Source organism: Sminthopsis crassicaudata, chromosome 1 (assembly GCF_048593235.1).
Source record: "Sminthopsis crassicaudata isolate SCR6 chromosome 1, ASM4859323v1, whole genome shotgun sequence".
Lineage (NCBI taxonomy): Eukaryota > Metazoa > Chordata > Mammalia > Dasyuromorphia > Dasyuridae > Sminthopsis > Sminthopsis crassicaudata.
In genome coordinates, this window is record NC_133617.1 from 417,121,427 (window position 1) to 417,265,605 (window position 144,179).

The window sequence follows — 144,179 nt, forward strand, 5'->3', positions numbered from 1 at the left end:
TTATTCTTCCCATTTTAAAGATAAGTAAAGGCTCAGAAATGTTAAATGACTTCCCCAGGAACACATAGCTAATGAGTATCAGAGGCAGAATTGGAATCCAGGTCCCTCTGACTCCCACTCACGTTCCCTCTGTTATGCCAATTTGACTCTTCAAATAAGAGAGATTTGGCTATAAGTGTAAAGTACTATTTCTGATAGCAGTGCAAAAAACCACCCCAAGTGAACTCTTCTTTGCCTCAGGGTTAGTGATGAATGCATTAGGGGGAAAAAGAAGCTGCTATACAGTTTGCCTGGTGGGAGTAGCCAAAGCTTTTCCCATGCTGGGAAGACAGGTGTAATGACAAGAGATCAATACATAACATGAAACTAATATTTTAACCATAAGAGTAAAAGTTTCTTTGACTTCCTGAACATAAATGTTATATAATTTCCTGGTTAGGATATTGCCCCATTCCTACCCCAGAGAGTGAATAGTCACAAGATACCACTAAATTTTGGAGATGTCGTACTAGGTAGTGGGAAGTAGGGTTCAATCTCTCATATGACCTGTGATTTAATTAGCATTGATCTTGGCTTCCTCGAAAGAAATTCAACCTCCTGCATTTGCTCTCTGAGAGTATAGTATCACAGTTCAAACTACTTCTGGTATACCAACACATCTGAATGAAACAAGCAGGCCTAGGGTGGGGGAAAGAATGTAATGGAAAGAAGAAGCTGGAAGGATGAAGGGAAGAAGTAGAAAGAGGAAACTTATTACAGTATTAAAGATCTTAATGAGATAACCTCAGAAATTCAGAAATATTTTCCAAGATAGAAATACTTATAGGAGAGAAAGAAAGAAAGAAAGAAAGAAAGAAAGAAAGAAAGAAAGAAAGAAAGAAAGAAAGAAAGAAAGAAAGAAAGAAAGAAAGAAAGAAAGAAAGAAAGAAAGAAAGAAAGAAAGAAAGAAAGAAAGAAAGAAAGAAAGAAAGAAACAAAGAAAGAAACAAAGAAAGAAACAAAGAAAGAAACAAAGAAAGAAACAAAGAAGGAAGGAGAGAGGAGGAAGGAAGGAAGGAAGGAAGGAAGGAAGGAAGGAAGGAAGGAAGGAAGGAAGGAAGGAAGGAAGGAAGGAAGGAAGGAAGGAAGGGGAAGGGAGGGGGAGGGAGGAGGAAGGGAAAAAAGAGATGGAACGGGAGAGATATAGAGGAAGGGATTGAATGAGACAGAGGAGAGAGAAAGAAAGAGGGAGAAAAAAAGAATGAGGGAGAGAAGTGGAGAGAAAAAAAGTGAGAGGAGATAGAGAGAGAAAGATACTACTAGAATCTAGGCAATTTGGCTTAGTGTATAGTCTGTTTAACTCTGGGAAAGTCTTTTAAGTGCTTTAGGGTAAGTTGTATAGAAGGTGTCCACCTCCATTAAAAAGAGTTTTCTCCCCAAGAAGTTCATTATACCAATGAAATCAGAACTCCTATGCTAATCCATCTTATTGGAATACAATTGTTTTCATATTATCACTCCATTTATTCTGATTATCTTTTGCTTACTTTTTCTTTCCAGTGATTAGCACAGTACCCAGCACATAGTAGGCCTTTAAATATTTATTTACTGGATTTATGTATGTGTGTGTATATATATATATTTTTTTTCAAGTCAAACAAGGCAAACATTTAAGTGTCTGCTCTCCAGAGTAAAATATAAATGTCTCTGTTTGACATTACGTCTCCACACCCTCTATGGCTCAAGGATACTGGCTTGGTGCGACTTCAGTAGAAATAGAACCTTAAAGTCCAAGGTCTCCCACTGCATTCAGGGCCATCTCCAGTCATCTTGACCTATATCTGGTCACTGATCTGAAGGGGAAAGTGAGGCAGGAGACCTTGCCCAGCCTCCCTCACTTAAATCCAACTCACTTGCAAGTCATGGCATCCCCTCCTTGAGATCATGGTCTTCTTCCACAACGAAGAACAACAACAGCAAGGAAGGCAAAGACACTCCATCTCCTACCTTTGATTTTCTGCTTTGTCTTTTCTCTCCCCATCCACTGCTGATTCTCTTCTTCCCAAAACTAACTTGTATCCCTTTTAGATATATTCTGTATGTACTTATCTTCATCCAGATCAAGGCTTGTTTTTCCACTCACCACCCTTTTTCACCTGAGAAATTTTTAAGGAAGCATTTATATATAAATATATAAAATAGATATGCAAATCAAACATTTACTGATAATAAATCATAATTTAGTGACCTCCCACATTTAGTTATGAGATCCACTGTGGAGGGTATAAGAAACTGGGTTCTAGATTATATTCTGCCAGAAGAGTGAGCTCCTTGAGGGACCACTTCCCTTTCATTTTTGTTTCCCTGGTAGTTAATACAGTGCCTGCTATATTTTTTTTTAGCAATTCAATCATGTCCCACTGTTTGTTACCCCATAGACCATAGCACACCAAGACCTTTTATCCTCTACTACCTCCCAAAGTCTGTCCAAGCCCATGTCCATTCTTTCTATGATACTATCTCTCTCATCCTCTGTCCCCCCTTCCTCTTTTGCCTTCAATCTTTCCCAGCATCAGATTCTTCTCTAATGAATCCTGATTTTCATTATTTGGCCAAAATATTTAAGCTTCAGATTCAGTATTTGTCCTTATAATGAAGCTATGGATTTTCCAGTAGCAATGTATGGCTATAAGAATTAGATGATAAAAAAGCTGAATATTGTAGAATCAATGTTTTTGAATTGTGGTATTAGAAAAGATTTTTAGAATCCCTTGAACAGTAAGAAGATCAAATTAATACTTATAGAAGTTAACTATAACTATTCTTTGGAAGGACTTTGTCAGCAAAATGATATCTTCGCTTTTTAGCACATGTCCAGCTTTTTCATAGCTTTCTTTCCAAGGAGCAAGCCTACTACATAGTAGGCTTTAAATAAATAATGATTGATTGATTACCAAGGATACAAAGGAAAAAAATCAAAACAGTCCTTGCTCTCAAAAAACTAACATTCTACTGATAAATAACATGTAGAAAGAAGAATAAATGCAAAGTAATTTGAGGAGGAAAAACAGAGATTAACTATAACTATTCACTGGAAGGACCTTGCCAGCAAAATTATGTCTCTGCTTTTTAATGCGTGTCCAGCTTTTCCACAGCTTTATTTCCAAGAAGCAAGCCTGTTATATTACATAGTAGGCTCAAAATAAATATTGATTGATTGATTACCAAGGTTACAAAGGAAAAAAATCAAAACAGTCCTTGGTCTCAAAAAACTAACATTCTGTTGATAAATAACATGTAGAAAGAATAAATGCAAAGTAATTTGAGAAGGGAGTGCTAATAATTGGGGTATATGTATATGTGGATGGGAATCAGAGAAAGCTCTGAAGGAAATAATGCCTGGCCTGAACTGTGAAGGAGTTTGAGAGCTGAAGATGAGGAAGGAGTATATTCTTAGTATAGTAAATGGCTTTTCAGAGAGCATAGAGGGTCAGGTTTGGTGGACTTGATCGATGGGCACCATTTCACAGTCATCCCAACTTAATTAACCTTTTAGCAAAAGCATTGTCCGACACTAATACATTGCTGGTGGAGTTGTGAAAGAATCCAGCCATTCTGGAGAGCAATCTGGAATTATGCCCAAAAAGTTATCAAACTGTGCATACCCTTTGACCCAGCAGCGCTACTACTGGGATTATATCCCAAAGAAATACTAAAGAGAGGAAAGAGACATATATGTGCCAAAATGTTTGTGGCAGCTCTTTTTGTTGTAGCTAGAAACTGGAAGATGAATGGATGTCCATCAGTTGGAGAATGGTTGGGTAAATTGTGGTATATGAAGGTTATGGAATATTATTGCTCGGTAAGAAATGACCAGCAGGAGGAATATAGAGAGGCCTGGAGAGACTTAAATCAACTGATGCTGAGTGAAATGAGCAGAACCAGAAGATCACTGTATACTTCAACAACGATACTGTATGAGGATGTATTCTGATGGAAGTGGAAATCTTCAACATAAAGAAGATCCAACTCACTTCCAGTTGATCAATGATGGACAGAGGTAGATACACCCAGAGAAGAAACACTGGGAGGGGAATGTAAATTGTTAGCACTAATATCTGTCTGCCCAGGTTGCATATACCTTCGGATTCTAATGTTTATTGTGCAACAAGAAAATGATATTCACACACATGTATTGTACTTAGACTATATTGTAACACATGTAAAATGTATGGTATTGCCTGTCGTCGGGGGGAGGGAATAGAGGGAGGGGGGGAAATTTGGAAAAATGAATACAAGGGATAATATTATAAAATATATATATAATAAAAAAATGTAAAAAAAATAAATAAAATAAAATAAAATAAAAATTAAAAAAAATAAAAAAAAAAAGCATTGTCCGAGATAGTAGAGTAAGAGTAGTAGAGTTGGATTGTAGATGGTGGAGGAGAAGAGCTAAAGTTGTTCTCTTCTCAGATGGCAATGTTAGCACAAAATAACAGAATGAATAGTAAGTACTTCCTATACATTTGATCCTCAAAATGGCCTAGGTGACATGTGGTAGTTCGAATATTCACATGCACATTTTTCAGATGAGGAAACAGCCTCAGAGGTGTTAAGTGATTTGCCCAGCTTATAAATCATAGAATCAGGTCTCAAAACAGGGGCTTCTTAGTCCAAGTTCTATGCTCTTTTCCATGACCAAATGTTTTCCCTCTCTCAGAGCAATGAATAGAAACTACAAATGGGCTTTTTATGCTTGTCCTCTGCTTTGCTGCCAAGTCATGGTGGGTTCCTCATCAAGTCATTTTACATGGAGGCGCCATGTCGATTCCCTGCTCAAAAAGCCCCAGTGGCTCATTATTGTTGCTAAGATAAAGTGCAAACTCCTCTATTTGGTATTTAAAGCCCTTTGCAGTCTGGCTCCAGGCTATTGTTTCAAACATTATATATTACTCCTCTTCACACGTTTTATAGACTGGTGCAACTGACCTCCTTTTTTGTTTCTCACACACAATATTCTATCTTTGCTTTCCAAGTCTTTATATAGCCTATCCTCCATGCCATGAATGCACTGTACTCTTATAACTGCCAATCTATTACCAACTTCAGGGCAAGAAATTCAGCCTGGATGAAGCAGCAAGGCATCCTGAGCTGGAGTCAGCATGTGCCCACAAGTCAAACAACTGCCACCATTTTGACCACCTACCTCCCTTCAGACCCTGATGGAATAGCCCAAGATCCTGAACCCAAGCACCTTGGGAATAAGGGTCCCCCAGACTCCCAGATCTGCTTCTAGCCTGGTCTTAATAGCTATCAATCAGGGAGAGTCATCAGCACTATCAATGGCTGCTTACCAACTACCTCCAGCAGGCATACAGGTGCAGTGCCCCTAAGCCTACCAGTCTTATTTTCAGCCCAGCACTCACAGATATCACTCAAAAAAGCAGTACCTGTAAAGAAAGGTCCGCCATACCTACCAGCTGCCACTCATGTAACAGGAAAGCCACCTGAAGCATCCCTGAGGGAGTGATAGGAGACAGCATGTGCCAGGTAAGTCAAAGTATCACCATCTTGACCACTGATGATGGAGACAGTCCAGGACCCTGAGCCCAAGAGCCTTGGCAATGGCAATGCTTCTGGCCCAATGCCCTCAGACAGATGCAGCATGGCAACTTCTCCTTCATGTGCTACAGCCACAGTTACTGAAAAAAATAATTCTTGTCACAAATTTCATTGGTTCAACATCAGAAACTAGGAATGTCTCACTTTTCTATTTGTATGTCCAGCATTTAGCACAGTACTTTGTACATAATAAGCACTTAATATGCTTCATTCATTCTATTCACTAGGTTCCTTTGAGGCTCAAATGAAAGCTCATCTTTTTGTGGGATATTTTATTAATCATCCCCAACTAGAGCCTCTCCCCACCTCAAATTATCTTGTCTTTATTTTGTTTATATTTTTTATTTTCTTATATATATAAATTTGTGTCTAATGTGCTAAGCCTGGAGTCAAAGAGACATGATTTCAGATTTTGCCTTTGATACTTACTAGCTATATGTCCATGAGTAAGCCTCTCTCAGACAGTTTTGTTATTCATAAAATGAGGGGCCAGAATCAGATGTTTTCTTCTAGCTCTCAATCAAAGATGTTACAGTACTATGTGGTTTCCTTTGATGGAATGTAAGCTCCTTTAGGACCAGAATTGGTCACTGTTGTCTTTTCCTCCAATACCTAGTAAAGAACCTGGCACATAAGAGGAGTTCACTCAGGGATGCTGACTGATTTTTCCATTGCAACTAGGACACTTGGAAATGATAATCTCTAGCTGGCAGAGTTTATAATTACCTGTAATGTCATTGGTTTTCTTAGAAAACAAAGGATGAACCACAACTCTACCATTTATTTCTGAATTTCAAATACTCTGAGATTCCTAGAAAACATTTTAGTTATAAACTATAGTCACTAGGAATTTGTTTCAGGTTTGAATAAGTGATTCATTTCAAAGATAATTAAGATCTGACAAGTAGAGGGGAAAGGTGAGATGGTAAACTGATCTTCCTCTGCAACTGTCTCCATCTTGTTGACAAGGACAGTCAAATAGGTTTTCATTTTTCATTTCTTTTTTTTAATTTTTCAAATTTCCCTTTTTATTCTGAACTGAACAACCACTAATGAACACACATTTCAATATATAAAGAACAAGGGAATGTGTGTATATATATATACATATATTATCTAATGTATTTTTGTTCATGTGTGTAAATCTACATGCATATTAAATTTAGCAAAGAAATAACAAAATTGTTCCAAAACTGGTCCCTTTCTGCACTTTTCATATTCTTTTATGTATTTTAGGAAGCTAGCTGTAACGATTACCAATGTGGACATCCAGGCTCTTAAATAATCCTTAAAAGATTAACAAAGAATTTTCATTACATGCTTGAGGCTTTGGCAGTTAAAAAGCGGTGCCCAATTATCAGAACTTAGCGGTTTTGATTTACTTTTCAATTTACTTACTGAAATTCTAAATGAATCATTTTTTTTTTACTGTAAACTGATCAAGTCTTTACCATAACCAAATTATTTCTGCCTTGCAAATTAGTACTAACAATTTGCTGGTCCAGAAAATAATTCATGGCACACCCATTTTAGCCAGCTTACCTTCTCTGAGAGGACCTGAGAAATTAAATATTAGATTAGAATCTTTGTATTTTCCCCAATAAGTACATTCTGGGTTGTGAAATGCTATTTAAGGCTACTGTAACTTGTTCCCAGAAATGAAATAGACAAATGAAGATATCCAGAACCAGAACTACTGCTTTGGGACAAAATGTGTAGATTCTGGAAGGCCTAGGAGAATTCCTCTCAGAGATTGTCTCATCAGGCCAGTGGCTTCAGGGGCCAACAAAGAACCTCAGAAAAGGAAGTGTGACATGCCCATCCAACTTCAAAGTTGTACCCAGTCTCCCCCCCTCCAAGAATCCTGTTGCCTTCATGACTATCAAATGACTGCCTTCCCTCCACCACTGAATGGGTACAAGAGCCCAATGGTAGCAAATGGGTACCTAGGTTGCCCTCCTCCCAATTAATTATCTCCAAGTGCAAGAATTCAGTTATCACTCTATAGACTTCCTATATATCTAACTCCAGCCTCTATAACTCTTAGATCTCATATTTCTAAAACCTTTATTTAAGCAAAGCCTAAGTTCCAAGTGCCAGAAATATGCTGAGATAAATTTTTTAAAAATTCATAAATAGGAATTCACTATTTGACAAAAATTTCTGGAAAAATTGGAAATCAGTCTTGCAGAAACTAGGCATTGACCCACACCTAACACACTATACCAAGATAAGGTCAAAATGGGTTCATGATTTAGACATAAAGAATGATAATATAAACAAATTAGAAGAACAAAGGATAGTCTATCTCTTAGAACTGTGAAGAAGAAAGGAATTTGTGACTAAAAAATAACTAGATTATGGAATGCAAAATAGATAATTTTTATTATATTAAGGTAAAAAGGTTTTGTACAAACAAAACCAATAAAGACAAGATTAGAAGGGAAGAAGTAAACTGGAAAGGGGGAGAAATTTACATCTAAGGGATCTGATAAAGGCCTTATTTTAAAAATATATAGAGAATTGATTCAAATTTATAAAAATGTGAGCCATTTGTCAATTGATAAATGGCTAAAGGATATGAACAGATACTTTTCAGATGAAGAAATTAAAACCATTTCTAGTCATATGAAAAAAATACTCTAAATCACTATTGATCAGAGAAATGCAAATTTAGACAACTCTGGGGTACCACTACACATCTCTCAGATTGGCTAAGATAACAGGAAAAGATAATGACAAATGTTGGAGGGGATGTAAAAAAAAACTGGAACATTAATACATTGTTGGTGAAGTTGTGAACTGATCCAACCATTCTGGAAAGCAATTTGAAATTATGCCCAAAGGACTATCAAACTGTGCATACCCTTTGATCCAGTAGTGTCTCTACTGGGTTGTCTCTACTGGCTTTATATCCCAAAGAGATCATATAAAAGGGAAAAGGACCCACTTGTGCAAAAATGTGACAGCCCTTTTTGTAGTGATAAGGAACTAGAAATTGAGGGAATGCCCATCATTTGGAGAATGGCTAAATAAGAAATACTTCATGACAAGCCTCAGAATTAATGCTTGACGGGAAAAGAAAACCACAAATAATCACCAACAGAAGACATCCTTGAAATTCGGCAGAAAAGGTCTGTGTTTGCTCGGGGGAGGGGACCAACAGACTGGGAACAGACTGAGGGTAGGCAGTGAGAGCAAGGCAGGCAGCTCACACAGCTCAGACAGAAGTGCGATCTCTTCCGTTTCTGTGAAAAGATTTTTACCCCAGTGTGGATGTTCAGTCTTGGCAACAAGCCAGGAGCAGCAGAGAAGATTTAAACACCGGAGGTAAAGAATAAAACCCTGGAAAGCTAGTGTCTCTCAGAACCTGGCCCCACCCCCACCTGGAGTGACTCAGCACATTCTTAGAGCCTCAGAGTGCAGACACAATGCAGCCATAGCTGTCCTGTTAGTGCCTTGCTACTGTCTCCAGCAGTCTGTAGAAGAAGCCCGGTAACACCGTCTGGCCCCATCCCCCCCCCCCGAAACAGAACAATTGTTTCCCTTGTCAATTTGTTTTCTTGGATTCTCGCTCTGACAAAATGAACAAAACATTTAAAAGGGCTCTAACCATTGACAGCTTCTATATGGAGAGAGAGCAGACTTCAAACCCTGAGGAAACTAAAAGCAGATTGTCTCCAGAGGAATCCCCTAATGGGGATATGATCTGCTCCTCAATACATAAGACTCTCATAGAGGAAATCAAAAAGGCTCTCACAAGAGAGCTAGAAGAGAAATGGGAAAAGGAAAGGGAAGCTTGGCAAGAGAGTCTGGAGAAGTCATCCCAGGCATTTAAAGACAGAGTGGATAAAGAAAACAAATCATTGAGAAATAAAATTAGTGAGTTAGAAAAAGAAAACAGCTCTCTAAAAAATAAAATGGATGAAATGGGAAAAAATTCCATAGAAGAAAAAAACTCACTTAAAAATTCAATTGGACAATGACAAAAAGATATAAAAAAGTGAGTGAAGAAAATACATCATTGAAGATTAGAATGGAACAAGTAGAAATGAATGACTCAAGGAGAAACCAAGAAGTAGTCAAGCAAAACCAGAAAAATGAAACAATTGAAAAGAATATAAAGTACCTTATTGGAAAGACAACAGACCTGGAAAACAGATCCAGGAGAGATAATTTGAGAATAATCCAACTCCCTGAAAAATGTGAGGAAAAAAAGAGCCTGGACACTATTTTCCAGGAAATTATCAAAGAGAACTGCCCAGACGTTTTGGAAACAGAGGGTAAAATAGACATTGAAAGAATTCATCTATCACCTACTGAAAGGGACCCTAAAATCAAAACACCAAGAAATATAGTGGCCAAGTTCAAGAACCATCAGACAAAGGAAAAAATATTGAAAGCTGCTAGAAAAAAAGCAATTCAGATATGGAGGAGCCACAATAAGGATAACCCAGGATCTAACAGAGTCCACATTGAAAGAACGAAGGGTCTGGAATATGATATTCTGAAAGGCTAAGGAACTTGGTATGCAACCAAGAATAACTTACCCAGCAGGGAAGAAGATGGACATTTAATAAAATAAATTAATTCCATCTATTCTTGATGAAAAAACCAGATCTACACAAAATGTTTTATCTTCAAATACAAAACTCGAGAGATTTCTAAAAAGGTAAAAGAAAATGAAGGAACTGGAAAAGCAAAATATATCAACATGATACTTTTAAGAAGGTAAATCTAGTTTATTTCTATGTAGGAAAATATAAATTATCTATGAAACCATCAGTATATTCTAAAGCTTCTAAGAAAAATGAAGATCAATAAAAACACTGTTATTTTATTTATTTGTTTGTTTGTTTTGCTGAGACAATTGGAGTTAAGTGATTTGTCCAGGATCACACAGTGTTAAATGTCTGAGATCACATTTGAACTCAGGTCCTCCTGATATCAGGGCTGGTTCTCTACCCACTGCACCACCTAGCTGCCCCAAAACACTGTAAGCTATTGAACAATTTTTCATTCTGGGCTTCTCCTACCTTAAACATATACTGACTATGTGACCCTAATCTGGTCATTTAAATTCTTCAAGCTTTAAACCAAAGCTTCTTAAACTGTGAGTTGCAACTGTAATATAGGGTCATGTAACTGAATGTGGGGATCAAGAAATTCTGATTAATTACCAATAAGTATTTGATTTCAATACCTATTTTATATACCTATATAACCAGGGTCAAATAAAAATTTCTCAGGTGAAAAGGGGTTGTGAGTGGAAACAATTTAAAAAGCCCAGTTTGAGGCAACTCTCTGAGATTATAAATTGTAGAGAAGGTTCAACATATATTGGTAGAGTTACTTTCCTTTCCTGGGAGTTCCCTATCCTGATAAAATCAGGAGTCCTGTTTTTAACTTTATCCTTATTCCTAAAAATGCCTTCCTTCTAAATAAAGTGAAACACATTTGGTGTGAAAGTCATCAACTCAATATTTTAGTAAATAGCAGCACTTTTTAAATTTTAAAAAGTATGTAAAATTGCACAAAAATATTTATAATGAATTATTGCATTTTAGAACAAGAAGGAACCTTAAAGATTGTCTAATCCAAAGGTCTCATTTTGTTGAGGAAGAAACTAGACACATTAATTTGCCTCAATGTCACATAACTCCTTGTGATCAGAAGATGATAAAGTTAGAGCCAAATCAAACTTTAAGACATCAACTCCAACACTCTCAGTTGAGAAATGTGAAAACTGAAACCCAAGGTCTTGCCCCTAGATCAAACAAGGAGTCCACATTGGAGCTGGGTTGTGAAACTAAGTCATCTGACTCCAAATCTAAGATTCTTTTCCTTATATCAAACATATACCAACCTTATATCAACATCCAATTCATGGAAAAAATTAGATGAAGACTTAAAATTCATGGGTCCTAGTAATTTTTCCTGTTGCCATGTTAGTGAAAAAGAGATAGGTTTAGGATAGAATTCTTTTTTTAATATGTTTTTTCCTCAATTACATGACAAAACAATTTTTATTATTTGAGATTTTTTTTTAAGTTTTGAGTTCCAGATCCTATCCCTCTCTTTCCCTTACTCCAAAATGGTAAGCAATGTGATATAGGTTATATATGTAAAGTCATGTAAAACATTGGAATCAGAATTCTTAATGGAGGCTCTCAGAGATTGATGATGTTAGTCAATGGAGATCAACAACAAAAATAACATTCATTAAATCCATCAATAAACATTTATTAAGCACCTATTGCTATCTAAATTTAATCACTGATATTAATAGGTGCAGCCTCAGTCAAACTTAGACATATTAAAGACCTTAGCTTAAAAAGGCCAATGTGTTCCACTTCATTGAAGACCATCAATAGTCTTCCTGATTTATATCCAGCCACTGGACTCAAACTAGACCCAAATGGTTCTGGAGGGGAAAGTGAGGCAGGTGTCCTTGCACAGACTTCCCTCATTTAAATCCAATTCACTTACATGTCATGGTATTGCCTCCCTAATGTCATGGTCCTCTTCTAGAATGGAGGGCAAACAATAACAACATTTGTGGGGCACTATGCTAAGTGCTTTTGTGATACAAAAGAGCAAAAGACAACCAATCCCTGCCAACTAGCAATTTAATGGGGTACCAATATGCAAAGAAAAAAAAAATATATATATATATATATATATATATATATAAAGCAAGCTATAAACTGGATAAATAGGAAACAATGAATAAACAAAACTAGAATTGAGAGGTTGAGAAAGTTCCTTATAAAAGGTAGGCTTTTAAATTTAGCTAATTTGAATATTTTAAATCAACATGGGTAAACCACGTTTTCTCTCTGGACCTATTTTTTTCCCCTTCTATAAAATAAAAGGACTGGACTAATTTACTTGAAGCTTTTGAGATCTAAAAAAAACCAGCTAGGTGACTTAGAACAGAGATGCCAAACATGCAGCCTACAACATTCCTGACTAAAACCAAAGTAGTATGTCATTTTAACATTTAGCCAAATAAGTAATATAATACAGATAATGTTTATTTGTGTTTTTCTAAATTAATATATGGCCCATAGGGATCTGTTTCTATTTGAGCTTGATACCATTGGCTTAGACTATTAACTTGAAGTTAGGAAGAACTGAATTCAAATTTTGCCTTAAACATTTACTAGTTTTGTGACGCTAAACAAGACACTTAACCTCTCTTTTTTTCTTTTGAAGATAATCGAAGTTAAATGATTTTTTGTACAGGGTCACAGAGACTGGATTTAAACTCAATTCCTCCTGATTCTAGGATGTGCTACCTAGCTGTCCCTGCTTATCCTCTTTCAAATGAAGTGTCCTTGTAAAATGGAGAAAATAATGTCTACTTCATTGAATTATTGTGAGGATCAAAAAGTATATGCAAAAATTCTTTGCAACCCTTAAAGCACTGTATAAATGTTAGTTCTCAATATTATTATTATTAAATTCTATGGCCATTATTACTGTAAGTTTTCATTAGATGTTGATCTGTCACAACTAAAGCAGAAAAAAATCAACAGTTTATGTTTCTATTGTCAATTATCAAGTAAAATAACAACGGTATTTAAAATCAAATCACTTAGACAAAGAAATGATTATACTTCACAATAGAAGTACTGTATGTCCTGTTCCAGCCCTTTGGAGGCAGGAAGTGAAGAGTTAGTCAATCATGACATCCAGGACTGGAAGGAGACTGGGACTTGCTTGTGTTCCAAAAGGTGTAGACAGATGTTGTCAGCCCAGGCAAGAAAGCTAGAAGGCTGGAACTAGAACCAGAATTAAAAGTAGAGTCAGCAACAATGAGCTATCCCTAAAAAAATAAAAAAAAGCACAGGTGTGAAGAATGCCTAGTAACAATGGGAATGTCAAGAATGCAAGAGCCAGAGTGGAAGGACAAGGGGGCATTGAAGGAGACCCAGAAAATATGGGGAGCCAAGAAAGAATGAATCAGAGCCAAATACCAGAGAAACAGCGTGGGCGCGTAAGGTTCACAAGAGACTAGGAAAGGAGGGTGGTTAATATGCAATGGCATGATTTGGGAAAGATTCCTTTTAAGAAAGAGCTGGCCACAATTCCTATTCTTCCTAAAAGTTATAAACTAGTTGGGAGTTAGGGTTGAATACTGTATAAAAAAGACTCATTCAGGAATTTTTTAAATTGTTCTTCTTTGCTGTTGAAATTAACCACTATTCTTTTTAATGATGAAAAATTAAATATTAGTCATGTGTGAGGTACTTGAGGTTTCAAGGGTTAAATATCAATATATGCCCTCAACTATGAATTCTTAATATATAAAGTTTGAAGACAGTCCTAAAGGAACAGGGGAGGAAAGGCAAGAAGGTAGTGCCATAGTGGATAGTGCTGGTACTGACATCAGGAAGACTCATTTTGCCTCAGACACTTACTAGCTGTGTGATCCTGGACAAGTCATTTAAACCAATTTGTCTCAGTTTCTCATCTGTAAAACTGAGTTGGAGAAGAAAATGACAAACTACTACTTTATCTTTTGCTAAGAAAACCCCAAATGAGATCACAGAGAATTGGAAATGACTGAATAAAGAGACAGATTTTTTTTTCCATTAAAAAAAAGATATCTACAGGATATGTGTATGTCCATATATGTGCATGTGTAGTGAAGGGGCGGCATTTTAAGAGGCAGCATGGTTGATAGAGGCAGCATGATTGATAGAGGACTTAACCTGGAATCAAGAAGTCTTTGATGCAGATCCCACATTGGACACTTGAATTGTGTAATCATGGACAAGTCCCTTTGCTTCCCTGACCCTCAGTTTCTTTATCTGTAAAGTGGGGATAATAATACCTGTAGTAACTAACTTATAGGTTTTATGCAAAGATCTATTTAAAGATGAATAATTATTATGATGAGAAATTTGTAAATTTTTGATTGAACATGTGATTTTTATTAATACTGGAAGCGCTCAACAAAGAAGTTCTATCAATGTAGATCAGTGGCTACTCTACAACTTACAGTCTTATTGAATTGCACGGGGGGTACTGAGGGATTAAATGACTTGGTCACACAGAGAGTATGTGTGAGATGTAGAACTTGAACCCAAGGCTTTATATATAACAAACTGACTCTACAAAGACACATCAAGATTTAAACAACATAGAAAATTCAAATAGAGAAAATTAGAGCATGAATTAGGAATGGAAAATGAAATAGACTATAAGATCATCAGAATGTTTTATTTAAATTTTTCTTATGTATTTATCATATTGCAATTCAAATAATTGTTAGCTAGACATGCACATTTTACTAGACTTTTAAGCTCACTGCAAACAAGAACCTTGCATGCCTTATTTATCTTTGGATCCTGCTATACATGTAAAATGGTACAATGTATATAGCAAATATTTAGTAAATGTTTCTTGAATGCTGACTTTCTCTGTAACAAAAAATAAAATTAAAAGATAAGACAAAGATGGCCTAATAAGAAATATTTGCCTTTGCCAGCTCCTCAGAGCATAGAATCACAGATTTAGAGGCCACAGAGGTTTATTACTCATTTTTTATAGATATAGATTTTTATGGATAAGGAAACTGAGGCATAGAAGATTAAGTGATTTATATAGAATCACATATACACAAGGCAGAATTTAGGTCTAGATTGTCTTAACTCAAGGCCTGTGCCCCATCCATTGCTCTATTCTATTTCCTTTTCTTCTTCCTCCTCTTCAACTCGTTTATTTTCTGCTTTTCTTCTTCCTCTTCCCCATTTTCCCATTCAGAAATACTGTCCTGATTAATACAGACTTCCCCATCTCTCCCTTTCAGTGCATCCCTATTAGCTAATATTCTCTTGGTTTATCTTTTCTTTTCAATGTAACTTGTTTCTAGTTTGCCTCCACACTGGATCAAAGATACCACAAAGCCTCAAGACATAATCAATCCATCTATCATCTTTTCCATGGTGCCTGGAATGGTTCCATAGACCCCAAATTATTCATCCATGAATATAGCTTTGTTTGTTTCTTAGGATCTGAAGCAAGAAACATGAAGACCTCTCTCTGAGTATGATATTGGGATATATAATCTATAATCTCCTAATAACAATCCATGAAGCAAGAACCACTGACTGAGTAATCAACAGAGCACTATTTATACATGGGATGTCTTTTATAAATGTTTTCTCATATTTTGGTCAATGAAAAGATGGGATAAAATTAATGAATTATGAGGTCCTCTTTTGAGAAATAATGGTAGACAAATGTTTGGCATCTGCTTTCATGGATAAAAGTCTCATTCAGTGTAGACAGACAGACAAACACATGCATGAATGCATGTATAAAAGCAAATGCATCTGTGGTATGGTGGAAGAATGACCTCCATCTTACCAAGATGGAGCATGTTGTCCCCACAGTAAAGGGAATGTTTCTCAGCCTTTGAAATTTTAGCATCAACTCATTCTCTTGGGTGGAGTTTAAAACAAGTGGCAACAGACTGAAAACTGAAATGGCATTTATGCATCCTCTTTCAGGAAAAAAGCCCTTTGAATTATGAATTTCAGAGTTCTATTAAAAGCAATTGAAACAAGGGGATTTATAAGAAGCTGTGGTTTTTTCCCATAGTATTTAGTAGATATTATTATCTTGCATATTAAAATTCACAAAATTAGAGGTCTAAAATAAGTGCCTTAAATGATAAGGAAGCAAGTATATCCTGTCTCAGGGTTGGCTTTCAATGACTTGATCAGTCCACGTATTTACAGAACAGCATGTCTGGTTTCCAATCTTTAATATTTCAAAAACTTTATGATTCTATCAGTGTGGGTATTTCCTCCACCAATGCAAATTACAATCTTTTTAAACCTTAGTATATGTTGTTCATGAGTGATTGTAACCGAAGCTGCTTAACATCTGATATCCCAGCTTTCTGGCAGTCACATTTTTAACTGGGCTAATTCTCAGACCATATATACAAATTTTCTGGTAGGCTTATATATCTGAAGCTTTCCCAAGGAAATATCAGTATGTCAGAGTAATACAGGGGGATGCAGAAATGGAAACATATATAACACATTGTAAGTATTATTAGAATATTGTGTTAAAAGTCTTTCACTATCCTAGATTTGCTAAGTGCAGATGCCATGAGACTCCACATTTCCAGTGGAGATGCTGTAGTCAGAATACTTGAGAAAAGCAGATCATGGGAGGGAGCAGAGCTGCTGTATTCTTTTTTTAAAAATTATGGAATAAAACAAGCATTTCCATAACATAGTATTTTTTAAAAATATAATTCAAATGAAATCTCAAATCTACTATGTATAACTTGTTATTCTTTCAAATATGCAGCAAAGTTATAATGTAAATTTCTTTTTTTCTTCTCTGTCCCCCCACCCTAATGGTAGACATCAATAAATATAAATAGGTGTATATATATATATATATATATATATATATATATATATATATATATATACATGTGTATGTATATGTAAAATTATTCCATGAATTATTATATATGATCAATTATTTCTCTGGATGCAGATTGCATCTTTCTTTATATGTTATTTACTCAGGCATTCTTAAAAATTTTTCTGTTTTTATATACCAATGTTCTTTTGGTCTTTTTTTTTCACTCATTATTTCACACAAGTCTCTCCAGGTTTTTCTAAGATAATTGAGCTCATTATTTCTTACAGCACAATAGTGTTTGATCACAATCATGTATCACAACTTGTTCAACAATTGATGGGTATCACTGAGGTTTCCAGTTCTTTACCACCATAAAGAGAACTGCTATAAATGTTTTTGAATATATAGCTTCTTTTCCTTTTTCCCTAATCATCTTTAGAAATAGATCTAGCAGTGCTATTCTTGGAAAACCAACCTTAACAGGCTTCAATTCAATTCAGAGAATCATGGATAAAAAATACAATAAGAAAGAAGTTGCCCAAGAGGTCTGGGCCTTGTTTAAGGCATCATAGTTCCAATACTTATGGATTTTGAGCATATTCTTTATTTCTGCCATTGTGTTTTCTTTTGTATATCCTCTTTGAGGGAAAATTGAGTCATTGGATACAGAGATGCTTTTTGTAATATCTTGGACCTTAAAGTGTCACATGCCCATGTTGTTTTTAATCTGGGAACTCATGTATTGACACTTAGAAAGAGGAATTGTGATAAAGTTCCAATATTGCAGAACTGTATCTCTGCTAATACTCTACTGGAGGCAGTCATTCTTACATATTAATGGGATGTCTATGCTAAAGTTTGTAGGATTTGGGTCATTGTAATGGGGACTGTGATATGCAGGAGTGACCTGATAGAACTTGTATCTCAGTGGCTTTGAGAACCAAGAATTATCCCTGAGGTATCACAGTAAAACTTTAGGAATCCTCATCTTCAGAAAAAGAAAAGCAATGGTTGTTTTAAATTTAAATCTTGGGACCAGTCCCTAGCACAAAAATATCAGAAAGGGCTACTTTGTTACTTGTTTAAAAAAAAAATCTTTGGGAAAGGTTGTACAAAATAGACATTAATGGACTTTGGTTAAATGTAAGAAAGGAAAGTCTTTCCCTGAAATTGATGGACACCAAAACTCATACATAAAACAGGCAAGCTCAGAAAGAAACAGACAATCTGACCACAGCCTAGCAATAGATGAGGCTGTCCTTATTCTATTAGGACTAATATTCTTGAGGTAATAAAAATTTGCAATGCTTGTCATAATTGTTGATTTGATTGAAGCATCAGGAAGCTCAATTTTGTTGCTTGCACATTTTGAAATGAATGCTAGAGACCTCCAACTCTACAACTTCATGAAGGGATTCACTGCTCCAGAGGAGTGTGACAAGACTAGGTCTTGTACCAACCAGGCTGTTGAGGAGAGCAGCTTGTCTGCAACCCCAATTGCACACAGATGTTCTTGTGGCGTGACTGATTAGGTACGACTAGATGTCAATTTCTGCAAGTGGGAGATGCCCATGGACAAACTTCTTGCAAAGGCTGAGAGAATGCTAAAGTGAACTGTCCGGAACACTAGTGCCCTCTCATGGAGTAGTCCAGAGATGCATTCAAGGGGATGAACAAAGAGATCCTGGTCTGTAGCCACAGCACAATTGGAAGCCACAGCACCTTAGCTTCAGGACTCCCTGCAAGGGATGCTGGGCAGGTGTATAACTAGTAATGTAAGGAAAGAGTCTGCTCCAAAGCCATACTTCTAAGACACTGCTGGTAAATTTCTACCCTCAAAGCTTTATTCCTCAAAGACTCTGATATCTCTGAAAATATAAACTCCTCATGGGAGCAATAATAGATTAAGGTTTTATACCGAGTGTATAGTCCCTTATGCCTTAGTATGAATGAATTTATAAAACCTTTTCTGAGAACATGGTTTATTAAAGGGATCAGTAAAGACACCAAGCTTAAGGAGATTGATGAGAAGACAATAGGAATTGGAAAGGGAAAGAAGATCATAACTTAGGGCATTTTTGGATATTGGCTTTCTTCTTGAGCTCTAGGATGTTATTGCTTTCTCCTCCCCCCAGGACAAAGGCTCAAGTCTCTCTCTGACATTCCTTAGAGTTACATGAAATGGGCTGCGTTTCTGTGAAGGGGAAGTTGCCCAGAAAAGGAAAAACCCACTTTAAACACGCAAGAAAATGAGATAGGAGATAAAACCAAAGAATTATAGAAAACAGTGAAGTCAAATTCTCACAAAAAAAAGTAATAAGCATTTATTAAGCACCTACAAGCAAGTTACTGGGCCATGAAAGTCTACAAGTAAAATATAAAATAATACTTGTCCTCAAAGCAGGGCTTATGAAGTGGGGAAAAGCAAAGGATAGAGTGGTTAGACTCATTCACGGTAAATAAAAACCAGATTGAAGCAGAGAAAAGAAAGAAGGATAAGAAATTATAAGAGAATTTCAAAATCCAGGATAACGTTAGTACAATTATAGTTGATTGTGATATCAAAAGTATGGCAATGGTAGATAACTGGTATCAAGATAAAGGCCTAGGCACTGAGTAAGTTGATATATTAGGAGGGCAGAATCAAGATGCAAGTGGGCATCTCCCATTTGCAGAAATTGACATCTAGTAGTACTACACTACAATGTGTAGTGAAGTCACAAAAGTATAAGGACAAAGATTAGATGAGAAAATTGACACAAATATTTCCTTAGAGAATAGAGAAAACTCTCTCCAGCTTTTACCTGAAGTTGCCATCCATTTGATTCTCATTCCCACTTTCCCTTTAACTGAAGAGCAATAAGAACAATCCTCGGCTTTTAATTAAACATCATAATCCATAATATTTAACCACAAAGCATAATGCAACCTACAAGGAATCTATACAAAAAAGGCCTTTTTAAAAAGTTGACACTCATTTATCTGAGAACAGATAATCTGAAAGTTTTTATTGATTTTTGGAAGACCTCATATAAGTTAGGCAACAGATATGATTTGTAATTATGTCTGTTTTAGGCTAACATATAGCCTAGAGGTGGTTGATATAAACTGGCAAAGGGAAACCTTCCACAATTGGAGGCAGGATAGAATAGTCTTTAGAAAAGTTTTCTCCCTACCCAACATTAGAAATTTCTTGGACATGAGAATTGGCTTAATACACATTAGCTGGGTAAAAGGAAATATCTGGGGAGTATAACTATAAAAGAGGAAAAGACAACTTGGGATAAGAAGTCAATTTCTTTGAAATCTCATCCAACAAGCATTTATAAACCATGTACAATATGGTGGGTACTGTGCTACACATTCCCCCCCCCCAAAAAAAAAGGCATCCCTTACAAAGGTTATGGAAAGAGGAGGGGGGAATAAGTGAAAATTTTATTGTTGTTATTGTTTCCTCAATTCCTAAAAATGAATGAGCTAGAGAAGGAAATGGCAAACCATTCCAGTATCATTTTGCCAAGGAAACCTCAAATGAGGTCACAAAGACAGGAAAACAACTGAAAGTGCTCAACATCAACAACAATAACAGTGTAAAAACTAGATGCAGTTCTGGAGTCAGGATAGATTTAAGTTCAAATCTGGCTTCAAATACTTATTCATCCTGTGACCACAGGTAAGTCATTTAAGCTCTGTCTGCCTCGATTTCCTCAATTGTAAAGTGGGAATAATAATAACATCTACTCAAATGGCTGTTGTGAGGATTAAAAGAGATGATATTTGTAAAGCATTTTGCAAATCTTCAAACACTCTAAAAATGCAAACTGTTATTATTCAAAAAGACTATACTAAATACTACACTAATTACTACTACAGGGATGAGGAAAGACTTGAAAAAGAGACCCTTGAAGAAAGCTAGGGATTCAAATAGTCAGAAGAGACAAAAGAGCTCATGCCTAGGCATAGACAACAATTTATACCAAAAAAAATGAAAGAGAGAGATCTAAAGTTTGCAAGTTCAGAGAACAGTAAATAGACTAATCTGGCTGGAACACAGAGTATGTGAAGGGAAGTAATGTTGTGGATAGTCTACTATGACAATATAGTCAAGCAGATAATTGAAAGTTGATTGGTATTAATTTGACCTGTAATATTGACCTATTAAAGTTACCCTTTTGCCATAATCAGGCAGCACAAGCAGATGCTATACATGTGTGTACAGACACAAAAGGCAATGATTATTATGGATTGCTATCAGTCATCTTGATAAATTCAGAGCATAATATAAACTATTCCCTTCATTATCCCACTTTCTCCCCCAGCTTACACTGCCAGAGTAAAAAGCACAGTGGCCTGGGCTGACTACATTTCCTCATCCTCATCTGCCTTGCTGCCAGCCCAGAGATATAAGCATTATCTCCTGACCATTATCTAGGGAGCAAAGTTGCAAGGAAATCCTGATTGGCACCACAATTTTGCAATCTAATAGCATATTGGTTGGTTTTTAAAAAACAATATTCCATCAGTCCCTTGTCTTTCACAGACCATTTTATCAAGCACACATCCCATGTATCAGGACTATTTTCACAAAGGACACCCCAAGGACATGACACTCTGGTTCAATTTATCCATCCTGTCACAGTGAGCTTGCCAGCCAGAGCTGATCGCACATTCCAGTGAAATACTTTGTTTCTGTTTTTTGAGAAAAGGCCCAGAGAGGGTTTGCTTGATCTAAGATTGAAATTGAGATAATATATTTCCTTTTCTATGGTCAATGCAGAAGCAATAACTATATATAGTTTTTCTGTGGTCAACTCTGTACAGAGGACTTCATAATAACTTTGACATTCATTGCAAGAAGCTAATAAAGGAAGAGCCTTTTTAAATGTGGAGCATTCTTATTTTTTTATTGGGAGGGAGGATGCTTATTTCTTTGGCTTAGAGTAATATGGCAAGTGATGCCTTCCAGCCGATTCAAATGTTAACATCTAAATCCTATGAGGAAATCTGCCCACTATTTTCTTTTTTCTGGTCTGTATCCATCATCAGACACTAAATAATATGCATTGTGTGGCCACAAATATAGCACATACATTTCAAGATAGTTCTCTACATTATGCATATGGAATCTAAATATGAGAACAGAGTCATATCAATTAGATGCCTAATTCATAGCTTGAAATAATTTACAAGACTTAAATGTTCTTCTTTCCATTCTTCTTATAAATTAGAAAAATAGATCAGAGATCTAGAGCTAAAAAAAAAAAAAAAAAAAAGGAATCTCAGAAGTTACCTATTAAGTTATTTGACAAATGAGGAAATTCAGATCAAAGGAAAACTACCTAAAGTTAAGCAAGTACAATATAAGTTATCATCAGATCTGGGATTCAAAACCAGTACCTATTACTTTCTCTGTATCATTCTCTCAGCTATTCAAAAGACATAACAAACAGAACAAAGATAGAACAAATACTCTCATCAACATTGATCTTTGAATCCATAAGAACAGAATGGTTGTAACCTTTAAACTATATGCCATTAAACAACTATGATTAAAGTGTCCTATCTGTTCTTGATTATAATAAATATACATGCATGAAAATACACACACACACATGTCATCATCATCATCATCATCATCATTCTCCCAAAGCTATCATCCCTCAACTACAACACAAGTCCTCAATTAGCTTTCATTAAACTGACAATATTAAAACTTTTTTCCAAGAAATTAACTAATGAATGACAACATGTAACAACACACACTGACAAAAAGTTTAAAATACCCCTTTTCATATGATCTAATATATGTAAAGTGATTTGCAAACTGCAAAGTATATTCATGACATTTGTCAGAGACTTAACTAGAATGGAGCAGCAGTGGGGTTGTCCAAGGGCAACAAATTTAGAGGTCACTTACTATCCCACTAAGCATAGCATTTACTTAAAAAGAATAGTTAGGTAAAATCAGAAGTTAAGCTTCCTCCCATAGATACCATGTCATGGGCAAACTCTCCCATGACCTAGGCCTAACCTCCTTCCACAAACAGCAGTTGTATGGCTTTGATAGCCTACAATCAGGTCTTTATCCAGCCCTGCTCCCTCAATTGTTCCATGTCATTTGTCCTGAGATTGGTTGGGTTTTTTAGAACTGTTAGTTATTATAATATAAATTTTTATGATTTTTAGAGTCAACATATTTTATAGTTCTAGGAGACAAGAAGACTTAGATTCAATTCTGGCCCTCACACACACTGAATACTTGATTGTGAATATATATATGTATATGTATAATATGTATGTGTATGTATGCACATATGTATCTATGTACATACATATTCACATAAAGACATCTCTCTCTATGTATATACATACCTTCCCACACATACATATATATGCCATTTAACTTCTCAGTAGTAGTACCAGACAATTCTCTAACACTGCAAGTTACAGAATTATAACTAATTTGCATTAGTAGAGGGAGTTTCCCAAATGCAAGTCCCAACGCAATCCAAATCAATCTTCCTATCATCATGTTTACAACTTGTCTCATATAACATCAACCCCTAAACTTGAAATTGAAATCTTTTACCATGCAGGCATAGTGAATTTTTCTATGGGTCATCAATGATCTTTTTTTTCTTTTTTCCCCTCTAGCTTCCCAACTTTTAGTTAATTTTTTTCTTCTAGCCTAGGAAATAAAGGTAGAAAAAGTATAATTTGAGTTAATACTATAGTGAAAGCTTTAGAGGGATTTGGGGGTTTCAGGGTTCTTTTGATTCCAAGTCCTTATGACTATGAAAAATTGAGAATTGGCTGGACCTCATTTGGAATAATAACCTTATTCTCTTGGAGAAACACATTCTAACATATGTTTGCTATCTCTCTTTCTCTCTCTCACGGCTGACTTCCAACCTCTAAGTCTTACAAGGTCAATGACATTCCTACCTTTGTTCCTATTCCCAGGCATCTGTAACTGTGCTCACCTTGCAGTTTAGACCTTTTTAACAGATGCTAATTTGCTTGCTCAGCTCTAACCTGTCAGTGAGGTCTGGCTTCTATCTTTTTCACTGTATTAAGACTGTGAAAGCCTATCTTAAGTCATAAAGCCATTTTGATAAGCCTTATCGATCCTAGATTATAAATTTAATATATATTCAAACTGTGTTTTGGTAAACTTTTAACCTGATTCCCTAAGAAAAATGTGAAGCAAAAATAAAGACAAAGGCCAGGAGAGGACCATTTTTTGATCTTGTAAAAGAAACTCTAAGCTGATTCATTTCTACAATCAGAATCACCAGTGTAATAAGAATCCACTATCCTCACTCACTATCTCTGCAGGGTATTTATCTTGCCAAATTTTGATGAGAGGAAGAGCTGGTAAAAGGACAGAATCAGGAAATTAACAAAAGAGGAAATCAGTTCCTTTCCCTGGTGGATATTGGCCTGTCAGAGGGCTGACAGGGCAACCAGAAATAAGATAGAATGTGTCTGGGACTTATTAATTGAATGTTTTCCACCCTCAAGACCTCCAATTATGTTACTCAATTTCCATTTGACATTTGCTGAGGATGACAGTAATTATCACCCCTATTGTACAGATATTGCCCCTTAGAACTAATTTAATGCCTTCTCATACCATGGAGGTGGACCTTGATTTCTCTGTGGATCAACAAATTTATTAAGCAATTCATATGCCAAGCATTGGGTTAGGGATAAAAGAAATGCAACAAATAGCCTTTGTCCTCAAGGAGCTTACATTCTATTGAGGAAGACAACATGTATATTTATAAGCATATGAAAATTATATAATTACAAGGAAATGAAGGAGCAGGGGGATTTCACTAACATCTGGAAGATAAAGAAAAGTTTTGTATAGAGATAAGTAGCTAAGCTTTGAAAGAAAATCGGGATTCCAAAAGGCAGAAATGAGATAGGAACACTTCTTAGAGACTATGGCAGTGGTGCACAAGCTCTATAAGATAGTACCAAAATAGTAAGTCTTCTAGTATAAATATAAATATATATATATATATATATATATATATATATATATATATATATATATATATATATATATATATATATATATATATATATATATATATATATATATATATATATATATACCATAAGGGATTGTATATCTTTAAGTTTCCCCAACCTTAGTGGCTTCCTGTCCAAACTACTTTGGGATAACATATATTTTTCATGTTTCAGGCCAAGCCTCAGCCAGTCTTTGAGCTCCAATTGACTCAGAGTGAATGTAAATAAAAATTATTTCTGTTTTGGCCAGATTGATTTTTTTAAACTAGAAAAAAGGCCATTCTTTGCTTCAATTCTTACCTTATCTTAGTCAGTCAAACTAAGACTTCTTAAAAACCTTGGCTTTAAAAGGCAAAGATCTCCCATTGCATTTGGGGCCATCTCCAATTGTCCTCATATATATGTCTTGCCACTGTACACAGATGGCTCTGGAGATGAAAAAAAGGCTCATGAATGTATTTAGTTCTCCCTTACTTAAATCCAACTCACTTGCATGTCATAGCATCACCTCCCTGATGCCCTGTTCTTTGAGAATGAAAGATAAACAACAAAGAATGTATATATATTATGTATGTATACATGTGTGTATAAACCTGTGTGTATGTATCCACATATACATATATGTATGTATACCTTTTAACTTGTCTCCCCATTAAAATATAAACTCATTATGGCTAGGGATTGTTTCATTCTTTGTACCATGCTGCTCCCTTCACTCTTAGTTCAACTTACTCTCCAGACTGCTGAATTTCCTCTCAGCTGACTTGTCCTCATCACAATGATTCCTCCCTAAAGCCTTCCTCCTGTTAGGTGAGTACCTACTTGGGATTGCCATTTCATGAGAGGTTCTAGCCAGCCTGCTCACTTCACTTCCCACTCAATTTACTCTCTGATTTTTCCACCACTCTACCAGCTATCTTGCCCTCAAATGGAGTCTCCCCTTTTCCATTTCTCCTTCATTTTCTCTTCTCTATTAGAATGTAGGCTCCTTGAGAGTAGAAATCATCAGGTTGTTTGTTTTGTTTTGTTTTGTTTTACTTATGTATCTATAGCACTTAAGACAGTGTCTGACACACAGTAAACATTTAGTAAAAAGCTCAAGCTAGTTCTCAGCAGTACAATCATCCAAGACAATCCCAAAGGACTAATGATGAAGCTTACTATCCACCTCTTTGATATTGATTGAATACAGACTGAAGCTTGCTCTATTGCACTTTCTTTCTTTCTTTTTTATTCAATTCTTCTTGTACAAAATGAATAATATGAAAATGTTTTACATGAATACACATGTGTAATCTTTAGCTAATTGCTTACCAGATCAGGGAGGGGAGCAGGCAGGAAAGAAGGGCGGGAAAGAATTTTGAACTCAAAACTAAAAAAAAAAAAAAAAAACACATAAAAATATTTTTAAATAGTTTTAACATGTAACCGGTGAGGGTGGAAATAAAATGTCTATCTAAAAATAAATATAAAGCTGCAAAAAATTCAAGATATCTGTCTACATACATGTATATACACATATATATATATACTTTTATCATAAATACTTAACAGTGTCTTGTACATGGTAGGCATTTAAGAAGTATTATTGGTTGATTGATTGATAGTCTCTGGAGCAGCCTAGTTTCATTCAGAAGTTTGTCACCAAAAGTAGGTCTTATTTTGACCTCGGCAATAATCTAAGGAACTGGGAGCCATGATGTGAACAAGAGGTAAGATCTATGCCAGGAACCAGGGCTCCTGGATGAAATCATGGATCCTTGAAACACTGAAGCAAGTACAGATTTTTTTTTAAATAATAAAAAGGAGGTATTAAAAGAGTTTCTATTGTATAAAATAAGATACTATTAGAAGAAAAGATGTTCTATTATTAGAAGTCTATAGGGAAGCTAAAATTAGATGCTAGAACTCCTAATTCCAAAGTTTCATTGTATACTAGGGAAATCTGATATTACCTCTTTTAATGGAAATAATGTATTCCAATAAACATACTTTTTATCAGAAACTTCTTGATCAGAGTTAGAAATAGCATAGGTATACACTAAAAAAGAATTTCAAAAAGTCCAATAAGGAACCCTCATATATTATAAAAAATCATTAAAATATCAAATGTGTCAGAAAACATTAAGTATGTCTTTGTTGGGGCTTGGATTGGGTTATCTTTTAGATTCCTTTCTACCATGGCATTCTGTGATTCTTTGGGGGGTCTTGCTACAGAAGAAGGGAAGGGATTAAATTAGAATTAGTGGAGATAAGAAAAAAAAAAACAATTCATGTACTCAGAAACAGAAGAGTCAGGGATCATCTGGAAAGAGAGAAGATCTGTAATTAGTCAAGGTGGATTCCATATCCTGAAAGAAGCAGGTGACCAATTTCTATAATCTCCAGTTGAACTAGTGACAGACTAACCTTCGGCAGTTTGAGCCCAACCTGCCCTAATCCCTCCTTCTAGGATTTACAGAGGATTATTTGAGAAGAGGAATACTCTTCCATCTCAAATAAGAGAAAGAGCATTGACTGTGGAATCAATACCTGACCTTTGGTGCTTATTTAATATACCATAATCTTAGACAAGTCATTTATTCTTCCTTTTTTAAAATCTATTAAATGTGCAGGGAGACTAAGTCAGTCAGTTAGTTAACAAGCATTTATCAAGGGCCCAGTAAAAGAGTTGTTCAAGGTCACACAGATGGTAAGAGACAGAAGTGGGACTCCAGCTCAAGTCCAGAGTTAACAAACACTCTTTCTACTGTTCTAGATCCCCTCCTACAAAGTCCAACTTGTTCATGAGATAAAGCAATTTGGTTCTAGTCATATAGAACTGGGCTACATGTTAAGAGACTCTCACAAAATTAAGGCCACAATAATACTAAATAGTGGTTTACAATTTGTAAAATGTTTCACATGCATTATCTCATTTGATTTTCATAACTGTGAAGTGATACAATTTCCCCTACTTCACATTTGAGGAATATAAGGCTCAGAGAGGGTAAAGTGCATCTTTCAGTCACAAAGCTCATAAATATCCATAAAACATATATGCTGATTCTTTCTTTATCTGTTAGCTCCATGACCATAACCAGTCATAGGGTAGAGATTGGAATTGGATCTGTTATCTCATTGGTATAGGGAGAGGGTACTGGTAAATGTTTAACAACTGACTTTCAGGGAGGGTAGACACACTTTGAAGTTTAATTTACATTACAAACATTTTGTCTATCACTTTCTTAAATCTAAACAATCAACAAAACAGTAAACTAAACTCTGATTTGTCACATTTATTGATTTTCAACATGTAAATACTTACTCTAAGAATTTGATATTTGACTCTTCGAAGCCTATTCTAGTCTGGATATGGAAAACTCCCAGCTGAGAAATTTCATCACCAATGAGGATCCATACTTTCTCTACATCCTTCATAGTTAGTGTTACTTAAAGCACTGTGAGCTTGAGGAAATTGTCTGGGGTCACATTAGCATTAAGTGAAAGAGTTAGGATTTGAATTTCAGTTTTCTTGGATCCAGAGGGTAGGTTTCTATCTTTTTTTTTTTTTTTTTTAACAAAAAAAGAGAAAAGTTCAAAATGAAGATTTCAAAGGAGGTATTCTGTTTTTCTACTAAGCAGAGCTCTGAAGTTGGTGAAGTTGATCACCCCACTCACTGGCAGATGCTAAATTTTTAGAGGCTAAAAAGTATAAAGATAGAAAGTGGACTTAGTGTATCTTCATCATAATTTAAAGTCTTCAAGAATTTTCTGGTGTACTGACATGATGAGGATCATACAGTTAGTATGCTGTTAGAAGCAATATTTGAATTCATATCTTCCTGCTTGAGACCAGGACTCTCTGCTTTATGCCTTGTTACCTCTCAGCTAGCTTATTGGTTAAATTTGAGATTCATAGTGTCCTTATACCATGATCTCTAAACCTTTTTGTATATTGTGGATCTAAGTATATGGACCTCTTCTCAAAATAATATTATTAAATGTCTAAAATAAAGCATAACTTTTAAAAAAAAGCAATTATTTAGATGTAAAGATGGATTTCCCCCCCATCTAAGTTCACAGATACCTTAGAGGTCCATATTCCCCCTAGTTTCGAACCTGGGTCTTAGAGCATTTCAGTTGGCTTTGCTATCACACTTTATTCTCCTATTTGGCAGCTACTTGAAGTCTCTCTGTAGCTGGAAGAAGCATACATAAGCAATTCATTGGATTTTAAGGAACCTAAAATATCTTGTAATTGAATTTTTTTCATTTTAAAGATGTGGAAACACAGAGGCAACATAGCACAGAATACTGAAGTCAGAACACTCCTTTGACATTAACTGGGTGCATATAGATAAGTTTTTGGACTCCCTTAGCTTTAATTTCCTCATCTGTAAAATGAGAATAATATTGTCAGTTGTCACTGAGTTGTCTAAGGTCCCACAAATCATAAGTAAACACATTTGGAAGAGGATCATAGATGTAGAGTGTACGTAGTTAGATATAAAGTTACTTATTCCAAGCTCCTAATTTTACATATAAGGAAAACTGAGACCTACAAAATTTATAAATTTCAACTATATAGTTGAAGTTGAACTCAAGATCTCTGATTCAAAACCTTTTCTTTCTGTTGTAGCCCCTTACAATACTTCTAGGATATGGATCCAGGTCTTTGGGTTCTAAATCCAAGACTTTTCCTGCCCTACTTTTCTGCCTTATGTGTTGTTAGATGGGCTGGGGTGATGTTGGTGTCCGGGTATATGTCAACATGTTGCACAACTAAAGATAAGTCCGTAAGAATAAAACAACAGCAAACCTTCTTAGCAAGAGCAAATGACAATAAGAATGACTGTCTTTCCCCTTAAATTATTTATTTGTTTTCTGCTTAATTTTTTGGCACCATTTTGTTCCATCTACCCTACCCACAATTATTTTAATTGAGAAATCCTTAAACCTTTATCTTAGAGTAAGTTCTTTCCCTTGCTTTCTCCCATTTCTTCTCCTCTAATTCCACCAATAAAACACCAACAGCTTCTACTCAATCATTCTTTTATCCAATGTGAACTTTTAAAAGCCCATTCACTAATGGAAAGAGCAATATTTTCTTCCAGAGGAGATTTTTAAGCATTTCACTAAATGTTAGTTTTCATAGGCTAATACCATGAAAAAAAATCAGTTCCAGTCTGCCAGGCATGATGCCAGTCAAGTTTCTGCCAGTACTAATAGTCCAGTTATGAATGAAGACCATTAGTCAGTTTAAGTAACTAAAAATCAAGCAAAGCCACTTTGCTTTTCTCAATAAGTTTCACATTTCTCAACTATCTAATGTTCCATCCCCTTGGAATAATTGACTTGTAATGGAAAGTCCTTGGCCTCCTTTCTCTGGATTAGTCATTAAATGGTATCTCAATAAGATGTCATTTTCTTTTGTCTTGAAAAAGGAAATTCTGCTAACCTATTTTGTTTCTTCCATGGGCATTGCTCCTAGGATCATAGATCAAGTATTGAAAGGGACTTAAATACTGAAAGGGACTTAAGAGTATATTACCTTCATTTTATAGATGAAGAAACAAAGATCCGGGAAAGCTATGGCTTATCTAAAGTCTTACAAGTAGATAGCTGAGAAGAGACTTAAACTCATATCCTCTTAATTCAGAGCTAGTTTCTCATTTCTAGTCAGGAACTCCTACTAGAGGTAACCTTCATAACCTTCAAGAGCAAGAATTTGGAATAATAGAAATAATAAAAACAATCACCATAGTTGTATAGGGCTTGAAGGTTTACATACATGATGATGAAATCGTGAGAAACTCAAAAACTATTGTACATCTCAATCGCACAAATTTTATATCAACATAAAAGAATCTGTTTCTATGTTCTTCTCTTCCTCCTCAAAATGCTGGAAATATATATTTCTGTAACAACTATTTTCTTTTTAAAAAGTGTATTTATTTATTTAAAACTTAAATGAAAATAAGAAAAAAACAGAAAAGAAAGACAGAAAAAGAATAACAAAAGAAAAAACATTGCCATGTGCCCAGCAGAACATCAAGGAGAATTCAAAATATGTAACAATAAATTTCCATTTCAAAAAAGTGTATGTAATAATAGAAAACATTTTATTTATAACTATACATCTTTTCTTTGCTTTTTTTTGGTAGGTTTTCTTTTGTTCTCCTGCTGTGCACTTTTTTACTTATTCTGCTCCCTCCACCCCAAGCAGGCTGCAGTTAAGCATGGGTACAATTATATATACACACACACCACACAAATATGCATGTGCCTACATACAGATACACACATATACATATATATATATATACACATGCATATACATATATATATATACATGCACATATACATATAGACATACATCTAGGACAATATTAATATGACTAACATAATGTAGATTTCTCTCTTGATTGAATCTTTTTTAAGTTTGACTAAGATCAATGATTATTAACCCTACTTTTTTCCCTAATAAATTCTATCCTGATCATTGTTATTATGTTTGCTATCCCTGCTAACTCTTTTATTTGACTTATTTGACTTTTACTTGTTTAACTTGCCTTCTTATTACTTAACCTTCCTTCTGTTCCTCATGGATCTCTTCCTTTTCTTTCCCCCCCCCCCACCCATCCTTTCCCTCCCTCTTTATCCTATTCCTATTATAATCTACATATCTTATCCCACTCTCATTAAGCTAAATACCTTTTTATGCCCTACCTTATCTTATTCCCTCTCCCCTTATTTTTTTAAAATAGATTTTGGCGGGTGCTATACCCTTCTTCATATATATATATAAAATTCTCTCTTTAGTCCATTCACCATACAAATAGGTTTTCAGAACTACCAGCTCTTTTCTCCCATGTAATTTCTCTTAGTCTTACATCTCATTCATATAGCATGTTACTATTTTTGCCTTTTCCTAGACAGCTGAATTTTTAAGATTCACATCATATTTAGCTCTGCCCTATTAGGTTCTTACTAAGTGCTAAGTTGGTACTTAACAATTCTCTAGCTCAGAATTCACATCTTTAAAAGCAGCAAATTCATTGGTTGTAAGTAATTCCCACAAGCCGCTGGGAGTACCCACAAGCCCATTCTCTGGGAGGATAAAAAGAGGCAACATTGAGTCTGGAGGAGGAGTCTGGATTGGGGAAGGACAAGACTTCCCGAGAGAACTTCAAGGAAGCTCAAGGAGATTCAGAGCAAGGATTCAGGAAGAAGAGGATTTGAGATTCTACCTTTGCTCTAGCTGGAGGCTCCAGAAGCCTCCCAAGAAACCTGCTCACAGATAAAAAGTATTATACAGAAAAGAAACCTCCTCCCAGAGAAGGATTACAATTGAGAGACGATCAGAACATTACCCCAATCATTCTTTAGGACTATCAATTTACTAATGTCAGTTTTAGACATGTGGTTTACATTCCATATGGAAAAGATAAACAATTTATCCTTATTGAGTTCCTTGGAATTAGATTTTGATATTGGCTCTTATAAATTAATTTTCTAGTAAGTTCAGATTTGTTTGAAACAAAATTCTGAAAATCTGAGAATTTGTTGGATGTCTATTTTATTAATTCAGTATTATACTTAATTTGGATATAATATTTTTGGCTGAAATCCTAATTCTTTTGATTGTTGATATATAGTAGGACCTGTGGTCTTTTATTGTAGCTGCTGATAAATCCTGTGCAATTCTTACTGTAGCTCCAGCATTCTAAAATTTATTGTTGTTAATGCTTGTAAAATATTCTCTTTAATCTGAGTTTTTTTTTAATTTATCAATAATATTTTATATGTTTTCCTTATAGGATTTCTTTGAGATAATGATAGGTGGATTTTTTCTATTTCTACTTTCTCCTCTTGTTCTATCACATTAGGACAATTTTCTTTGATTAATATTATTGTGTCAAGATTCTTTTTTTGGTCATGGCTTTCAGACAGTTCAATTATTCTTATGTTTTCTCCTCTTGATTTGTTCTCTAAATCTCTTGTTTGTCTTATAAGATGTTTCAGAGGGGTGGAGCCAAGATGGCAGAGAGGACACATACTTCTTTCTGAACTTCTCCCTGGACCCTCAACTAATTACCAAAATCAGCAGGCAGTTCTAGACCTGCAGAATTCATGAATATTGGGAGTGCAGCAAATGACCAGCCACAGATAGTTTAAAAGTTCACCAGAAAAGGTCTGTTTTGGAAGGGGAACAGAGGAAGGGCAGGTGCAGGATGCCAGCGTAGGCTGTACAGACCCACGGCTTTGAGGTCTCTGTGGGACAGTGAGGACTCCATGCAGTGGAGAATCTAAAGGGAAGGCTCTACCACAGTGTTGGCTGCTCAGCCCTGACTGCAAGCCAGTAGATCAGCAGAGAAGAAGAAACATCCAACACAAACACAAAAGATAAAGAGTGAACCCCAAAGTGCCAGAGTCTCACAGGACCTGGCCACACTCACCCAGCACTAGGAGTGAATCAGCACAATCCCAGCACAGCCATTGCTGCTTTGCTTGTGGTTGTAGAGGAAGCTTGGAAAATCTCCCTTGCCCTAAAAACAGATCCCAATTAAAAAAAAAAAAAAAAGTAAAAAGGCAAAGTGAACTCTAACTATAGGTAGCTTCCATGGTGAAAGAGAAGATTTCAAACCCTGAGGAGACTAAAAACAGATTGTCTCGAGATGAAGCCCCAAAGGATGCTATAGCCTGCTCCCCATCACACAAGGCTCTCCTAGAAGAAATTTAAAAGACTCCTAAAAGAGAGCTAGAAGAAAAATGGGAAAGGGAAAGGAAAACTCTGCAAGAAGGTTTAGGAAAGGCATATAACTCATTAAAAATAGATTTGATAAAGTAGAAAAAGAAAACAACTCCCTGAAAAACAGAATTTGTGAAATGGAAAAGGTAAAAAAAAAAAAACAACCTCCCAGGAAAACAGAATTTGTGAAGTGGAAAAAAATTCTATAGAACAAAACAACTCATTTAGAAACTCAATTGGACAAATATGAAAAGAAACAAAAAAAAGTAAATGAAGAAAATAATTCACTAAAAATCAGAATTGAACAAATGGAAATGAATGACTCAATAAGACATCAAGAATCAGTCAAGCAAAACCCCAAAAAAAGAAAAAATATGAAAAAATGTAAAATACCTACTTGGGAAAACAACTGACCTGGAAAATAAATCTAGGAGAGACAATCTAAAGATTATTGGACTCCCTTATAAAAACAAAAAAGAGTCCAGACACAATTTTTTTCAGGAAATCATCAAAGAGAACTGCCCAGATGTCACAGAATCAGAAGGTAAAAGAGCCATTGAAAGAATTCACCAAATACCTCTTGAAAGAGACTCCAAAATTAAAACTCCAAGGAATATCATGACTATTTCAGAACTATCACATCAAGGGGAAAAAATATTACAAGCAGCCAGAAAAAAAAAAAAAGAAAAAAGAAAAAAGAAAAAAAAAACAATTTAAATGCCAAGGAGCCACAATAAGGATCACCCAGGATCTAGCAGCTTCCACCTTAAAGGATCAAAGGGCCTGGGATCTGATATTTTCAAAGGCAAAGGAACTTGGAATGCAGCCAAGTGTTGGAATACATGGAGCTGTATTGACTTGTTCCTTAACAGCCAAGAATAATCTACCCTGCTAAAATGAGCATTTTCTTCCAGGGAAGATGATGGGCATTCAGTGAAACAGGTGAATTCCATGTATTTCTGATGAAAAGGCCAGAGCTTAACAAAAATTTGACCTCCAAATATAGGACTCAAGAGAAGCATAAAAAGGTAAAAAGAACTCTTGAAAACTGTATTTCTGTTATGGGGATACAAAGAGAGTGCATGCATAATTAGATTTTATTGTTGTAATATAAAAAAGAAACTAGAGGTGGAAAGGGAAAATAGTTCCAGAAAAAGGTAAAAGTGGAGGTAAAATGATAGAAATTACATCTCACAAAGAGGCAAAGGAAACCTATTACATTTGAAGATAAGAAGGGAAGGGGATGAACATTGTGTGAATCTTACTCTCATAAGATTTGGCTCAAAGAGAAAATATTAGACATATTTTGTTTACAGAAAAACTCACCTTATTGAAAAGAGGGAGGGGAAAGGCAAAAAGGGGAGGGGTAGGCTAAATAGAAGGGATAACAGAAATAGGGAAAGGTATAAGAAAGGGGGAGGGACTCTAAAGAGGAGGCCAAATGGTGCTCTTAAGTTAAATACTGGGAAGGAGGGAAAGAGGAAAAGGAAAGGGAAAATATAATCTGGGGATAATAAGATGGCAGGAAATACAGAATTGGTAAATTTAATCATAAATATGAATGAGGTGAACTCTCTCATAAAATGGAAGCAGATAGCAGACTGGATTAAAAGCCAGAATCCCACAATATGTTGTTTACAAGAAACACATTTAAAGCAGAGTGATACATACAGAGTAAAGGTAAAAGGCTGGAGCAGAAGCTATCATGATTTCAGATCAAGCAAAAGCAAAAATTGATCTAATTAAAAGAGATAAGGAAGGAAACTATATCTTGCTAAAGAGTACCACAGATAATGAAGCAATATTAATAATATATATGTATATGTATATGTATATGTATATGTATATGTATATGTATATGTATATGTATATGTATATGTATATGTATATGTATATGTATATGTATATGTATATGTATATACATACACCAAGTGGGATAGCATGGAAATTCCTAAAGGAGAAGTTAAGAGAGCTGCAAGAAGAAATAGACAGCAAAACTATAATAGTGGGAGATCTCAACTTTGCACTCTCAGAACTAGATAAATCAAACCACAAAATATATAAGAAAGAAGTTAAAGTAAATAGAATACTAGAAAAGTTAGGCATGAGAGATCTTTGGAGAAAATTAAATGGAAACAGAAAGGAGTGTACTTTCTTCTCGGCAGTTCATGGAACCTATACAAAAATTGACCATATATTAGGACATAAAGATCTCAAAATCAAATGCAGAAAGGCAGAAATCAGTAAATGCATTTTTTTCAGATCACAATGAAATAAAAATTACATTCAATAAAAAGCCAGGGGAAAATAGACCAAAAAGTAATTGGAAATTAAACAATCTCATTCTAAAGAATGAATAGGTGAATTCTCCAATTGATAAATGGTCAAAGGATATGAACAGACAATTCTCAGATGATGAAATTGAAACTATTTCCCCTCATATGAAATCACTATTGATTTAAGACAACTCTGAGATACCACTACACACCTGTCAGATTGGCTAAGATGACAGGAACAAATAATGATGAATGTTGGAGGGGGTGTGGGAAAACTGAGACACTGATGCATTGTTGGTGGAGTTGTGAAAGAATCCAACTATTCTGGAGAGCAATCTGGTATGCCCAAAAAGTTATCAAAATGTGCATACCCTTTGACCCAGCAGTGCTACTACTGGGCTTATATCCCAAGGAAATACTAAAGAAGGGAAAGGGACCTGTATGTGCCAAAATGTTTGTGGCAGCCCTTTTTGTAGTGGCTAGAAACTAGAAAATGAATGGATGCCCATCAATTGGAGAATGGTTGGGTAAATTATGATATATGAATGTTATGGAATAGTATTGCTCTGTAAGAAATGACCAGCAGGAGGAATACAGAGAGGCTAGGAGAGACTTACATGGACTGATGCTGAGGGAAATGAGCAAAACCAGGAAATCATTATATACTTCAACACTGATACTGTATGAAGATGTATTCTGATTGAAGTGGATATCTTCAACATAGAGAAGATTTAATTCAATTCCAGCTGATCAATGATGGACAGAATCAGCTACACCCAGAAAGGGAATACTGGGAATTGAGTGTAAACTGTTTGCACTATTGTATTTCTACACAGGTTACTTTTACCTTCTGAATCCAATTCTTACCGTGCAACAAGAAACTCGGTTTTACACACATATATTGTATCTAAGAAATACTATAACACATGTAACATGTATGGGATTGCCTGTCATCTAGGGGAGGAAGTAAAGGAAGGGAGGGGAAAATTTGGAAAAGAAGTGAGTACAAGGGATAATGCTGTAAAAAAATTACCCATGCATATGTAATGTCAAAAAAATTATAATTATAAAATTAATTTAAAAAGAATGAATAGGTGAAACAGCAAATCATAGACACAATTGATAATTTCATCCAAGAGAATGACAATAATGAGACAACATACCAAAATTTATGGGATGCATCCAAAATGGTAATAAGGGGAAATTTTATACTTCTAGATGCTTACTTGCATAAAATAGAGAAAGAGAAGATTGATGAATTGGGCTTGCAAGTAAAAAAAAAAAGCTAGAAAAAGTGCAAATTTAAAACTCCCAAATATTAAAATTGAAACTTTAAAAATAAAAGGAAAAATTAATAAAATTGAAAATAAAAAACTATTGAATTAATAAATAAAACTAAGAGTTGGTTCTATGAAAAAAAATAGATAAACCTTTAGTAAATTTGATTACAAACATGAAAGAGGAAAATCAAACTGTTAGCTTTAAAAATGAAAAGGGAGAACTTTCCACCAGTAAACAGGAAATTAGAGCAATAATTAGGAGTTACTTTGCCCAACTTTATGCTAATAAATTTGCTAACTTAAATGAAATGGATGAATACCTTCAAGAATATAGGTTGCCCAGATTAACAGAGGAATAAGTAACTTGATTAAATAGTCCCATATTAGAAAAAGAAATAGAACAAGTTATTAATCAACTCTCTAAGAAAAAACCCCCAAGATCAGATGGATTTACTTGTGATTTCTACAAACATTTAAAGAACAATTAACTCCAATACTATATAAACTATTTGAAAAAATAGGGATTGAAGGAGTCCTATGAAATTCCTTTTATGACACAGATATGGTACTGATACCTAAACCAGGTAGGACAAAAACAGAGAAAGAAAATTATAGACCAATCTCCCAATGAACATTGATGTAAAATTTTTAAATAAAATATTAGCAAAAAGATTAAAGAAAATCATTCCCAGGATAATATACCATGACCAAGTAGGATTTATACCAGGAATGCAGGGCTGATTCAATATTAGGAAAACTATTAGCATAATTGACTATATCAATAACCGAATTAACAAAAACCATTTTATTTTCTCAATAGATGCAGAAAAAGCATTTGATAAAATCCAACACCAATTCCTATTAAAAATACTAGAGATTACAGGAATAAATGGACTTTTACTTAAAATAGTCAGTAGCATCTATTTAAAACCATCAGGAAGCATCATATTTAATGGAGATAAACTGGAACCTTTCCCAGTAAGATAAGAGGTGGTGAAACAAGGTTGCCCAGTATCACCCTTACTATTCAATATTGTATTAGAAATGCTAGCTTCAGCAATAAGAGATGAAAAAGAAATTAAAGGAATTAGAGTAGGTAATGAGGAAACCAAATTATTACTCTTTGCAGATGATATGATGGTATATTTAGAGAATCCCAGAGAATCAACTAAAAAGCTATTAGAAATAATCCACAACTTTAGCAAAGTTTCAGGATACAAAATAAATCCACATAAATCATCAGCATTTTTATACATCACTAACAAAATCCAAAAGCAAGAGATACAAAGAAAAATCCCATTTATAATAACTGCCAATAGTATGAAATATTTGGGAATCTATCTCCTAATATATGTAAACCCTCACAAATAAAATCATATTTAAACAATTGGAAAAATATCAAATGTTCTTAGATAGGTGGAACAAATATAATAAAGATGACAATACTACCTAAATTAATCTATTTATTTAGTGCTATACCAATCAAACTCCCAAGAAACTATTTTACTGGCCTAGAAAAAAATAACAACAAAATTCATCTGGAAGAACAAAAGGTCAAGAATTTCAAGGGAACTAATGAAAAAAAAAATCAAATGAAGGTGGCCTAGCTGTACCAGATCTAGCAGTCATTAAAACCATTTGGTATTAGTCTTTATTTATACTAGTTGATGAGGGGAATAAGTTAGATTCACAGGACAAAATAGTCAATAACTATAGCAATCTAGCGTTTGAAAAACCCAAAGACCCCAGCTTTTGCAATAAGAATTCACTATTTGCCAAAAACTGCTGGGAAAATTGGAAACTAGTACTGCAGAAACTAGGCATTGACCCACATCTAACACCATATACGAAGATAAGGTCAAAATGGATTCATGACCTAAGCATAAAGAATGATATTATAAATAAGTTAGAAGAACATAGCATAGTTTACCTCTCAGACCTATGGAGGAGGAAGGAATTTGTGACCAAAGAAGAACTAGAGGTCATTACTGATCACAAAATAGATAATTTTGATTATATTAAGTGAAAAAAGTTTTTTTAAATAAACAAAACTAATGCAGACAAGATTAGAAGGGAAGCAATAAACTGGGAAAACATTTTTATATTCAAAGGTTCTGATAAAGATCTCATTTCCAAAATATATAGAGAATTGACTCAAATTTATAAGAAATCAAGCCGTTCTCCAATTGATAAATGGTCAAAGGACATGAACAGACAATTTTCAAATGAAGAAATTGAAACTATTTCTAGTCATATGAAAAGATGCTCCAAATCTCTATTGGTCAGAGAAATGCAAATTAAGACAACTCTGAGATACCACTATACATCTCTCAGATTGCCTAAGATGACAGGAAAAGATAATGATAAATGCTGGAGGGGATGTGGGAAAACTGGGGGCACTGATACATTGTTGATGGAACTGTGAACAAATCTAACCATTCTGGAGAGCAATTTAGAACTATGCTCAAAAAGTTATCAAATGGTGCATACCCTTTGACCCAGCAGTGTTTCGATTGGGCTTATATCTCAAAGAGATCTTAAAGGAGGGAAAGGGACCCACATGTGCAAAAATGTTTGTGGCAGCCCTTTTCATAGTGGCTAGGAACTGGAAACTGAATGGATGCCAATCAATTGAAGAATGGCTGAATAAATTATGGTATATGAATGTTATGGAATATTATTGTTCTGTAAAAAATGACCAACAGGATCATTTCAAAATGGCTTGGAGAGACTTACATGAACTGATACTAAGTGAAAAGAGCATACATGGCAATAAAAATAGTATATAATAATCAAGTCTGATGGATGTGGCTCTCTTCAACAATGAGATGATTCAAACTAGTTCCAATTGTTCAGTAATGAAGGGATCCATCTATACTCAGAGAGAGGACTAAGAGAACTGAGTGTGGACTGTGTACAACATAGCATTTTCACTCTTTCTGTTGTTGTTTGCTTGCATTTTTGTTTTCCTTCTCAGGTTTTTTTTTTCTTTCTAGATCTAATTTTTCTTATGCAGCAAGATAACTGTATAGATATGTATACATATATTAGATTTACCACATATTTTAACATGTATTGGAATACCTGCCATCTAAGGTAAGGGGTAAGGGGAAGGAGGGGAAAATTTGGAACAGCAGATTTTGCAAGGGTCAGTGTTGAAAAATTACCTATGCATATATTTTGTAAATAAAAAGCTATAACAAAAAATAAAATAAAATAAAAATAATAAGATGTTTCAGATTCTCTTCTATTTTTCACTCTTTATATTTTGTTTTATTATTTCTTGGTTTCTTAGAACTTCACTGCATTCACCTTGCCCAACTCTAATTTTCAAAGAGTCATTTTTTATTTTAAGATTTTAGATCTCCTTTTCTAATTGGTTGACTTTCTTTCCATAATCTTGTTTTTCTTAAATTGATCTTTTTAAAAAAGTTTTTCCTCAGTCTCACTCATTTGATTTTCAATGTCTTATTTTTAGTTCTTCTATATTTTTTGCAGGGCCAATAGCTTCTTTGGGGTAAGGTAGGCTTTTTTTAAAACTTCAATATCCTCTTTTGAAGATGAACCCTAGTGCTCCCTGTTAGCATAGTAACTTTGATTAGATTCTTTCTGTTTCACCTGTTCATTAAAAAAAAAAAAAAAAAAAGAACTTAATATAATCACCTCTAGACCTGCGATGGTGATGAGGGAGTGCCTCTAGCTTCACTTCAATTCTCTCCTCTGACCTAGAACTCAAAACCAAGAACTCCACTCTTATAAGTGTTCACAGCCAGAAATGTCCCTGTCCCACTGTTTCTGCACTCTTTGCTGGTTCCTTTTTACCCAAGGCTATGTCTTTCCAGCACAGCTGGGTGTAGCACTCCTTATCAGCAGCAATTTCCTTATTCTTCCCAATGGTGGAAATGGAGGTTACTACCTCTGAACTCAGCCCCAGAAATTGCCTACTGTTTCAGCTGACTAGCCTGGAGTTGTTTATTTATTTAGTGTTAATCCTCCTTTCTGGGGGTCTTTCTTTGGGTCTTCTCTGATTGTTAGAAGGACTCCCATTCTGCCTTAAGTCTTTTTTTTTTTCACCAGTCTACATTACTTCCTAAGGCACAATTTTGTTTTGTTGGTAGGGGAAATTTGGAGAACTTGGAATTTTTGATGTACTCTGTCATTTTCCCACAATCCTCCTCACAATTATTTGCTTTTTAAAATACTTTTAACTTTTACATTGTGGAAACTTCTAAGGGGAAAAAAATTTCACTTTTAATAAAAGCCTGACATTTTATTATTAAAAGTTATCAGTACTACAAAAGAAAAACAACCTGACTCAGAGATCTGACACTAAATATGACATTCTGCCTTAATAGCACCACTCTCAGAAGTTGAGGAGAGAAATGTGTTTTTTTAACTGTTCAACTACCATTGCTTAATTTTTCAATTACTCAGAGCTATGTCTTTCTAATTTACATTGCTGTAAGTATGGTTCTTTCAGTTCTGATTTCAGTCTGAATCAGCTCATCTAAATCTCCCTATTTTTCTAAATAGTTCATAGCTGTTATATCTTATTTCATAATAATATTCATATTATATTCAATATGACAATATTGCTCTGCCTTCCCATAAAAAAGAGGGAAATTATCCATCCAGAGATTATCCATCTCTGAAATCACAAAATGATATAGGAAATCAGTGAAATGTATGGGCAAAACTAGTGCTGGTTGTGTTGTTTAAGGATCTAGAACTGAAAGAAAAAGTAGAAGCTATCAAACCCAACCCTCTCATTTTATAGATGAAGGAGTAAAGGCCCAGAGATACTATACTTTTCCCAAGCTCTTACAGATAGCATGTTTCAGAGAAGGAATTTGAGCTCAGGTTCTTTGATTTTAAAATCAATAATCTTTCTACTGAACCACAGATTAAAGGATACCTTCTTTGTTCCCAATTTAAATTGTTTATCTGATTTTTTAAAAATTTTCATTACTTTCACTTTGGAATCCTGTATCATATCCTAAAATATACAAGGAATCAGTTCACATATAGTGATATTGTATTTAGAGAGAAAAGATTTTTAAAAGTACAAGAGAAAATTCCAAGTCAAAAGCAGAATAGTAACTGGCAGAGCAGCTGGAGAACAAGTCCAGAAACCCAGGGTAACATATAAACATTTAGGCCACATTGTAGCTTGTTATCTTGTTTAAAGATTTTTCAGGTCTTTTTCTTTCCATTCTCTCCTAATGAGAATGATATTTTGATTAGGATAAAGCAGAAAATGAGAAGGGGAAAGTAGATGGAGATATCTGACATTTATATGATGTTTTTAAGTTTGCAAAAGCTTATCATTATCAATTTCTCCACTTATTACCAGAGTTTCCTATATTTCCTACATTGTTTCCAAAAGATTTCCACTAACATATTTGAATAGAGAAGTCTCTCTGGTCTCCTCAATCCAGGAAAAACCTTAAAGTATCTCCAACAAAGCAGATATTTACATATAGTTTAGTCCTCAAGAATTACCTGAGTTACACAAAGGCAAGGAGACTTGTCCAGGATCACACAGTAAGTGCCCTATGCTGGATTTAAATTCTAACTGTTCTTCTATTCCATATACATTGTGTATATCTATATCTTTATATCCTGTCTCTTTTGGGTAGATTATAAGCTCCTAAAGGACAAGGAATGTTTCCCATTTGGTTTTGTGTGATCAGTACCTAGGACAGCACCTGAATGCATGTGTGTTGTTCAATTCAGTTGAGTTTACCACTTTGTGACCCCATTTGGAATTTTCATGGCAAAGATACTGGAATAGTTTAAATTATTTGTTTGAATCCTATTTGTCTCAGTTTCTCCTCCATAAAATGATTTGGAGAGGGAAATGGAAAACTAAATGAGCATTTTATTTTGGAAATTTTTATTTGATACTTGTATTTAGGGTCTCAGAATAGAAGAAGCAGAAAGGATCTTAAGGGAATTTAGTAGTTTTTAAATTTTCTTTTTTAATAGCATTTTATGTTTCCAAATGCATACAAATATAGTTTTCAACATTCATCTTTGCAAAACATTGTGCTCCAAATTTTCCTCCTTCTCTCCACCCTCCCCAATTCAGCAAGCAATCCAATATGTTAAACATGTATTGCTATTACTTTGTACACAATATATTTCATTTTGCTTGAGTTTATGGAAAACTTTCCAGATTTTTCTGAGAGCATTTTGCTCATTATTTCCCATAGAACAATAATATTCCATCAAATGATGGCCATCCCTTCAGTTTCCAAATAAGGGAATTTATCATTAACAGATCACATTAGCACAGTAACGTAAGGGTTATGACATGTTTTTCTCATGGCGATTCTATAAGGAGCAGAAATGTATTTTCAGTGGGAAAAAAACTATAAGGTTTGCTGGGTTTGTCCAAAATCCAAAATCTTACTGTAATCTTGGAAATTCTGTATTACTTGATTCTATACACTTTTGCTGACCTTTGAAATGTATAATTACTCCACATTTTTATCATTTTATCTTCTGTTTTAGCTCCTTCTGGCATATCTGGGAGTTCAACACTTCTTTCTATAGAATTAAGATCAAACCTAATTAATGAGAAGTAAGGGAGGTATGAGGACTATGAAATAATCTGCATCAATGTAAAGTTGAATTTCAAATATTTACAAATATAGTTTGATCACCTTAGTTCAAACTAATAATTAATAAAGAATAGCCAAATAATAATATAACTTTACTTACATGGGATTTTGAAGGAAGGAAGGAAGGAAGGAAGGAAGGAAGGAAGGAAGGAAGGAAGGAAGGAAGGAAGGAAGGAAGGAAGGAAGGAAGGAAGGAAGGAAGGAAGGAAGGAAAGGAAGGAAGGAAGGAAGGAAGGAAGGAAGGAAGGAAGGAAGGAAGGAAGGAAGGAAGGAAGGAAGGAAGGAAGGAAGGAAGGAAGGAAGGAAGGAAGGAAGGAAGGAAGGAAGGAAGGAAGGGAAGGAAGGGAAGGAAGGAAGGAAGGAAGGAAGGGAAGGAAGGAAAGAAGGAAGGAAGGGAAGGAAGGAGGGAGGGAGGGAGGGGGAGGGAGGGAGGGAGGAAGGAAGGAAGGAAGGAGAGGAAGGAAGAAAAGAGAGGGGGAGGAAGAAAAGAAGGAAGGAAGGGAGATAGGAAAGCCAGCTAAAGAAAAATTAAATCATTTGTAAATCAATTTACATTGCATTTTTCCTTGTCAAATAAAGACTTTTCGTCAAAAATAGAAGTATAATCTGGCTCAGACCAAGTCCTCCTTATTGACATTTGTGAGGTTGAGACCATGCAAGAGGCTTTATAACACATATGACAAAAATACTTCATTGGATTCCAAGTTGTCCAAGAAACAGAGAAAATTATCTCCTTCTTTTTTGTCACTGTGGCCTCTAGAATGAGTTTTTCCTTTGCTAGCTATCAGACATCAGCAATCATAGGCAATTCCTCATCTTTGTGTTTTATTTTTCTTCCTATTTATCTCCCTTCTAACTGTCTTCTTCAGTTCCTTATGTTCAGAACTGGCTGTGATATGACAGAATATTGGAACTATATGTATATAATGTGGATGCTGAGCAATGTCTTTAAAAATGCATCTCTTGTCAAGGTTTTCTGGAAGACAATCCAGGCCAAGGACAGAATGGCTGAAACCGGAGGTGCATGGCTACCCAGATATAGGAAGGGCAAGGAGGGGCAGTGTATGTACAGAGAATAGCTAGACATTAATCAATAGGAAGAGAAGTTTTGTTCTGGGAGCTCCAAAGATGGGATAGAAATATCTGTAATTCATTTTCTTTTTTAAATGTCTTTTTAAACTTCACACCCCATCTCTTTGTACAATCATTCTGCCTCCTACTTAATAAGTGGTATTTATATAGTTCCTGCAGATCATGTTATGTATTTTATCTCAGCAATCCTAGGTACCACAGTTATTATTATTATTGATTTAAAAAAAGGAAACTGAGACTCAGAGCTCAAAGGGGTTAAATGATTTTAACAAAATCATAAAGAGTAAACTAAGGTTTGAACAAAGTTCTTTCTGTCTTAATGATACATATCAAACTGCCCTTCTCTCTTGGTCAAAATGTGATGCTGTTCTCTCAAATATTTAACTTGAAGAGGTAATATAAATGAGGAAGTCAACCCTACGTACAATTTTGAAGGCATCTTATCTTTGACACCTTAGTTTCCCTTTTCAAAGTTCTTGTCATCCTCAGAGTATCACTGAGCTAACCCACCTGGCAGTCCCCTGATTCTTTGATCTGCCCAAATGAGACAATGATCCATGCCCAGGATCTCTCTGTGACTAGCTTTTCTCTTCTTCCACCCATCAAAGTCTCATTGTGAATAGTAGATGTGGTCACAGAGAAAAATCCAGATGACTCCAATTATCATTGTACTTGAGACGCAGAGAGAATAGCACCTTGAGAGCAACTCATTGTACTACATTTCCAAGGAAACTGTATATCTAAAAACAGAATATCCTAATCATCATGATGCTACTAAGGAATATTCAAAGGGATGGGAGGTTAAAAATCAGACCTAATAGAGCACAAGTGTGATCCTACAATGACATTCCTAAACTAAGGGGACTTGATCAAATCCTGCAACCCTGAAGCTAATGAGAGAAATTATTGCATCCAAAAGGGTAGTGCATTCCTATCATAGATAAAGAGAGCATCCCATTAGTGATGAAAATATGGGAGGGGAAATAAGAAACAACTAGGTACCTCCCCACTCTGGTCTTCATGTAGGAGAGTTTTCTTGAATAATTTCTTTGCACATGGTAAAATCAAGTTTTGTCTCTGACTCATATTGTTTGTGTGTCCATGGATAAGTCACTTACTTCTCAGGATTTCAGACAAATCATTAAAACTATAAGTTACAAAGTAAAACCAATGCAGCCAAAATTAGAAGGGAAGCAGACAAATGGGAAACAATTTTTACAGCCAGTGTTTCTGATAAAGGCCTCATTTCTAAAATATATAAAGAACTGAAGTAAATTTATAAGAAAACAAGTCATTACCCATTGATAAATGGTCAAAGGATATGAACAGGCACCTTTCAGATAAAGAAATTAAAAATATATGGTCATTTGAAGAAATGCTCTAAATCATTATAGATTAGAAAAATGCAAATTAAAACAACTCTGAGGTACTACTTCACACTTGTCAGATTGGCTAAAATGATAGAAAAAGAAAATGAAAATGTTAGGGGGCTGTGGGAAAACTTAGAAATTAATGCATTGTTATGGAGTTGTGAACTGATCCAACCATTCTGGAGAGCAATTTGGAACTATGCCCAAAGGGCAATAAAAATGTACATACCCTTTGATCCAGAAATAATACTAATAGGTCAGTATTGCAAAGAAGTCAAAAAATAGGAAAAGGCAATATCTTCATATGCAGGAGGTTATTTATAGAAGTTCTTTTTGTGATAGCAAAGAATTAGAAATTGAGGGATGCCCATTAATTGGGAAATGGCTGAACAAATTATGGTTTTATGATGGAATACTATTGTTCTATAAGAAATAATAATCAGTGCATTTTGTTTTCTTACTCATTTACTTTCCTTTTTGATATGATTTTTCTTGTGCAGCAAGAGAATTGTGTAAATATGTTTACACATATCGGATTTAACATGTATTTTAACATGTATAACATATATTGGATTGTTTGCCATCTAAGGAGGGTAGGGGGAACAAGAGGAAAATCTGAAACACAAGAATATGCAAGGATCAATGCTGAAAAATTATCCATGCATATGTTTTGAAAATAAAAAGCTTTAAAAAGAAAAAAAAAATAATAAGCAGGAGGATGTTTTTAAAATCTGGAAAGCCATGAACTGTTGCTGCTTGAAGTAAGCAGGACCCGGAGAACCTCATGCACAGTAACAGCAACATTGTGTGATGATCAACTATGATAAACTTAGCTCTTCTTAGCAATACAGTGATCTAGGACAATTACAAGAGACTTGGGATGGAAAATGCTATCCACATCGAAAGAAAGAACTATGGAATCTGAATGTAGATTGAAGCATACTGTTTTCACTTTTGTTTGTTTGTTTGTTTTACTTTCATGTTTTTCCCTTTTCTTCTGATTCCTCTTTCACAACATGACTAACATGGAAATACATTTAACATGATTGTATTTTTATAACCTATATCATATTGCTTGCTGTCTTGAGGAGGAAGAAGGGAAGGAAGAGAGACAGAAAAGATTGTACTCAAAATCTTACAAAAATGAATGTTAAGAACATGCAATTGGAAAAAATAGATACTTTAGATACTGTGTTGTTGTTTTTTTAATCCTTGCCCCCCAATTTTTTTTAAACTTTTAGTTACAGAGAAAGTATCAACCTTCATTAGTAGGGGAAACTTTTTCTTCTAGGAATTCTCTATATAAATGTATCAAAGGCTGAGTTCATATTGCCTTCCCTTTCTCTGTCCTTTGTAAACAAGGTGTTAAACTCAGTTTTAGCTGCTGAATGTCCATACTGTCAGTACCCTCTAGAATTTTTGTGCCCTAGGTTAAAGCCTATCTGCCCCTTCTTGTTATAATTTGTTGATTGATCCTCTAACCAACATTTTACTTGTGGGACATAACAGTAAGCATTCTATCCTACATCCAGGCTTGCCTTCTTATGTGAATTTTTCAATTTTATCTTGTCCCATAGCTACTCATGACCCTGACCTGAGCCTTTTGTTCTATTAGAGTCCTTGGGGAAAAAGACCTACAATTTGTCTGGTTCTCTGTCATCATTTGAATAAATAAGACATTTCTTTGGGAAGGAAATTTAGCCATCCCTGAGAAGCCTGAAGCTACTATTTTCACTTAAAACTATATTTTAGTGGAATAGTTAAAGAAGTCATTCAAAATTTGGAATGGATACCAACTCCGAGGAAGTTGACAGCAATGAAACATTCAAATGGTTTTAAAAATTGAAGCAAACTTGTTAAAATAATTATTCAAGGAAAGCAATTAGATGAAGCCTTTTAACTGGAATCAGGGTTTGGTCTTTACAAACTGGAAACCAACCTGGCAGCATCCTTCTCCCCACTGTTAGGCCATATCTTGTTATTTCCATAGAGCACTGGACTGGCCTCTCTTCAGGCCTGAAGCCAAAGTCCTAAGCAGCTCAGCAAAGCCTAAGAGCAGACATGTAGATTGTGGGAATCCAAAGCCTACTGAGGCCTACTTGGGGAACATATGGGATGCAAAAACTCAGGGGCCTCAATATTTGCCAGGTTCATTTTATTCTCTTGATATTATCTTTCTTAGGCCAAATTATTACAAAAAGACAATAGAAAACTATTGAACAAAGCACCCCATACTGAATGAATCTATAGATTCCCAAGGAGCTTGGATTAGCAGTAAGGATTTTATCATGGTCTGTTTCCTATTGTAATTGGCCAGAGAGGGGTATAAGAATCTTCCACTTCTTAAAATTCCATGTTTCAAATGGAAAAAAAATAATCAAGTAGGCATGATATAATTAGAAGTAGATATGGGCTATTCTGAGTCAGACTTACCTTGTTAGAGCAATTCTGTTTTAGAATTAGAATATAATAAAATCTGCATGGACCATCAAAAAGAATAAAACACAGTAAAATCAATAATAAGAATAAAAAGGATATAATTCTCACTTAAATTACAGTACTCCTCTCTTCTTCCTGAAGAGCAAAGGCATTTATATTACATTCTATCTGTGTACATGCAACTCCCAAGTAGAACATAAATTCCTTGAGGGCAAGAATGATTTTGTTTTTGTATCCCCAATATCTGCCTAGCACAGTGCCTAGCATACAGTAGGTACTTAATAAATATTTATTGAATTGAATTGGTTTAGCCCCCATCCCTAACTCCAGTCTTTATTCCATAATGCATCCTGGTTCCTTTTAGGTAATTAGCAAACACATACTTGTACGCCATCTTTAATCAAAATAATGGGAATGAGTCAAAACAGGTTAACACCACTGCACTGAGCAAGCACATTCCCAGACAGTAATCCCCCTCCAGGCCCCACATCATACCTCCCCCCATCCCAGCAGCAGACAGTCCAAAAACCAGGACATTCAGTTCTTCCCATAACTTCAGGTGGTAAGGAAGGAAGAACACAAGTGTTTATTAAGCATCCACTGTGTGTACCACACTGAGCGCTTTATAAATATCAACAACCCTGGGAAATAGATATTCAAATTTATTCAAATTCAAATGTATCTACCTTTTAGTTGAAATTGAAGCAGAAAAAGGTTAGGTGACTTCTTGTCTGGGGTCACATAAAAGTAAGAAACTAAGGCCAAATTTAAACTCAGATTTTCTTGACTCTGAGTCCAAAGCTCTCCACTTGGTGCTTGGTAAGGAATGGAGGAAGACATTCTCTTATGACAAATCCTCCATGAGAGATCAGTGTGTGCTGAAGTGATACAGGATTTAGAATATTCTGCTGGTATCTTCCAAAGATGGCCCAGGTTGCAAAATCAGGGTAATACTACATGGACTATCAAAAATAAATACAACAATCATACCAGTGATAAGAATAAAAATGGTACAATTCCTACCTAAACTCAGATAAAGCCCTCCTTGTCACTACTCTCATCTTTCCCACAGCAATCAACTATCATGAGTGACAACTGTCCCAGAGTCATGTTTTTAATTTTGTCTCTATCCCTGTGATGCTGAGAAGACCCAAGAGAGACTTCTGAATAATTCTGCTTTGTTCTTGTTTTTTTGTCAAGTTGTTTTAGCCCTATTTGACTCTGACCCCATTTGGGTTTTCTTGGCAGAAATACTGGAGTGGTTTGCCATTTCCTTCTCCAGCTCATTTTACAGATAAGGAAACTGGGGCAAACAGGGTAAAGTTACTTGCCCACAGTCACACATCTAATACATGTCTCAGGTCAGATTGGAACTCGAAAAGATGAATATTCCCGACTCCAGGCCTTATACCCTATCCACTCTCCCCTCAGCTGCCCTGCACTTCTGCTTGCTGATCTCCGGCTCTACCAGAATGATATTTTTGTCTCTGTCCTTGTAATACTGATGAGGATTTCCTTTGCCCACATGGACAAATTACCTTCACAGTTCAGTCAAGACAGAGAGAGAGAGAGAGAGAGAGAGAGAGAGAGAGAGAGAGAGAGAGAGAGAGAGAGAGAGAGACAGAGAGAGAGACAGAGAGACAGAGAGAGAGACAGAGAGAGACAGAGAGAGAGAGACAGAGAGAGACAGAGAGACAATGAGACAGAGAGACAGAGAGACAGAGACAGAGAGACAATGAGACAGAGAGACAGAGAGACAGAGAGAGAGAGAGAGAGAGAGAGAGAGAGAGAGAGAGAGAGAGAGAGAGAGAGAGAGAGAGAGAGAGAGAGAGAAGGCACACAGGTTGCCATTTTCCTAATCTCTTTGCTCCCATTCAGATTTATCCCTTTTAAATCTCCCTCTCCTGAGCCTTGCTAGATCAATTCCATAATCTTGCATTATCCTTGAATGTATTTACCCTTGAAGTATTCTACATTCACAGCCTTGGTCAGTTAGTACTATGGGGACTATTACTTCCATTTCATAGATGAAAAAACTGAGAGTCAGAGAGATTGTCACTTGCCCAAAGCCTCTCTTTTTGACCTATTGAGGCTAAACTCAAGTACAAATCTGAGATGAAATTTTAACCCAAGTTTCCTTGACCCTTAGTCTGGTATGCTGTTATGCCACTTAACCTTTCAGAGAGTCAGTTTCCTTATCTGTAAAATGGGAACTGTAATTCTTCTGTGAGGTCCATAATGAGGAAAGTGTTCAGCTCACTCTAAAGGCTGTAGAAAGTGGAGTTCTAGTATTACATTCATTTAAAAGAAATTTCTTTATACCCTTTGTCCCCCTACGTGAGGTTATGTCTTCTAAAAGCTATCCATCATATGTTTTTCTTCCTGACAGTATTTGGATCCATGATTCCAGGCTCCTGGCTTTGTTTTAATTATTAGTCATGATTAGATACTCTGAGGGCTTTGGAGCAGCCGGGCAATTGAACACGTATAATTTTCCTGATTATTGCCCTGACTCAGCCTGGAACAAATACAAACAAACAACAGAAGTCAAAGAAGGGGTGTTTGTTTTCTCAGCTTGATCAGGGTGATTTTACACCTCTTTCCCATTTGCACTAATGAGCCTTACATGAGTAATTCCCCCCACACAATGAGTACAGATCCTGAAGTCCTTTCAGTGGAATTCTGAAGTGGTGGCAATGATTTAGTGTAATTTACTGCACACGGCCCCAGACCGTGATGGGAAGCACCTGGGCCTGCACATGCATCCAGAACGATCACAAATAGCCTGATAGTAGTGACAAAGATTCTTTCTTCAATGTGCTCCACACAGACAAATCCCTCATGCCCAAATGCTGGCCAATGCTCACTCTGAGGAGAGCATAATTAGAAAATCCATGCATTTAATAATAATCACCACACCTCAGTGTGCTGACCTGCTGGGAAGGCAGATAAGAGGGAAAATTGTGGTGTGTCTGTCTGCTTCAGCCAGGCAGCTCCCAACTTTTGCCTATGGTACCTACCCTGCAGAGGGGAACCCATTCACCTCAAGGGGGACTCTTTGATAACAGGTTAATTCAGATGCAGATCAGATGGTAAATCTTCATAGGCTCTTACATTGAACCATGACCTTGTTCCCCCTAAGAGGGTTTTTCAGAATCTGGGCATTAGCCAGGGTTCAGTATTTAATATGTAAACGTGTGTGAGGATGTTTATATATATATATATTTGTGTGTGTGTGTACATTGTATCTAGATATATGTACACATATGCACATGTATATGCAAATACATATATGTATTTTAAAAAATTTAAATGTTTTAGCCTAAAGAAGATTATCATTAATACCATTAAGACAATGTGGTATAGCGAAAAGGTCTATATCTAGCTTTAGAGGCCCCCAGTTTCAAATTCTGGCTTGGTCACTTACGACCTGAGTAACCATAGCTACATTTATGTTCCTGGTCTCAATTTTCTCATCTGTACAATTTCTAAATCTATCATCCTATGATCAAGGCTTGGTCTGTAAAATGGTGGAAAGTGATTGAGATCACACTGGCTTTGTTCCCAGGATTACAGATCTAAAAGGCACCTTAAAGATCATTTGATCTAACACTCTTCTCTTACAGATGAGAAAACTGAGACCCAGGGAACTTTGCTGATTTAAATGTCACATAGGTAATAAGTATCTGAAGTAAAAATTGAATTCAGATCCTTCCCCTTCAATATCAGTGGTCTTTCCACTGTATCACTGACTTCTAAGGTAGCATCCAGCTCTAAAACTGGATTTTGTTTCTTTGACAAATTGCAAACTAATTCCTTTATGACAACAGAACAATAGAAATATTCATTGCTCACCCATCACTCAATGGTCCTCTTCCCCTTTCTGTCTGCCCCACAAAAAGTATTCAACCCAGGTCTTTTGTCATGATTACTTTTGTGAGCAGAGACCAGGAAAAAATGCAATAACACTAGTAAAACAATTATTGCAGACAAAGCCCACATTAATATAGTGTTTTAAAATTTACAAAGAATTGTCCTAACAATAACTCTGTGATATAGGTAATAGAAGTATTATCATCTCTTTTTTTATAGATGCAGAAAGAGAGAGCCACTGATTTTAAGTGATTTTCCCTTAATCACACAATTAGGGAAATATCAGACCTGGGAGCTAAAACCCTGATTCTAATTCTAATGCTCTTTCCACTAAAATGGGGCCTCAGATACAAAATATGAAAATGTTAAGGGCTCCTTGTCTGCAGAAAGCAAATAAACGAAACACTCTATTTCAATTGATTATGTCATATGACAGGGATGTGCTCTTAGTATAATAATTCTTATACTCTTGTTTCTATTACTGTAGATTACAGAATTTCAGAAATATTAGGAAAACAGTAGAAAGAATGTTGAAGGGGCTGTGAGAAGGAGATTGGAATTTCCACCTTTTCTAGGAAACAACTAGGGAGCATTCAGAAAAAGAACTAAACTTTGACCCAAATGCTTTGGGCCAAAACTCCTACTCCTGGACATTTGAGTATATGGTTCAAGAAGTTTAGTGCCAGAAAGAATAGTCACAGCAATACTTCTTCTAAGAAGAATAAGAAATAAAGTAGGCATGCATGAATTGGGGAATGGGCTGAATAAACTGTTAAAAGAATTGGTGAAATGTTGTCATAAATTAGAAACAACTTATATAAGGAATTCAGAGAAGTATGGGAAATCCTATTTGAACTGATGTAAAGAAGGCTAACCAGGAGTAACATATATATATATATATATATATATACATGCAATACCTATTAAATGTGTATGTATATATGTGTGTGCGTATATATATATATATGTATATATGTATATATATATTTATAAATTTCAAAATAAAAGTAAAAGCAATACTGAAAAGTAGTCAGACTCTGATTTTTGTAAACCAAGCCTGGCTCTGGAGAACTGATGACAAAAAAACCCAACCCATTTCCCTTCTCTCAATAGAGAGACTACAGATAAAGATTGTAGAATGCTATTAGATAAAATCAATGCATTCATTGTTTTCCATTAATTTGTTCCCTCTGTTATAAAGAATTATTATTATTAGGGTAGGAGAAAGTAATATATTGGAAATAGCCTCATGTAAAAACAAAAGCATAAATAAAATAATAAAAAGTGTTAGAAATATGTAATTGATGACCTAAAACTCTCTGTAATCACCAACATTTAGCAAGTTTTAGATATTGATTATAAAATGTTCTGGATATTATATCTACAATTTTAAAATAAATTTATTGTGATGTCAGCATTTCTGGATGTATCCAAACCTTGTTTCAGTGAAAATTCACATGATCATTACACCTGCTTGCCAGTCTGTCCTAGATTAGACAATCAATGTGGAAAAAAAGAACAATCTACAAAAGCATGACCCAATTATTTTATTACCCAACAAAGTTGCAATTTGCATTGATGTCTTGGGATAGGAAAATTTGTAAAGAAATATCCTTTGGATATTAAGAGACATGGACGTTAGGCCAAAGGTTGAATATAGTTTGCATTCTTTGGGTCAAGATTCATTGCCCAGACTGATTTATCTGCTTTGTGGTTTGATTGTTATGGAATTTTCCTTCAAATTTACTCATCTGGTTTAAGTTATGTTGTTCAGCAGCATCTGGAATAAACCAGAATTAAAATATCTCCCAGTTCTATATTCCATGGTGGTCTGATCCAAATGGGATCTTCATGTATTCAGTTCCAGTGAACAGGGCACTAAGCTAGATCTAAGGAGCCTTGTGTCATGACATTTCTGAAAAAAGGAAGTATTAGTATGAGTCTTCTCTTTACCCAGGCACTCCCATCAATGCATCTGCCTCCCTGAAAGACTCCCCAAACCTCCCATTATTTGGTTGTTTTTTCACTTGGATCCCAGTATACATCATGATGCTCCCACCCAACTAACTTTCAGGATCCATCGTGGCTTCCAGAAATTCATCATCTTGAAAAGATCATATCAATTTTGAAATTTCGATCTCCTTAGTGCTCTTTGCTGCTGGGGCTGTTCCTTTCCTCTGATTGGAGAGGATGGAGGGTGGACATCAGAGAATTCCTCCCAGATCCTCTACATGAGAAATTCACCATCTCATACTTTCCCATCCAGCTTGTACTCTTCTGGAATTCATCATGTCTTTGCCTTGGATACCTTTTCTGTGACCTACTCCCCTTTTTGGTTTCTTATACATTGTCTTCCTTTATTAAATTGTGAGCTCCTTGAGGATAGGGACTTCTTTTACCTTTCTTTGGATCTGCAGCTTTTATATAGTGCCTAGCATTTAGTAGGCGCTTAATAAATGTTAATTGACTGATTCTTATAAACTTATTTTCTGCATTCTTTGAAATGACAATGATCACCTGACTACCATTGCTGATAGCTGGATTATAAATATGCTATAATACTCCTTCCCCACAAAGGACAAACTTGGCCTGAGAAGACATCTCTCCCCACTCCTTTGCAGAGATGCAGTATCCATAGATATGGAACATCATAAATCATGTCAGATTTGGGGGATATGCCAAGTAGTTTTGCTGATTTTCTATCTATTGGTCTGTCTGCCTATTTGTGTATTTTTCTGTCTGTTGGTCTCTCTATCTACCAACCTATGTCTATTTTTCTGTCCATTAGTCTATTTATATCTATCTACTTATCTCCTGTCTTTCAGTCAATCTATCTCTTTCTGCCTAGTTATCTGTCTTCTGTTGCCTATTTAACTATCTATCTACTGGTCTCTCTGTCTATCTGTCCATCTTTCTCTCTCTCTTTCTATCTACCTGACTGTCTCTCTCTTTCTCTGTGTGTGTGTGTCTCTCTGTCTCTCTCTGTCTCTTTCTCTCTGTCTCCCTCTCTCTCTGTCTTGCTCTTTCTCTCTCTGTCTCTGTCTGTCTGTCTCTCTGTCTGTCTCTCTCTGTGTGTCTCTCTTCCCTCTCTCTCTTTCTATTATTACTTGGATACCTGGGAATGACAGTCTTCAGACTTAACTAGACTGGTACTTGGATGACACACACACATCACTAAGTCTTTCCAGTATGGTTTAAGTCTTGCCAGAGCTTCTGTTTTCCTGGCATAGTCCTTGAGAAGGCAGAATCAACTCTGCTATAATGAGGCAAGACTTTAATTAAGAAATACCATAACAACTTTTACCTCAAACATTTGCACTGAACAGAGGATTCATACTATATAACTTGCATTAATACCATTAACTGTGCCCTTTATATATAAGTATTCATACTATCTCCCATCAGATGAGTTTAAAGAATCAGCAGTTTGCTTCTCTGTTAGTATTGGGCTTGATGACTTCCGAGGGAATATGTAACAATGGCAGATTTGGAGCCAGAGGACCTTGGATCATCAGTTCCTAGTCAGGGATCAAATCCCTCCTTTTCCCCTTGCTACCACCATGACCTTGATCAAATCATTTATACTTTCTATTCTGTTTTCTCATCTTTAAAATAAGGGAGTCAAACTAGATGGTCTCTGAGATATCTCCCCAGTTTAATGTTTATGATTCCTTCCCAGCCCTAGAACTATGATATAAAACCATAGCAAACAGCTTTGAGGGACACACTTTTGTGAGTGGGTACCACAGATGTCCTTTCTGTTGTCAAATTTAGGGTCAAGTGTATCCCCACTTTTCTTAGGAACTGTTTACAGCTCTGTCATTCATCAAGTTATTGAAATTCTGTTCTAATCCATTTTGATGTTCAGCCTCATTGCTTCATAGTGGGTAATGAGTTCCAGAAGTGTGTTACTTTACCATGTTAAGAAGGACTCCCTTGTATTTGTTCTAGGCTTCCTTTGATCAAGTTTCAAAGGGTGCTCCTTCATCCTAGTATTTCAGGATTTGGAACAAGTCGTTCACCTTATGATTGTATGGGTTTTAGTTTTATTATAACTAAGCCTTTGTTTTTCTAGATTGAAAAAAAATTCCAGTTTCTCTAGTTTCTTAATAGATAAACTTTTCATTAGCTACCCTTTTCTGAATTTTCTTGGCACATAGTTAGATGTTTAATAGATATCAATTGATTGATTTACTGATATCATAATTTCCATTATATTCTCCTTCAGGCAAAGGGATTGGACCTGTGAATATATTGTATACATAATATATATATATGTATATTATACATATACATATAATATATATGTATATATAATGTGAATTATAGGTGTGTTGTGTATAGATATATATGCCTATATAAATATACATGACATCATTTATGTGAGTAGCTTTCATAATGGAAATCCTGTCCACTAATGCAATTTAGTGACTTATCTGTAACTTATGGTCTTTGAGAGTTGCTTAGAGCTAGTAACTTATTCTTAGTCACAATGACAGTTCTATAGAAGAGTAGGAAAATCTTTTTGTTTTTTCTACCCTTCTTAGTAAGAACCACCATTTTGTTGATCTTAATGGCTCCATCTGCACATATGGTCTATGTCCTTAGGGCTCAACCTAATAATAATGGCCAGGTTTCTTTCCCAGACAGTTCAAAGACCTTTATTTTCTATGTGTAGTTTAGAGCTTGAAATATTTAGTGTCTAAATATATATACATTAAAATGCTTCTTCTAGGTTTGTTTTTGTTTTTGTTTTTTGCTGACCATTACAGACTTGTAAGAGTTTCCATTTATCTGCTTTAAAATAGTGATTTTGCTTAAGCAACAAGTAATTAAACTTCATTATATCCATGCCAGGGATGACTAATTTTGAAAAATCTCAGTATTCTCTGAGTTCTGACAAATCAAGGTTCAACGAGGCAGTTTCACTAATCAGTGTTTTCAGGTGTAGCCAAATCCTTCCACAGAACATGCTCCTGGTCCCTTGAAAAAATTTTGATTTTTTCATATGTGATTATCCTTCCCCTCCCTGCCAAATATCCTTAACTAGAACATTTGAGTCAGTGACACCATATAAACAACCTAATGCTCTGCTTTACATTAAAGTTTGAGGAATAGGGTCTGGTAAGGATATGTATTATAATGGATAAGATCCTAAATTTGAAGTCAGAAAGGCAAGCTCAACTCTCATCTCAGATACTCATTATGTGACTTTTGAAAAGTTCCTTAACTTTTATGAGTTTCAGTTTCCTTGTGTAAAATGGGGATAAAAATCCCCATTTGATATCTATGGTGAATATTACAAGAATCAAGTGAAATAATGCATATAAAACACCCTATATAGCTTCAGAGATCTAAAATCAGAAGTAGAGACAAGTCTCTTAGAAGAAGAGGACATCTAGTCCAGCCCTATCATTTTACAAATAAAGAAACTGAGACTCAGGGAAGTTAAGATGATAGGATTTGAATTCATGTTCTCTTATCCCAGATTCAGTATTTTCCCCAATATGCCACTTATTATCAGTGCTCAAAAACACAAATCCACAACTAACTCAACTATGACCTTCAGCAAATTGCTTTTCTTGTGCTGGGGAGATCCATCTAGGACATAATTGCCCACTGAAATTACATTTTGTAGAATTGTTCCACTATTGCAAAGTAAATAGATTAAAATTAAGGTGTTACCTTTGAAAGACTTAGTGCATATAGCTCAGTTAAAAATCCAAATATGACTCAATAAGTAGGAAGGGAAGAAAAGTAATCACATGTGTAAATTCCATTTCCATTTCAATGGTCAAAGTCCATCATTCTTATGGATTTAAGGAAGAAGTTCTAATTCAATTCCTTAGCAGGCATTAGCAAATAAAAAAAAAATTCTTTAATTTCCATGAGTATGTTTGAATTTTCATTTTATTTCATAGTTTGGCAACAGTAACAGATGCTGATATGACTATTCCAGTTAATAAAATTGTTACTAACAAATGATTATCCTTCCCAGAGAAAGTATAAACACAACCACAATTCATAAACTTGCTCATTATCCTTTTCATCTATGAACATTATTGACATTCACTTTTTTGTTTGACATAGATTTTATATTAACTTGTGACAAATAAAAAGATGCCATTTCATTTACATCACAGGTGATCAGTATAAACAGATAGTTTTTCCTATAGCCAGCACTCAAATTGCATTGTAAATATTTTTAGACATACTGGAATTGTTGTGAGAAACAATGATCAAATGAGGCATTTGTAAAGTACTTAATATAGTTGCTGGCACATAGTAGGTAACTTAATAAATGCTTGTTCCCTTTTTTCTACCCACCCTCTTTAAACATAGGACATTGAAAAAGGTAATAAGATTCATTTCATTGAGAAATTTTAATAATAAGACCACATATTTTTAAATGCCTTCTTAACTCAAATAATTAATATCTTAAGGTCTCCTAAAAATATGAATTCTGCGATTTTTCAGATGTTAAGATCAGGGAAGCACTGGAGCAATATCAACAAAGATAGTCGTCTCAGTTAGCCTTTCAATGTTTCACAAAAGTTCTTTATTTTTCCCATTTCAAGTATAAACTTAGCTTTTTTTCCCAGTGGCTATTCCAATCCTTTTCCTCAAACCTCTAAAACAGGAATTTTTAACTGTTTAGTTTCATTGACCCCTTTGGCAATCTGGTGAAGCCTAATGAACTCCTCAGAAAGTTTTTAAATGAGTAAAATTGTTGTTTGTCCTTCATTTTCAAAATGGACCAATGACATCATGGATGATGTCATGACTCATATGTGAATTGGATTTAAGTGAAGCAGTCATCAGCCTCTCTCTCTCTCTCCTCCAGACTCCTTGATGTCCAAGAGGCAAGACAAAAGTCAGTATTGACTGGAATGCAATCAGTAACCTCAGTGTCTTCAATGTCTGACCAAGCTCTACGGATTCCTTGCACTTACTTCCATCATCTTCCTTGGAGAAAGTCTTAACATGCTCAAGGTAGACACCCCTCTACATAGGATTACAAAGTGAGTGAAAATAAAGATGTAAGTTCTCCCATTCAAATTCACAGTCCCCCTGAAAGTCCCCCAAATGAAGAACTCCTATTTTAAAATTATCCTTACTCTTTCTATCTCATTAAATATTATCCTTTTCTGCATAATTGAGAATTCCCTCACTTCCCCCAATCCACACCCAAACTCTATGTATCTATCTTCTTCTTTACTCTAAACTTTGAAGAAGACCTACTCATGTTCTCAAAGGTCATCTAGTTCAACTGATCACTGCAAAGAGCATCTCTTCTGCAGCTTATCTGACAAGTGGTCATCCAGCACTCAAGTAATAAAGGAGGCCCTACTATCTCCACCATCTCATTCCATCTTCATGTAGCTCTAATTGTTAAGAAAATTTTATTTATATGCCTCATATGTCAGCAACTCGACAGTGTAAGAATTCAAGGGTCAAAAAATGGAAACCATTGTTCTACCAAAAGGCCACAGTCTAAGAAAATGAATGTCCAGATGGGTTTGGATTCAGAGGAGCAGATTTCAAATTTAGCCCAAGTGACCTTACTAATCTTTTAAGCCCTGACATTTAAAAATGACTGCAAAATACTTGTGATTTTCTGAATGAGTTTCAGCTGTGGACAGCTCCCTGTGACTTCTAGCATTTCCCATATAGGAGAGTTAGATCTGGGTTCTAATTGGGCATCTGCTGTCAAATGGAGATAAAGCTAGTACCATCTATCTCAGTTCTACCTGGGGTAATAACAACTGGGAGCAATTAGGTGGCACCATAGTGCTGGGCCTGGAGTCAGACAGACTCATCTTTGAGTTCAAATCCAGCCTCAGACACTTACTAGCTGTGTGACCCTGGGCATGTCACTTAACCCTATTTGCCTCAGTTTCCTCACCTATAAAATGAACAGGAAAAGAAAATGACAAACCAGTTCAATGTCTTTGCAAAGAAAACCCTAAATGGCATCAAAAGAGTCAGGCAAAAAATGACTAAATGACAACAGATTAATGGAAGATAGTAACAGAGAGAACAATTTAACTATAGTTAGAAACAATTTGGTTGAGCCCCCTGGAAAATCTGACTGATGCCTCAGTAGACATTAAGTGGAAAAGTGGACATCAGGAGAGGAATGGCAGGACAATGGTATTGAAGTTCAAAGGAGACCCCCAAAAAGGTTGGGGTTCCAGACAGTGTCACAAAGTGTCTCAAAAGAATTTGCAAGGGGCAAACTTTATAATAAATGTAATTTCAATTAATGCAAGCTAAATTCCAAAAGAATTTAGCAAAAAACAAGGAGCAAAAAGATAAATTTATAGGAAAAAGTTAGCAACTAGGTGCTTCACCTCACTGATATGCTAATTTACAGGTGCATTCAAGGAATGGTCTGGTATGAACCCCATTATAATCTCAGAAATTTTCTTATCACCAATCAACACATTGTTATCTGTCAGCCGGCAATGTTTGTGGAACTACAGCACTCCCAAAGCCAAGGGGCCTTAGGGCTATCATTACACTTCCCCTAGAAGTTACATCCCACCAATGGGAGAGAGACTAGAATTAAATCCTGATTCCCTTACTTACCCCAATATGGGACCAAATCACCTCAGCTCTCTGAGTCTCTATTTCTTCATCTGTAAAATGAGGGTGTTAAACTATTTGGCTTCCGAAGTAATTCTAACCCTAAATATATGGTCTGATTAGTCTATGATCCTGGAACAACCTAGGGCCAGATAAGAGATAGAGATGTGCTAGTGGAAGGTAGTAAGATAAAGAGTTTCTGGTCTGGTAGAGAAGAAACATTATTCTTGTGTACTATCAAAGAAAATAAAATTAACATCAAAAATGTACCCTGAGGCTTAGGCTCAAGTCTGCCAGAAACAATTTTATTGAATTTCCCATTAATCTATATCAAAGAAAATTTTCTAGCTTGGAAAACAGTGTATCCCTTATTTTCCAACATCATTCTCTGACCCAAGATGATTTCAGTTAACATTGACAGAAATCTTGAATGGGGAAAAGATCATAAAATATTAAAATACAGTTTACAGCTTACATCCCAAAACTATTCAATTACTTCCTGAACTACTTGCCGGAAAGATTGAAAAGGAATCTGTTCCTTTAACCTTGACTTTTGAAAGAGAAGATACCATTCCCCAAGTGAGATGTCAATTGCTCCAGATGGGTGAGAAGGCAAATGAACCCATCTAGATATGAATTAATTTGGCTTTCATCTCTATTTTTCCTTATTTTCCTAAAGGGAAAAATCTAGAAATAGTTTTAGGCTGAAGAAAAAGGATTTCTTAATTTAGGCTGTCCCAAAAGTCTTAGTGCAGTAAGATTTAATAGAACACTAAGACTTTTAGGACACCCTCAATTCCTGGGGGGTGAGGAGAAAAAGATGCTTTAATAGGCTTCCATAGTACAAATTATGTTCTCTGGATATGTGATCCCAAATGGTGAAAATGCTACAATTAGCCTGCTCTAGTGACAGCTCCTCACAAATAGCTATTATAAGCTTGTCTGAGGTTTACATAGTTATTAAGTGGTCTATGGATCATAATAGCTAAGGAGCTGGCATAAGTTTTTGAAAGTCCTGGGTTCAAGTTCTCATCTCAGACATATACTGGATAAGTGACTCTGAGAAAAGTCTGCTTAAAATCTTTGTGCCCCAGGAAATTCTAAGTTGCAAAACAATTACCAATCTTTTGGTGTAGAAGGCATTTCCTTACCAGAAATCCCTATATAGATGAAATCCCAGGTCTGAACCAAACAGAAATAAAGGATCCTGAATCTCAGGTTAAGAAATTTATTTTTTATTTGGTATTCAATGAGGAGGAAACAAAAAGCAGGCTGGCCTGACTTCCCAACTTCAATGGAGGATTTTGATATGATGCAGCCCTTAGGAATAACCCTTAGTCTACCCGGCCTTGGGAGTGATGTAATTGGAAATGATGTATTTCTTCCCTTAGGCAATCCTGCTCCAATTTACCCTATGTGACCAGAATTCTGAGCCCACATTCTGGTTGTCAGCCTATTGGTCAGTGATAATAGGTTTTCTGAGACTAGTGAGCAATAATAATGAGGGGCTTAAAGTTAATGTAGGTGCAGAACAAAACTGGGTGTCTGCAGCCACTTAACCTAGGGATGTTTCAGGTCTAAAAACACACCTCCAGAAGATCCCCCCTACACACCCCAATGAACTCTGCCCAGGAAACTATGGGTACTGCACAAATGCAAAAAGTATAAAACAGACCACTCCTCAGCTCAACTTCTAAGCCATGAAATTAGCACATCAGTGACATGAAGCACCTGATTTCTCTAACTTTTCCCTATAAATTTATCTTCTTACTCCTGGTTAATTTATTAATTTCTTTTGGAACATAGTCCACTGTAATTGGCATTATAATTATAATAAACTTTGTCCCTTGATTTGGAAGTAGGTGGCAAATTCTTTTGAGATGCCTCAGGGCACTAGTCTGAAATCCCAACATTTTAGGAGTCTCCTTTGAGCCCCAGTGCTTTGAGAATAGTTCTCACTACCCTCCAATTGGAAGAGCAAAGGGTCCTAATGGGGTGTGAGCATCCAGGTTGTTCAATCTTTACCATCCTGACCAGTAATCTTTGTATTACTCTTGTGATAAGCAGTAAAACAAAGGGGTGGTACGCAGGGAGTAGTGTGATTCTACTTAAAGTTATCAGCAGAACCCAAAAAACCTGTTTCCACAAACTGCCACCAGACCATCACCAAGAAGTATTAAATGGGGAAGACCAGGTCTAGAATGGGACATGGGGCAATTTTATGATGTCTTTGGCAATTTCTTTCACTGCCTGTCCATTATCAGCAATTTTCACACAGCAAAAATTTTATTTTCGACAAATATCACCTTCTTCAGCCAACAAGTAGTCTACTACCAGTCTGTGCTGAAATATTGCCTTTCTAGTCTGAGTTGTCTGGTCTACTAACAAATCCAATGCCTTTGTCATCTGGTTAAGAATTATTTCTACCATGGCCTGGAGTCTAATGAGCCTTCTCAGCATGCAAATTGGGGTTCTGTACCTCCAATTCCCTTCTGGAGCCATCTACCAAACCAAACATTTTTGTCCCCAGTAATTAGAGGTAAATTTACAAATGAAGATATCTACCAGGGAAGTCAGCAACAACAGAAATGTTAAAAGAAACAGACAGGCATACGCATCTAGCAACAAATAGATGAGTAGACCAAATATTCACTTACCTACTTATTTAGAATATAACAACCACATATTTTCAGATAGGAAACTTTAAGATCTTACATACTTGAATTGTGCTCATAGCTTCTACTGAACACTTACCCTGATTATAAAAGGAAAAAGCATGGACATGATTATAATCAAAAACTGGTCCTTTAGGACTCAGCTTGAGAGCACATTCATGACAGGATAAAGCATCCTTAGCTCAGTTTGACTTTAAGTAATTGTATTCAATAACAATTCCACTTTATAGCCAGACTCAGGAATAATCAGCTGATTTCTTATTCAAAGGAAAATCTTTGGGAAACTGAGTCAGAAGGATCCCATCTTAAGCAGAGGCCAAAGTTATCCTCCTAATTCTTGCCTACATCTGCCTGTAACAATTCAGGATCACATTCCTCTGAGTAGCTTGTGGCATATTTCTTTTAGATGGTGGATTACTGTCTTGATGATCCATCAGATAATCATACCTGAATTCAATTCTCCAAATAATATCAAGTTACAGTCCTAAGAGATTATATAGCAAGTCTCATTAATCAAAGCTTCAGGTTAATTTAGCTCTCAAGGATCTAAATACTAAGTAGTGACTAAAATCTTACATTGATAATAGTAAGAGATTCATTCTAGAAAGTTCACAGCTTATCTTCATATCTAAGTAGATGGTTTTAAATTCAACATTACACAAATCATTTTACTTTAAGATGCTCAATAAGCAATCTATATCAAAACATGTTCAGGTGTTAGCCATGTTCAAAGGAACAAAGATATAGATCACTGTTCTCAGAATCTTCCTAAACAATGGGAACAGCTTTAAAATGACTCAGTATAACCAATTAAAACTCACATAGAATATAAAATATACTGTCCTAATTTCACATCCTATCAGGATTAACATTAATTTATTCATCCTAAAAAAATGTTAATTCAACTTCCTTCAACTGAGGATTATCTATAAACTTTTCTGGATTAGTATAACACTAATGTTGTTAAAATTCCTCTTAGCACAAGTAATCTCCCCTGCCTTAATTGCCCTGATGCAAAGTCAATTTTAGAGGTTATAAATTGTCCTTAAAAGTTCATTCTTGAGAGTCCTCCATAGGTTCTTTAAACCTGATGTTCTTACTCTCCAGACTGTAGCCTCAGTCTTCTGTAATGTCTGGTAAGGTTCTTTCCACTCTATTTCTTCCAGAACTTAGTAAGTACCCACTCTTCTGGAACTGCAAACTCCAAAGGGTTGTCTGAGCCAGCAATCCTTGCTTCCTAAAAGCTAAAAGGGATGAGGACATTGTCAGAATATATATTTCCTTAAATCCTTTGTTTCAAAAGAGGGTCTTTCCATTTGTCCTCCCAAATAAAATAAACCAATCTCATAACAGGGAAAGTCCCAAATCACTTCTGAGGACAGTTCTAATTCTTTAAAGCAATAAGCAAATATTTGGTTCAAGGAAATTTAGTCTCTAACATCGATTTAGTAATCCATTTCTTAAAAATCTGATTCATTCTTTCTACTTTCTCTGATAAAGGAAGTGTCTAGGTATATGGAATTATCACTTAATTTTCAATCACTCCCCATTATTTTTTATAAAACCTTAAAACTAAAGTATGTTCTACTATCAGAATTATTGCTCTCTACCAATCTATAATTAGATCTTATTTGTTTCAATATTATTCCACTAACTCCTCTTTCCTATTAAATGGTCCACTGAAATCAGTAAATGCCTCAGTTTTCCCAATGGTGTCATTTCAGTAAAACCTAACTTGAATATTCTGGAGTCAGGCTTCCTCTCTCCAGAGGGACACTTCCTCAATACTTATTTATCTTTAGACATATCATACACCTTTCAGATACAATTTGTTTTACAATTACATATCCCAATATACCAAATTTTCTAGCTTTTACTTCTTTGTTAAAGGGGAAAAGCAAGATAACCTTAAGAATCAGAATATAGTTGATATCTAAAAACTTTGGACCAAATTTCAAAAAATTTACACCACTTATCCAGCAGGACTGACAAAATGTTCAAGCAGAGCTTATACCATTTTTTAAAACTTAAAATCAAATCAAATACAAATTTAAGCTTCTAGGAGCAATACTTCATTTGCTACAAATATTTCTAAAATTTTATACCAAAATAAACAAGTTCACAATTTTAGCAGGCATTAGCTAACAATTATCTCATACAATTTCATAATCAAAATTCTGATTTAACACAAACAGCCCCAAAATTTAAGGTGGCAGAAAACTGCCTTTTCAAGTCCATCTATGAGAGGGGAACATGTAAGAAAGCTTTTAGGAAAACTGGGGTACTTTAGGACCCTGAGGGACAAAGTTGGAGAAATTTGGACCTAGGTATCTTGGCTGCAAGTCTGTAACCCAGTGACTAGCCCACCCTCCATGCCAGAAATGGGGGGAGCATGTTGAAGATATTGAGGCACCAGTGCAAACCCCACAGGAATCCAGGCCAGCTAGGGACACACGCCTAGCCAGGACAGATTCCATAAGCCTCTCCAAGGGAGAGAAACATGAAAAATCCTAGAGAAGGCATTTTTTGAGTGTTTGTTTGTTTGTTTGTTTGTTTTGATAAGCTTCAGATTCAGGCCCTCAGAAGGCTTTTAGTCATGTAAATTAGGCCTACTTTAAAATATACAGACTGACTCTTTAGCTAATAGAGCATCTTAATGATTAATCTCAAAAACCCTAGAATCTGCTAAAATGTTTTAGTAGTTATATAACCTTAATTAACTATCTCTGAAGACCCAAATTGGCCAATTCCAGGTCCACAGGAATATGTCAGGGTTTTTTTGTTTGTTTGTTTTTTGTTTTTTGTTTTTTTTTAGTGTAGCAATTAAAAACTTTTATCTTAGAACTAGTCCTCCTCTCTAGTTAAAGCTATTTGTGTAAGTCCTAGTATGTACAAAACAAGGTCTTTTAAATTTCAAATAGGCAGATCTTTTCCTTTGTAATTCAATTAATTGAGAGAAAAACAGAAGACAAAAACTACATACACACACACACACATACACATACACACACACACACACACACACACACACACACACACACACAACTTTTCTAAATCAATCAAGCTCCTAATCTTAGCCCCTCCTTGGGGTGGAGGCAGAGGAAGGGAGTTCTGGAGCTTCAGCCATTGGAGCTCCACCAGCCCTAAGGTCAAGAAGACCTGAGTTCAAATGTGATCTCAGGCACTCAACACTTCCTAGCTGTGTGACCCTGGGCAAGTCACTCAACCTTAATTGCTTCACACAAAAAAAAAAAAAGAAAAGAAAAGGAAAAAAAAAAAAAAGAATTTATACCCAGCCTTCTGGGGATTGATAGTTCCTCCTAGCAAGGAGGGCATCTGCCCAAACAAAACAACAATATTTAATCCCTATATATTTTGGTACTCCATCCCAATTCTTCCTAAAGGGTTATCTTCCCAGGATACTAGATAAGTTTTTAGACCCAGCTACTTTAGATTATTCCTTTGCCATGGTTCATAGTATCTTTGATGGAGGATTCACCAATTCTTGTCAAAGGAAAAGTACTCTTATAGGCTCAGCTTAGAGTCTCTCCCTCCTCTCACCAGTTTCTTGCCCTACCTGGATTGTGCACAATTTACCTGACTGATTTCAAACTTCTCAACTGGCTAGCCTCCTGAGCCAAATTAATCTTCTATCTTCCCTAACCCACATCCATTTTTGTTTTCTCCAAGTGTCTCTCTTAGGAAATTAACCCAATCATAGTGATATTTCCTGAGTCAAGTCCAAGGATCACCAGAGAACTCTCCAAACTCTTCAGAGGACGCCTGCCCAAAGATTTGGTACAGGAGAGATCCCTCATGAATATCCTAGAATGAGCCCCCAAACTCTGTGGGACAGCAACCTTTACCCAAATTAAAATCAGAAACTCTCAAGGTAAAAAGCAAAAAAAAAAAAAAAAAAAAAAAAAAGTATTTATTACAATCTTTTGAGAAAGGGCAATTTCCAACAGACAAGGTATCAGTAGAGGAATGCAAAGCACAAGCTGCAAATACAGGATTATATAGACCCTAATACAGAAGCCCTCTCCCCCCATACTTCTGACCTTTTCTCTCATTGACTGGCCAGTTCTAATTTTGAGAGACTAAATATTGATCCAGAATACATTTTATTATATTGGGTACTTAAATGCTAATGAAAAGTTGGGGAGTGGGAGAGACAGGAGGGAAATGTTTATCTAAGATAATCAACCACCTGCAGCTTTAGCTACAGCTCATTTTGTTACTGCAAAGTCTCAAGTCACAATTAGGGCATTGGTCAAGGCCACATTCTTATGAGAGGGTCTTCACTCAGTTCATCTCATTCATTATCATGTCTACTATGTACCCAGCAATGACTAATCAAAGCTCTTAACAAATGTTATATCTAGTTTAATCCTCACAATGAGTTGTTGTTATTCCCATTATACAGTTGAAGAAACTGAAGCAAAGGTTAAGTGACAGATTTGAATTTTTGAAGACAAATTCCTAATTCCAAGCCTAGTACATCATCTAAACGCTGCAGAAAATGCTTAACAAATGCTCACTGACTTGTCAGAGAGTAGAACTTGAAAGTAATCCTTCCACAGGTACTCAGTAGTTTTGAGATCCTAATCTTTTCTAGAACTGTTTCTTTATCTGTAAAATTTGGAGTTAGACTTAATACCCTCAAAGGTCCCTTCCAGTTCTAAATCTATGAACCAAAGATCATCAGTTGTACAGAGGTAGATTTGGGCTTGATGTAAGGCAAAACTTCCTGATAATTAGAGCTATCTTATGGTCAGTGGAGTGCTGGAGCTAGCATCAGAACACCCTAAGTTCAAATCCAGTCTCAGACATTTACTAACTGTGTGATTCTGGACAAGTCATTTAACGATGTTTGCCTCAGTTTTCTCATCTATAAAATGACTTGAAGAAGGAAATGGCAAATCACTCTAATCTCTTTGCCAAGAAAACTAAAAATGGAGTCCCAAAGAGGCAGACATGATTGAAAAACAACCAAAGAAGAAATATAGAGTATATCCAAAATCTTAGTACAACTTAATAGCTTAAAAATAGCACTGAGATTTCTGGGACATCTTCTATAATGGGCAGCTTCCAAATAAATAGGTTTCTCCTATTTTTAATGAGAAATTATTTGTCTTGTACAGAGAAATTGTGCTCTAATATAGGATGGACTGGATGACTTTGAGGTCCTCACCTCACCCCCCATGATAAGATTCTGCCATTGTGTAATTTTCTATTCTTATAGTAGGACTCTAGGGAAAGCTTTATTTCACCCTTGTCTTTCCTTCCTGTAACCAATGCTCTCTTTACATATATTTCTCTCATCTGTCTCCTAATGCCTTTATCTGGGTGGTTTCCCTTTTCTCTCCTGCTCATCATGTCAGCATTTCTTTGGATCTGCTCAGCAACATATACTGATTTTCTTTTTATCACCTAATTACTTCACATTACCTATAGCTTTCTAACCTTCCTACAATACAGGTCTGACTATGTCAGTTTCAAACTCAGTAAACTCTTTTGGTTCCCCATTGTCTCTAGGATCAAATATAAAAATCCCTACTTATATTTTAAAGTTCTTCACTAGCTGACTTCACTCTAACTTAACATTTTTATTATAATTCATCACTCTACAGTATAGTCAGTTCTTTTCTTTATACATAATATTCCATCTCCTGTCTATGAGTTTGGAGACTTTGTCATCCCCTATGCTTAGACTGCATTCCCTTATCTCCTCCATCTCTTAGAATCTTTTGTTCCCGTCAAAATTCTGCTTAAGCAGCACCTTCCACAAGAAATGATTTCTGATGTCCTCAGCTTCTAATGTCCTATCCCTCCCAAGAATATATAGTTATTCTTTACCCATCATAGAGGTGGAGAGCATGGTGGACCCCTCCCCCACATTTCAATCTGTAAAATCAGTGTACAATTTTTTTATTCTCTTTTTTCTCTTTTCAGAGAAGTCTGAATTTTTTTTTCTTTTACAGGATATTTAAAGTACCTTATTATAATTTGGATTAAGTATTTGATCACAGGCTCTGTATCATCTGCTGGCTTTTGTGTGTTGGGTGTTATATGTGGCTTCTGCTAAGGACCCCAAAATTCCCATTTAATTTCTTATGCTGACTCACAATATATAGAAACTGTGATGGGGAAAGTCATGATACAGAAGGGATAACTGTAGTTACATTTCTTTGTGTACATTTTGTACATAGTTACTAATGGACCTTCTCTCTCTGATAGAATGAATTTACACCCTATGGCACAAAGACTGTTTCACTTTTGTTCTTGAATGTCCAAGATGTAACATGGTTGCTGACATATAGTAAATGTTTAGTGAGTGCTTATTGGGGCAGTGCTAGAGGGTTCAATGAAGAGTGAAAGCCTGGTGTCAGGAAGACTTGAGTTCAAATCTGGCTTCAGATTTACTAGTTGTATGTCCCTAAGCAAGTCACTTGCCTTAGTTTCCTCATTTGTCAAATGAACTGGAGAAGACACTACTGAAAAAGACTGAAAAACAACAAAAATTGATTGTCTTAGAGGGCTGTTTATGTATAGGGCAGAGTGAATTCTTTTGCTACCTTGAAACATCATGATTCCACAAACTTCAGAGAGCCCAGCCACACCAATCTCTGCCACTTCTACAGCAGCTTTCATGAGCCCTACAGCTTGAACTGGCTGAAATCAAGCTATAATTAAGTCCTCTCCTAACTTCTCTCACCAGACTCCCAAAATCTTTTGTGACCTTGACTTGTCTTACCACCATTTGTCTCTTCCTGTTCTCTGCAAAATTACTCAATATGATTTCCTTCTCATCTTCCTGCTTCTCTAAAATTAAAGTCACCTCTGATAACATGTGGTTTGACAATTACAAAAAGAAATAACCTCTTTCACATTGTTTCTCTCATTTAACATTTATTAATCTTCTCCTATTTGCAAGGCATTGTGATAAGCATAGAGGAAGTTAAGTCTAACACTTCAAATGATCTGTGATCCCATCACAGTAGTCCTTCCTCTGTAGCAGATTTAACCCCACTCCCTGCCGATCATCCTTTCCTGCAGATGAAGGATACTTTCTCTGTTCAAGAACCCTCCCTGCATATCATCCTGCAGCTGTCTTGTACATCCTTGTTTGGTATATACTGCCCCCACCAACAGAATGTAAACTTCTTGAGGAAAACCAAGATTTGCTTTCATTTTTGTATCCCCAAATGAGCACAAAATAGAATACATGCAGGTACTTATTAATGCTTACTGACGGCCTGATTATCTGCCAATCAGTGCAAATTTATCTATGTTCTCCTATGAATATGCCAGAATGAAAGTATCTTCCTCTCATTTTATTGATATATGGTTATTTAGTCATTTTAATTGTGTCCAATCCCATTTGGTGTTTTCTTGGTAAAAATACCAAAGTGATTTGCCATTTCCTTCTCCAGCTCATTTTACAGATGAGGAAACTGAGGCAGACAGGCTTAAGTGACTTGCCCAGAGTCACATAGCTAGTAAGTATCTGAATTCAGATTTGAACTCAAGAAGTGAAATCTTCTTGATTCTAGGCTCAACAGTCTATCCACTGAACCACACAGCTGACATGCACACACACAAATCAATCTCCATCAGAACAGCTATCTCTATTGGACTGATCCATTTTTTCTCATATAACTTTCATGCAAAATTCCTCAGTTATAAGGTGTGTCAATTCATTCACATTCTGGACTGCTCTATGGACTTTGAATGATTATCTTGTCCCTGAGCTTACTGTCCATGAGGGATAGATGAAATAGAGAAATAGGAAACAAACTAGAATGAGATTAAATAGGTAGATGCAGCAGAAAGTGCCATGACACCAAATGCAGAGAGATCCCTTCAGGTTAGAGAAATGGGGATGGCATGGGGGGTTGGGGCGGTGGAGAATGATCTGGAAAGATTAATGGAGGAAAAGGAATTTGCAGGATTCCTCTGTAGGATAACAAGAATGTCTTCTTTGAAACAGGTTTTAACTTCTTCTTTCTGGTCTCTGTCCAGGCTTATAAGGGAAAATATTGGCAAGCAAAGCCTCTGTCATCTTCTATAAAAGTTCTGGCTGCTTTGGCATCTCTCTTTCCCATCTGTTACACCATCAGAGCTGCTTCTGGACACTACTCTTTTTGTCAGGCATAGGAAGAGCCTTGCTTCTAAACATTTTCTTCCTTCTTTTCTTTGGAGATAATAGTATGTCATCCACTTCTCTTCTTTCTCTTGTTGGTCAGGGCTAGCTCTCCAAAATTTCAAGAATATCATTCACTAGTTTTATGTCATATAATTGGGAGTTTTTGCTGTTTTTATTTTTCAGTCATGTCTGATTCTTCATACCATTTGGGGATCTTTTGGGCTGTTACTGGAGTGGTTTGCTATTTCCTTTTGTTCATTTTACAAATGAGGAAACTGAGGCAAACAAGGCTAAGTGACTTGCCCAGGATCACACATTTATGAAGTGTCTGAGACCAAATTTGAACTTGAGAAGATGAATCTTTTTTACTCCAATCCAAGCACTCTATCAACTGTCCACCTAGCTGATGGGGATGACTGTCCCAAAAATTTTAATGAAACTTTACATTATTAAAACTATTGAACCTATTAAAGCTTAAGATTTGACTAAGACTTTTGAGACAGTCTATATATCTATATCTTTGTGTATGTGTATATATGGACATATATATATATACACACACACATATATATATATATATATATATATTTGCATGTGTAGATACACATATAATATTTCATTTTGTCTTCCCAACAACCTTCTATTGTAGGTTTAAGCATTATCATTCCCATTTTTAAAAAATGAGAAGCTGAAGTTCATAGAAGTTGCAATTTGTCCTAGCCAAGAAATGTGGGAGACAGGATTCAAACACAGAATTTCCTGTTTCCTCTCTTCTATATTGTCACAAATAAGATTGACCTTTCAGTATTAAAAGGCACCAATAAAGGAATAGAGCACTGGGTCTGGAGTCAGGAAAATATAAATTCAAATATGGCATTAGATGCTTATTTACTATGTGACCCTAGGACACTCTCTGTCCCAGTTTCCTACTTTAAGTTCTATGCATTGCACCAAAATACTCTCTATTACCTTGATTTGACCCTGTAAATTGTTGTAAGAGCTAGTCAAAAATCCCAGTAGTGAACTTCTGATTCTTCCAGTTTTTATTCTGACTGCTTATTGCTCCACCATGGGAAAAAAACTGGGGCCAGCCTCAGAACCCTTTTCTGCAGCTACTATTTCTTTGTTCCCATAGTTCATCTGACCTGGTATCCTAGCTTTGCTGAAAATGTGAGAGATGGGATGGCACTTATAAAGGCAAACATGATCTACACCAAAATGGTGCCTTAAGGAGTTGTGGTTTTATCTGTTGGTTTTTCCTTTCTTCCTAGAAGCCCTGAAAACCTTTGCCATTTGTTTACTCACAATCCTAGATTAATAACAATCAAAGTGTTCATCGATTTTACTTTTCCCTTTTTGCATTAAATTTAGACAGAGATTTATAAACTATTATAACCAGTTGAGGAGTAATGGAAATATTAAAGCCTAATAGATTCTTTATAAATCTCTTTTTCATTACTTTAAAGTGCTTTTAAATAGGAAAAATGTGGAAACTAAGCAAATTGTAGAACCAAAAAATGTTAATAGACACAGTGGAAATTTGATTCTTTCAATACAAGTTGGGACAAGTAATTTATAAATCCTTTTGGAGAAATATTTCTATATCAGAACCAAAGTCAAAGCCTCAAATCCTACTGAACCTACTATTGTCTGCCATCCCACTAGAATATCAAAATAGCATGTTAAAATCCTTAAAGGTACATGATTTAAACTGTTGTTTACATACTGCAACTTGCCTGCACCTGTGATGTTGACATTCAAAGCAGGGCTGTAGGTGTAAATATCCACTCTTGATGGATAGGGTCTGTGTGTAAGTGTGTCTGATCTGAAGATCTGAAGGCCCTTTGCCATTTTATAAAGTAAACTCATAGCTCATTCCTGCTCTAAACCTGTTATTTCTCATAAATCCTACTCTTTATTGCCAAGGAATTAACATAATCATTTCAGAACCTTTTCTTAATAATTTGATTAAGTATCATTGGCTTTGTTTCTGGTGCCCTACTTGAAACTGTTTAAATTCCTGATTATTTTATTTGTGCTCCATAAGAACAAGTAGAAATATTCACTATGATGTTGTTTTAATTCCTATAGAATTTGTGTATGTAACACCAACTACTAAACCAATAGAGAAATCCTAAATAATCCAAATGGCAATAAATATATGTACTCACATGTGTGTGTGTATACACACTTACATATACCTGTGCATACACTGCATAAATACTGTATAAATACACTGGACCAATTACATATACATGGGTGTCTATATAAACACATGTACATCTATGTAACCATTCCATATTTTAAATTTGTACATAAAAGTAGGTGTTTGAATGCAATAAAATAACATTACAGCAAGGGAAATGATTGAAATAACAAACTGAGAAACTGAAAGGACTTTTTATGGACTAATGTGAAATAAGGTCAATGAGACTAAGAAATAATTTATATAATGACAACATTATAAGAGGAAAGAAGTTTCAAAGACTTAAAAACTCTAATCAATATAGTATCAATAATAATTTCAAAAGATCAATGATGAAGCCTTCTTCATCATTTTAGCTAAGAAATGATGGCATAGAATAAGACATATTTTCAGACATGATCAGCATGTGAATTTGTTTTTGTCATTTATTTGTTACAGAAGAAGATATCTACTACAGTAGAGGAAGGAGCAGGGGGGTGGTGATGATGATGAAGGAAAAAGAAAGAAGGAAGGAAGGAAAGAGAGAGAAAGAAGAGAGAAGGAAGGAAGAAGGAAAAGAGAGAGAAAAGAAAGCTGATGGGTAATACATTTTTAAAATACCCAAAGAGCAGAATGTAATTGAAAAGAGGGCACAGAGGAGAAGCCCGGAAGCTCTGTAACTATCTTTTTAAATTTAATATACACTTTTAAAACTATATAATAAATTATATTTTCACATAAAATCCTACTTTTCTGTTCTTTGTATGTTGAAATATTTGTGTTTGTTAATATTTGTCAAGTTCATAATAAAAAGAAAGTTTAAAACAAAAACTGTTTATGTATATGCACATGTCACAACTTTATATAGGAGAGTAAATTACTAGCTATAAAAAATATGAGAGGTCTTAGCTAAACCTTTTCCTCTATTTTACAAAGGAGAAAAGTGAGACCCAGAAAGGTTAAATAACTTTCCCCGGAATACACAATTAATAAGTGACAAAGCTAGTGTTTGAGTCCAGGTTCATTTCAAGGAATTTTTCTTTCTACTTCAATACACTTCTTTCCCTTTATGTAGCAACCACAATTTGGTGAGAAATAAATTGCAACAAATGTGTTATGAATTTACAAACGAAGCCTGGTATTAGAATTAATTTATATGTTTTATTTTTTTCTCCCCTACTTCCTTTTCTCGATTTTCTCCTCAGTAAAATGAAGATACTAATAAAATAGCATTCATTTCATAGGATAGTTATAAAGATCAAATAAGATGATATATGTAAAATGTTTTGAAATTTTAAAGTATGATATAATCTGTTTTACTTCGTTCTATTTTAGTATCAAGATTTTAAATTTCCATTTCATTGTCAATTTTAAAAAACCTCTTTTTATGTTTTCTATTATGATTTCATCCAATTTCAATCATTTAAAAAAATTTATGAATCTAGTTTTTCATCAACAATTTTATAAGGTTTTGTTATATTCTAAAAAATAAAGAGTATTATTTTTTCTTTTTCTTTTTTTTTTCTTTTTCTGAGGCTGGGATTAAGTGACTTGCCCAGGGTCACACAGCTAGGAAGTGTTAAGTGTCTGAGACCAGATTTGAATTCGGGTCCTCCCGAATTCAGGGCTGGTGCTCTATCCACTGTGCCACGTAGCTGCCCCAGTAGTATTTTTTCTTAATAATATTTTATTTTCCCAAATATGTACAAAAATAGTTTTCACATTCACTTTTGCAAAAGCTTGTGTTCCAAATTTTTCTCCCTTTCTCCCCCCCTTCTCCCTCCCTAAGACAACAATCAATCATAGCCTAAGCTTGTGCAATTCTTTTAAACCTATTTCCATATTTATCATGCTACACAAGAAAAATCAGGTCAAAAGGGAAAAAACACAAGAAAAAAAAACAAAAACAAGCAAACAAATAACAACAAAATGTGAAAAAAAAAAAGGTGATCCATATTTAGTCTTCATAGTTCTCTTTCTGGATGCAGATGGAATTTTCTATCACAAGTCTATTGGAATTGCCTTGAAATACAACATTCTTGAAAAGAGCCAACTCTTCAACATTCACCTTGGCAAAACCCTGTATTTTGAATTTTAAAAGAGAGTAGTATTAAAAGATTATGTTTACACTTCAGTTTAAAATTATAAATTCAAATTTTAAAATGATCTATGAATAAAGTAATAGAAAAGCAAAGCTGTAGGGACAGCTATATGGCCAAGTAAATAGAATACCAGTTCTGAAGTCAGGAGGACCTAAGTTCGAATCAAACCTCAAACATTTAACACTTATTAGTTATGAGACCCTAGTCAAATCATTTAAGCCCAATTGCCTTACAAACAAAGAAAATCTGCTTTCAGTTTCAATTATAGCAATAGCAAAATCATTAATCCTGACTTTATTCAACAGTCAATGGTAGGTACTGGGAATATAATACCAACTGAAACAAACTCATCCTTTAGGAGATTTTCATGCTCTGAATCTGTAGTTTGGCTGATTTCACAATGTGGGTACTCCCTTCAACATTTCAGATCACAACCTATAAATGTTGGCTATGCAAATCCATGTCCATTTCTGATGTTTCTATGACATTTTTATGGCTTTAAAGAAGCATGGTAGCAGTCCATTGTTCATCATAGTTTAGTGTCTTTTTTTTTTCCTGACTTGGATGTCTCTAATTGAATTCTTTACACAATTTCTACTGCATAATTCCTCATTTGTATATGTCAAAACATGTTTACATCCATAACATGTCTCTCCATTGCCTTTTGAGTGATCTTCAACTTTATTATATATCCACATACAAACTCATACACATATAAATAATGAAACACATACACATTTTCCAATGTGATCTTATAGATTGCCAACTATAAGGAATGGTCCCCAAAATCTTGCTTCCTAGTGGCCTTGGAAGGTCATAATCTAGTTAGTAGACCATTATCCTATATAAAGAGTCAGCCAGTAGAAGTCTACTTTATATGGCCTCTTCAGGCACTTTATTCCTTGGAGAGCTATGGAAATGGATTAAGGTAAGAGGTCCCTAACTGAAATGAACATTTTAATGTTCTTCTCTGCTAATCCATTTTTACAGCATCAATCAATCTGTTTCAATAACAGAAAATTGAATTTCCTGAGTCCAAAATGATTATTGGGGATATATATTTTAGCAATGTCATTCATTAAAGAAACAATTTAGCCACTTCCCTGTTATTCAAGTTTAGTTGTACCTAGTTCTACATTTCAAGATATTTTATCTAGTGATTTTTAAAGAATGATCATAGAAAAGAAATGTCTAACTACTTAACTGCCCTGACATAGTTGAATGGAGATAGGATGGAAGTAGTCTTGCAAAGAACTAGGTGAAGACTTCCCAGGACAGTAAACTATCAATAAATGTCATTAGATGCTCCCAAGGGATCACTTGAACAAGGTGTTCTGGCTTTCCCCTGTTCTCATCATTGGTCTTCATCACTACTGCCAATTTCTGATTCACACTGCTCATTTGGGGCTGTCGCCAGTGAGTATTTGACTTCACCTTGACTCAACAGTTTGGGTAGCCCTCCAGATCACCTAGGCAGAAGTTGTGGAAAGCAGTTGGACTGTCAAGTCAGACTCACTCAAGTGTTCAGGTGTTTCTTCAGAACTTATATGAGCTTAACCTCTCTTTTACTTAAAATTTCTTCATCTGCAACATAGGAATAGCACCTACCTCACAAGACTGTTGTGAGGATCAGGTAAGATAACATGTATAAAGAGCTTTGCAAACCTTAAAGTGATAGATTAAATATATGTGTGTGTAATATGTATAATTTCAATATATGCGTATGTACATATACCCATCTTTTTAATATATATGTCAGTTTGGACATGTCCATTTTAGTATACATCTCATAATGTATATTTAATGTATATGTTAGTGTGGGGTCCCGATTGGTGAAAGCCATAAAAAGAATTTTAGGGATGGAATGTGGGTCCCTATGGGGGAAAAGTCGTATCAAAGGGCTGAAAATCTTTACAAGGACACAATGTTCAGCAAATAAGCTTGAGTGTGTGTGTAGGAACTTTCTCAAACTGATTAGCACAGAGCCTTGAATGCCTGAACATCAAACTACTTGTACTAGCCATGCACTCCAGTTCTGGAACCAGGTCCAGTTCCCAAGCAAATAAATCAAAACATTAGCCAAATCTCAATATTATATGCAGTAGCACTACAGCTCCTCCTTTTATCTGATTTCTATAATTACCATGGGATTTTGGGGGGATCCATTGAATAGTCTGCCTACTGCAGACTATATGGCATGGATCAGAGTTCTATTGAATCATCTGTCATCCACTCCAGACAGCCCTGAGGTAAGCAATTCAAATAATTATTAAAGGACATAATCATACTGGAGCTCCTGGCATTTTTCTTTGGTATCAATTTAACCCACTGATGGAGGGGTGCCCCTTGGTCTGAGAATAGGGGGGAGGCTCAGAGTTTCCTTGGTTGAAGAACCTACAGTCAGTTGGCATTGTCAGTTTTTATGTATATATTAGTTTAAGATATATGTGTATGCATGAATATATGTATATCCATGTTTATATATAATTTATATTTAAAATATAAAAGTTTAAAAATAATTTATAAACAAAATAATAGAAAAATAAGTCTGCTTTCAACTTCAATAGCAGCAGCAACAAAGATATTAAATATTTACTATTTTCAGTACACAGTGCTGGCTACTAAGGATACAAAAACAACTGAATCCCATACACATATACAACACATGCACATATATACATATATATGCCTAAGTATATTAGTCTTTTGTGTAAATGTGCATGTATATTACATATACATATAATGGCTATATCACATATATTATATATGGATGTGGTGATTAAAATTATTTTAGACAAAAAACTTGGGGGTAAAGTATAATTAATTTTATCCAAAACAGCCAGCAGATGCTTGACAAAAAAACGCTCCTTATCCTCTCTTTCCATCAAAGAGACCACATGGCTCTTTTTTTAGGTTTATATGCCTTTGGACAAGAAGCATTCCATCAAACAGCAATCAACTCTAATTAGTTAACAGTTTAAAGAGGGGTGAACTTACAAAAAAAGAGGGTTTACTCTAATATGGAGCTAAGAATGACATCCTTGAGCAGAGAGATTATCATTATATACAGAACACCTCCAGTCTCTTGGGAAGTTTATACAAAAGGGTCTGTCTCCATACAAGCTAGATTAAATAGAATTCACCTTAGACTAGAGATTCCTTGTATTGTTGGATGGTTCAGAGAGAAGGCAAGGTTAGCTCAGCCTTCAGAAGCTGAGTTTTGGAAATAAGGATAGAGAAAATGGAGAGAACTCTGAATCTCCCCAAATCACTGGCTATTAAAAATCATTTTCAGTTGTATGTGGACATATATGCATGCATGTGTGTGTGTGTGTGTGTGTGTGTGTGTATGCTGTCACACAGCTAGCACTGTGACCTCAAAAATATTTTCTACCTCCAGACCAGGTAATCACTCTCAATCATAGGCACAAGTCAATTCCAATCCATAGCAGACAGGCACGCAAATGAAAACACCTTGTTCTGCCAACATAATGAAAGACATACTCCAGCTAAGGAGACAGGCTTCCATAAACCTCAAGAAATCATTTTATTACTGTGATCTAATCCAGAAACCTTCCTCATTTCCAAACTATTGAAAACTTTTAGCCATTTCAATGGAATTTGAGAGAAAGCAAGTTTCCTAAAATTGCAAGAATAAAGTTTGAGCATAGGTATTTGTTTGCTTAATTTATAGAAGAAAGAATATCACTTATATGATGTGCAATTTAGCTTTCTCAATGATTCCTTCCTAAGTCTTTTAAGTTGTTCTGAAAGATTTAGATTAAGGGAAGAAGAAGGAAGAATGAAAAGGGAAAGTAGAAGAAAGATAAGAGCCATACTTTTCCTTAGAATTTAACCCTTCAAGAGTTCCAAGAGTTGCAAAGTGTGGATCCTTCTTCCACCAGTGAATATCATAACTATCCCAAGTCTTAGTAAAACGCTCCATGAGTGACTTTTGCCAAAAGAATTTATCATCTGGAATGACAAATTTCTTAGAACATGAGTTGTTAATCGGAGGTCCTTGGACCCACAAATCAATAGATTTCTGGAGTATTTTGAACTTGATTGGAGGAAAAAATACATGTTGGTTTTCACTAAGCTCTAATTGGAATTTATTATTTCCTTCAACTATTTAAAAAATTGTCCTAAAGAGGTAAAGACTTCTACAGACTGCCAAAGGAAGCCATCATACACATACACTCACAGAGTCAAACACACATACACTAAAAACTTCATATTAAAATTGTATCTCCTTGAAGGCCAGGTTTTTTATTTTTTATTATTTTTTTTATCCCTAGATCTTAGCTCCATGCCTAGCACATACTGAAGATTCAACAAATTTTTCCTGATTGATAGATTGGCCAAACTACTGGCTCTCTGACCATGGCAAAACTGGCCCTCGGTCATGTTTGAGCTGCTTTTGAGAGGAAGAGAGAAAATAGACAACCAGCCCAGCATGGTCAAGCTTGCATCTGGTACTGTAGCAGGCTATCCTGGAATCACAATACATTAGGATATTTGGTCTCTTTAGAGTATGAAGAGAATAAAGACTTTTCACCTTGGTTGGAACCAGAAGTTTCCTCTTTGCTGACACAGCCTTTGAAAATCCTGGATCATATCCCCTAAATTATAAGAAAGAGGAAACCAAGGAAAAGTTTGTTTTTCTCCTTGGAAGAGTTTGTTTCTATAGTCTTCCATTTTATAAGATTCACAACAATGAAGAAAAAACAAAGTGGAACAAGAGGAAGAGAAATAATTTGATGTTTTTTCCATAAATTATAAGAAAATATAAAAAAGCAATGAATCACAAAAATGGATAGAAACATCAAATGGGATCTTCCATAACGCACATATGGCAAGGTTTTGAAGTGGTGATCTCAGTGATTACAGATAAGAATATGGAATAGAAAGTAAGGAGACTTGGTAATTAGTTCCATATTGGCTTCTTCCTCCCTATATGTCAATCCATCAATCAATCAATTAACAAACTTTTATTAGGCACTTACTATGGAAGGAAATTCTGTTGATAACCCCTTCCATCCCTTATCTCTCTTTAGGAAACCATTCAAGTCCTATCTACCTCTACTTTCCAACTAATAAATATAATAAATGCCTATTACCTGATACTTCAAAGGTTTTTATCAAGATTGATGAGTTTATAATATTTTGGAGAAGGTAAAAAACTTTTATTTTTAAAAAGTCTTTATGGCCTTTTTTGTTTTTATATTATAAACATTTACAAATTATCCCCACTCAGTGCTATTGTTCTTTAGTCATGTCTGATTCTTCATGTCCCTGTTGACCATACTGTCTGTAGGATTTTCTTGGCAAAGACACTGGAGTGGTCTAAACAGTGGACTAAAACAAACTTTTGGAACTTAAGTGACTTGCTCAGACCCACAGAAGTAGTCAGTGTCAGAGGCTACATTTAGACTCAGCTCTTCCTCACTCCAGGCCCAAGCTCTATCTGCTGAACCATCTAGGTGCCTTAGTGGTCTTTATTTCTACAAAAAAATTAGTTTGTAATTAAGTTCTTGTGTGTTAAAAAGAAGTTGATGCTAGAACTAAAGGTGATACTATAAAAATTTCTTGACCAATTTTATGTAAATAGCAAAAACTGTAAATATGATTATAGTCACCAAAAGCTTAAACTTGCCAAAGGGTTATAGTGAGTGAGGTAGACCTAGGCAAAAATGGGCTTTAATCTAACTCAAGTGCCTACAACCCTTATCTTAAAGAAAGTTACAAACCATAGTAGAGATGTTCTAGGTACTCATTCCTGGTTATCTGGAACTGAGATAAACTGAAAATAGGCGAAAGAGGAAAAAAAATAGCAGCAAGTCAATAACTAAGAGTATTATAGTAAGGAATGACAACAGTATGAGGCTTGAAAGATGAGAGAAGACTTCAAGGTTCAAGACTTAAAGTTGTGACTTAAGGTCTGGAAAGAAGGTTAAGCTATGCAGAAGAGTTGGAGAAGTTGATTTTAAGTGGGGACAACCATAATTTTACATTGATTCTACAGCTAATTACAATGTGTTTGCTAGAGTAACAAAGTTCTATTATTCATCATTTTAGGAGATTGAAATGATAATGGAGTAACTCAGATTCATTCTTTAAAATGACAAAAACACCTCTAAAAATTTGTTTTTAGTTAGTGTGATAAGATGCAGTATAAATCCTTGATTAGTTACCAAAGCAAAATAAAACTCTTACTGTGAGACAATAAAGATGTTCTTCTTGCCCTCAGACAGTATTTTCCAAGACTTGAAAAGGAAAAATCTTTGAAAAATATATACTTTTTTTGTAATATTCACAATTACTTCTCCAATCATCATTATGCTATCATTTGGCCACTGCTCAGATCATTCTCTGCACTGCATAGACACTCCCTCCTGCAAGTCCCAGAAACTTTTGCCCCAGGTGAAAATAATTCCTAACTACCACCTCAGTGATGGGAGTGTACAATATGGCCAGTCAAAGGCTCACCCCACAGGAAAATGACTAAGAAGGCAATAAAGAAAGCTCATAAGCTCTTGCTCATTATTTTTCTTCAGTCATGCCTGATTCTTCATAACTCCATTTGGGGTTTCCTTGGCAAAGATTGTCATGATTTGCCATTTCCTTCTCCAGTTCATTTTACAGATGAGGAAACTGAGGCAAGGTTAAGTAACTTGCTACTAATTATCTGAGGCTGTATTTGACCTGAGGTTTTCCTAACTCCAGGACTTGCAATCTATCTACTGTACTACTTATTCATAAATTATCTATCTTCATGTTAATGGTCTTCCAGTGCTTGTGGGGATTGAAGATAGTTCATACTAGATCATCTTCATCTTCAGATCATTTAGTACCCAATGACCTCCTGTTTCCTAGGTGTGTCCCTGTGATATAGTAGAAAGATCAATGGAAGTGGAGTCTACAGAGGTGGATTCAAATGCAATGTATTACCTGTGTGACTTTGGATAACGCATTCCATTTCTCTGGATCTCAGTTTGCCCAATTGTAAAATGAGAAGCTTGGACTAAATGGCCTCTGAGATTCCCTCTAGCTCTAGATCTCTGATCTCCAGAAAAGTAGGTTTCCATTTCCAGGGATCTGCTCATTTGTACTTCTTTTGAAGATTGAGGAGATCAAGAAGAGGAGCAAGTGAATACTTTAGTCTCAGTTGCTAATCTCTCTGGGCAACTCGGTGGTACAGAAGATAAAATGCCAGAACTGGAGTCAGAATTCTTCTCTCTGTGAGTTCAAATATGGCTTCAGACATTGACTGATTCTGAGCAAGTCCCTGTTTTTCTCAGCTTCTTCATCTGTAAAACATGCTGAAGGAAAAAATGTGAAACCACGCTAATATCTTTGCTAAGAAAATCCCATCTAAATGATATCAGGAAGAGTCTCAGATATAACTGAAGCACAACAAAGCTAACTTTTTTCCCTAGCTAAGGCAGGTATTTAACAGTTCTAAAGCCCAATCTACTGGGAAAATGTGTGTGTGTGTGTGTGTGTGTGTGTCTGTGTGTCTGTGTGTCTGTGTGTCTGTGTGTCTGTGTGTCTGTGTCTGTGTCTGTCTGTGTCTGTGTCTGTGTGAAGGGCTAGAAATCTGTCACATTGGAAGGATATTAAACCTATCCTGAAAAAGTTGCCCAGGAATACACACTAGTGTGAGAAAGCAATTAAGTTGGTCCTTAAAAATAAAAGAGGTTGACTAGAGACAAGTTCAATATTGTGCATATAAAACAAACAAACAGAGTCCCAAGATAATAAGACTTCAGCATTGGTAAGAGAAAGGAGCAAAGGAAGACCAATGTTTATGATCTCTGGTGATGAATTTGGCAGGCTAATCACTTTATCCAAACCTCTTTGTTCAGAGCCAGATTAAATCATAAATGCTTTCAAATCCCCCCCTCCTTGCCCACAAATATGGAAACCTGAATTTTGGCTGCCTTCCCAGGCTACCAGAGTTGCATACATCACTGCTCTCTTCCATTACTCAGGCAACAATGAAAGATGCTTCCATGCTCTTGGTTATGAGAATATCAGGGTACAGCTTTAGTGCCTCACAAATGATGAGTGTGCCATCTCTGATCACATATTTTTTAATGCAATGAGAGCACACTGTTAACAGAATGCTGTGTGTGTGTGTGTGTGTGTGTGTATTTTTCCCCAGCATCTCTGCTGTTCACCAGCTGTTAGAATCATGTTGCAGTTGTGACTTCTTTAAAGTACCTCCTGTGAAGCAGATTACTTTAATTGCTTGTTTGTGGAACATTCAGACAGAGACAGAATATGCTGCAACAATTACCAATAGGTAGAGGATGATATTTTACGTTGCCTTGTTATTCCATTAATTTGGTTCTTCCTGCCTTGAAGCAGAGCACATTTGCAGTCAGGGAAGCAGAGATGTTCAGTCCAGCAAAAAGGCCATGTATTGGTTTGGAAATGAGTCATACTTAGTTTTTAAAGGATTGTTGTTGTTGAGATATTTGAGTCATGTCTGACTCTTTGTGACCCAATTTGGGTTTTGGGTTTTTTTTTTGTTGTTGTTTGGTTTTTTTCTGGCAAAGACTCTAGAGTGATTTGCCATTTCCTTCTCTAGCTTATTTTTTAGATGAGGAAACCGAGGCAAATATGTAAAGTGACTTGCCCAAAGTTAAATAGCTAGTAAGTGTCTAAAACTAGATTTGGATTCAGAAAGATGAGCTTTCCTGAGTCCAAACCCAACACTCTACTCACTGTGCCACTTAGCTGCCCCAAAACACAGGTCATGTTTTCACCTGACATTTAATGGGATAACGCTTCAAAGATGATCTTGAAGAAAATGGTAACAGCAGAATTGTCAGTAGAGAAGGCTTCCTCCATAGTTTGATGGATCATAGGGTCATAGAATAAAGATAAAAAGGACTTCATAGGATTATAAATCTAGAGATGGAAGGGATCTTGGAGACCCTCCAATTCACTCCAAGGGAAGGAAAGAAGACAGGAAGGAAGGAAGGAAGGAAGGAAGGAAGGAAGGAAGGAAGGAAGGAAGGAAGGAAGGAAGGAAGGAAGGAAGGAAGGAAGGAAGGAAGGAAGGAAGGAAGTTAGGAAGGAAGGAAGGAAGGAAGGAAGGAAGGAAGGAAGGAAGGAAGGAAGGAAGGAAGGAAGGAAGGAAGGAAGGAAGGAAGGAAGGAAGGAAGGAAGGAAGGAAGGAAGGAAGGAAGGAAGGAAGTTAGGAAGGAAGGAAGGAAGGAAGGAAGGAAGGAAGGAAGGAAGGAAGGAAGGAAGGAAGGAAGGAAGGAAGGAAGGAAGGAAGGGAGGGAGAAAAAAGGGAAGGTTAGAGTTGGGTTGAGTAATTTGTTCCTACATTATACATTAAGGATAAGAGACCATGCCAGGACAATAACCATTGAGAAGATTGGAAACATGATGACTGTCTTCAGGTATTTTAAGGACTATCACAGGGAATAGGTTATATTTTTGCTCTGCTTGGCTCCCAGAAGGCAGAGTTCTTTCAAAGGTGGAAATTGTAGAGAGCTAAGAATTTCATAATGATTAGAACTGTCCAAAAGTGGAATAGGCTGTGTCTGGAGGTAATCGAGTTCCCCATTGCTTTGTAATGTAGAGGAGGCTAGATGAATATTACTTAGAGATTTATTCCGTAATTATGGGTGGGATGAGATCACCCACCTGTAGAGGGTCACAAACAATAAGGGAACCCTGGGTAAGGTATAAGCCCTGTCAGCCCAGAGTGAACTTGCTGACAATGTCTGGTTCGGCTCCCCATCTCCCCTAAGGGCTCTCGGCCTTCCAGAGAAGTCAGGGGGCGGTGACAACCTGTGTTGTGATTGATGCAGAGATACCAGGTGGCAAACTATGTACAATAGCAAGTTGTTTATGTGGTCCTACGTGTGCGGTATATACTTAGCACATGCCCACTGTTTTTGTTAAATAAGGGTATGAGGGTATAAAGGGGGGAAAACCCTTGAAATAAACAGACTCCATTTTCCTACCATCCTCAGGAGTCCCACCTCATCATTTCTCCACTAGGAAGGTATATTTTAATCACTCTAGCATGGGGGTTCTAGATAGCATGGTACGTTTTGTCACCCCAACCTGGGGGCTCTAGAAAACAGGACACAACACCCACCTATGGAGTCTTCTAATTGAATCTGTAGCTGTTCAACATTGCTGGAAACTGGTTATCAAACTTCCACTCAGATACACCTCATTATCTGAATTTCAGATTCAGAATTGGTTTAATGAATGGCCTTCAAGAATCATCTTAATGATTTGGCTTTAAATTGGGAAACTTGTGGCAAACTATAGGAGGAGTCTGTGCTGTTTAACATTTATATCAATGGCTTGAATAAAGGCATAAAAGTCTTGATTTTCGAATTTTCAGTTGACACTGAAAAACAGAACTAATTGAGTAGACATATTAAAATGTTTTAATAAATTTTATAAATTTTTATAAATCTCAAATATCTAAAGCCTAAAATTCCAGGGTGATTCTAGCAAGGTGAAATTTAAAAGAGGTTAATGCAAATTAGATTCAAAACTGATTTCACAGATACTAGATGAGAGAACTATGATTAGACAAGAATATATACAAAAAATAGAAAATATCTGAGTGTTTTCATGAACAATAACCTCAATATGAGTCAATAGTGTAATTAACATGTTGTTAAAAAATAAACTAATATGATCTTGAGCTTCATTAAGAGAGGTATAATTTTCTTAGATATGGAGGTAATAGTCCCATTATACTCTGCCCTAAGCAGACCATATCTGCAGTATGGAGGTTATCATTCAGATAGGACATCAGAAAGTATCCAGATGAGGCAACCAGGATACTAAAGGGCCATAAGGCCCTATCATTTGAGGATCAGTTGAAGGAACCAATAATTATCCTGAAGAAGAAAAGATTCAATGGTGCACAAGATAGCTATCTTCAAATAATGAAGAAAGAATTGCTACATGAAAAAGAATTAGGTTTGTTTGGCTTAGCCCTAGAGGACAGAACCTGGAACATCAAGTGGGAGTTGCAAAGAGGCAGATTTAAGCATGATATCAGAAGAAACTTACTAATAAATGGAGCTCTCCAAAAAAGGAATTGGACTACCTAAAGATGAACTCAGTTCCTCCTATTAGAGTTTTCAATCAAGGGCTGGGTGGTTTCCTGCCTCATATTTATCAGGGATTCATTTGGATGGCATGGATTGCACTAGCTGGCCCCCTGGGTTCCCTATTACCTCTATAATTCTGTAATCCTATGGCTATCTGACTCTTGATAACTTTCAAGATTGTTGTTACAGTTTATATCTTTGTTCTTTCTCTCTTCCTTTAAAAAAAATCTTATTTTAAAATTTTATTATAAAATAAGCATTTCCATAACAGTATAAATTTAAAAATGATTGTACATAAAGCTGCAAATCTCTTATATCCAATTTAATATTTCTTTTTAAGCCCTTTAATTTCTCTAAGGACAATGTTTTTAATTTTTCCTTATCATTTGTCAATGTCTTCTTCTTTTTTTTTTTTTTTTTTAATAGATATCCTTTTTGCCAATAGGATAAAGACAATATGCCATAATGAGGTGAGTACAAGGCTTTCAGTCAGGAAGACATGGGTTCAAATAATTCCTGATACTTGCTAAGCATATGTCTCTACACGAATAACTTACTTTAGATGAATTAGGGGAAGAGAAGGGTCATATCATTCCCTAACATTCAGCTGCTTATGCCACAGGTAGGATCCCATCCAGAATTTCCCCACACTGATGAAATCACAAATCCTTCCCGCATTCACATATTTCAACAGAAGATTGCTCTCTGGATTAACATGGCCTTAGCTTTTGTTAAACATGCCTTGGGTTTTTTACATACTTTTTCTTCTGACAAAGTAGGTAACATCCATTTTAATTTATACTTCCACTTTTTTTTTTTTAGCTTCCCTCCCCTCCCTTACAGCATACATTAATTCTTCACTGTTGATCACTTAATTTCTCTAAAATTCCCTTCCCTATTTCACTTAATAAAGACCCTCATCATCTTTATTTCAACTTTAAATTTAAAGTTGAAATTTACAAGACATGAGAACATATCTATTATAGTGTTGAGAATAATTTTACAACCCCTATATTCAGTTATGAGACCCTATATAGTGTTGTGAATCACAGTTTAAGAAGCTTAAGAAGTTTAAGAAGCCTGCAGCCATGATGGTCTTTGGTCTAAGAGAGAGATAGCCAAGTGACCATCCTTTTGTTAAAATGCTGACATTATTAATAAAATTATTAAATTACTCAGAAATTGTGTTTTTCAAAACTTTGAAAACGTTAAAATCTGAAAAAAAAAATTAGTGGAAGGACAAAAGGAACCATCTAGGGATCTTTAGATTGCATCATTAGGCCACATAATGATACTAGAAATCTGGAATATACAAAGACAGCTATGATAATAAGACCTAGAGGTCCTTAGAGTACTGTTGCATGAGAAGCTGAAAGACTCTTGGTCTTCCAATTCACCAGAAATGTAGGGTAATGTTCACAGAATTTTTTTCTAGATGAAAGGGATCTTCAATTTTATTAAGAATATCGGGTACCATGAGGGAAAAAAAAAAAAACTACTAAAATATCCATACCTTTAATTCTGTTAGGTATGTATTCCAATTAGCTCAAAAAATAATAATTTAATAATAATATATAATAATAATTATCATTATTTCTGTAGTACTTTTTAAGGTTTACAAAAATACTTTATAAATATTACTTAATTTGATCTTTACAACAACCCTCTATGAGGAAATTGAGATTTTACAGATAAGCAAGCTGAGACAGAAGATGGCTAAATGACTTGTTCATGGTCATATAGTTGGTAAGTATCTCAATCCAGATTTGAACTCAAATTTTCTTGACTCCAGGTCCAGTATGCTAGTTATTGTGCCATCTAGCTAATGATAATTGTTATGATTAACAGTAATAAGAATAACAAATATATAGAACTTTAAAGTTGGCAAAGAGCTTTACAATATCATCTCATTTGATCTTCACTACAGATCAATAAAACTGGTATGATTATTATCCACATTTTATAGATTAGACAAAAGTTATTAGTTAATTTACAATCACTCCAAACTCCCATCTGGGGAAGAATAAAAGAAAGGAATACACATTTAGCTAGTCTATGTAGCAAGCATTATGCTAAGTGCTTTTTATAAATGTTATCTTATTTGGTTCTTATAATGCTTTTATGCAAGTGCTATTATCTCCACTTTATAGTAGAGGAAACTAAGGCAAACAGAAATTAAATGACTTGTCTAAGGTCACATAGCTAGTAAACGTCTCCGTCCAAATTCAAACTCAGGTCTTCCTGACTTCAGGTCCAACACTATCCACTGCACCCCTTCTGGCCTAATTTTTTTTCAGTTGTATCTGATTCTTTGTGACCCATGTTGAGGTTTTTTTGACAAATGATACTAGAATGGTTTGCTATTTACTTTTCCAGCTCATTTGACATATAAGAAAACTGAGGCAAATAGAGTTGAGTGACTTAAGCCCAAATCACATTACTCCAAAATATTTATACTCCCACTCTTTATAGTTACACAGAACTGGAAACAAAGTCAATGGTCACTAATTGGTTGTCATTCTTGAAGAGGACCAAAATGACATCACTATGTTAGAGTCAAGTTATAGTATGTCCAACTGTGGTTGATCAGAATAATACAAATTTGGAATGCTCTGTCACGGGTTGGACACAAATAGTCCCTATGAACATTTGGGGAGACTTCTCCCATGTTGCTCATTTCACATTTCTTTTGGGCTAATTCAATTCTGCTTTGCTCATAGAAAACAGCACCTTCTCTGATGAGGGTGTACCATGCTGGGTGATCCTGGGCCAGTGTCTCCCATGTCATACAATCAGTTCCAAAATTCTTAGGAGATACTTTGAGTTTCCTTGTATAACTTTTTCTGACCACTTGTGAACACTTGCCCTGAGTGAGTTTTCCATATAATATTTTTTTTGGCAAGTGTATATTTATTATTTGAACAATGTATTTAGTATTTGAACAATGTGGCCAGCCCAATGGAGTTGTGCTCTCTGTAGTAGAGTTGGAATGCTTGCCAATTTAATTTGAGAAAGGATCTCAGTGTCTGGTATCTTCTCCTGCCAGGTGATCTTCAGAATTTTCCTAAGACAATTCAAATGTGGTGTCAGATTCCACAAGTATGCAACAATGAGGTTAGCACAATGGCTAATTTTGCAACAATGGAGCAGAAAAGGAGTAGACAGCTTTCAGAGATTTGCTGGACACACTGCATTTTCTCATCGGGGTCAGAACACTCACAAACATCATTGATAAAAATGAAGGGGAAATTCAGAAGCTACTACATAAAAAAATGAGAACTTCACAGGGTTCCCACAGGATAGTTTATCCATCTCTAAGAAGGTAGCATCCAATTCCATCAAAAGTAAAGTGCAAACAAAACATAGAGAGATGCAGGATTCTTGACTCAGTAAAAAGGCAGATGAAATTCAGTTTTATGCTGATAACAACAATCCAAAGCACTAGAGGCTGTTTATGGTCGAAAGACCTATAGTGCAACTCAACTACTCAGTGCTAATGGTGCCCTACTGTTTAGTGATAAGGACATGAGCTGAACACTTCCATAGTGTTCTCAACAGACCATCATCACTCAATGCTGAAATTATTGATTATTTACTTCAAGTTGAAATCAATCACTCCCCAATTGAAGTACCAATGGAAGAAGAGGTTTTGAAAGCCATTAGGCTACTTTTGTGTGGTAAAGCACCAGATGTTGATTCTATTCCAGCTGAGATTTACAAGATGGTGGGTCCATTGCTCATACAAAAGCTGACAGTTTTTATTGTGATGTTTTCAGTCATGTTATCAAATGAGGACAAACATGATCATTAATTAGGGAATGGTGAAACCAATTCATTTACATTAATATGATAGAATATTAATGTACCAAAAGAAAAAATTATTGTGAGGAATTCAGGAAGTAAAAAAAGAGAAATCTTTATATGAATTGATACAAATTGAATTAATTTTAATAAAACTTAAATTAATAAAAAATTATATAAACTGAAACTAGCAGAAGCAAGAAAATAAGGTATATAACAGTAACAATGCAGCAATGACCATAAAAATATTAAAACTGAACAACAGGTAATCATAAAGATCATGCAAGGCTTCTTCTCTTTGATTGTCTGCTCGAGGGGTGGGACACCCTTCTCTCAAGAATGTACAATAAATTTTGCTTTACTCTAGAGATCTGTCCAGCTTTTTTATTAAATGGTGACCCCTCACCATTTCCGTACCGCACAGTTTGGGGGCTAGTCCGGATCCTTTACTCGGTGAATAAGTGAACTCCTGGGTGCTAGCGGGGAGGCGCCCTGCCCTGATTTAGGCAGCCCACCAACGCCCAGGAGCTTCTCCTTGCTCCCCAAGGCAAAGTGGGCCCGAAGTGGAGAAACTCAGAGCAAAGAAAAGGGAGAAACTCTGCAGTAAAATCCCAACCGGTCAGTGGAGGACAGATCAGTCAAGTAATTTGCTGTGCAGCAACCCAGAGGTAAGCCTCCTGTGAGCCCCTTGAGTCTAGTTATAGGTTCTAGATTCTGGAGGGGGCTCTGGACAGGATGAGATAGGCTAGGTCTTTCTGGGTGACTGGAGTCAGTTGGCAACAATTGATGTATTTGGGCGTTTGGGAATTTATATTCCATCCAAATTCAAAGGGTATGGCTCAGTCCCAGCCAGCCCTCCTGGAGAGAAATGAGAAAAAATATCAGAAAATACCGGTAGATAGTCCCTTGGGAAATAAATTAAGTAATTGGAACAAACTGCCAAAATATGAGGGGGAAAAAAAAGCAAGAAAAAGATGACAAGGTATTGTTGTTTTGTTGCAGACTGGGTGTGCCAAAAGAACTAATGTGTACCTGAAGGGAAAGGAAAGGATTTAATTCCATTAGCCCTTCCAGGGGCCTTCGGGCAGGGAGGAAAAAATATGTCTTTTTTGAATTCTCTTTTCACAAGAGGAGGGGGGATTAGTGAGGTGCAGCTATGAAGGAGTGGGTCAGGAGAAATACTCCAGTTGCAGGGGCAGTTTCAGCTGACCAGAAATACCCCTTAGTAGATCCCATTTGGGATCAGTAACCCTGTACATCAGGAAAGTATGTGGGATTGAGCCAGTGAAGGTGGTATCTTCCTTCCTTTTCCTCCCACATGTCCTGACTGCAGCAGGGCCACGTGGGCCAGGGGAAAGAAACTGCTATTTAGTGAAATTCTTTGTTTTAAATATGATAGCAAAGTAGTTTTATATTATTGGGAATTTAAAGCTGTGTTGATTTGCAAAAGCAATTAATAGTTTAAATGGAGCTACGATATATTGGGTTGGGAACCATGGTGGTGTGGGGGAAGGGTGACCACGTGGAGAGGGACCTAGTCAGGTGTTCTAATCCCCGTCCCCCCATTAAGTATAGTGGGTTTTTTTTTTAATAACTGCAGTTCCTTGCTTGTTTAGATATTAATTATTTCTACTGTTTAAAGGAACAGCCTACATTTATATGGTGTTAATAACTGAATGTTTTATTTTTATTTTTCAAGTCTATAGCTGTTCTAAGGAGTTTGTTAGAACTGTAAGTTTTCTGAAAGCAATTCATTTCTACTAAAATCTCATCTGACTAAAGCAAAATATTTAATGTTTATTTACGTGCGTGATAGTCTCCTTGTTTAAGGAATATTTTAATCTGATCTGATAATTTGATAGGGTTATTTATAAAAATTTAATCTTTTTCAGAATGAAGAGAGTATTAATGTTAAATCTGAAAGATCCATAAGTTTCTTTTATGTGGAAACGGGATGGACAACATGAGACTTAGAATTTTTCTTTGTATTGAGTATTTCGAAGGCAAAATAATCTGTAATGTTAAACCTAGAACCATCTACTTAGATATGAAAGATAAACTGTATAATCTGAACTTTCTAGGATGAATCTTTTACTATGATTCTTAAGAACTAGATTCACCTGAAGCCTTGATTAATGATAATTGCTGTAGGAGATAAAATCTTTTGGGACTGTAGCTAATATTTACTTGTAATTCTTAATTCAGGTATGACAGCCTGCATAGGTCATCAAACTCCACCATCTGAAGGTGGAACGGTTAAAAGTCAGGACAGCTACCTGAAGTAAAACTGCCTTAAATAAATTATGCCCCTGATTTTTCCTCTTATGTCCATAACCAGAGCAAGTGGTCCGTGAGATGTACAATACTGGGACCACTCCCACTTTGCCTTTCTTTTTGAGACAAAGCTGGCAATCTCTGGAGCCCCAATCCTAGACTCCTGACTATAGATCTATATTGTCTTCAGATACGTTTTTCATGTTTTGCATGTTTTCATGGGGAGGGGCTATATGGAAAGAACTTTTGACACTCAAATAATTCCCCATTAAATATGCAGAGAAAATGGAATGAAGGGGAATTCACTCCAGGTGACGGGAAGGAGGCTTATAGATCAGTTGCCCATGTTGCATTACTGATCCTTTACTCCTGACCAGTGGCTTTCCTTCCTAAAATATTAGATCCAGTAACCAAAAGGATGGCTGACCTGTGTACAAGCAGTAGCTCTCTTGGTAGAAGAGAGAAGGAAGCTCACCTTTGGAGGCAGTCTTATAGTAAGTGTCCCACACCAAGTTAGAACAATATTAAATCAGAGGGCTGGGAGGTGGCTCACAGATTCCAGAATGTTGAAATACTATTAGAGGCAATACTATTAGAAAAGGATGATCTATAATCACCCAAGATCATAATCTTAATCCTGCTTCCTTTTTGTTCCCTGGAGAACAGAACCATCCCCCGGAGAGGAACATTGTTTTTAGAGTTAATTGATTTTCAAACAAAAGTAAGAGAGGATTTACAAGAATCCTCAATACCTGGGAGAGTAAATTGGTTTATAGATGGTTCTTCTAGGATGGTAAATGGGGAAAAAAATGAGTTTTCTCGAACTTCCACTATTACTAAGGGCAGTCAAACTGCCCACTGGTCGGCTCCAGTGAATTGTATGCTTTAAATCAAGGGTTGAAATTATTTCGGGACCAGGATGGGAATATATATACGGATTTGAAATATGCCTGGGGTGTGGTGCAGGTATTTGGAAGGATCTGGGAGAAAAGAGGGTTTGTAAATAGTAAGGGTAAAGAACTGGTCCACCATACACTAGTCAGAGAGGGACTGGAAAACATTCTGGAATGTAGCAGTAATACATGTAAAGGGACATGAGATGGGAAGTTGTTTTGAGGTAAGGGGAAATAGATTAGTAGATGAGGAGACCAAGGGAGCTGGAGACCAGGAGATTTCTCATGTAATGGCTTTGATACCTGTACTTCCCCCAGTCTACCCTCTCCCAGTTTTACTCAGAAGGAAAAGAGAAGGCCTCAACTCTTGGAGCAGTTGAGAACTCGGAAGGACAATGGCTCTTACCTGATGGCAGAGAAGTACTGACCAAAGCAAGTATGAGGCAGGTCCTTCAGCAACTGTACCAGGACAGTCAATGGGATGTCCAAAACCTGTGTGATGCTGTGTTGACAAGGTATGTTTCCCCCCGCCCATATACTATGGCCCGACACCTGGTGGACGGCTGTCTCATTTGTCGAAGGACTGACAAGGCTGCTCAATGCCAGATCCCAAAAGGGGGACGACCTCCAGGAATCAGACCATTCCAAAGCATCCAGGTGGATTTTACTGAGCTGCCACCAGAGTCACCTCAAATACTTGCTGGTCATAGTGGACCATCTGACCTCATGGATGGAGGCATTCCCGTCAGGCCGAGCAACTGCCTCAACAGTAAGTAAGGTCTTATTAGAACAAATTATTCCCAGATATGGAATGGTGGAGAGGATAGACTCGGATCAGGGAACACATTTTTCTGCCCAGGTATTGCAGAATCTGATTAGGGCCTTAGAAATCACTTGGGATCTCCATACCCCTTGGCATCCTCCCTCTTCTGGGAAAGTCGAAAGGATGAACCAAGAAATAAAACGGCAGCTGACTAAATTATCCTAGAGACCCAACTACCTGGGACTAAATGCCTTCCTCTCGCTCTGGTCAGAATCAGAACCAAAACATGTAAGATAGTGGGCTTTCACTTTATGAATTATTGTATGGACATCCTTTCCAGGCTTATCATGAGGGAGATTGGGAGCCCATTTTAGAGACAAAGGATTTATTTGTTAAGAGATAATGTTAAATCATTGCTAAAACATTTGCAAGAACTTCAACAAAAAGAGTTAATAGCTCAGACCCCTAGGTTTCCCTGTTCATAGAATTCAGGTTGGAGATTGGGTGTTGATCCGTTCCTGGAAGGACAGAAGCTGGGACGGACCCTACCAGGTGGCACTGACCTCAGTCAGACACTGCGATTCGCACCCAGGAACGAGGCTGGACACCACACCAGGACAAAAGGACCTGTGGCGCCACCTTTATTGGAGTGGACAGTTAATAGGGGAGACCTCAAATTACATAAGAGGAGGGGACCTCCACTGAAAGAACACTGATTCTGAATCCAGTGCATTGTAACTGTGACTTTTCTTTTCTTACTTTGGGTCTCTTTGCCTGTTTGGAAGCTGATATATTTTCTCTTGGAAATTTCACCTTAACTTCACAGTGTTATAAGTTGAACCTCATGGGGCTTCCCTGAGCTTTGGGTTACCTATTTCCTCATGATAGCCATAGAAACCAGACTTTTACTTTCCAGAGATGAGAATGAGCTCCTCCTGCTCATGCAGAATATAGGGAGAACTTATCAAGTTGTTGGATCTGTGGTGGATCCCAACAATCAAACCAATGGCCATGGCTACCTGTCCCCTTAAGCCCAGCCTGGGTCCTTAGTAACCGATCCCAAAGGGAACATATACATTGGGTACAGTTATCAATGGGGTTGGTACAATGTCACCCCAGGGACACCCGGGAAACATGGGATTCTGTTTCCCACATTTTGGAATACTTTAACCTAATAGATCAGTGGCCAGCTGCCAATTATAGTTGGAGGAAGGAGCAAGAGATGGAAATGTCAATATGTCACCTTTGTGGGGGAGGGGGGAGGCCCCTAGGGACAAGAGACCAACAATATTATCCTTTTACAGGGAATAGTTCAGATATATTTCCAAGGGATCAACCTGCTCTAAAGGGTCATTATTGGATCTTTGGTTTAACTGCCTATATTCACTTACCTCTTGATTGGACGGGGATTTGTTATATTGGACCCAGGCCAAAATTTTCTTTCTTCCCGAACAGGCAAACCAATATTTAGGGATTCAGTTGTACAATGATTTGGGAAGAGGGAAACGGAGTTTAGATAACTCCATCACTCAGACTGGAGATGCAAATGGTTGGGGTGACACCTGGCCTCCAGAAAGAATAGTCAAAGAGTATGGGCCGGCGACCTGGGCTCAAGATGGAAGTTGGGGATATAGAACTCCAATATACATGTTGAACAGGATAATTAGGCTTCAGGTAGTTGTAGAGATTATCACCAATCAGACAGCTGAGGCACTAAATCTTTTGGCTGATGAAGCTACTCAAACCAGAGAGGCTGTTTTCCAACATAGACTTGTGCTGGATTATTTGTTGGCTGAGGAAGGGGGAGTTTGTGCTAAACTAAATTTATCCACATGTTGTGTAAAGATGGATGACAGTGGCAATCTAGTAAGAGAAATCACTAAGAACATTAGGAAACTTGCTCATCTTCCTGTACAGACTTGGACCTCACTATTCATTCAATACTTCTTGATGGTCCTGGTTTGGGAAAGCTCATGGAAGCAGCTCCTTTGGTTTAGCCTTATAGCCCTTAGTGGTGTTATATTACTCCCTATCTGTATCCGATTAATAACCAGAATTGTCCAAAAATCATTATCTGGAATGATCAGGTTGGAAGAAAAAGCTGAAGGGTCTGTAGATGGATATTGTTAAAAGGGCAAGGGTGGAGCCAGTGGCCCAAGAACAACAGGAACCAGAAGGAATGAGGAATTCATAGGGAATGTGAAATTATGTTACAAAAATTTGAAGAGATCTCAGTGTACAAAATAAGAGGAGGGACTGAATGAGATGAGGTGAGATCTCTCAAGACAGTTGTGAAAATCGAGTAAGGCTTCATCTACTTCAGAGTTTGAGTAGGCCTGAAGGACTTTACTTAAGTCCCCTTCCTGCTACCCTCCCATGATACAATCTCCTCCCTATTTCAGTCAAATATGGGCAACTATGTACTTATTGGTCAAGTTGAATTTCATGGGCAGATCTCGAGTTTAGAATGTAAGACTCTCAGCCAATGAGGATGAGGGTCAGTGGTGGGAGGGGGTGTTTTGCATTAGGGATTAAAGGTGCTGTCCTGCCCACAGGAGTCGCTTCCTCTCTTCAATTGTCTGCTGGAAGGGTGGGATGCCCTTCTCTCAAGAATGTACAATAAACTTTGCTTTACTCTAAAAAAAAAAAAAAAAAATCATGCTAGTCCCCTCAAAAAGAACTATGAGAACATGCTTCTCTTTTTTCTTTGCAGAGGTAGATGATTATAGATGTGGAACAATGCACATACTGGGTTGATGTATTGACAATATAAAAGTGAGGATCAACTGAGTGAATGATTCAAATCACCCTACCTTTATGGTGAGTGTCAAGAGGCTAAGCTCTGATATAATTATCAGGTGAGAATATCTCTAATATTTACTGGCATTGAATAATAGGAAGGGAAAGAAATAAACATTTATATGCCAGACACTATGGTAAGAGCTTTACAATTAATTCATTTGATCCTCACAACCATCCCTATGAATGCGGGTGTTATTGTTTCCTCTATTTGATAACTGAAGAAACTAAGCAAGTAGAGGTTGTGATTTACCCAGAGTCATACAATGCTTATTTCTTTCCCTTCCTATTATTCATTGCCGGTAAATTCATATTGTCTAATAGGTGGAAGAAGAGTGCCTCAGACTCAGCTTAGACCTTATGCCCTCTCTTTGGCCGTAGGAGGATCTTGTGTGTATTTCAAGGTGTCCAGAGTTTTTTGGACTTCCCGTCTCCCCCAAGTGTTTTAGTAATATCTCTGGATAAGCTGTTGGCAGTGGAGAGACTGTATGCAAATTCTTACATCTTGAGATATCTATCCAAAGATCTTCCAAAAGCTGTTTTATCCCTTGGCCACATGTACTTTATACTTTGAACCCATTCTTCTCTGGAGAGGATGCACTGATGGGATAATGCATCCTCTTTGAAGGGGATGTTTTGTCCCAAGTGCTCTTACTATGCTACCTTAGTAAATAAATGACCCTTTCTAAAAATTCATTAAATCTGTCTAATTAATTGACATTAAAGTAAACTGAGATCTTTCAGGGATCCTGGATCCCTTTCCAGGTTGCTCAGACCCTGGGGAAAAGCCTGAAAATTCCCAGTTAATCAGTCTCATTCAGTTGGAGATCTGCAGAGATATGGTCACATCCTCTATTGAGGTGAAGATTAGTCTGGGACCACTCCCAGTAGCTCAAACTCCTAAAATAAGTGACCTCTTTTCTATTAGAGATCTAAGCCCGGGGCATTATCAGAAATTGAGGGAGTCTCATTCAATTTTGAACTGAAGCCCAAGCTTCAGATGGCTAATAAAAGACAACTCTGAACCCCAAATCTTTGCAGAAGTCCTAAACAGGATTATGCTTTGCCAAGGAAGCTCTCTTCTTGGCAAAACTGCCTGCCAGGACTTTTGCCCACTGTGAAGATACTCTCTTCTCAGTATTTAACCTTTGCTATATCACTGAGAAGTGTCTTCTTAACAGGCTGGCCTCTCAGTGCCAATAAAAATCCCTTTTTGCCACATAGATTTCGGGTTTGTGAAGTCTTTCTTTTTGGACTTGTGCTGACCAGAGGGGACTCCCCACCCCAATTCTCACACCTCCTCACAATTACCACTAACCTCATCATTTGCGGCTCATCAATATCAACTAATAATCATGGTGGGAAGCACACTACTGGGGGCTCTTGAGCTATAGCAATATGGAAAAGACACTATCTCCTCTCCAAACTTTTATGACAAGAATCTAATAGTCATATCCATTGTACATAGGCTACAGTGAGTATTGCTGAACTATTCTTTGCTTTAAGGAATGACTGAGTGAGGAAGGGAAACAGGATGTACTAGGAAATTAAGATGATGTTAAGACAAATGGTTAGTTAAAAAAAAATAAAGAATACCAAGCATTCTCAGACCTTTTTGGAGCTGTTAAGTATAAAAGAAATTCTCTAAGTTATATAATTGTATGGGATAAATTGAGTGAAGACCTCTCATGGGAATGTAGCTTTGAACTAATGGTGACTTGAGAATAGTAAAATGAGCTATAGCTAAAAAGCTGCAGGTGTTAGGATTATCTTGGAGGAACATTTCCCCTCCCTTTTCCCACCACCTCTTAATTAGCATTTAAATGCTTCTTTTAAAGGCAATGATGACTTTGGGCATTCAGGTAACAGAATATCTGCTTGTATAGCAGTTCTCCAGGGAAATTTAAATTAAAAGTTTTTTATTTACTAATATTCTTTTGTTTCTGGAGTTGCTTCTGTGTTTAAAGTGTTTAAAGGGAGATGGGAGCTTCTTGTCTGTTTAATTAATCTTGTGTTTTTCAGTTTGTTCTTTGCACTCCTTTACAGACATCTTGTCTGTTAGGAGTTGCCTTTTCTTACAGATGATATAATGGCATATTTAGATAATCCTAGAAAATCATAGATTTAGCAAAGTTGCAGGATATAAAATAAATCCATATAAATCATCAATACTTCTATATAGACAAAGCTCATCCACAAGAGATAGAAGAGAAATTCCACTTAAAATTACTGTAGACAAAATAAAATACTTGGGGATCTATCTGCCAAGACAGACCCAAGAACTATATGAACACAATTACAAAATACTTCTCACACAAATAAAATCATATCTAAACAACTGAAAAAATATAAATTGTTCATGGCTAGGCTGAGCTAATATAATAAAAATTGCAATTCTGACTAAATTGATCTACTTGTTCAGTGCCATGCCAATCAAACTGCCAAAACATTATTTTATGGAACTAGAAAAAATAAATAACAAATAAAATAACAAAACAAAACAAAATACAAAACAAAATTCATTATTTTTTTTAAAAGTATGAATTAACCATAAAAAATGATCAGGCTGATTATAAAAAGGCCTGGAAAGGTTTACATGAACTGATGCTGAGTGAAACAAGCAGAACCAAGAATACATTATACACAATAACAGCAAGAATGTGCAATGATCAACTATAAAAAGCTTGTTTCTTTCCAGTAGTTCAGTGATCCAAAGCAATCCCAATAGACTTTGGACAGAAAATGTCATCTGCATCCAGAAAAAGAACTAAGAAGACTGAAGGTAAATCAACACATTCCATGTTCACCTTTTTGGGGGATTTTAAAAAATCTCCCATGGTTTTTCCCTTTTGTTCTGATTTTTCTCTCCCAATACAATTCATAAAACAAGATGTATTAAAAATAAACAAATTTTTAAAAGGAGTTACCCTTTCTCACAAGATTGTAATAAATCCCTCTTTGCTTTTTCTTACCTAGAAAATCTCTGATTATTTTTGTGGTTGTGACTATCCCACACATAATCCATCTATTTTTTGAAGGTAATACTTTCTTCCAACAAATGAGTATTTCCTCTGATGTACAAAAGACCACATCATTTTCCATAGTAATTCTTTCAAATGTCTCTTCTAAAAAATTCTCTGCTGTTTTGTTTAAATCCCTTTGCACTCTAAAGCTTCCACCTGTTCCCTCTTATTTTATTTAAACTCTCAAAGGGGAAAAAAGTATCTCCTAAATAGCCACATGTGCAGTTAGGTGTTGAATATGAGTTCTTTGGGAAAGGATATAAGGAATGACTGTTCTCCTAGTCATCACCTCCTCTTCCTAAGATGAAATTAAACAGGGCTTCTTGATGAAGTCTTTCCTGTCTCTATCGCAAACCAAACTTATACATGGGACTTGCCTTTAATTCTCAATGTCCTCTTTCCTTTCTTGGGGTTGTCATCAGCTTTCTATCTCTTAATGGTACAGGATACAGCTTAAAACCTTTCATTTTACTGGGAGAACTCCTTCAATGGAACAGGCCCCAAAAATATTCTTGAAGAGAACTGGGCTGATTTTATAATTCAGTAGGAATAGATAGATATAATTTCATATGTGTGTGGGTGTGTGTGTGTGTGGGTGTATGTATGTATGTACCAAGTGTTGTTTTATACATGTTATATATAAACTGAACTGAATTTACAGTTCGGTAGCAGATATAATATATATATATGTGTGTGTATATATATATGAATATATGTACCAAGTGTTGTGTGTATATATATGAATATATGTGTGTGAACCAAGTATTGTATATGCATATATATATAAATACTGAGTTGAATTTACAATTCTGTGGCAACAAATATAGTATACATATATCTCTGTGTACATATATACACATATATGTGTGTATATATGTGTACCGTGTGTGTGTGTGTGTGTATATGTATATAATATATATATATATATATGTATATATATATATACATATATATATATGTATGTATGTATATATATGTATGTATATATAGGATTTAATGGGGAAGGTATTGGGGGGAAGGGCTTGTTGAAAAGAGCAGTATTCCAACAGGAAATGAGAGACTCAATTCTAGGCATAAGGGACTCTCTCTGAGATTTGGTGCAAAATGAGATCAGCTATCTAGTAGCTCAGTGTGCCTGAAATGTAGCTTAACTGGGTGGATGGTGTTGCCACCAATAGAAGCAGACTTTGAGAGTACAGATTGTACATTTAATTATCCAAAAATAAACATAAAAATTACTTTGCAAGATAAAAAAGAAAGCATTTCACACAGTGCAAGAAATGAAATAAAGTATCTTATGAATTGCTAACTTTTGTTTTTCTTTAGCTGAAAGATTTGCCTCAAAATAAGTGAATTAAAAAAATCCCACAAAACATCACAAGGGGAAAAAAGAGGGTTTACATATGCTAAATTACTTCCTTTTAAAGACCATGTGACTAATGACCATGAATATGCACTACTAAAAATGCCAGTTAGTCATCTCTGACAACCACAAGGAAATAAAGCCCATATTGTGAGTCTGGTAGAATCTATGACTGTGGACTGAAATATATCATGTGTGGGCATGTGCTCAGGTCTTCTAAAATAATTTCACAACTATTTACAATCCTCTTGCCTTATGTCTTCTTCATACTCACATATGACCAGCCTTTCCATGGAACCAAGCCAAAAGTATCACATAAGATCAAATCTTGACCCAATTTATCTTCAGAATATTTGCCTACATATAACTGAAGGCAGCTGTATCTCATTCTTTCCACACATGATGTACTTAAGTATTCTCTCTTCTCTTTCTTCTCCTTATTTCTCACATAGTACAAAACACCTACCAACTATTTCTGGGGCCACTAGCTACCTAAAGGTTCCCTATAAACTGTTTGGGGGTAATTAATTTTGCAAGTCATGGTTCTGGTTCTCATCTGGTATGTTCTTTCTTTGCAGAAAATTCTACAAGTTAATAAGCAAACTATTTAATTAAAATGGAATTTCCAGATAATTTTAAAAGGAAAAAAGCAAGCAATAAAATAATTCTCAATTACCACCCTCCTTTCCCTCATACACAAATGGATTTCTAGAAAAGAATATTAGGGCATGAAAATGTGTCTGTTTGTGTAGGATACAATAAGGAAAAAGTTATTTCCTATTTATTTTCAGTTTATGCTTATTATATAGCACCATGGTGCAATCATTTACCTCAATGGCTTCAGAGCAATCAGGGCACTTGTGGGCTTCCTGAGTTTGAGGAGACCATTTTTCAGATTTCTGAAAAAAAAAAAAGAAAAAATTCTTATTTGCTCTAGAAAAAAAAAAATTACCTTCTTTCAATTTCATCATAACTGGTAGTCTGTTTCTAAGCTTCCTCATTTTATTTTCTGCCAATGGACATTAGGCTATATGGAAAATTGCTCCGTATATTCTCTATTATGTGCCTCCATGAACAATTCACTTTCATGGCCCTCTCCTTTTTCAAATAGTCCATGCTTCCTAACAGTGAAAAACTTGGCTCTAGGCACAGGATTCATGGGATTCTAAAATCCTGGAGCTTCTCCCAATACAGCCTAACTCTATTTCCTGAGCCATTACTGGCACTGAAGTTATATGGGCAAGCTAACATACCCCTATCATGTTGTTGTTTGTCCTTCATTCTCTAAGAGGACCATGACAAGTGACATGCAATGAATTAGAATTAAGTGAGGGAGGGCAGTGCAAGATCACCTGCCTCACTTTCCCCTCCAGAGCCCTCTGGCCCAATACAGATCAGGACTACTGGAGATGGTCACCCCTTCAGTGATTAAGGTTAGTAAGGAATAGAGGCAAAGAATCTACTCTTTCACTGAGTCCCCCCCCCCAAAAAAAAAATCTAAACAAATAAATAAATAAATGAACCTGGGAGGGGAAGAAAAATCCTCAGAGTTTCTGGCCAAAATAGAAATATTGTTTGTATAATTCAATCTAAGTGGAATATCAATGAATATATGTATGAATGAATGAAAACATAACAGCTTACTTTGCACTATGCTAAGCAATGATAAATTTTTTTTTCAAAAGTAATACAGTTGCTGCTATTTCAGGGAGCTTGTATTCTAATTATACATCAGAACTTTTTTTTTTTTTTTTACATTTTTTTTTTAACATTACTTTTTAACCTAGGGTTGATACCCAGAATGCCAAGGGGCCTGTGCTTAGATTTCAGGTGTCTTTTTCTTTTTTTCTTTTCTTTTTTTTTTTTTTAATTTTGTCAAGGCAATTGGTGTTAAGTGATTTACCTAAGGTCACACACCTAGTAAGTGTCAAGGATCCTCCTGACTCAAGGGCTGGTGCTCTATCTACTGTGCCATCTAGCTGTTCCAGATTTCTGATGTCTTATAAACTTGGTTGAGGAAAAAAGTACAACTTTCTTTCAATAAAATAGGTTTCCTTTTAAATTCATTTATATTTTATTTTATGCATCTTTAAAAAATCCTGAGCCTTAACCAGACTTCCATAAAGGAAGGAAGGAAGGAAGGAAGGAAGGAAGGAAGGAAGGAAGGAAGGAAGGAAGGAAGGAAGGAAGGAAGGAAGGAAGGAAGGAAGGAAGGAAGGAAGGAAGGAAGGAAAGAAGACAGGAAAGAAGGAAGGAAGGAAAGAAGGAAGGAAGGAAGGAAGGAAGGAAGGAAGGAAGGAAGGAAGGAAGGAAGGAAGGAAGGAAGGAAGGAAGGAAGGAAGGAAGGAAGGAAGGAAGGAAGGAAGGAAGGAAAGAAGGAAGGAAGGAAGGAAGGAAGGAAGGAAGGAAGGAAGGAAGGAAGGAAGGAAGGAAAGAAGGAAGGAAGGAAGGAAGGAAGGAAGGAAGGAAGGAAGGAAGGAAGGAAGGAAGGAAGGAAGGAAGGAAGGAAGGAAGGAAAGAAGGAAGGAAGGAAGGAAAGAAGGAAGGAAGGAAGGAAGGAAGGAAGGAAGGAAGGAAGGAAGGAAGGAAGGAAGGAAGGAAGGAAGGAAGGAAGGAAGGAAGGAAGGAAGGAAGGAAGGAAGGAAGGAAGGAAGGAAGGAAGGAAGGAAGGAAGGAAGGAAGGAAGGAAGGAAGGAAGGAAGGAAGGAAGGAAGGAAGGAAGGAAGGAAGGAAGGAAGGAAGGAAGGAAGGAAGGAAGGAAGGAAGGAAGGAAGGAAGGAAGGAAGGAAGGAAGGAAGGAAGGAAGGAAGGAAGGAAGGAAGGAAGGAAGGAAGGAAAGAAGGAAGGAAGGAAGGAAGGAAGGAAGGAAGGAAGGAAGAGAGAGAGGGAAGCAGGGAGGGAGGGAGGAAAAGAATTCTTAGAAAACAGGACATATCTATTAGGGGAATATTCTTGAGTCTCAGGTACTTTAACAAAAAACTCTGAAATTCATAAAAACTCTAGGCTTCTATTAACCTCCCAGAAAATTCAGCCCTAGAAGTAAGAGACCTGAAATCATGCCCATCATCTAAATAAATTTTATGTTGTATAGCTTGGAAGGGAAAGGAAGGAGAAAAAGTATGAATTAACTTAAAAATAAAAGTATGTTTTTGTTCCTTGTACGTCGTGCTTAATTCTATGTACTTGTGAGTTGTAAAGTCATATGCTTCAAATGCTTATAGATGAGGATGGGCAATGAAAATAATACAATGTATTTGAGAAGGAGAAAACCTTTTGGACATTAGGGATAAAGATTCATTAATTATTTCAATAATCATTTATTTAGAACCTCCTATGTATCAGGCATTGTCTTAAATGCTAGGGATACAAAGATACAAATGAGAGAGTCTTCTCCCCTCAAACAGCTTATATTCTATTGAGAGGAAATAAGGTATGATGAATCATTGTCTCTTTTATCTGAAATAACAAAAATAAATTAAAAGATAATAAAAGTAACAATAAATATCATAATACAATATTATTATATAACAATAAATATAAATAAAAGACAATAGTACATATAATATTATATAATTATTATAAAAATATTATATATTATAATGGATAAATGTAGAGGGCCACAGACAGTGGGTGAACTCTCAGTGAGGTATAAGATCTTTCAGCCCAGAGGGACTGCTGACAATGTCTCCCCTTGGGGGCAGCTCAACCTTCCAGAGAAGTCAGGGGGGCGTGACAACCTGTGTTCTACTTGAAGCAGAGATACTACTACAGTTAGTACATGCAGTGTCCTGTGGTAATGTACTGGTACTACAGTGAGCACATGCTCAGTGTGCTGTGGTGATGTAATTGTACGAAGATATTTAAGGCTAAGAGAACTTGCAATAAAGAGAACTTGACCATCCAAGTGAATCCCTATCTCATCACTCCTCCTCTAAGAACAAAGACTCAGACTGGTCTGGAGATCCTCCAAAGTGTTAGTCCAGGGGGTACATTTTGGCACCCCAACATGGGGCTCTAGAAAGCACACTACAACTAAATATAATAAATGATAATAAATAAATCAAAACAGATGTTTCCTGACTTCTACTGACTGGAAAAGTGTTTTCAAAAGAGAAGAATCCTCTTGGAGCTTCCTGGAAGAAAGCACAGGGGAGAAAATGACTTGAAACAGTTCTAACATGAATGCAAATCTCATTTCACCTTCCATCCCAAACTCTTCATCTCGCTATTCCCATTTGAACCTTAGCAGGAATGAGGTACACATGAAGAAGAGGTTCCTTTGGAACCTCTCAGTCTCAGCTGATATTTTCAAAGGTTTTATCTTTGTCTTTGTCAAACAAAAATTCCCAATCTTCACATAGACATTATTAAGAAAGATGGGCACGGAACATAGTTCTGCCATCTCCAAGGAATGTTATCAAGCACATGACCTTCTCAATTGCAGCAACAGAATAGTAAGCAAATAGGAGGAGGAGGAGGCACAATACAGAAGAAAAAAAAAAAGTGCATTGGCTCTAAGTTCAGTAACTGAGTTCATCTTTTGCCTCTGAAGCTTAGTTACCTGTGTGACCCTGAGCAAGCCATTTAATTGCATTGGAATTCATTTATGAAACGAAAGGGATAGACTAGATGGCCTTTCAGGTTCTTTCCAGATGTTAATCTATGATCCTTTGAGTAAAATGTGTCCCTGTAGATCAGTTGAAAACTAAAATTCTAAATTTGCCTGAGGAAAAATTTTTTGAGATGGATAGCCAAAGCTGACAGGATTTGAAAAAGTCATTTAGCTCTTTTCTTTGATACTGTAGCTACTCCCAATGGATTGATCTTGCTAGTAGGATGAATCTTATATCCACCGGCACTAAGTGTATAGGAAAACTGCCCTAAGATTAAAGCACACCGTGAGTTAGCATCCCAGCTAAAAACCTAAATTCTTGAGCCACTACCAGTGTTTTTTTTTTTTTAATCAGTCAGCCATTTAACATTTATTTCATAACAGAAAGCATTTGGACAAAAAGAAAAAAAATGGCAAGAAAAGTTCCTCTATATGCCATACATATATGGCTGAGGTGCCTTAGCTTCTATATGTTTGCCGTTCATCTACATGAAACATAATTGTTAATCATTAAGAAAGATGGGCACACCTTCACACATTCAACCAGGACAAAGATGAACGGCAGACATATAGAAGCTCAGCCATATATCACATCTCTGTTGTTGGATGTTGCCGCTCCATTCTCCATCATGCCATTTTTACAAGAACCCAGTAGCTTAAATTTCAAATACCAGTATTTTAAGGATTAAAGACATCAACTTTTTAGCATATAATCTCAGGCCTAAACCACTTGAGGATAGAAATTCTATCTGCTTTCTTTTTAGCATGAAAAATAAAGATAATCTCATTGAGTTCCAGGATATATTTGTAAAGATAGGTGCAAGGGAAAGGATGAATTTAAGATGAGTTCATCTAAATATATATACTAAGATATATGAAAGTAGAAGGGATATTCTACCTTACCTTCAAAACCAGGGAGAGGGGAATCTGTATGGCCTAGGCAGAAGTGTGGTGTGCTGTGGTGTGAAAGGTAGGGTGAAATTATTGAATTTCAAGTAAGAAGCTCTGACTTCAAATTTTAATTCTGCGTTTTTTCTACTTGTATAATCTTAAAAGAAGTAATTTCACTGGCTCAGACCTTAATTTCCAATCTGTAAGAGGAGATTTGATTAAATTATTGCTAAGGTCTTTTTTAAGCCCCAGATCATAATTTCAACCTGTGTTTGAAAAAAAATCACATTCCCTATGTAACTGTGCATTGAGGAAATTTGATCTTCCATGATAACAGGTAAAACAAAATTTATCACAAAATAAATACCCTTGTACCACAAAGAAATAAATTCTCTAATATTAAACTGTATGTATTTATATTTTTTAATGTTAGTGTTAAAATATGTTTCAATTATATCTTATCTATCCCATTCCTGGCTCTATATAAGTTCATTTAGTTTTCTCATGTCTTTTATAACATTAATCATCAATAACGAATGAACATTTCTTGACTTTGGGTCTCTCTAGCTGTAGACTATCTTTCCCATACTTCTGGGAAATAGAGGAGTCAAATAATAGCTACTACTCTACTTAAAAAATTATAGATTTGAGACTACAGGTCATCTAGCTCATTTTACATATGATGTAAAGAGAGGTAAAGCCACATACCCAACATCATACAGAAGTGGGATTTGAATCCAGGTCCTCTGACTTCAAACCCAGTCTTCTTTTTACAAGTCTTGCCTCTAAGCTAGTCCATAGACTTGATCTTGAATAAATATCTTTTATCATGCTTCTTTTGAAAAATGAGAAAGTCTTCTGTTGCTATTTTTACCATGATCTAAGTCTTTTGGTATGGGAATATAGGCTAGTTACAGTAAATATATAATCCTCTCTCTTTAATCCATGTTTCCCATTGTCCACTTTTTCTTTATGCAGTCTCTTGAATAAACAAGCAATTACTGGAAAAATCACTGGACACACAATGTATTTCTTTTCAAAGCTAATAAATCTCTAGCCTTGCTTTCTTAACTTTTTATTTTGTTTTTATTTCTCCCATTGGCCTGAGTCCACATCTAATCTTGCAAAGGAAATAATCAATCAGTTGATCAATTAAAGAATTAATAGCTATGTTTTGACATTCTACATTAAGCAGTAACTAATTGTCTGATTCCAAATGCTTTTTAAAACATCTGTGAAATCAATAGGAAAAAGTTACATCAAATAGAATGGCAGGCTTGGGAAGAGGAAGTGGATATATATATATGAATATATATACACACACGCTTGCCATCCAAAGACTTGTTCAGTTCCAAGGTCTAAGCATCTTCCTTAGCTAGTAGATCTTCATTCAATACATGTTGTCTGATAGTCCCTTGGTGAGTACAAACTGAATAAGTACCTCCCAACTGGACATTATAATATTCTGGGCACCGGGGTCTGGAGGCCTTCTTCTATCCCTTCAAGAAATTCTTCAGGGGGATACATGGAATAGTTGGGAGGTGTCTGCAGGGATTAAAAAGTCTCCTCCCTGAGCAAAAGTTTGAAGTAGAGCAATGGACTTTGAGACCATGTTTGTTTTCTCAACTCAGAGTAGCAATCAATAATGAAAATGCTTTCATAGGACATGATAAAACGCCTCCCGGAATGTCTCAAGAAAGCCCCCAGAGCACCAATCTGCATTTCATATGGATCTGCATCATCTCATTCTCTATCTCATTACATCAGTCACATGGAAGGCATTTATTGTACAGCCAAGGTTTCTGCATTAGCTTTTTCTGCCTGGTTTAAAAAAAAAAAAAAAAAAAAAAAAAGAGGGATATTTATGGCTTAAGTCACTTGTGACACCTTCATCTATTCCACAAAAAGTACAGCTGCATAGAGGATTTCAACCCATAGACAAAAAACCTGCAAGAATGACTATATGCATATGTGAATATAATATTTATATATGAATATATCTAACATGTGCACATATATATATACACACATATTTGTATAAATGTTTCTTGCTCTCAAGAAGCTTTCTATATGAGAGACAAAGAGAGAGAACATATTGTTGTTTGGTCATTTTTCAATCCTTTCCAATTCTTCATGATTCATTTGAGATTTTCTTAGCAAAGATACTGGAGTGATTTGCCATTTACTTTTCCAACTTACTTTTTTTTTTTTTTAACAGATGAGGAAACTGAGGCAAACAGAAGTAAGAGTCTCAAAGTTAATCATTATCTAAGGCCAGATATGAACTCAAGAAAATGAGTCTTCCTGACTTCAGACGCAGCATACTATCCCTCTATCCACCTAGCTGTCCAAGAGAATATAGATACATATATGTATGCATGTATATATAATGCATATACTTTTTTTATTTGTGTATATCTTTCAGAACAAGAACCAATTTAAAAAAATTTATTTTATCAATGCATAGAAGAATTATACCTGATTAATAAATACCAGTTGAATTAAGTTGAACTGAATTGATTGAGTTGCATTGAAGTGAATGTTCTCTGAGAGAAATTGCCTGGCATCTGTAATATCTTCAAGAAGTAAACAGAAGATTCTTAAGGGCTTTGGAGAAAGCACCCCCACCCACTTAACAGGACAAAGAACTGAATCTATCTCTCAAAAAAAGTCCCTTTGGTTCCAGAGAGTCTGAGTGGGCCAAGCCTAATGTTTAGATGACTAACTCTCTCAACTTTTAAGACATAAATGTCTTATTTCCATGTACATGCCTCAGGGTAATAAGGCCTAGATGAGAAGTGCAGAAAATATGATATATAAGCAAACTTACCATTGTAAATAGAATTTTTCCCCTATGTTTTCCACAGGACATTAGCAGTCTCTTAAGGGAAAACAGCAGTGATGGGGTGGAGTAGAGGTGGGAGGGTCAATGACGTGGATTTTTCTGTCATCTCTTTGTAATCTGATTTATTTTTGACTCTCTGTACTGCCATTTTCGCTACAAAGAAAGGAAAACTTTGTGGTTGCTGCAAAAACAGGCTTGTTTTTGTTTTGTTTTGTTTTGTTTTGTTTTTCCTTTCAGCAAGTTACTCCCAAATTCTCCATGTAGTCTCTGGCTTTATTGGAGTACTTACATTGCCCAAGCAGGAAACCTTCATTACTGAAGCTCTTCATCTAGTCCAGTGTATTTGCATGCACATAAACATGAGTTCTGTCTATTTCTTGACGGTCTTCCACTTAGGATATATATACATTGATCCCACCAGAAAGGCTGATTATGCAACTATTGCTTTATATGCTTTCAATCAATCAATTCATCAATCAACAAACCTTTATTGTGTATACCAAGTACCATACTAGATTCTGGAGAATCAGTAATAACATTTTAACAGACCCTACCCTCAAGAAGTTTACATTCCATCATGGGAGACCACATGTTCACATATAAACAAGATGTACACCCAAAAAAATGCAAAATAATTTTAGAAAAAAGGGCACGAGGAACTGGGTGGGAGAGGTAATGCTTATGTTGTGCTTAGAAGATAGCTAGGAATTCTAGAAGGAGATGGGGAGGATGTGCCTTTTAGAAATGGAAAACAGTCAGTTTAAAAGAACTTAGGTGGTACACTGAGAAAAATCACTTAACTTCCCCAAGTCAGGAACACTTTCAGTTCAAATCTTTCCTCAGACTTACTAGCTGTAGGACTCTGGGCAAATTACCTCTTAACCTTAGTTTCCTCATTGATAAAATGGGGATAATTACAGAATTTACCTCTTTAGTTTGTAGTGAGAATCAAATGAGATGTAGAGAGTTCATGTAGAGAGAACATGTAGAGGATTTTTAATGCACTATAAAAATCCTATCCATTATTATTCAAAATAAGTCAGCTCTAAATCCCCTTCTTAAAGGGACAGTGTTTTAGTATATAAATAAGACCAGCCAGTGGAAAGCATGTGGGATACTCACTTCTCCAACCCAATTTATTGCAGATCTTAGCTAAAATTCAACACATATGATTCTCTAAAGTGTATTCTTCTGAGGATTGGCTTGGCTGCCCTGTTCACACAATTCTTAGCAAAGTGCTCTACCATCCAAAGCAAATTTCAGCACTTTAGGCCAGAACAAGGCTGCAGAGACTTCCCTCAGGGACTATGAAACGTCCAGATTCTATTGAGTAGATTAAGCTCAGCTGTCTCTTCGGCATTCTTTAAAAAAATATAAAAACATCTTCAATGAATAAACAGCCTTCAAATAACAATGCTATTTGTTGTAAGAAACAAATCAACAGTCTGGCTAAAAAAAACTTCTTCCTCTTATTCAATTTATGATAAAAAACATAAACTAATTAAAATTTACCCAAAAGGAAGGAAACTCTGAATGAATTACTTTATTCATAGATATTCTTTGATTTGGGGCATTAAGAATTGAATGAAAAAAAAACTGGAAAAGGTCCTGCAATCGAATAATCTCAGTGGCAGCTTGTTAGCTTTTTATTCATTCTATAAGGGATTTTGTAGTTTCAAGTCAAGTTCAAGGTAACTTCAAATGAAATTATCCCTTGTGTCCACCAATATGATCAGTTGTGAAGGCCTATCTAATATCAATATTCTCCTAGTAAGTCTATAGTCTATGTCATTGGAGCATGACACATTACAAATTCAGAAGAATCAAAATTTAAAACAATTGACAACCAAAAAAAGACATGACATATCTAAATTAATTGTTAACAAGAATAGGTTTTGAGGCTTATCTCCAAGATAAAAATACGTTAAAAATCCTCCACAATCTGTCTTCAGAATCTTCTCTTCTATTTCCTATTGCTGCCATTTCTATACTCTCTGTTCTAATATGATCATCTTGCTAGTTCTTTCCCATATAGGGCATTACATATCCTTGTCTTTGTACAAGTGGTCTTTCCATATGTAGTTCCTCTCCTCATCTCTAGTTTTTAGAATCCTCAGTGTCCTTCAAAGTATAGATTAGGTACCACAACCATTATGATGTTTTTCTTGATTTCCTACCTTCTCTGCTCCCTATCTTCTCCCTCCTTCTTTCATTGCTAGCACTTTGTTTCACTTTAAAATATTTTACATTATTAGTATATTTTCTATTTTCTTACTTGTCAACATGCTATATCCCAACCCAGTCACCCAAGTAGAACATAAATTCAAAAACAAGTCATTTTTTTCATTCAATACTATTTTGTTTTTTTTAATTACATGTAAAGATAATTGTCAACATTCATTTTTGTAAGATTTTGAGTTCCAATTTTTTTCTCCTTCCCTCCCTTACTTTCTCCCTCTCTAAGATAGCAAGCAATCCGATATATGTTGTTATACATGTACAAGCATTTTAAACATATTTCAACATTTGTCATATTGTGAAAGAAAAATTAGAACAAAAAGAGAAAACCATAAAAAAGAAAAAACACACCAAAAAACCAAAAAGGTGAAAATAGTATGCTTCAATCAGCATTCAGTCTCCATCGTACTCTCTCTGGATGTGGATAGAATATTCTATCCCAAGTTTATTGGAATTGTCTTGGATCAATGTATTGCTAATAAAAGCAAAGTCTATTACAGATGATCATAACATAATATTGCTATTACTGTTACAATGAGCATCAGTTGATGTAAGTCTTTCCAGGCTTTTCTGAAATTAGCATGCTCATCATTTTTTAGAGAACAAAGATATTCTATTATTCATATACCATAACTTATTCAGCCTTCCTCCAATTGATGAGTATATGCTCAATTTCTAATTTCTTGCCACCAAAAAAAAAAAAAAAAGGCTCTACAAATATTTTTGCACGTATGGGTTCTTTCACCTTTTTATGATCTCTTTGGGAAACAGACCCAGTAGTGATATTATTGGATCAATGAATATGCACAGTTTGATAGCCTTTGGGGCATAGTCCCATATTGCTCTCCAGAATACCAGAATCAATTCACAACTCCACTAACAATGCATAGTGTTCAGTTTTCTCACATCTTCTCCAACATTCATCATTATCTTTTTTTATCATTTTAGCCAACCCGATAGGTATAAGGTGTATTTCAGAGTTGTTTTAATTTGCATTTTCCTATTCAATAGTCACTTAAAGCATTTTTTTCATATGACTATAGATGACCTTAATTTCTTCATCTGAAAATTGTTTATATCCTTTGACCATTTATCAATTGGGGAATGATTTGTATTCTTGCAAATTTGACTTAGTTCTCCATATATTTTAGAAATGAGGCCTTTATCAGAAACACTGGATGTAAAAATTGCTTCCCATATTTCTGCCTCCCTTAAAATCTTGGCTGCATTGATTTTGTTTGTGCAAAACCTTTTTTAATTTACTGTAATAAAAATTATCTATTTTGCATTTCTTAATGTTCTCTGGTGCTTGTTTGATCATAAATTCCTTTCTTCTCCAACAATCTGGCAGTTAAACTATCCCTTATTTGCTTATACCATCATACTTTATGATTAATCATGAATCTATTTTGACCTTACCAAGAACCATTTTTGCCTTTGTCTTGGCGGTGCTTAGTACAATGTATTGCCTAGAATAGTTGATTATAACTGTTAAATTTAATGTGTTCAAAAGATCTAGATCTAGAAAGAACCTTAAAGATCAGTTAATTTCCTTTTTATTTTAACAGATGTAGAAACTGAGTCCCAAGTCTCACGGGTAGAAACAAGATTTGAACCCAGATCTTTTGACCACAAATTCAATCCTTTTTTTTTTTTTTTGCAGACTAACAATGAGATAAATATAAATTCAAAAACAAGAGTCATTTTTTTCATTCAATACTATTTTGTTTTTTAAATTACATGTAAAGATAATTTTCAACATTCATTTTTGTAAGATTTTGAATTCCAATTTTTTTCTCCTTCCCTCCCTTACTTTCTCTCTTTCTAAGACAGCAAGCAATCTGATATATGTTGTTATACATGTACAATCATTTTAAACATATTTCAACATTTGTTGAAATGTCTTGGAAATGTATGAGCCAAAAAGAAAGCAGTGTGGCTGCATAGTATATATTTGATTACATACATCAAATATATAGCTTGAGTAGCATTTGCTATATATATCCTTAAAATAAAGTAGAAGTCATTCTTCACTGAATTGGAACCACTTATGAGAAAACATGGCTAGGGACTGCAAAGGATGCAAAATTATGAAGGTAAGCTATATTATTAGTTGGAGTTCTATAACTAAAAAAAGCAGAAATTCACAAAGTATTTCTTGCCAGAGATATTCTTATTGGATTAACACATGGGGTCCCCAAATGCAGAAAATTGCCCATAGCTATTCATGGGGCAGCTAGGTAGTGCCATAGTGCATAGAGTGCCTGGGCTTCATCTTCCTGAGTTTAAATTTAGCCTCAGACATTTACTAACTGTGTGTCTCTGGGTAAGTTATTTAACCCTGCGTGCCTCAGTTTCCTCATCCGTAAAAATGAGCTACAGAAGGAAATGGTAAATCACTTCAATATCACTGCCAAGCAAATCCTAAAGGGGATCACAAAGAGTCAGATATAGTTAAAATGACCGAACAAGAAGAAATTAATCAACCTCTTCCAGATCGTCCCTTCTTGACAGCTCACTCTCCAAATAGCTACCAAAATAATCTTTCTAAACTACATCTGACTATGCTAGTCTGTCTTCTATGGCTTTAGGATAAAATATAACTCCCTCAATCCAATATTTAAGGACTTCCCAATCTATGTTCCCAGATTCATTTCACATTATTCCCTGACCTGAACTACAAACTGTTTCTTGAACTCAACAATCCACCTTCCCCAACCTGTCCCCACCCCTAGAAGGGACTTATTCACTTCTGTCTCTCAGAATCCTTAACTTCTTTCAGGGCTCAGGTCAGTGTGTAATTGTTAATGTTGCCTTTCTCTTCTAATTATCCTATACTTTCTTATCTGGGCATATTCTTTGTATCCCTAGCCATTTAAATCAAAGTACATAGTAGGAACCAATAACCAATAATTTATTATCATTGGATGGCCAATGGTTTTGCCTTTCTTGGATTCCCAAAACTTAGTAGCATGTCTGATACATAGAGAGCACTTATTTAAATACTCATTGGCTAATGAACTGATTTACAAGGATTATATAATCCAGAATAAGTTAACTGTAGAACTATTTCTCTAAATTAATTTCTGGCCATCATAAAGATAGATTTATAACTGGAAGAGACCTCAGATATCATTAATGCCTTAGGTTTACCAATAAGGAAGAAGAGGCTCACAAAGGGTTACTTACCCAAGAAAACCGAAGAGGTGGTAGAGACAGGTTCAAATTTCAGGTCTAGGTCCTCAGACTTCAAATCCCTGTATTATTTCCTACACCATATTTCATTTATTTAAAACTAGTCACAATTCAGATTATTTCCAATGATCTTATGATGGAGAGAGCCATTTGTATGCAGAGAGAAGACTATGGCAACTGAGTGTGGATCATAGCATAGTATTTTCACTTTTTTGTTTGTTTGCATTTTGTTTTCTTTCTCATTTTTTTCATTTTTGATCTAATTTTTCTTGTGCAGCATGACAATTTTGGGAATATGTATAGAAGAATTGAACATGTTTAACATATATTGAATTACTTGCTGTGTAGGAGAAAAGGTGGGGGAAGAAAGAGGAAAACATTTGGAACACAAGGTTTTGCAAGGGTGAATGTTGAAACTATTCATATGTTTTGAAAATAAAAAGCTTTTTTAAAAAATAAAACTAGTCACAAAAATAAAGTTGCAACAATAAGGCCAAAGAAGGAAAACTTACTATTCAAATCATAGGAATCATAAAAATCCTTTTACAGAGGGGACACTTTTATAACTATTTGTTGTAGGGAATGGAACGGAGTAGAATCTCAAAAGAAACAAGGATGAGAAAGCTAGGTGGTGCAGTGGATAGAGCACTGGTCCTGGAGTCAAGAGGACCTGAGTGCAAATCCAACCTCAGACACTTAACACTTCCTAGCTGTGTGACCATGATTGCCTTGCCAAAAACACACACACACACACACACACACACACACACACACACACACACACACACACAGAGTCAAATAAGAAAAAGCTAATACCAGGCAGAATTAATGGCCAGTCTCTAGAAATAGGCATTTCTGCTATTTCTTCACAGTCTATCATAGCTCAAAGTTTCTATAAACTTCATCCAAGCAGAATATTCCTAGAAGGAAGAACAAAATGTTTGTTCTAAACTTTATAAAATATTTTCTAAAAAACAAATCAAAACCTGAAGAACTCTCACACTTTCTGTTGTTATGAAGTCTCTTTCTATGATCTCCTACACAATTGATCTCATTGGCCTGCCTCACTCCCCCAGATATGGTACCCATGATTGTCCCCTCATGAACCACTGCCTGAGAGGAGCTATTCCTGCCATTAAGGTTCATAACATTATAAAAAGCAAGAACAAAAAATATGGCAGCAATATCATCCAGCAGTTCATTTGTAACAACCCATGATTGTTGTAGAAGGTATCTAGGGTCTACTTCCAGCAATAGCTGCTATGTAAGTGCTGAGCTTTCTAAGTGATGATCCTTCATCATCCTGCTCTTCCAAAATCACTCCTACACCACTGGTAGACAATACTCTTCTTCAGGAACTTGAGTCATCTGTATATGACAGGTGTATTGAAATCCCCTGAGAGAAATTATTATTAGGAACCAATAATCTAGGGAGATCCAGAGTTCTCCATTTCCTCTATAGTTCTGGTCTTAAAAGTCCAGTTTCTTGAAGAACATTGCTGATGAGATTAATTTAACTTTCTCATTCAAGACCCCATCCTGATAGAAGCTATTATGATATGCTCAGGCTTATGTATGGTTTACATTTTTTTTTTCAATTCAAATGTAGGGATGGTCTGAATAGTCTTTTAGAAAAAGAAAGAAGGCAACAAGTTTTGTGGATCTGTGACTAATATTTAAAACATAAAAGCTGATGTGAAACATATTTATACATAACATCGTATTTATGCAGTATTTCTTTCACAATAATCTTGTAGGTCCAGTCATCCCTATACTTTACAGGTAAGAAAACTCAGAGGGGTGAGACAAAAGGGATTTGCTCAAAGTCACACAGCTAGAATTATTGAGGTGGAATAAGAATCTAACTCTTCTGATCATAGTCAGGAGACAAGAGGAGTTCCTGAGACTGAGAATCTGGACAAAATCCAGAAAATAACAATAAGGAAGGCCTGAGATCTAGGGCAAAATTATCCACAACTGGATTAAGACCCACCTCTCTTTCCCTTGTACAATACTGCTCTCTGAACACAGTGACTTAAGAAACTTTGAGGTGATTCTAGAAAACACTATGGCAATTAAAAAGGATTTGTTAAAGTACTCACACTTATAGGTAAGCCAGTGAGGATGCCTATCTAAATTTTCCTGTGGTTCAATTAAGAGAAGAAAAACAGGAGAGTGGAAATAAAAGGTTCTCCCTCCATACTTCCATCTTGACCCCAAACTCTGCAAACGCTGCAGATTCTCTAGACTCAAATCCAGAAAGTAAAAAATAGACCATTGTAAATACTTTTGAGGTAGGATGGGTAAATAGAGGAATAACTCTAGCATCCTATGCTTTTTCAGAACAAAATAGATCTGTGTTCTGCTTTCTTATTAGAAAGGTAGGGGGAGAGAAGGGGAAGACATTCTACTGAAAGAAACCAAAAAAGCCCCAAAGCTCTTTTGGCCTGTGAGCTTGTCCCTCTGAGCTGAAAGCAGCCTCTCCAGAAAAGAATTTTGAAAAAAATCCATCGTACTGGTCTATAATATTGAATATTCAAATACCAACCTTCACCCTATTGTGCATCTGTCTCTATAACTCATAAGGCATTGATTACCTGTGTCTTTATAGCGTTTATATGGCCAACTTCTCAGCTGTCCTCAGGCCTCTTTTCAAAAAGCTTTCCAAGGTGACCTCCTTTTGGGAATGGAAAGAAAACACTGCATATGGAAACAATCTGAGTAAATATCCTGAATTGCAAAGATCTGGAGCAAAAAAAAAAAAAGAGAGAGAGAGAGGAAAAGAGGACTGCATTGAGAACTAGAGGATTTAAATTCCACTTCTTACCATGTCATTTACAACTTGAGTGACTTCAGGAAAGTCATTTAATATTTTGGGACCTCAGTTTCCTCATCTGTTAAAAAAAAAAAAAAGAGGGGAGTTAGATTTTGAACTAGATGTTCTTTCTATCTCTAAATCTATGACTCTGAGTGATGCCTGGAATATTGTCTCAATTTTTCCATTAGGAGAATGATTACTAGAACATCCCAATCAAATATTCTAGAATGCTAGAATACTAACAGTAATATTTTATATCTGTATTGTAGGATGAGAGTTGTAAGGAATCTTAGATATCAGAGAGATATTTTATATCTATACACTCTAAAGTAAGGCTTCTTAAACTTTTTCCATTTGCAACCCCTTTTTACCAAGTAATTTTTATATGACCTCAGATATATATAAGTATATAAAAATAGATATGCAAATAAAACATTTATTGATAATAAATCATAATTTTGCAAACTCCACCTTTAGTTACATAAACTACTGTTTAAGAGGCTTTGCTGTAAAATTCCTGAACACTTTTCAGGAAGTTGATAGGAAAAAAAAATATATATATATATATATGAAATATGTGTATGAATGATGATCATAATATAATAGTTCTTCAATATTTTAAGGATCTATAGTTTTGTTGGTGATCTTCTATAGAGGTAGTTATATTGCATAAAGCACTGACCTTGGAGTTAGAAAGATCTAAATTCAGATATCACCTTCCAGGGGTTCTCAAACTATGGCCCGTGGGCCAGATGTGGCCCACAGTTATGGCAAATGGGCTGAGGGGCGGAGACAGAGTGTGAGCTTTTGTTTTTACTATAGTCCGGCCCTCCCACAGTCTGAGGGACAGTGAACTGGCGCCCTATTTAAAAAGTTTGAGGACCGCTGCCAGGCTTAGGCACTTACCAATTTAGTGAGCATGAACAAATCACTTATTTTCTTCTCATCAGTCTCAGTTTGTTCATCTATAACATATAAATATAATATATAGAACCTATAAATATAATAATAGAACCTATCTCTATAGGACTGTTGTGAGAACTATATTTCTACACATAGAAAGTGCTTTGTAAATCTTAAAGTGCTAAGTAAATGCCAACTATTATTATTATTACAACTCTTTCTTAAAGAGATGTTGTGGCTGGAAAAAAAGCATCACCATACAACTAATGTAGTGATGAACCTACTCAGGTTCAAAGACCAATACTCTATCCACTGACCAACCTAGATGACACTTGGGGCTAGAGGATTTGTTTCAAATCCCAGTTTTGCCATTTTACTGGCAATGTGAACTGAAGTAAGTCCCTTAATTTCTCTGGGTCTCCATTTCCCTAATCCACAAAATAAAGGACTAGAACTAAAGAGGACCTTTAAGGTCGGTTTCATCTCCAAATCTGTAATTCTAAAAAAAGAAAAGATTCTAGTGTAGGAAACCACAGAAATCCTAGAATTCTCAATGTCTTCTTCCCATGGATCTGTTGGCTCTTTGCCTCAGTTTCCATGAAAGAAACTAGATATAATGGGCCTGGAATTTACAAGCACTTAACTAAAATCAGTCAAGAAATCAAACTGACTTAATGGGGCCATCTGGGGTTATGAAGCAGCAGTCACTGACTGCCTCCCTATATAGCTGGTGCACACTGCTCCAGGTCAAAAAAGGTTAAGGAGCTCTATTTTTCTGTCAAATTGACAACAGCAGAAATGATGCAAAGCTACTCATTTGATTTCTCAAAGAGGCAAGTCTGGACTTAGACTCAGAAAGTTCTTTGTTCAAAATCCTGCCTCGAACATCTACTTGCTGTATGACCTGGGTGAATTAGCTAATTTCTCTCAGCCTCAGTTTCCCTATCTGCAAAATAATAAAACTCCTATTTAGCAAGGTTATTGTGATATCAGTTATATCAATTGATATAATATGGGTCAAGCACTTTATAAATCTTGAAGCTCTTCGTGAATTCAGGCTATTGTTATTTCAAGAAAAGTGTTTTAATATAAATAGTTGGTGACCCATGTTTTTTAAAATTGTCATTTCAACCACAAGGAAACAATAACAATTATTTAATGTCAAAATGCAACATTGTCTTCCTTCAGGAAGTTCTGAATTCAGACTAAAGTTTTCTTTTGTCAAACTAAAGAATTCAGACTTTGAATACAGAGATGTAGGCAGTAAGACTGCACAATTCTTCTGGAAGCACACAAAATCACCAAGAGGCATAGTTTTACAAAGAGGATGCTCTAATTCAACATACATCATTGTAATTGGGAACCAACAATGATCAATGTTCTTCTCTAATTAGATTCAAATAACCACTAACCTTGGCCTGGCCAGTGACTATGGAAGAAACCACCCACTCAGGAGAGTTGTATTGACTCTTTCAGGACATTTATTATAATAATAGCTAACATTTATAAAGGATTTACCATGTACCATGTTCCAATTGCTTTACAATTATGTCATTTGACCCTCAAAACAACCTCATGAGGTAGGTATTATTATTATTCTCATTTTACAGATGAGAAAAATGGGACAAGCAGGATAAAATTACTCACTGGGCTCATATAGCCAGTAAGTGTCAGAGGCTGGATTTGAACTCAGGAAGATGACTCTTTCTGAATTCAAGCTTGTTTCTCTATCCACTGTGCTACCTGGCTACCACTATATTACACAATGCTCTGCTATATTTTGCTATACTATATTATAGTACAAAATGAATAAAAGATATAGTGAGTATGTTTTTGCTGGATATTGTTACAATAATTTATTTCTCTTTTTTGTTTGCCTTCTGTCTTTTCCATTCCACAGTAGCTCCTATGGAATGGCTACAACGAGCACCATCATATAGCATCAGGTTGAAAAAATTAAGAAGTGGAGAAAGATGGCAGCTGATAGATGATCTATTTGCTGGTTACATCATAGCATGAAGGCCTGCAAGAGTTATGTACCTAATATATACCTAATAATCCTTCAGAAATGGCAGCCTAAAAAATGCAATTCAATAAGCTTTTATTCAGCAATTCAAATGCAATCAATATGTGAAACATCATACTACACTATAGTGATATAAAGATCAAAATGGAAAATAGTCCCTGCTTTTGATTGGAACTTAGGTGGTACCAGAAAGACTCATCTTCATAAATTCAAATCTGGCCTCAGATACTTACTAGCTGTATCATCCTGTTTGCCTCAGTTTCCTCAATTGTAAAAATGAACTGGAGAAGGAGAAAGATACCATCCAGTATCTTTGCCAAGAAAACCCCAAATGGGGTCTGGAAGAACAATAACAACAGCAACAGTGATGTTTCAATACTTATTACCAATATGGCTGTGGGCAAGTAATTTAAACCCATTGGGACTCAGTCTTCCCATTTGTAAAATACCTCTAAATTTTGTTGCTCTAAACTACTATTTTCATCCATGCTCCATCTCATTTACTTTTCTTTGGCCATTTCTACCCAAACAACTGCCTAGTGATTCACATATGCCTCAATATAAGACAGGAACAAAAATGGTTTGGAAGAGGGGGGAAGTCATGAAGATAAGAGATAAGATTAAAGGCACTTATGGCAAAAATGAAGACTTGAAGATGGTTAGCTTTAGATTTTTTATTTTTTATTTTTTATTTTTTTTAAGAATGACGGTTTCTATGGCTGACAAATTTGTCTTGATCATCTAAAGAATAGAATTTGATTGGGTCTTATTTAACTGAAACAGGGAAGGAAAAAAATCAAGCCAATCCTTCGGCTTGTTGCTCACTTGCTGAATATTCAGAATAACAATTGCTCATCAGATATACTTACACAGATAGATAAGTGTCTATTTAAGTATATAAGGATAATCATGACTCATTTACTGGTGTCCCAGTTTGTTCCAGCAATTTTAAGTCTTTCATAAAAGTGTTGGATGGGCCAGTAATTCTAGAAGCAATGGGCTTTTATTGAGTGTGCATTTTAGCTCACATCAGGTTTAACTTGAGACACCTGGACTGTGGGGTGAGGGGCAGAAGTGTAGGGGGGTGGTGCACAGAGAATAGGATCCTACTAAGATCTCAGTCACTACACTGGAGAGGGGAAGAAGGGGAACCAGTGGGCTTAATGCTGACTAGCACTCCAGAAGAAGGCCATCATAATGCTGAAAGTCCTAGAGTCCATTCCATAAGATTACTGGTTGGAATAATTTGGAATATTTAGCAGGTAAAAGAGAAGGCTTAGGGGATACATTGCAAATGAGCACTTAAGAATTTAGAGAGGGTCCCAGAATTGAGGAGGTATTTGGTTTTCTAAACAATATAACAATTAATCAACAACATAAACAGATTAATTCATTATTTGGGTAAAATGTGCTCCAGTTAAGTTCTAGAGTCACCATGGAATTTGCACTCATTCGGCTCCTATCTCAGATATTTGAGTATCTGAGTTAACTTAGACCAGGCAGTTTTTCTCCATGAACCTCAATTTTCTTAGCTGTAAAATGAACAGGTTGGACTAGATCGCTTTGATGATCCTAAAAGGAAGGAAATAAGCATAGGTGATTGTAACAAAAACAAGAAACTATCTTTTGCCTAATCATTTTATTGAGGAGAGTTTCCAAAGTCTTCTTGGTTAGTTCTTCATGTTTTGGTTTTCTGTTTGAGTTTTATTTTGAGGCAATCAGAGTTAAGTGACTTGACTAGGGCCACTGGGGCCACATTTGAACTCAGGTCCTCCTAATGCCAGGACTAATGTTCTAACCACTGTAACACTTAGTTGACCCATTTAGCTCTTCATAATTTAAGATGTGACTAATGAAATAGAAAGAGCACAAATTAGAGGACCTAGATTCAAATTCCAGTTCTGCTACTTATTACATGTGTGAATATAAATAAGTCACTTCTGCTCTGTAGGCCTCAGCTTATTCTCTTATGAAATTAAATGATCTCTGTGGTCCTAGTACCTTCTAAGTCTAACATTCTATTACTCTAAGTTCCAAAGGTGTGCTGACAAATGTTTAATAATTGGCTCTAAAGTCAAAACAACCAACGAAACAATAGATCAAGCCCTAATTTATAGAATTTGCTGATTTCCACATTGTAAACACTTACATTGAAAAATGTAATACTCTTCCCTTAGACCCAGTTTGAGCCATTTCTATCACACATACCCTTATATTCCCAGATCTGAGATAAATACTGAGATTGACTAGAACATCAGTGAAAGGCAGTCATGGTGAAAGAACTTCAGTCCCTGCTCTGTAAAAGTTGGTTATGAATATGGAATATTTAGCCTGCAGAAGAGAAGAGTGGGGGATCACGATTACTAGTTATCTCCATGTATTTGAAGGGCTGCTTCATGATAGAGGACGTCCATTTCTCTTCCATGATCCTATACAAACTAACTGGTGAAAGTTAGTAGCAAATTTATATGACATATAAAGAAAAGCTTCCTAACAATTGAAATTAAACAAAAGTAGAATGGATTGCCTTAGGAAAAGGTAGTGGGTTCCTCTTCTGTGGAGGTCTTTAAAGATTGATGTCAAGCATGTTGAAGAAGAAATTCTTTTTCAATTACTCATTGATCTAGATGGTTACCAGGTCCCTTTCAACTCAAAATTCTTTGATTCTGTAATATATATTAGAGAAAGTGGTTCATATAAGGGTTCTGAGATACCTTATCTATTGTCCTCTCTCATAAATGAGTATTAGTGTCCTAAGCAAAAGGATAGCTCTTCCTTAGGGTTCTAAGGATTCTAAGGATTGGGAGTAACACCAAAGCCATTGACCCAAGCCCCCGATGGTGTGTTTCCTCCCCAGGATTACCAGTTGAAAATCATTTTAGTCAAGCCACCTTAAGTAGTTTCTTCAAAGGTATGTTTACTAAATGTTTAATGTGTGAGAATTGGACATAACCCTGACAGAGTTATGAAACAAATTAGAAAAATGAAATTGAGACCTAAAACAGTACAAGGAAACAAAAACTAATGGAGGGAAAATGTAATCAAGGGTGGGGACTTAGAATAAGGAATATGATTGTAAATTGTAACCAGAGGAGACTCACATTCATGTGGGGAAATTAGATTTTCTAAATAGGCTGTAACCTTTGTAGTACTCAGCCAATAGAGAATCAAGGGAAGGACTGAACTACATCCAAATAAGGAGAAGAAAGAGAAGATATAATGACGTAATCAGAAGTGAAGATTCATACTCATGTGGGAAGGATTAGGTGCTCCAGATGGACTGTGACCTCTATGGTACTTAGTCAATGGGGAATCAGGGGAGGGACTGCATTTCAAGTGACGGTATTAAAAAATATGTTTATTGATTCCAAGTGTTCTTATTCTATAGGGTAACCATTTTTGCATTTGTGTAATTAAAGACTTTTAACCTCCTCTTTTCCAAGTCCAATGGGTTATTTTTCACAAAACCCTCTCAGAAGTTTGTAATACATTCTACCACACATATATAGAGTCCAAGGAACAATGGGTTCAGTCTTAATAAGCACATATGGCAAAGGGGCAATTCAAAGTTTCTATTTGCTAGAATTCTTTTCTATTATTCATGAGGTACTCCAGTAGTTCCCCTTAGGCATAGTGCAGTTTCTTTGGGGGGCTTCTTCTGAAATCTAACTGTAGTCCAAATACAGATATTGCTGTCACCTGCTACAGTTTCAGAGGAAGGTAGGGAAAAGAGGGAAATAGGGCTGGGATACTAATAGGAAAATGGAAAGTTCTAAATTCTGCAAGGTCTTTGAAGATCACAGGTACCTCCTCTGTCCAAGAAATCTGAAAGGAAAAAGAAATAAGTTGAGGCTGTCATCTCTCCTTCCCCTATATCTACACTGTCTCTCCTTAAAGAATTTATTGCAATAGCACACTTGTAGCAACCTTGCCAAGGATTCACTTCTTCTTCTTCTTTTTTTTTTTTAATGTGAAATCCTCAATCTAACTTGAGACTTTTTTTTGTATTTTTTTTTAATTTTTAAAACTTTATTTTCAAAATATATAAATAATTTTCAAATATGTCAGTTATGGACATGTTAAATTTGAGATGTCTATAGGACATCCAGATTTAAATATATACAATAAGTAGTGGGTATTGTGAAACTGTCCTCAACCAAGTCCACAGACATTTTTATTTATCCATGGCCCTTCTTCCTTGGTCCTTGGACCAAAGAAGTATATAGAGAAAAAAGAAGAATGCTTGTAATAGAATTTTTGGGGGGTACCTATGGTTGGTAGGGATAACCTGGATGAAGACCCAGCAAAGGAAACTGAAAAGGAGTAGGACAGCATAATATAATGGACTCACAGCTGGCCTTGGTCATGAGAGACTTGGGTTCATATTTCCTCTATGTGACCCTAGGGAAATCACTTAACCTCTTAGCAGCCCAAATAACATGGCCTAAAACTATAAGATCTGGAATAGATGTCAATGTTTAGGAATAATTTAATCACTTTTTATTATTCTCCATTTTGATCTCTATCTCTTGCCTACTCCAATATTGTCTTATGCAGTTTCCCAAGGACTCGTCTTTTCATTAAAATGTAATTTCCTGGTCCAAAAAAAATAATAATAATAAAATAAATAAATAAATAGTTTTCAACATTCAACCTTGCAAAACTTTGTGTTCTGAATTTTTTCTCCCTCCCTTCTCCCTAACCCCTCCTCTAGACAGCAAGTAATCCAATATATGTTAAACATGTGCAATTTTTCTATACATATTTCCATAATTATCATGCTGCACAAGAAAAATCAGAACAAAATTGAAAAAAGACGAGGAAGAAAACAAAATGCAAGCAAATAACAACAAAAATAAAAACTATTATGTTGTGATCCATACTCAGTCCCCACATACAGTCGTTTTCTGGATGCAGACAGCACTCACAATACCATTGGAACTGGCCTGAATCACCTCATCATTGAAGAGAGCCACATTCATCAGAATTGATCATCATATAATCTTGTTGTTGCCGGGGACAATGATCTCCTGGTTCTGCTCATTTCACTTAGCATCAATTCATGTAAGTCTCTCTGAAATCATCCTGCTGATTGTTTCTTATACAACAATAATATTCCATAACATTCATATACCATAACTTATTCAGCCATTCTCCAACTGATGGGCATCCACTCAATTTCCAGTTCCTCACTGTTACAAAAAGGACTGCTACAAACATTTTTTTCACATGTGGGTCCTTTTCCCTTTTTTTATGATTTCTTTGGGATACAGGCCCAAACTGTTGGAATGTGGAACTGTTGGAGTTCCACATTGCTCTCCAGAATAGTTGGATCAGTTCACAATTCCTCCAACAATATATTAGTGTCCCACATGCCCTCCAACATTCAAATTTAACTTTTCCTATCACCTCAGCCTATTTGAGAGGTATGTAGTATTACCTCAGAGTTGTCTTAATTTGCATTTCTCTGATCAATAGTGATTTAGAGCATTTTTTCATATGACTAGAAATGATTTTAATTTCTTCATCTGAAAATTGTCTGTTCATATCCTTTATCAATTGGATAAGGAATCACTTATTAACTTGTTTAATAACTTACCAATGAACTTTAGGGTATGACCAAGCTTTTTCAACTATTATAAACCATCCTGTCCCTCTAGTTGCAAGGCTGGAGGTAGTTAAATTTAATCTAAAGCCTAAAATTAATTGATTGAAACTAAAGCCTTTCATTGAGATGGATGGATTAGTTGTTTGGGTACCAGGGCATCTTATCACTTATTTCATGTAAAGTGAGAAGATCTGATTGTGACAACCAATCAATCCCATGCTTACAATGAGATCCTGCCTAAAACCACAAACTGAAAGGAAGCTTCCTACATGCAAGAACTCAAGAACCCAAATATGATGTGTAGGTTTCATCATGTAAAGCTATTTTGCCTTGTGGCTCCTATTTCCAATTACAGACAATGTTATCACTTCTGTTAATGCTTCTTTGCACTAAAGCTATAGACATGAAAAATTAACAAAATAAGGCATGGCTATCTCAAGGGTACAAAAGTAAAACTAAATGTCAAAATTACAATTATTATTGATTTATAATTCAATTTCTCTTCAAATGAAATAAACTTTGATCTTAATTGTTAAACTTCCTGTGTTTCTTAGTATTACACTGCATTTTATATGTATAAGGCTATCTTGACAAATAATATAGATAGAATTTAAGTAGTACTTTAAAATAAATAATATTTATCATATATAATTTAAAAATAAAAATATGTGTGTATGTCTATGTACATGTACATATACACATATGGAATCTTATCTGCTTCTCAAAACAACTCTTTAAAGTACACATTATTTTTATCGCTATTTTTACAGAAAAGGAAAGCGAGGCTGAGAAGAGTTAATAACCTTTCTGGAATTACATAACATTGTCTAAGATAATATCTGAACTCAGCTAGCATTCCATCTACTATGCCAATCATTTATTCACTTAACAAACATAAATTAAGTGCTTTCTACATACAATGCAGTAGATGCTTGGATTGGGATAACAGGGCAGTATATAAAGGCAAATATGAAATAATCATTGTCTTCATTTATCTTTTAATATAGGAAAGAGACAAGAGCTGTGCTCAGGAAGTCAACATAGAATATTTCTATTTTTTGTATGAATGAATTAGCCCTCTAGATCAATGGTTCTCAAAAGTTCTTGACTCAGAACGTCTTTATATTTTTTTTCCCCTGAGGCAATTGGGTGACTTGCTTACAATAACAGAGCTAGGAAGTGTTAAGTGAAGGAGACCAGGTTTGAACTCAGGTCCTCCTGACTTCAGGGTTGGTACTCTATCCACTGTACCACCTAGCTGCCCTGACTTCTTTGTACTCTTAAAAATTTTTTTTGTAATTTTCTTTTTTAAAAATTAATTTTATAATTATATAATTTATTATATAAATTATATATAAATTATATATTATATAAATTATAATTTATAATTATAACATTTTTTGACAGTACATATGCATAGGTAATTTTTTACAACATTATCCCTTGTACTCCCTTCTGTTCCAAATTTTTCCCTCCTTCCTTCCACCCCCTCCCCTAGATAGCAGGCAGTCCCATACATGTTAAATATGTTAGAGTATATCCTAGGTGCAATATTTATGTGCAGAACCGAATTTTGTTGTTGTTGTTGCAAAAGAAGAATTGGATTCAGAAGGTAAAAATAATTTGGGGAGAAAAACAAAACAGTGCTCACAGTTTACACTCATTTCCCAGTATTCCTTCTCTGGGTGTACCTGATTCTGTCCATCATTGATCAATTGGAATTGGATTAGCTCTTCTCTATGTTGAAGATATCCACTTCCATCAGAATACATCCTCGTACAGTATCATTGTTGAAGTGTATAATGATCTCCTAGTTCTGCTCGTTTCACTCAGCATCAGTTGATGTAAGTCTCTCCAAGCCTCTCTGTATTCCTCCTGTTGGTCATTTCTTACTGAACAATAATATTCCATAACATTCATATACCATAATTTACCCAACCATTCTCCAATTGATGGACATCCATTCATTTTCCAGCTTCTAGCCACTATGAAAAGGGCTGCCACAAACATTTTGGCACATACAGGTCCCTTCCCTTCTTTAATATTTCCTTGGGGTATAAGCCCAGTAGTAGTATGGCTGGGTCAAAGGGTAGGCACATTTTGATAACTTTTTGGGCATAATTCCAGATTGCTCTCCAGAATGGCTGGATTCTTTCACAACTCCACTAACAATGCATCATTGTCCCAGTTTTCCCACATCCCCTCCAACATTCATCATTATTTGTTCCTGTCATCTTAGCCAATCTGAGAGGTGTGTAATGATATCTCAGAGTTGTCTTAATTTGCATTTCTCTGATCAATAGCGATTTGGAACACTCTTTCATATGTGTACTCTTAAAAATTACTGAGGACACAAGAACTTTTGTTTAAATAGGTTATATCTTTCAATATTTATTGTATTTAAATTTTAAATTGATAGATTTTTAAAATTATTTATTTATTAATTCCATTTTTAAAAAAACCCATTACATAAATAACATATTTTCATGAAAAATATTTTTTCATGAAAAATAACAAAAATAGTGAGAAAAGTGGCATTGTTTCACATATTTTCACAAACTTCTTTAATGTCTGCCTTAATAGAAGACAGCTGTATTCTCATATCTACTTCTGCATTCAATCTGTTGCAATATGTTGTTTTGGTTGAAATATATGAAGAAAATCTGTCCTCACTGAGATATGTATTTGGAAAAGGGAAAAGTATTTCTAATAAGCAAATGGTGTCCTACCATTATTATGAAAAGAGTTTTGATCTCATGGGTCCCCTGAAAAGCTTCTCAGGAGTCCAAGGATCACACTTTTAAGAGTGGCTGTTCTAGATCCAAAGAAAACTCTGTCATTCAAAATTCCTTAAAATGTCAGTACACGAGGAAAAATTACAGAGGATCAGGTATTCTTAGCAATATTAATAATTAATAATAAATAATAAGCATGACAAATAAAACCATGAAACCCATAGAAGATGCTTATGAGACATCCCATCTTTGATGTATTAAAAAGAGAGATGCAGAAGTACTAACTTCTGCTTAAGTTGGGATATTTGTATTGGTCTTGCTAAGTAGAATTCATACTCAACATTCCAACCAGAATCACAAACACAGCACTGGGGTGGGAATCATAAGACTGATTCTGGTGTTTCATTTGGCTCTACTTAATCTCTCTAAATCTTTGTTTTCTCATATCTAAAAAGAGAAGTCCATAAAGAATCTTAACTTCCTAGAAAAAAGGGTATTAACTCCAAAGAAGATTAGTTGTAAACTTCTTCTAATCTCTAAGGTATCTTAGAGATCAATCACTCATTGAATTACCAAAATCATTCATAAATTATTTATTTAGAATCCGTAATTATAATGCCAAAGTACTCATATATATATATATTTTTTTTTTCCTTCAGTTATTTGAGGCATGTCCAACTTTTTTGTGACTCCATTTGGGGTTTTCTTGGCAGGGATATTGATATAGTTTGCTGTCTCTTTCTCAGATGAGAAAGCTGAAGCAAACAAGAGTTAAGGGACTTGCCCAGGGTTACACAATGACCCTGGGAATGTCTAAGGGTGTATTTGAAATCAGTTCTTCCTGACTCTAGGCTTAGCATGTTATTTCTTGTGCTATCTAACTGGCTTTACCTATGTTACAACCAAATATTTTAGGAGTGTGCTAAAACCAACTCAACCTCACTTATTAAATTTTGTGAGCATTTTCACTTGGAAACCCACAAAGCTATATATAAGAGGTTAATTTATTGTTTTGTTAATTATCAAGACTTAAGAAAGTATCAATAATACAGATCATACTTTAAAATGTGTCCTGCCTGGCTGATTTCAGAAAAGCCTGGGAAGACAGATATTTTGATGCTAAGTGAAGTGAGCAAGAACCAAGAGAATATCGTTCACAGCAACAAGATTATGGGATGATCGACTGTGATGGACTTGGCTCTTATCAACAATTAAGTGATTCAAGGAAATTCCAATAGACTTGTGATGGAAAGTGCCATCTGCATCCAGAGAGAAAAATATGGAGAAAGAATGTGGATCAAAGCATAGCATTTTCACCTTTTGTGGTTATTGTTTGTTTGCTTGTGTGTTTTTTTTTCTTTCTTGTTTTTTCCCCCTTTAATCTGATTATTGTTGTGCAGCATGATGAATATGAAAATATGTTTAGAAGAATTACACATGTTTAAACTATATCAGATTGCTTGCTGTCTTGGGGAAAGGCAGCAGAGAGGTGAAAATTTTGGAATACCATGTTTTCAAAGGGAATGTTGAAAACTATCTTTGCATGTTATTTGGAAAAAATAGGATACTATTTTAAAAAATGTATTCTGCCAATTGTTAAACTATAAATGTTAACAGCACACACTTAAATATTGCCATCTTTGACAAATGAGAAGTAAGACATCATCTTCATACCCTACAACTATTCCATTAATGGCCTCATACCCTACAACCACCCAATCATGGGAGTAATAGAGCATTATTATTTCCATTTTACAGATGAGAAAACCAAGGTTCCCAGAAGTAAATTAATTAACTCAGGGTTACAGAACTAATAAATGTACTAGTCAGAAAAAATCCAGTTCTTCCAAATTTTAATGCTATTTCTTTTCACTACAGTCATCATAGGAGAAGTTTATTTTTACTTCCTTTTCAGCAACAAAGATCTGGAAATTGATTTGAAGATTCAGCTCATTATCATTTTCAAAATATTATAGGATTTTAGATTTAGAGCTGGAAAGGATCTTATTTTGGGATGAGAGAGATGAAGTCAGAGGTAAAATGACTTGCCAATGGTCATACAAATGATGAGTGCTGATTCCATATCTGGTGCTCTTTCTCTGTACCATTTGCCCTCAGCTTCTAAATCACTGTTATTGATGAGGTTATTGGTCCAGCAAAGAGAGTGCTGAACCTACAATTAGATAAACCAAAAGGTCAAATCTGGTCTCAGGAACTTGTAAGCTGTGTGACTTCCACTCAGCTGTCAGTGACCTTCCCCAACTCTCACTCAATAAACTCCAGTGGTCGCCCATCCCCTCCTGAATCAAATATAAAATCTGCTGTTTGGTTTTGAAAGCTCTTTTCAACTACCCTCTCTCTCCAGTCCTCTTACACCTTACACTACTCCCTATGCACTCTGTGATCCAGTGACAATGGTCTCCTTGCCTCCAAAAAAGATACTCATTGGTTATCCCCCCATGCCTGGAACATTCTCCCTCCTCAAGTCTACCTCCTAGCTTCCTTCAAGTCCCTGCTAAAATCCCACCTTTTATAAGAAGTCCTCTCTCATACTTTTTCATTCTACTTTCTATTGATATTTCCAATTAAATTTGCTTATAGCTTATTTCTACATACTTGTTCGCACGTTCCCCATTCTACTGTGAGCTCAAGGGCAGATTCTATCATTTACCATTTTTTATGTCCTCAGCACTTAGTACAATACCCAGCACATAGAAGGTGGTTCATAAAAATCAATTGACTGAATAAAGTCACTTAGCCTCTATATAACCAGCTTGCTCCTCTATAAAATGGGGGTGATAGCTACAAAAGCATTTACTTCCCCAGGTGTTGTGAGATGCCTTGCAAATCTTAAAGTGTCACAAAAATGCTCGTTATTATTATTCTCTTCCACCTCTGAAGTTTCCTTGACCAGAAGAGAATCCCCATCCAGAACACAGGGTACTCCCTGTGTCCCTCAGACCTAAGGACAACATTCCAAGTGAAGCCACTATACGTGACTCTGAGACTACACGTGAGTCACCAGTTTAGGACAATAAATGGACAGAAATAGCGGGAGATTGGTTGTCTATAAAAATAATATATATATTTTTAAAAACCAAGAACCACATTTGAAGCTTCACTCGATACCAATGTTTTTGGTTTGGATTCATGTAGAGGAGTTTAAAAACCAAGTCCATTTATCTCAGAGAATACTATTTCAAGGAGCTCTCTAGAGAAGTCCAAGAGCAGATTTACCTTTAATAATTAAAAAATCGACTTCACTTTGAGTGTGTTAATTACTCCAAATTCCTCCAGAAGCAAGATTTATGGGGTTCATTTTAAGTTGAATTGAAGTATTTAAAAATAGTCATGAAGTCACTGTACTCTTTTTAAAAGTATGTTCCTCTTTTAAAAATTTGTTAACCTTATTCCATTCTGTTTAAAGAGAAACATTTGTTACCATAGTAATATTTATCCTCAAGTAATTCTCCTTTTTTCAGGTCCCCCTTCACCAAACCCCAGATTCACCAACTACTGTCATAAAAACTATCAGCATTAAACCTAAAAAGGGCTCTGCTCATCAAGTGTCTCTATGAAAGATAGGTAATGTGCATCTTATATAAGGGACTGTCCCATAGTCAGACAACTGGAAAAACTATTCATCCTCTGGCATATTTTCAGAGAGGATTCTATAAGCATTTCATTGTTACAATTTGGCTTGTTTTTTTTTTGTTTGTTAAGATCACTTTTTTCTCATTAAGTCCATCTCTAGCACCTGAACCCTCCCCCATAGCTCAATCAGAATTTGGCGATCATACTCATAGGTTTGGAGGATTTCTTTTTAAGCTAGTGCTTCCAATACATTCATCTGTATAGGTGCTCACCTCAAATTTTCCTTTGGTTAGACAGCAAGTTTGTGGCTTCTCTATTGTATTTCATGAGAGCTAGGCAATGAAGGATTTTGACATTCTCAGGTTTCCGACAACATGATTTGGAGGACTACAGTAATCAACAGACATGCATTTATTAAGTACATACTCTATGCCAGTCACTCCATACTAAATGCTGGAGATAGACAAAAATGAATTACCCTTATTTCAAAGGAGAGAGAGAGAGAGAGAGAGAGAGAGAGAGAGAGAGAGAGAGAGAGAGACAGAGACAGAGACAGAGAGATAAAGAGAGACAGAGACAGAGAGAGAGAGACAGAGAGATAAAGAGAGACAGAGACAGAGACAGAGACAGAGAGACAGAGAGAGACAGAGACAGAGAGAGGGAGAGACAGAGACAGAGACAGAGAGACAGAGAGAGAGAGAGAGGAGAGAGAGAGAGAGAGAGAGAGAGAGAGAGAGAGAGAGAGAAGTAGATGTGTAAGAAGTTAGAGACAGAGATAAAAATATATGTATATATATATATATATATATATATGTTCATTATAGATGGGGATATATGTGTGCATACACACACACACACACACACACACACACACACACATATATATATATATATGTATCTTTAAATGTAGCTAGGTATATATAGGATAAAGTAGGGACTAGCTACAGTTTCATTGATATAAAAAACTCCTAGGTGAAAATGCTCCCTCAACCAAGACAAGGGAGCATCTGAGTAGTCTTAGAGTAGTTTTAAGCATTGAAAGGTTAAGAGACTTTCCTAGATCCTACAGATCTTTAGTCAGAGATAGGACTTCCCCCAAGTGCCCTCGATTATAGGAGACATCACAAGTCATCTTGACTTTTTTCTTGTCACAAGACTCTGGAGGAAAAAATAAGGCTGATGACTTTGTGCAGCTCTGCTTCAATTAAATCTGACTCACGTGCCAGTCAAGACATCACCCTCATGATATCGTTGATTCTTTTCAAGAGTGAAGGACAAACAACGAACCTGGTTCTAAGACCATCTCTCTATCCATCACACCATACTGCCTTTCATGGATAAGTATCTACAAAATAAACTTGATATAAAAAGGAGGCAGCTTAAGCAAGATGATTAATAAGTAGTTGGGGAAACAAGAAAAATTCCATATAGTAGGTAGCATTTAAACTGAGTCTTGAAGGAAATTAAGGATAATGGAAAATGTAATGAGATGTGTGTGTGTGTGTGTGTGTTTGTGTATGTATGTATGTGTGTGTTTGTGTGCAAAAAAGCTAATTCAGTTAGTATATATATATATATATATATATATATATATATATATATATATATATATACATGTTTTATAGGTAATGTATTTATCTGGAAAAGAAGATTGGAAAAAACTTGAAAAGGGTTTTAGAAGCCCTTTAAAAGCCAAATAAAATTTATATTTTTATCCTAGAGACAATAGGAAACCACTTTGGATTTCAAAGAAGTAACAAGGTAAATCCACATTTAAAGAAATTCACTCTGGCAATGATTTTAATAACTAATAGTTTTAATAATGATCATTCACATTCATATAGAACTTTAGAATTTACAAAGCACTTTCCTCACTTCAATCCTGTGAGGTTGAGTCAAGAACACATTTTTTATTACCCTGCTTTTGTAGATAAGGAAACAGGAACTTTGAGAAGCTAAATAACTTGCCTCTGGTTAGATAATCATTCATCTAAGATTTATTACTGGTCATATAACCAGAAGATGGCAGAACCTGGACTTGAATCAGTCATAGAACATTAAAAGATTTGAAAAGGAAAGAACTCTGAAGAGCATCTAGTCATAGACGTTTCTTGGGCAATCAGGGATAAGTGATTTGCCCAGGATCACACAGCTAGAAGAATCTGAGGCCTGATTCCAGGGCTAGTAGCTCTATCCATTGGACCACCTAACTACCCCTAGTCACTGACTTCAAATTTTTCAAGCTGAAAGGGACCTTAAAAATCATCTAGTCCAATTTGAAGTGACACATCCAAAGATTCATGGATAAATGATATACCAGATTCTGTTGTTCATTCTGTTAACATCAAACTGCTTCTTCCTCTCAAAGTTAATTCAGGTTCCTAAATTCATAAATGACAGATAGGATCGTATATCTGACCCAGTTTATGTCAAATGTAACCCATAAGGCATTTCCTTTAATGGTCTCTAAATATTCCCCAAAATATTCTCTAAAATAACTACAGAAATGGCATCTTTTCAGAAAAAATTCCACAAATATTTCACTGTTGTAATGAAGAGCCCCAGAAGTCTTCATTTCATAGATGAGTAAGCTGATGCTCAGGATCACATAGGGACTAACAGAGAAAGAATCTTCCCGAGGTCCTCTGAGTCCAGAGTCAGCACTGACACATACATCCCCCTTCTAAGCTATTGGACTGAGCTGTTGACATAGATGGTCCTAACTGCGGTCCCAGTTAGTTGGAATTTCTAAATTTCCTTAAGCTAAGTGGCAAACTTGGAATAGAGAAGACTCATCTTTGTGAGTTCCTGTTTCCATATCTGGGTTTAGATGCTAATTCCTGAATGACCCTACATAAGTTATTTAACCCTGTTTGCCTCACTTTTCTCATCTAAAAAATAAGCTGGCAATGAGCTTGATTTCAAAAGGAGGTCACAAAGAATCAGGCACAACTAAAAATGACTGAACAAACTTCTTTACTCCATACTGAAAGTTATTACCAGACTGAGATGAGTAATGGAAAAACAAGATGCTAGTGAGTTACAGAGCTAAATGAAATATAATAAGAAAGTTGATGATTTATAGTTCCTTACCCACTGCCCCAAGTTTTCATTTATGTCGTTTTATTTTTCCAGTTCTAGGAACATTTCCTAAATGCAGGACAGCTTCTTCTTTGATTTGTCCATGCCTTTCAGCCCTAACCCAGGCATTTACAACCACCTTTCTTTCATCCTTCTAAATGATCCCCTGACTCAAAGCAACCCTCTGAGTTATCATTAGAGAGTAATGCTGTTCTAGTCTGAAGCTGTTTAATTTGGATGCTGGAAGCCTTGTCTATAACCCTCCTTCCAGAAACATAGAATCCTAGAACTTTATAGCTACAGGGAACCTTAGAGGTCCAATTGAGTTTAGTTCATTTAAACAATAACAAACATTAATCAAACAATTGCTCTATAAACTGGGAACTATAGTAGACTCTGAGGGCATGAGGACAAATATGAATTAGTCCTTGCCTTCAAGGAGGCTCCAGTCTACTATCTGTTGATAGAATGCATACACAGATAAATGGATTAAAAATAGATATGAAGTTATTTCAAGAAATATGAGTTCACTAACAACTGGGAAAAGTAAAGATCCTAAAAAAAAGTTATGCTCTGAAGGAACATAAGGAGTCTGAGAATGCAAACAGGAATGGATTCTGAACAAGGAGGACAGCCTATGAAAAGATATGAAGGCAGGAGATGAAATCGGGTACTAAGTGTTCTAAGTCCATTTGACCATAATATAGAGTGCTTATGAAATTAGAGTTAAATTGTGAGAGGCTTAAAATGCCAGGATAAAGAGCTTATGTTTTATCCTAGAGATAACAGGAAGCCCTAAGAGATGTTTAAGGAATGGAGTGACTGTCAGATCCGTGCTTTAGGAATATCAATTTGGTGACTGAGTGGAGGATGGATTGGAGAGAGAAAGGATGATGGCAGGAGACCAAGTGGCATAGTCCAGGAAAGATGTTATTATTGTCTGTACCAAAAATTTTGAATTCAGTGTTTCACTGAGGTACTCTGGGACAGATTTCTTTTACCTCTATAAGAGTGACAACACTTCCATTGGCCCCTTAGAGCATTTTCTTCATGCCTGAATTTTACTTTGTACCATCAATTCTGCAGCAACTTGACTTTCATTCACTTCCATCTAATAAGACTGTTTAGATTTTTCATCAAGTTGTAAGGGAAAGGTGTATTAAGAAATCTTATAACTATAAGTCTTTGTATATGCTGACCATAAATGAAACAGTCCTCTGTGACCTAAATGTCTTCTTTGCTCTTGAACAACATGAGATCTGTGGCAATAAATGCTATTCCTCCAGCCAAAAAAATTGTGTGATTCCATTTTAACATCTTTGCTGCCCTTTCTAGTTCAGACTATGTCTTTTTATCCATTATCTATTTTCCATCCTCCCCTACATAGGGCCACCAGTAAAGGAAGCCCTTTTAGATAACAGTACATAGTATTCAGATACAATCAGGAAAAATGATGGTAAAACACCTTACTAAAAATATTGAATTGAATTTTTTATAAAAAAAAAAAAAGGATGAAATGGAGACGAAAAAAGGTTGATGCAGAGGCCTTGTCCAGGTAAGATGTTATCATTGTCTGAATGAACATGATGGAATGATAAATAGAAAGAAGGGAATGGATGCTTGGGATGTTGTGGTGATAAACTTGACATGGCCTTGATTAGTGGTTGCTTTAATCATGCACTATGTAGGTGACCCAGCCCACCTTCATAGCTTTCCATTCCTAGAACTACTAGATAGATAGATAGATAGATAGATAGATAGATAGATAGATAGATAGATGATAGATAAATATGGAGAAAGAGAGAAGAGAGAGAGAAGAGAGAGAGAGAGAGAGAGAGAGAGAGAGAGAGAGAGAGAGAGAGAGAGAGAGAGAGAGAGAGAGAGAGAGAGGGAGGGAGAGAGAGGGGGGGAGAGAGAGGGAGAAGGAGAGGGAGGGAGAAACAGGGAGAGAGAGAGGGAGAGGGAGGGAGAAACAGGGAGAGAGACAGAGAAACAGAAAGAGACAGAGACAGAAAAGCAGGCACACAAAGAGAATATATCCATTATTTAGGACTTGAGAATAATTAAGTACTTGATCTCTTTTTCATTTCATTCATTCATTCATTCATATAGAAAACATGAGCCATGTAAGATTCCAAAAATGAGAATTTTTGTGACTAAAAGAATAGTGAAACACTAACAAAAATAGGGAAATAAGGAAAAGGTATGGATTTGGGAGGGGTAATGATCACAAGTTCTCATATTACCAAGAAAAAAACCAAAGCCTAAAGAAAAGATCACTTGCCCAAGATCAGTCAGCTAATTAAGGCAAACCTGAATCCAGGCTTCCTGATCCTCTACCAAATGTTATTTCCCTCACTTTGGGGCCAAAGCACAGGCTTAAATACTGAAGAATGGTCATTTAAATCATACCCCACTTCTAAGCCAACCACTCTCCCCCATCTTGAGTTTTCAGCATTATTTATGAGACCATTTTTTTTTTCTGATTATAGTGCAATATTTTTACAGAGTAGGTCAGGTGCAAGCATCTTATTAGGTGTGTTTCTTCAGTTATAGATACAACCAAAGGCATTTCTTTAATGTGATTTACAACCCTAGGATAAGCCCAGAGCAGCAGTCAAGAGCATTTTATGAGCTGCAAGGTTCTAGCAGCATTTCCCCTAGAGGGAAAATAGCTGAGCAGACTCCAGCTGACAAGCTGGTTGCCTTTTCTTCTCCCTTTCCTTTAAGGGAGATTATTTTACTTATCTCTGGATCAATGTTTCACCTCCTATAGACCATAGTCTGAAAACTGTAGTCACTCATTATCTAGGGAAGCCCCCAAAGCAGAAGATTCTATTTGGAAATGAAATTGTGTCAGAAGAATAATATTCATCATGCTTCCCAGAGTCAATACTTTGGGAATGAAAGTGTAGAGAACAATAAGAATCAGGAAACAAGCTGCGAAGGACAATGGAAAAATCAAATCCGACCGGCTATGCATCCTACCTGTGTGACCTCAAAGTCTCTTCACCTCTCTAAGTCTCAATTTCCTCATCTGTTAAATTAATGGGTTCGGATAGATGGCAATGGAGGCCTTTTTCAGCTCTAGCTCCATGATCCTACCCTATCATCATCTGGACAGAAGGAAGCAATGGGCTAACTGGTTGCTGAAGAATACAAAAGCGGCATTTCTGCTCTGCAATTCATTTCAGTACTGGATTAGTGGTTTGGGATAAAGTCAATTTAACAGTCCGTTAACAGAATCCATATTGTATATGCTCAAAATTTCCTACCACACCAGAGGGCTTTAGGGTCTCCCAACACTGTTAGAAATGGAATGTTACAGAATTTCTAAGACATCACCATTTGTGACCTAGAACCTAAAACCTAGATAGGGTAAATGGCTTGCCCATTGTTACATGGCTAATAATTGACAGAGCTGAAACTTGAACTTAAGCCCAATGTTTTTCTAGTGGATAGGGTACTGGACCTAAAGTCAGGAAGAACTGGGTTTAAAGCTTACCTCAATCCTACTTACTAGCTAGGTGATGACTTCTAGAACAAGTCATGTGATCCTTCTATGCCTCAGTTTCCCCACTTGTAAAATAGGAGCATTGTACTTAACAGCCTATAAGGATTTCTTCCAGCTCTGAGTTTATGATCTGATGCTCTTTCTCATGCTGCTTTCCCCAGCTGTTTATTTATTAGTGCAGCCAGCCCAAAGAAAAGAGTCATGATGGATTTTTTTTTCCTTCTTAACTGGCTCCTTTCCCACCTCCAACTCTCTAGCACATAATATGAAAAGACTCTAGATGAACCCTTCTCTCTCACTGTTCCTTAGAAACATCACCTGCTCACTTTTCACACCAATTTACTTTGATAAATTCAGGAAAATTTACAGAGAGAAGATGTTCCATAATCCCAATGCAGAATTTTTTTTACATTAATCAGCTGATATTGAAACAGGAAACGTTTCCTTTCTGCTCTTTTATGGGGACAGTATCTGAATGCACAAAGCCCCATCTCTCCTGACTCTGACCTCCCTATAATAAAACACTTTAGAATGAATGTGGGTATTGGGAATTTGGAGCAATTTTTTTTTCAATACCCTTTTCCATTTGCTGTACTTGAGACTACTCATCTCTAGCACTCAGAAATAAAGCCACTTAGGGATGACGATGAAGGAAATAACTTATCAGGAATGAACATACTCCCTTTTCCTGTAGAGGGTCAAATGAAGGACAACTCATGAAGTCAGATAAAATTGACTCTGGTGTCCCCAGTTTCCCCTTTCTGTGCTCTCCTTCTTGGCTCTTATTTTGCTATTTCAGTCATTCCATGAATGAGAGGACTTTCAAATCAAGGATCTCCTGGCTTATCCTTTCCAAATCAAAGATTTTCTAGCTTATCTTTTCCTGGGACCATCTAATTTCCAACTGTACAATAGAAATGTCCCCCTGGATGTCCCAGTCATCCCTCAAATTCAGCAATTCTGTAATATCATGTCTTATATTTACTGATCAATCAATAAGCATGGATTAAGAGCCTCTCTTTATGAAACTTGACTCTGCTACTACTGAGGACTTCTCTTCATGAGTCCAAATCTACTCTACGTGACACTGAATCTTGCTTAAACCTGTTTGCCTCAGTTTCCCCATATGGAGAAGAAAAACACAAGCCACTTAAATATGTTTGCCAAGAAGATCACAAATGAGGTCATGGAGAATTGGACAAGAGATTATTGGAGATGTGAGGAATTTGGATTTTTTTGTTTTACATTTGCTTAAAACAAAGCCTGTAAAATAGGAGGCACTTAATAAATGCATGTTGACTGACAGATAATTTGTCTAATAGGAAATGACATCAATAAGGAAGGATGCCAGAAGACTTCAAATTATCCTGGGGATATAAGACACCTTGGGAAGAAATTATACTTTCCTGTCATACTCATGTACCTCAAATAATAGCAATAATAACTGACTTTTATATTGTCCTTTAAAAATTACAAAGCACTTTGCCTCTATTATCTCATCACCATCATTTGACAGATGACATTTTGAGAATAGGGAGGAGGACAAAGGGCAGAAGGGGTAAGGGACTTACCCAAGGTGGCACAGAATTAAATGTCAAAGATGGGATTTGAAACTAGAAATGTTTGGGGAAAGTACCTGAGCAGGAATGAGAAAATCTGAGTTCAAATCTAGCCTCTACCACTTAATATCTAGTGAGCTTAGAGAAGTCTCTTGTAATTTAGATGATGGTCTCAGAGTTCCTTCTAATTCTAGATTTATCATTCTACTAGGAATACAAATTCCTCAGGTTCATGGAGGTGAAGGAACCATTCATTATTTCTTATTCTAAATAACCTCACTCTTCTTTCCCTCTACTCTTCACATATAAACACTGAAACTCCACACAATCCCATCTTCTCACAATGTATTCTGTTGAGCAAAACAGGTAAATGCTACTGATTTGAGGAAATGAAATAGTTTTATTATTAGAACAACAATAATAATTTCTTTAAAGTCCTTTAGACAGCACATGTGAGTGTATGATCACACTTCTAAAAGGAAAAGCCAGAAATAGGGCAGTTAGCCAAGGGCAGAGTCAAAATGGTCTATTTTTCCAATCTAAAAGCTGGTCCACTCTCTAGTACCATTATTCATAATATTTCTGGAAAATACAGATGTCCCACAAGGACATGCAGGAATAAGCACATTGAAACATTTGTTATTTAAAAAAACTTTAAATTATTTCAACTTCAATATAATTTAACTAACTTTTCATTTTAATTCTAACTAATTTTAACTTTTAAATTAAAGTTAAGTGGGGTGGGAGTTAGAGGCCTAACTTACAACTGGCTGACAGACGGCATAATAATTTCTTTCCCAGTTGCTAATTTAGAAAAACTTCCCAAAGGTTTTTACAAAGCCTATTCATCTACATTAGCTCTTTTGAATCTCACAGTAACCCTGAGTTTAGTAGGACAGGGATTTTAATCTCCATTTTCAGATGAGGAAACTGAGGCTCAGAAAGTTCAAATGACTTGCCCAAGATTTCATAAGGGCAAAGTAGAGACTTAAACCCAGGTCTCCTGATTTTAGAAACTGGATGTTTTCTCTTGTACCACATGGAACAACATTATCATCCCAAGGAAGCACTTCCTCAATTCTATTCCCTATCATTCCACAAGACATTTTACAGTTCCCACTGTGTTCAGAGCTTTGGGATAGGTGTTAAAAGAAATATAAGCAGCAGTATGCTGGTAAATGTTTAACAACCAGCTCTTTTAAAAAACAGTAGATTCACAACATACTTAACTTTGATCTGAATTATTAGCATTTCCCCCTTTAAATCTAGGCAAACAAGAAAACAATAAATCAAGCCCTGATTTTAACATTTGCCAATTTATGCAAAATATGGTCCCTGTGTCAATGGAGTTAACTATTTATTTACTTTTACTGTACACATATAAGTACAATACTTATTAAGTTCTAGAGGGAGTTTTGTATGAGATGTGGGAGAAGTTGGGTTGAGTGGAATCAAGGACAGTTCCACATAGGCAGTGTAGTTTAAATCAGGATTTAAAGGATGGGTGAAAATTCAATATACAAAGATAAAAGAGAAGACATTCAAGGAAGATAGGAAAGTGTAGTAGTGGGAAGGAGAGGAGAAAGCATAGAGGGATGACAGTTTTGGTTAGAACACAGAACACATGGAAAGGAGGCTAGAAAATTATTGCCAAATTATTAGGCTCTTTGGGCAGCAAGGTGGTTGTGATGGATAGAGTGCCTGCCCTGGAGTCAGGAACATTCATCTTCCTGAGTTCAAATCCAGCCTCAAACACTTACTAGCTGTGTGAACTTGGACAAGTCACTTATCCCTATTTCCCTCAGCTTCTTCATCTACATAATGAGCTAGGGAAGGAAATGGCAAATCATTCTGGTATCTTTTCAAGAAAACCTCAGATGGGATCTAAAGAATTAGATGTGACTGAACAACAACAGGGGCTTTGAATGTCATGCAAAGAAATTTGAACTTTATTGAGGAAACAGTAGACAGCCAATGAAGATTTCTGAGCAAAGGAGAAGGAGTGATTAGATTTGTACATAAGATTGTTGCTGTTTTTCCTTCATTCTCAAAAACAGCCTTTCGGTAAGGTGTTTTTGATAGGCAAATGAGTTGGATTTGTG

General features: G+C 35.9%; 1 long non-coding RNA gene across 1 annotated transcript; it reads left to right on the forward strand.

The window, feature by feature from the left end:
- The first annotated feature begins 20,608 nt into the window (after positions 1 to 20,608).
- Positions 20,609 to 74,997, forward strand: LOC141554852 (uncharacterized). Its single transcript, XR_012485983.1, has 3 exons — positions 20,609 to 20,677; positions 59,582 to 59,759; positions 74,795 to 74,997. It is a non-coding gene; the product is annotated as an uncharacterized LOC141554852 (long non-coding RNA).
- The last annotated feature ends 69,182 nt before the right edge of the window (positions 74,998 to 144,179 follow it).